The sequence below is a fragment of the Haemaphysalis longicornis genome, unplaced genomic scaffold (genome assembly GCF_048455015.1).
Source record: "Haemaphysalis longicornis isolate Haplotype H1 unplaced genomic scaffold, Haemaphysalis longicornis Haplotype H1 scaffold_4, whole genome shotgun sequence".
Taxonomy (NCBI): Eukaryota; Metazoa; Arthropoda; class Arachnida; order Ixodida; family Ixodidae; genus Haemaphysalis; species Haemaphysalis longicornis.
In genome coordinates this window covers 182,616,612-182,760,790 of record NW_027526361.1, presented here as the reverse complement: position 1 = coordinate 182,760,790, position 144,179 = coordinate 182,616,612, and the positions used below count along the sequence as shown (strand labels likewise).

The following is a 144,179-nucleotide window of genomic DNA, read 5'->3' as shown; positions in this document are numbered from 1 at the left end:
TCATTTTATTGTACTTTTACTTTATTAATTTGGATTTAACTACAAAGGTCATTTTATTTTTGCTTCAGGCGTCCATATGAGCGTTCTGTTTGAAATTTTCGTCATAAGAAGTATATTCTGCCGTCGGTGGTACACAGTGCAATCACGTGACTACGGCCGACTGGCAAAAAAAGAAAGCGGTTGATAGAATTGATTGATTGTAGGGTTTAACGCGCCGACGCAACGCACACTCTAAACTTTTGTTCCTCCCATATACTCCATAGAGGTTCTTTTTCGCCTGTCCTCTAGTGGTCCTCCTTGTAGGAGTTTTTTTACTACATGGAACAGGGAGGTTTTGTTTACCTCCTCAAAACAGGGAGTTTTTAGGTTATAGAAAGGAGGTATTTAGGGAGTGTTAAGAAATGTTCGGGAGAATTTAAGAAGGTCAAAATGGAGTATTCTTTACTTTCTGAACGGCGTTTTTAAGTGATGTTTATGGAATTTTTAGGCGGTTGAATATGGCTCCCTTTGGAAGTACTTATGTTAGTTTAGGGGCGTTTTTAGGAGGTTCAAGGGAAGCATTTACTTCTTTTGAATGGAGTTTGACGAAAGCTTGGGGAGTTTTGTAGGCCTTCCGAAAGGAGGTTTTCAAGGCCACAAGGGAGAATTTCTAGTTCCCTGCGGGAGTACTGATTTCACACGGTTTTTCTCGATTTCAGGTTTATTTTAAACGAACTATCGCAGACAAGTTTACATGGTACATGGTGTACACAAGGAGGTTCCGAAATAAATACTTATGGCGACCTGATATTAGAAATCACAAATGGTACATTGCTAAATAAAACGCCAGTTAGGAATTGAAGACAGCAATACGATGCTAGTTGAACAAAACGTAGAAACAATATTACTACAAGAACTGGAAATACGCGAAAAACAAAGATACGCACAAACACAACCGCATGGTAAGTTAAATCATTATAGAATACTAGAGGATCGAGAACGCGTCAGTACTTATCAGAACTTATCAGTACGCATCAGCGCTCAGTACACAGTGAAAAAAACGGCTGCAGTGGTTTACAACAACAAAAAAAATTCAGTAGGTGGTGAAATGAGCGAGAGCTGTCTGCTAGTTGAACAAATTGTAGAAACAATAATAATACAAGAACTGGAAATACTTGAAAAACAGATAGACACAAACACAACCGCATGGTAAATGAAATCATTATATAATACTAGAGGATCGAGAACCCGTCAGTATTTATCAGAACTTATCAGTACACATCAGTACTAAGTACACAAAGTGAAGAAAAAATGGTTGCAGTGGTTTACAACAACAAAACAATTTTTCAATTTGTCGTGAAATAAGCGAGAGCTGTGCAACGATTTGATATTGAAAGGTAACAAGCATTTTGTAGGTGGTAAAGGCACAAGAGATAAATGATGTAGGAGACAGACTGCAGTGAGATGGCTATGGATAAACGAGTAATATAAAGAACGAGAAATATGCTTCGGAAAATACCAGTGCGTTTTGATAAAGACACAAATGCGCCAAGAAAAGTGACCGAGTCTGACGGGTTAATTGCAATGATATAGAACAGAATGGGTGGTATCGCGACAGCTTCTTTAGAGTGAGAACAAAACGCCATGAAATTCGTGTTTTTCGGATAATTTTTAGTTGATTCATTTCGCACCAGTTGCCAATATTATTTATATAATTGTTTAAGGTAAATTAGTTTGTTAATATTATTGCTTCACTGAAAGATAGCTGTATTATCATCATACAGAACGGCCCATCAAATATCCCCTTTTCAGTAAAAAAAGAAAACAGAAAAAGTCAGAAATATAATACGGAATTCTTTTTGACTACTATCCAATGATTACAGGATTGAAAACAAATATTAGTGAGCGATATTGATGCGATAAAAGTTCATTAGTTCTAAAATCCTTCACACGTGGTTTGGTGCAGGCAAGGTCCAAAAAGCCATGTTCCACAAACGTTAGAGCTCTGTGTGCCTTCTTGGGATATTGAATGTTGAAAACCCAGAACGATGCAAACAGACTACACAGTCCTCCCAGTAAAGATGATGCAGTCAAGACACGCTGGCCATCGATGTGGAGGCTAACTTCCCCGTTCACGGAATGCAGGCAGGGAGTCAGAGGAACATCTGCCTGAAAAAGCAAAAAAGAAAAAAAATGCCCCACACGTAAAATTCAAAACAGACACTATGGCTAAATGAACTTAATAATTCGGTACAGTAATAAAATTGTAAGGCCAGGTTCCCTGCGAATTCCAGTACCTAAATTAGGAATGCAAAGGCTTCATAAAACCAAGTGCCAGTACATTAACCGTCGTGGCTTTTGCAGCAATAAAAAAGAAATTACTTCCGCACAATATACTCGAGCACAACTTTAAATGACAGTGAAGATAAAATGCAAGTCTTTGTAGGTTGATAGATTAATTTTTGTTTTTGACTGAAAAACATTTTGGTATTGCATGATTTTGTTAACTGCTGTTTCTTGCTTTAAGATGCCAGCTTGCATCTATTCAAGTGAGTGGGCACACAGTTAAAGATGCAAACCCTTACACTGCCTCTCCCCTACCCTGGTGGCTCACTTTCATAGAAAAAGTGGAGCTTTTGCGAGCTGGACGGCTGTTGCAAGCAGTGGAAATACTTCTGCTGGAGGGGCCAACTTGGTTTCCGAATGCAGCCTTGCCTTGTACAGCACAGCCTATCCTGCCTTAAGATCTATGAAGTCATTCAACTCGATCATGTATCAGGATCTGCAGAAGAAAATCTTGTCAGCAAATAATGAATTCATGCCGGACAGGCACCCACTGTTTCAGTTATACTTGCAGATACCTCCACCTATTTCCCTCCTGGTGTTACATCCAAAGCTAATTTGTTATGGCTTGTCTCATCAAGTATGGTCATTTGTCATAACACAGCTAGTCATACAGGAAAGTCCTTCACTGGGTCAGAAAACACTTTCTTTTTATACAGTAGTAATAAACTAGGCGACTCAGTCACCCGTATTCTGGCACCTTAATATTCTGTGTCACCGAGCTGACAAGCGTGATTGGTGCATAAGGTCATTTGTAGCCGCAACCGTTACTACAGCCTTGTTAGCTAACGTAAACCTCGTTCATGGCACCAAATTACTTGTGATTGCATGGCAACAAAAAAAAACAGCTGAAATGGAAACGCTATTCTCGCAAACTTACCAACGCTGCATGCCACACACACCTGCCTTAGTTAATTTACCGTGATTGTAGAAGTTTCCGTCACGCAAAACCACAGTGCACTTTTTGGAGCTGCAAGCTCCGTGTCAAAATCGAGTGTCAGATGAATCGAGTAATTTTTGGGTATGGTCTTACTATTGATTATGACAAATTTATTACCAACAAAAGAAGAGTGTGTGCATTGTTCTTGTAAAAAAAATGATATCCTTTTTTATGCCCGGCAGACTTGTGTCATGCTACGGCAAACTCTGTTCTCTTCCATAAGGGCATGAATTTGTGTTTTTAATTACGTGGCCTTAGCTGGCGACTGACGGGCCCCGATTGTATACAGACCCCTCATTATCACCCGAAAGGGAATAAAAACATTTCGGTTTCGAACCACGTCGCCGTCGTGGTCCACACTATATGCATTTAATCGTTCGATAGGCTCATAGCATCTTTTACGCATGTCACCGTTTCCTTAATAGGGTACGCTGTTAGATGTGAAGAGTCGACTCAAGCGAGCAAACAACCCCACCGAATCTACAGGGCACAGTTTTCGAAGGGGGTGGCCGTCTGATCTGCGGCTCTCGCCGACCAGAGCGCTAAGAATGAGTCAGAGCCTTGAACGAAAACAACACAAAGACTTATATTTGGACAAGCAAGCCATCAGGAGCGTTAACAAATAGATATTACAAAGTAGAGCAGTTAACTAAAAAGAACACGAACAGTTCGATGCATATGAGAGACAGAGTCCCACAATATTCACCGACCGGGCCCGACGATGCACCGCTGTCGGAGGCGATTCGGCTACCTGAGTAACCGTCACGTTGCTTTGAAATGACGCCGCGCGCGACAAACGATTTCATCTCGAATGCCCTGTTACAAACCGGCCTACAAAAGAATGCGAATGCATACCCCAAAAGCCACAAACACGTACAATAAAACGAGTGTGCGCTTTTTTCTTTGCCCGTGCGTGTACGTGCTGTGTGCGGCACGGGTACTTCGCAGTTAACCCTATCCAAACGTTTGACAAACGCATCGACTGATGAAAGAGCACTTACCAGCGAGCTGTCCACAGCTGTCGCCGTATCCAAATGTTGTTAGCGGCCGTTCGTCGTGTGACAGGGGCACATAAAAATCTTTCCACCAAATGGCACTACTAGCCCTTCTCAAATAAGAAAAAATGATGGCCCAAGGCGAGGCGCTTGAAGCTCCGGCCGCCCCGGCCGCACCAACTCACCGGCCGCGCTGCATTGATAGCACGGAGGCTGTTTACATCCGGGCAGCAAGTCGTGCCGCCAGGGCAAGTTGAGTCGCTGCAGTCGGGTGCGTTGGCGCGCTGGCACGAGAATTTAAATTGTCTATATATGCGCAAGCAAGCGAAGCAGATGAACATTGCAATTGTTTGCAACGGCGAGAACTGTCTCTTTGTTAGCAGCAGAGTTTGACAACACCTACCGCCAAAATAAACAGATTGAAACAACACGGCTGTCTGCTTGTGATCGCGCTGGCTGAAGCATCTATACGGGTATACGTACGGTATCGGTTTTGTAGCTGCATGCAACCGTCGCGTCTTGCTTTCTCGTTCTAATTAGCATTAGTCTACGGTTGAAGTGCTGACACACGGAAACAACACAAGACTAACATGGCGACCGCCCGCTTGAGATGATTACCCCAGATGGGGAGTTTATTGTGGACGTGGTTGTTTACAAGGGACCGAACGCCATCTCACAAATGGTGTTATGTCGTTCTAAATCCTCCCTTTTGCTACACGGATGGGCAACGGTACTACCATGGAGGTTCGTCCACTTGTTTAGACCATGCCTAGGGAGTACATTTTTTGCTATAAGTACTTTTCAGGGCACATTACTTGATTAAAACTCCATTTCCGGCTAGTTTGCGTTTACAGTGCAGGCGATGAGGCGCGCCGTAGTGGAGGGCTCTGGATTAATTTTAACCACCTGGGGATCTTTAACTTGCGCCGAAATCTCGTACACACGGGCGTTTTTCGGTTGATAGAAGCGGGCCACATTCAAAATAGTCGCTGCTCGTATTATGTTATCGAAACCCTGCGCCTATCGGCAAAAACTTGCCTCGGCGCAGTCCACTCTGCCTACGTGATGTTAAGGGGAAAGCCTGGCGATTCGTATTAGAAACTTCTTTTCTAATACATTGAACTTTCGCATTTTTCCTCGCTTTTGTTTCTCTGTTCTCTGGCACGGATTACCTTAAATGGCTTCTTTTTTTCTAATAAGTGTTGGCGTGAGTTTCAACTATTTCACTTGTTCGTCTGAATGTGCAAACAGACTCGAACACGCCACAGCCTCCCTAGAAGCGGGGTTTTGCGACGGTGGTGTGCACCTGTCCTACTCTCGTTTCCTCACTTTCTGGCTTCACTCTGCATGCGCTGTTTGACAACTGTTAGTTTTCAAATTAACAGTGTTATGAATTTTGCGAACCGGGCACGTTAGTTCCTCAAAGCTCCCAATTGCGGGCCAATCCGCCAAGTGGCCATGTGTTACGAAGGAATGAATAGCAACAAAGACAACCACTTTTCAAATTTGTTTGCTTTATTTTATATTGCTCTTCGCCGTTGTTGTTCGAATAAGCTCTCCGCAGTCGTTTTTTTTTTCATAGACTTCAATGCCTTCGTACCACTTTCTTTGGCGCCCTTCCGACTCCCGCTTACCCTCCCTCTGGCGTCACGGGGTTACTTTATTTCTTAGTTCTCCCCTTAACTCGCTTTTTATGCTCTGCTTCCTGGCAAATGACGGCGACGCTGAGCGAAACCCGTCGAAATGTTTAAAAATTGCCTCTGACAATAGGCACGTGCCGTTGTTTGTATTGTAGCAGGGTAATGAACAGATGCAACAGGCCATTAAGCTATCGGGGTATGCGCCGTAGCAGCATCAACCATGTGCAAAAGGAAAGTAGGATTATGTCCAATCCAGACGCGAGGTTATGCGCCTAAGACGTGACAGGGGAAGATGAACCCCATAGGGTGCATGGGCAGATGCTGCAATTACATCTTCAATCATAATTTCAGATTCTTTTTATATATGTTTAGCCCTTTCTTCCCCTCAAGATACTCCCCTTCTGCGGACCTTTCGGTCACTCCTGTCACCTCATCTCCCTGAAATTCTTTGGGTTTCTGGTCATGCAGAGATCACACTCAACGAGACCGCCGACTCTCTAGGCAGGATCGCACTTTCTGGGCCTGTTGTAGACGTCGTTGAGCCGACACCTTTAATAATCGCTGCAGGTACCGTAGGATGTTGAAACACTAACAGCGAGAATCAGTTTTGTTGTCATTAAGAGATTTTATTAATCTGAAATTCTCACGGAAACCTGAACGGAGCCCTTCGCGCAACTTTGGGGTGAATATTACAGCCCTACGTTGTCGAGTACCCCTGTTTAATAGGTACTTACACAGGTGGCGTCTGGCGGTAAAAGCTCTGTGCAGTTATTGTAACGAAGACGAGTCTGTAGAACACTACCTTTTACATGTCGAAGTTTTTTATATATCAGACGTCAGTTCCTGGAGGTGCCGCTTTGTAGTTTGGGGATGTCCCTAACAGTGCCGGCCCTACTATCGTTCGGGGCTTCCCAAATAGGGTTCTGCGGCCGGGATGTATGCTCTGCCTTCCGGCGCTTAATTGAAAATTCTAATAAAATCCCTTTATCTTTGCGATTGGTCACTCTGGCCTTGATTTTCCAGTTTTTTTTCTGTCGCTTATAGAACGAAAACTCTTTCCAACCGGTCTAAATTATCTTTTCTAAGCGTCTCGTCATGAGATAAAAATTTCATTTATTTTACCCGCCCTCTGTTGATTGGCCGATTACCAGATTGGGTATGTGCCGTATCTAAAGACGCAAGAAAAACAACAACAAGAGCATGCGTGAGAAATGAGCTGGGTTGTCACAACGCTCGGACCTCCGTTCCTATCGGCTTCATCCATGCGAATAAACCACTTCACCCGTCTATCGGTGCGTCAAATGTCTTTTCTGATGCAGGCGAAAAGCCAAAAACGCCCGTGTGTACGAGATTTCGGCGCACGTTAAAGATCCTCGGGTGGTCAAAATTAATCCGGAGCCCTCCACTTCGGCGCGCCTCATCGCCTGCGTTGCGTCGGCGCGTAAAAACCCTACAATCAATCAAGCGTCGACGGTCACCTTGACAGTATATGTAATACGTATAAGCTGTCCTGGCAGTAACATGTTCGCAAAAAATGCGCGTCACGCAACCCCTCGAGGGAGTCTGTCTGCCGCGCTGATGATAAACAAAACGCACAGCCATGCAATGCTTCGTTTGAAACTGCCCTGCGAGCTGACGATTATTGAAGCGCACGCTCCGGCTGCAGACGGAGCGGCAGGAACGTGCTTAAGCCATGTATGCCAAATCACCTAATACAAACGCGAGGTCTTCGAAAGACGTCTCCACTCATCGTATTGCGCGTACACCGGTTGACGGTCGACTGCGGGCGGTCGATGGTGCGGTCACCACCAACGCTTCTGTAGAAGCAGCCCGTCGCGTAAAACAGAACAGCAGCGCACTCTACACTTGCTCCTCGACGGTCATGGAACCCGCCGCAGTGGCTCAGTGGCTAAGGCGTTGTGCCGCTGAGCACGAGGTCGCGGGTTCGATTCCCGGCCGCGGCGGCCGCTTTTCTGATGGAGGGGAAAAGCAAAAACGCCCGTGTGTACGAGATTTCGGCGCACGATAAAGATCCCCAGGTGGTCAAAATTAATCCGGAGCCCTCCACTACGGCGCGCCTCATCGCCTGCGTTGCGTCGGCGCGTTAAACCCCACGATCAATCAAATCGACGGTCATGGAGCAAAATCCGCCTCTAACTGGCCGCAAACGGGGGTCTTTCGCCAGACGGCTGCAACACTAATGCATAGCACTTTTTGAGAGCTAAAAACGAGCCCGAAATTTCTCCTTCGTTTAAAAGATTTGTCGGGGTAGAAATATGCGTGCTCCGGTGACCATAAAAATAAACCACGCTGCAGCAGCGGCCACAACGGGCGATCTGAGTTCAACTCCGCCTTGTAAAACCATGCCCGAGTTTCCTCCGAGCTCTAATGTCAGTCAAACACACCTAGCCCATTCGTGAAAGCGGCGTAAAAACTGACGCCACACCCACCCATAGCGGGCGTAGCGTCGTAGCCACGAAGTCGTCATTTGATGCCCGCTAGCAGCGACAAGAACTTAGCGCAAAACAAACATCTCCACTCCGTGGATGATGGCGAGGGTGCGGAATACGGGTGCTCGAAATGACATCCGATTTGCGCCCCGAGTGACACCCTATTTGCGCCCCGACCGTCATTCGATTTGAGCCGTGAGTTGCACCTTGATTATTCCCTAAATGAAACTGCAACCCACGGCTCGAATGGAATTTCGCTTGATTTTCGCTTGATGGTGTTCTGCGCACGGATGGACCCGGACGTACACTGGGAGGTCCTAAGGTAGTCCGCACCGTTACAGGTGAAGGAGTAAGCCGTTTTACTCTCGGGTACTAACTCACGGTCGTAGCCTAATGGGTAAGGCGGCTGACACTAACTCTGTCTGGTCTACCAGACACATGCTCGAATCCTGCCGGTGCCTGTGCGAGTTTTTGTGATTGTAAATGCTATGCACACGGACGCGGTCGGACATTGTGTAGTCCTAGGTTACTCCGCACCTAAAATGAAGCCCCCAGGCCACCGTCAGCTAATGGTGCCACAGTGGCGGGGGCTGTTTGGTCCGAACTGGAGTTCACTATTGTACGAGCCGATAGGAGAGGCCAAGACGACCCAATTTTCCCACGGGAGCCTTCTTCATACACGGTGAAAACACAGTCGATGACAAATGACACAACGTCAACGTCTAAAACGCACTCGCCGATGCTCAAGCACGCTCTTGACACGGGAAGACTTCTGATAAGCGCCCACCGTGCACAACACTCAAGCAAGCCGTAAACAAAAGCCATATTTGAGGACCTACTCTCGACTGAACAAATTGCCGGCAATTTGTCGGAAGTCTTGTCTGATTGGCTTTCAACTTTGGTCACGTGCTTCCGGTTGACAAAGCGGTTGTGCGTGTTGTCGTCATTTTGACGTTTTATTATGTTTACGGGCACCAGTTCTAAAGTTTGCATTATTTCTCTTTACTGAAAGCGCATAATTTTTGGCCGGCAATGAAAAACCAGAATAAAAGCACTGGACACGAGAACGTAGGCCTGTCTTTACAATAATGCCTGCTACAATAACAACAACAATGCCTGTAATACACGCCCTCTTTGTGATTGCCTGAGAAGGCATGACGTAATTTAAACAGTTGGCGGGAACGAACACGTCATGCATTGGCAACTTCAGGCTGCGTAAAAGTGACATATTGCTACGTAAGAGCTTGAAAATGGCGGCTGTTTTTGTCACAAAATACAAGCAAAATAGGGCAAAAAAATTGCCCCGGCGTTCGGCGTCGCGAAATACACGCCAATTTGCAGCAGTCGCAGTTTCGCATGCACGCTGTTTAAAGCATGTTTCCTACCGAAACAAACTATAGTTTCAACTGATGATGATGATGGTTAGTGTTTAATGGCGCAAGGCCAACGAGGGGAACGAGCGCCGAAACAGAGGTTATTTAATAAAGAGAAGTGATTACCACGCAAGGGTAGGTATAACAACGTGTAAGCCGAACATAGTAAAATCAATTAAAGATGATGTTGATGGCTGGTGTATAGGGCCTGATTTGATTATGCGTGGTAGGAAATGAGGTTTACAAATTTGACGTCTGACAAATGCTCAAACACTCGTTTCACGGAAACCATTGCATCGTCACCTAGAAACATTGATGGATGTAGGGGAATATGTTGCCTGTAGAGTTCTCTAAAGTGTTTGTGACGTGTTGGGTGACGTGCCTTGCATGTGATTAGTATGTGCACTACGGATAGGGCCTCTCCGCACCTGCTGCACTGGGGTCTAGCAGATCCCGTCAGCAGATACGAGTGCGTTGCATGGGTGTGCCCTATCCGCAGCCTACCCAAGGCGACTTCCATGTGTCTGTTATGTGATTCAGATGTGTACCGTCCCAAGTGTGGCTTTATTACATGTAGTTTGTTGTCTGTCTGTTTATTCCTGTGTGTTTGCCATGTTCTCCGCAAGTGTTGTCTTATGTGTGGCTTGAGGTCTGTGTAAGGTAGTGTTGTTATGTCTACTGTGTTTCGGAGTGCAGCATTGGCGGCCATTTCATCCGCCAGTTCATTTCCGCCGATGCCAGAGTGGCCTGGCACCCAACACACAGTCACCTCAAGGTTTGAAGAATATGCCAGCACAATTGATTTCAAGACAAGGTTAACTACGTAGTTTTTCGAGGACTCTCCGTATGACAATGTGCGGACGACACTCAGCGAATCTGTATAGATGATGGATTTAGGAATATGATGTTCAACTATGTGACTTACAACAAGAAAAATTCCATATGCTTCTGCCGTAAAAATACTTGTCTTTACATTCATTGTTCTATATGCTTCAAAATTCGGCCCATGCGCCGCACAAGACACTGCAGTGAACGTTTTCGATGCATCGCTGAAAAACTCTGCAGCCTTGTAATTATCCTGCACATACATGAAATGCTGCAAAATCCCACTTTTTGGTGTCCTGTTCTTATTGTATTTTAAGAAAGACAAGTCACATGCAACAGGACGAAGATGCCACGGTGCTACAATATCAGTGATAGATGACTTGAATGTGTCTACAAAGGAGACCTCATGAATAGTGACCTCGTCCCTTACTCAGAGCGAGAAGGGAACAGGAATGGATTGGCGATTTAAAAAGAGCTTTGATGTGGTTGTATTATTAAAAACCGGCTTAAATGATGGTTGTCCATTGATAAAATTTTAGAGGCATATAACAAGTCAACATAGGTTCGCTGGTGTGATAAGCACCATTTGTCACACTCTGCGGAAAGACTCTGGACAGGTATCGTACGGAATGCGCCACAAGAGAGGCGAAGCCACAAGTGAAGCACTGGGTCGAGCACTTTAAGTGCAGTTTTAGTGGCTGACCCATACACAACACTCCCATAGTCCTATCTAGACCACACTAGGCTTGTGAAAATACGTAACAGGAGTTGCTTATCCGTTCCATACGACTGGTGGGACAAGATTTTAAGAATGTTGAGGGCCTTTAGACATTTATGTTTCAATTGTTTAATGTGAGGGATGAACGTAAGCGGTTCATCCAACACCACACCTAAAAACTTGTGTTCCTTCCTCACAGGAATCGATACGCCATTAAGGATAATGTCTGGGTCCGGATGGATCCCACGCCTCCTGCTTTTTTCAGGGGTTAAGTTTAAAACCGTTCTTGTCTGCCCAGCTGGCAAGTTTTTTGACACCTAGCTGGACTTGACGCTCACAGATGGACATATTACATGATTTAAAAGATACCTGGATGTCGTCTACATTCATTGAATAAGAAATTGTAAGTGGCAATGCCTTCCCAAGAGAGTTCATCTTAACTAGGAACAGAGTGCAGCTTAGCATTCCACCTTGCGGAACGCCGTTTTCTTGCACATGAACTCTTGAGAGTGCGCTACCTACTCTCACGCCAAACGTTCTTTCGGACAAATACCTAGCAAGGGTGTTGAGCATATGGCCCGAAACACCGAAAGACTTTAGGTCACTGAGGATCCCGTAACGCCAAGCGGTGTCATAGGCCTGCTCAAGTCGAAAAACACCGTTGTGCAAAACTGTTTGTGAATGACAGCGTCCTTTATGTATGATTTAAGGGCGACAAGTTGGTCATTTGTAGATGGCCCCGTCCTGAAGCCTGCCTGGCAGCCCTCGAGAAGACCGTTGTACTCAAGGAAGTACCCAAGTCTCCTGTTTATCTTCTCGAGGAGCTTGCCAAGGCAGCTCATAAGGGCGATGGGCAGATAGCTAGCGGGAGAGGAAGGGTCCTTCCCTTCCTTCAGGAAAGCCACTACTATGGCCTCCCTCCAAGAGCGAGGAATGTGCCCCGAAAGCCATATGTTATTGTATAGATGTAGGAGTGTTTCAAGGGTGTCTGAGTATACGTGTTGTATCATTGTGTATGTGATTTTGTCTGCACCTCGAGCTCAAGGCTTACATTTTGGCAGGGCTGCCTTCAGCTCATGAATTGAAAAAGGAGAATTGTAAAAAGTGTGTGACTTGTTGCTATCACGCGGGGACTTCTTTTCCGCAGACGTGTTGTGCTTCATGAAAGTGTTTGTGTAGTGTGCTGAGCTGGACACGTGTTCGAAGTGTTGGGCAAGTGTGTTGGCCTGGTCTTCGAGTGTGTCCCCTGTTGTGCTAACCAGGGACAGGCTGTGTCTGTTGTCCTTTCAGCTTGCGTATATGTGTCCAGACTTTGTGTGTGTCCGTGTATGAATTAATGGATGTCAAGAAGGCGCGCCAACTCTCTCGTTTTGCCTCACGGCGCACACGTTTTCCCATCGCCTTTGCCCTTTTGAACAAGAGGAGGTTTCCCGAAGTGGGGTACCGACGCAGGACACCCCACGCCTTGTTCTGGGCCTCCCGCGCCCGCCTACAGTCATCATTCCACCACGGCCTCCGCTGGTTGCGCGGGGCACCAGAGGCGTGGGGAATGGACCTATCGCCGGCGTCGAGGATGTGCGCCGTGAGTAGTTGGGAAGCTTCTTCAACGTGTAGGTGTCTAATGGTTGTGTGGTGTAGTTTGGATGTCTCTGTAAATGTACTCCAGTTTGCTCTGGCTTCATTGAACCTGTTATGGGAAGGTGAATTGTTCGGGCCTTTACCTATGTATGTTAATGCGGTTGGGAAGTGGTCACTACCATATGGCTTAGTGCCAACATCCCACTCAAGAGATGGAAAGAGAACTGCGGAACCAATAGCCAACTCGAGGTGTGAATATGTGTTGTGTCCTATATTATGGTATGTAGGCTTGTTTTTATTGAATACGCATGCTCCTGAGGATGTTAGAAATTTTTCTATAAGGCGACCTCGGGTATCCGTGCCAGAAGAGCCCCAGAGTACATTGTGTGCATTGAGGTCGCCTAAAAGGATAAATGGTGCAGGTAGCTGATCTACAAGGCCCTCGAAATGCGAGCTCGACAGCTGGAAATCAGGGGGGATGTAAACGGAACATAGTGTTATTAGCCTATTGAAGATTATGGTACGAATGGCAACAGCTTCAAGGATGGTCTGTAATTGGATAGTGTGACAGGCCAGGGACTTTTGGGCAATGATGGCCACACCACCGGAAGATGTAGCACCACCGTCCCTGTCCTTCCTATTTACCAGGTAACTATTGAAAAAGTTTGTATGTTTGGAATTTAAATGTGTTTCTTGTATACACATGACACTTGGCTGATTGGAGTGCAGTATTTCGTACACATCGTCAAGATTTTTAAGGAGGCCTCTACAGTTTCATTGAATTATGTTTTCTCTTCCCATTATTTAGTGTGAGAGCTACTGGAGTGTGTATGTTTATGTGTCGTCTTTCGGGGCTGTGACTCTCGTCTTTTTGGGTTTGTCGGGAGGCTTTGGCGTCGGGATACGTTCCCTGCGGTGCAACGCAGACAAGAACGGTCCGACATCCGTTTCGTCGTCTGATGTCCTCGGAGTGCCTGACTGATCAGGCCCCTTGGGCCGCGCACCCTTTTGGGCACGCTTTGACTGACCCACAATCACCGATGGTTTAAGGAATGCCTCGGATGGCGCAGGCGGTGCAGTGGGGGTGGGAACTGCCGCTGGTTCCTCCGTCTCCATCTCGTCTGCGCCCTCGCCTGTGGTTTGGGACGCTGGAGCGGAAGTGGAGGATGCAGCATCGCTCCCAGCAGACGTGGTTGCCCCCACAGCCGCTACTTGCTCAGCGATGGGTGCGGAGGCGGGTTGGGCTGCCTGAGGTAACCCAGAAGGAGGGGGGGGGGGGCGGCGGCGGCGGGACGAAGTCTGACTCGCGGTACTGGGTCCCCGCCGAAACCAGACGCCGCTCCACCCCCCGGCGAGCTGCGTCGGCGTACCTCCCCAGAGGGAAAGAGGCGAACCTCTTCCGCGCCTCTGGGTAGGTGATGTTCTCTGTCACTTTCACGTTGATTATTTTCTTTTCAAGTTGAAATTTCTCGCACTTCCTGGAGTAGGCCGCATGTGGGCCCCTGCAGTTTGCGCGTGAGGTTATCAGAATTGCAATTATCGGTGGGGTGGTCCTGCGCTGCGCATTTCGGACAGGTTGTTTTGCCGCGGCAAGAGGTACTGTGCCCGAACCGCTGGCACGTAAAGCAGCGGCGCGGGTTCGGTATGTAAGGGCGAATAGAGCATAAGATGTAGCCGGCATTTATATATTGCGGAAGTGTCGATCGGTCAAAGGTCGGGATAATGTGTTTGGTGGGGATTATCTTATCGACCCTGTGCATCGTGATGCGGCGCACGGCTGTGACGTCCTGGTCCTTTAACCCTTTAAGAAGGTCGGAATCTATTTCTGTAAGGAGATCCGACTCTGAAATCACACCCTGGGAGCTGTTCAGGCTCCGGTGGGGCGTAATCCTGATGTCCAGGTCATGGATGCGAGTTTGAGCAAGAAGTGTGCGGGATTGTTTTTAAGTGTTCAGTTCGACAAGGATTTCTTCTGTTCTGAGCTTTTTGGCTTCATACTTTTCACCTAATGTGCGTTGCAGAAATTTCGAGACCAGGAATACCGACAGTGAAGCGGCGGGTCTTGTTGGGTCAGCTGCCTCGATCACAAGAAAACGAGAATAGTTATTCACGTTTTTTGAAAAGCCAGTTGTTGCAAGAGGGGGGAATGAAACTTCGGTGCGGCCCCTTTTCGGGGGCCGATCACGTTAGGGGGGGGGGGGGTGTTTCGAAAATGCCATATATCATAGTATAGAAGCAGTGGACGGGGGTACTTTCTTCTTTGACTTTACCCTGATGGTCAAAGAGGTCCCGGAGCTCCCTGCCTGGTGAACAGACAGCGAGCCCATCCGCCGGAGCTTGACCTGGGCTCCGACGGCCACCGTTCGTGGTTTCTAACCCTCCACCTATAAACACATCGCCACGGTTGGATCCAGCTTACGTTCGGGGGCTCGGGGTCCGCGTTATCGCCGGTACCGTCACCAAGATTGCTCAAGGTGCCCCGTGCGGGGTATAGTTTCAACTGCTTCCAAGTCAGCGATCATGGAGCATACAAAGAACGTGCAGTATTTTGCTTTTATGTTTGGCAATACAACAAAAATTATTTGTTTGGCGTAACCGCAACATAAGAGGGCAGTACAAGCCTCTCCATGACAAAGAGAACCCAATGTATGGCATTTGTCCACACCCGTCCTAGTAAGCTGTTGGGTCACATGATCGAACTAAAGAGAAAAATAACAAAGAATATAGACTCTTTTGTTCATTACAGCGCTGATTGAAGTCGAGATTGACGAATGAGTGCATCGGCGACATCGGTGCGCTCCGGGATTATCAGGCGTAGAGCTTCGCTGCTCTTATGTGTCATAGAAGCGATGGTCGCGGCCGTCTTTTTCTGTGATCATGCCATAAACTTGTAACATAACAGCAGACGATGGCGTGGCGGCGGTGGCGGCCGGGAAGGTGATAACGCAACAAATCTTGCATTGAAGCAGAGAGCCCAGCTATGTTACTAAAAGCGATTGAAAGAAATAAATAGATACGGTAAAAAAATTGTGTGATGTTGTGTGACATGCCTTTGTGTGATCCGCCTTTCGCTCTCTTTTGGATCAACGTAACTCGAACGCCTTATAGTGTTGACGTCAATTTTGACCTCCAGAAATGTGTTTTTCTTGTCAGCCTCCGCTACCGTCTTAATTTTTATAGTACATCCCAAGTGTTTTTATATCTTTCTTGCACTACATTTCATACCTTGGTTGCGATCTTTATGAGTCAATCGTCAAATTACAGTGCATGGCTTCATCCGCACGTCACTGATTGCTTCCGTCGTGCTTACGCAAAAAATTGCCGGCAATTTGTGTAGTCGAGAATAGGGCCCTTGATGGACGGAAGCAAGGCGCGTTGCGTTTGCTACAGCGGACCCCTTTGATTACTTGGTTTGTGCTTGCGCAGAGCTGCACTGGGACTACCCTCAAGCCAATTAGCAAACGTAATTCAGTGGAACAACAGAACACCGAGAAAAACGGACCGCCCTGCGCCGAGGGCGGTCCGAGGGCGGCGGTCACTCAGACTCATTTGAACTCAAACTCACGCGTGAGTTTGAGTTTGATTGAGCGCGAGGCTAGCTTGGCATGATGAGTTTCAGCTTGAGTGAGTTTGAGCCGAGTGAGCCTGACTGAGTTTGAGTACGATTGACTTTGAGTACGCATGAGACCTAGTGAGTTCTGAGTACATTTTGAGTACTGAGTACATTTCGAGTTTGAGTACATTGTGAGCTCTTAGTACATTTTCAGTTTGAGTCCATTTTGAGTTTTGAGTACATTTTGAGTTCTGAGTCGATTTTGAGTTCTGAGTCCATTTTGAGTTTGAGTACATATTGAGTTTTGAGTACATTATGACTGCCGAGTACATATGAGTTTTGAGTCCATTTTGAGTTTGGGTACATATGAGTAGCCTAGCAGGCAGCTATGGTTGGCTGTTAAGTTTCATGCGTCGCTGCGGGCTCGGAATTCAGGTTACCTGCGGGTACGGCACCATTCGCGATCCGCATGATCGGTTGGGAAGGAGGGGGTGTCTAATTTGTTTTAGTTTCTTGTTGAATTTTCGTGACCCTAAGCACTTGCTGTATATCAAGTTTTCACGGCTGGGCGCGCGACTGATAATCGATTGGTAACGTCATAAAAAAGGGTGGTCTTAACTATTCCTCCTGACGGATCCACTAAGAGGGTGGGAACGGGTGGTGGGAAAGCACAGGGCGGTGCTTGCTTGCTGGTTAATCGCCTGCTTCTGTTAACGGCTTGATATACTAGGGGTCAATAAGGAAGAGCTGAGAGCCGGGGGGGAAAGGGGGTGGGGGCTGTCCCTTCCGCTTTTTGAAACGAATTAGCTGAATTGGCTAGGCAACGTTCCTTAAACAGAATATTGACCGCATTACATTGGGTGAAAAGTCAACGTGATGATGCTAAGGCGTGTGGGTATCAAATGAAAGGTCCCGAATAACGGAATGACGCAGGGTAAATAAAAAAAATGCTTCCTGATTGTAGTCTCCAGGCCGTAATAATGATTCATAGATTCGGTTAAAATTCAAAATGACGCTGCGAGGGCATGTGGGGAATCAAATTCAAGGTCTCGATGTGGGGAATCATTCGGGAGAAAAATGCGTTATGGTTATATCAAGATGTAGCCATGGTTAGTCATGGATTCGGTTAAAATTCAAGTTCATGACGCTAGGGCGTGTGGCCTATCAAATTAAAGGTCTCGATTAGGGTATTCACGTGCTTCCTGATTATTATCATGACACAGTCAAGGTGGGTCATAAATTAGGTTAAAATTCACAATGACGCCACTGGATGTGCGGGGCATCAAATTGAAGGTTCCGATGAGGGAAATCACGTGGGACAAAAATGCGGTATGGCCATATCATGAGATAGTCATGGTTATTCATTGATTGGGTTAACATTCAAATTGATTCCGCTAGGATGCGATGGGTATGAAATTAATGTTCTTGATGATGGGAATCACGTGGGAGAAATACAAAAATGCTTCCTGGTTATAACCGTCAGACAGTCATGGCGAGTCTTATATTGCGTTAAAATTCGAAGTGACCCCGATAGGGCATGTAGGGTATCAAATTTACGGTCTTGACGAGGGGAATCACGTGGTACAAATAAAAAAAGCTTCAACACGAATTGTAGGTGGGCCAGTGGTACATATTTCTGAGAATAACAGCGCGAAAGAACGGGACAACAGAAGAGTAGACAAACACAGCGTTGTATACAAACACAGCGCTGTGTTTGTCTACTCCTCTGTTGTCCCGTTCTTTCGCGCTGTTAATCTAAAAAAAAAGCTTCGTGGTTCTAATCATGAGATAGCCATGATGAGTCATAGATGGGGCTAACATTCAAGGGGACGCCGCTAAAGCATGTGGGGTGTCACATTGAAGGTTTCAGTTAGGGAAATCACGTCGGACATTTAAATAATGCCTCCTGGTTACAGTCATGATAGTCATGGTTAGTTTGACTGGTATGAACTCCATAGGTTCCTGCTATAGGGTGTGTGGAGTATCAAATTAAAGGTCGCGTTGAAGGAAATCACGTGGGGCAAATAAAAAATGCTTTCTGGTTATTGTTAAGAGGATATAGCAAAAGGTATCTTTCCTTAATTGCTGGGTCGGGTTTAAGTAAAATTCCTTGCCAACGCGTAAGACAGTTGTGCTATATACATACGAAAGTTTGTCCAGAGATGTCCATCAATGCGGTATATAGTAATAAAAATATTGGCGTCTAATTGCTGAACCATCGAGGCAGGATGGCATGGGGTAAAAACAAAAGCCGTGCCAAGCTCTAGAACTGAAATCACCAGATTCAAAAACTCTCTGCTAATAACTACCATTCAAACGTTACTTCCTCCATTACCCCCTGTCCCAACAAACAAGCAAATCCTTCGACACATATGGTGTCGTGGAAATTGTGCACGACCATAGGTAACAGGGGGCATCAGAGCTTATCAGAAAGGCGAATTTCACATTTGCTTATGAATAAGCCTTGCGGCCGCGTTTCGTGTCCATAATTTCCTTCCCACAGTGTACCTACGGGCACTCGAATCCAGAATTGGCCAATTACATTTGAGACATTAACTCCTTGCTAGAGTGGAGGAGATAGACAGGCAACAGAGCCACCAAGACCTGAAAAGACATTGCGACAGAAGGAAAACACTTCAGAAAAATAAGTAAGCGCAGTTTGTGTGTGCGGTCGAACTGATTTTATTACAATAAGAAATCCGCGCAAGATATCAAAACTAGCCCATGATAACAATGTAAAGGAAAATATGTAACTCAGGCTCTGCAGTTCTCCAACTACTACATGTCAAACACAATGAAAGAACAGATGACTGACGCAACACACACACACAAACACGCACACGCACGCACACACACGGAAACGCACTCACACATGCACACGCACTCGCACTCGCACACGCACACGCGTGCATGCTGGAAGTTAACAGCTGGGTACTGTGGCGGTAATTGCTTACGATGGCGTGGTGCTTTTCCGGGCTACGAGAGCTCATCCCACCTAGCAAATGCTAATAAAAACTAATACAAGTGCCTGAGCAAACAACGAGTCTGGAATTTTTCTCGGCATCTTAAATGAGCTCTCCTTGCGTCTAATGTGCTCAGCCACAAGCAGGAGTTTTTCTACTGTCTGTGGCAACAATGATGCCCTCCTTGCGCGCTGAAGCGTTCCCGACATAGAAAACAGTCTCTCCACAGATACAGATGACGCTGGTACGCCACAACAAACGGCCGCGAGCTGTGCCAGCCGTTGATAGGCGCGTTCGTTTTTTTTTTTTTTTTTTTTAATAGGACAAACAGTCCTCAGTACTCAGAGATGCCTTTAGGTAGCTTTCAAGTTCGGAGTTTTGCCCACAGTCTCCAGGCGGGCTGAAGTAATCCAACAAGGCGTATGGGTCCTCGATACCGAATAATTCGCGGCTGCATCAGCCTTCTCCTTGTATGGAACCTCCAGAGGTTCCTGGTCGGTGGGACGCATGGCTAGTTGAAGCAAGGGGGCGGTCCTGAAGGAGATCAGCGCAAAGGCATGCTCAAATGTAGTCATTCTGCAGTGCAGCTACTTAAAAAATTCGTCTTCGCTTCGAACGCACACAGCTGTGCCGATCAAACATTTAGAGCGTAGAAAGAGAACCGTTCAAATGGAAACTGTGGCGAGGCACGTTATCATGCGTGCAGACGTTATCATGCGTGCAAAGGAAAATTTGCCCTTTTTTAGGGAAGTTGTAAATAAATGCGGCCACCATAGTTCTGTTCAAATGATAAAAAAAGCACGCCGTATCGGAAGGATACGAATGTGTTTAGTACAGTTGACATCTTAAGTGCTGTGCACAAGGTAGTATTATACGCACAGAATGTTTTGTGCTTTGCCTAGGTATAAACACAGCTCTCGGTGGTCGGAGTCGCATTCGACGCCTCGTGTACGTAGGAGGAGCGCAACGCGTAAGCCACCACAGTGCGCCCTTTTAAAGAATACTGCAGTGGACGGCAGTCAAAAAGGTAAACGGAAACGCATGTCACAGTTGCCAAAATATATTTTTGCGTGCACTCGAAAAGATCTTGGGTATTCATAAACCATTCAGCCATTCCGAAGTTCTTTGGGAAGGCACTGCAGAAATCTTAGGTCACAATGGACCAGTTAGACAAAATTCATTGCTATTAGTAACTAAAAATGTAGTTGATCGCGCGTACGCTTACGAAGTCCTCTAGATGGACTTTGCATTTTGGAAGTATTGTAAACCGCTATAAATATCCAACCCGTGGAAAAACATCCTAACAATACATTGATAACTGAGATGAAGTTACGCAAATTTATGCGTAATTGCTGATAGTGAAAAAATTGAGAGAGAAACAAATTGGTGTCCTTATTTATTTCCACGCTAGAAGTTCACAATGTGAGTGAACGGGTTTGTTAAGGGACAAGAGTGCCATACTACTGCAAAGCAACAAAGCCGCTAATATTTTTAATCTGGCATGGCGGAAAAAACGCGTGCCGGTCACCATTAGGGCATGTAGATTTTGTCATCATCGCCGGCCTATTTAGGTCCCCTGTAGTACAAACAGCATTTTCATTACTTCCAACCACTGCTGTCCAGCGCCTTCAAAATCCCTTCCTTGCCCCGAATTTTCGGCAAAGTTTCTCCATTGCGTTATCTCTTTTTCATCGGCCCCATTATCCTTCTAGTTCACCAGTTGCAACTTACGAGCTCTTTGCATCGTATTTCCAGTCTAGCTCCTCTCTTTTTTTTTTGTTTCGACTTTAGCTAAGACGTCTACCAAGCGAGTTTTCTTTCGTATCCCAGGAAACTTGTTTGCTCTGAGTAAATGTTACTTCTATCTCTCCTATTTCCATGGCAAGAGGGGTTTCCCGAGTTTTTTCTCGATAAGAGAATATAATCCATAAAGCAGGACAGTTCAGCACACTATCTTTATGATGGCGAGATTACATTTGATTTACGTTGATATGGATATAGTACTATCCAGTGTTGCGGAATGGGCGTCCCCATTCCATTCAAATTCCATTCCTTTAAATTCCTCGGAATGCCTCAAGATCGCCCATTCCCATTCCGGGAATGGCCGGCCAGTACAATTTCATTCCTGTAATTCCTCCCCGTTTTATCGGGTGATTATCAAGTTACCAATGAACACACCATTAGGCTGATGTTATTACGCTCGTTAAGAACTGCTAAAACACGCAAAACACGTCCCCAAGGCCAAGGGATAGGGGCTTTGTGGCTTATCTCGTGCAGTGCGATCACCCCACTAATTCCCACAGGGGCACTTCTCCTGTTAGTTATTATAGTATTTCTATGGTCAGCATGTCTTTACGAGTTGTGATGTTTTCATATTGTTTAAGCCTGAATGTGTTAATGCTAAAGTGACGACATGTTCTTTTTGTACTGACAAAGGTATGGTTGAAGAAGACATATTCCTTAAACGCGTATTACGCGCGTGGTAGTTTACACGAGTATGGAGCGGTCGTGAGTATGGTTAGAACTATAATTTTGTTAACGGGGAACAGAACCTCTGGATCTGGTGGTATCAGTTGGAAGAGTTACAGCTCCAGCACCTTGTCCTGCCTTTGCACCAAATACGGATCACGCGCCGCAGAGGTCGTCAGCTCTCACGGATGTCAAGCGCGCGTTGAAAACATGGATAGGTGGAGAACTTTCTGTGTTTGCGTGTGTGCAGGCATGCAATGTCGCCCTTGCCGAAAAGCTTAGTTACGTGCGCCAGGTATCATCCACTGCACACGATCGAAAGTTCAGGCTGTGCTTAGAGTATGCGCGACCTTTGTATGGGTGTCTAGGTGGGAACCAATGCGCCGGGATAATTTTTTTCTCTCGTTAGTGTATACTGGGTTAGTGCACTTGTTCGTATACTAATTTACGTCTTGTTTTTTTTTTTTTTTACAAATTGAGAGATTGTTCACACCTTTACACCAAGCAACCTTTGAATCTGGCTAAATAAAGAAGGACTTAGAGCATGCGTTGCGACCTTGGGCTCAGCAAAAACTGAGTCCAAGGCCTGTATAACTCATTGTATAACTGAGGCCTGTACAACTAATTTGAGGAGTTGCATGCAGTGGAGTAGCAATGTAGGTTCCCCCAACTGTCCTCTGGTCTGGGCGATCAACGGAAAGAAAAGTAAAAAAAAAATGATAACGATAATAATAGAAGGACACGTTCGGCAGTCGGCCAGTCTAGTGTTGCGGAAATCCCTACACCAGAAAAAGTGCTTAGGTGCCTTCGTGGATTGATTGTAGGGTTTAACGCGCCGACGCAATGCAGGCGATGAGGCGCACCGTAGTGGAGGGCTCCGGAATAATTTTAGAAAGTGAAGGGGGAAGCATCGCCCAGCTTGTACAGTATGAGCGTGCTCCTAAATCAATCATTGGGCTTCTTTTGTCGCCTACAGGCGCAAGCACGGCAGCAGTGCCAACAAGAGCCCCCCTCCCCCCTCCCCTCATCCCCTCCTTTCAGGCGCCAGGTGTGCGGTTACTTAAGTCTTACATCCAGCATGGGGAAGCAGAAGTCGTCATCAAAGCTCTACTTGCTGTCTCGAGAATTATTTATTATATTTTTGGCGGTTGCAGTAGCGACTGTTCAGGTCTGTTCAGGTGACGGAGAGCTGCTTCTTTGTAGCTTTCCTCTGTAGCCGTATGGCCGCATTCAGGTGGATGTCAAGCTTTCCTTCATTGAAACTTACTCCACCTTTGGAATTTCCCCTAAATCTGGTCGATTAACACCTGTTCTTCACTTCGAGTTGTTGATCAATTCGCTCTCGCGCTACAAACTGCTAGCCTCCTGGTTAGCTCAGTTCGTAGAGCGACTGCTCCGGTTTTAAGCGGTGGTCCCGGGTACGAATCCTGGACCAGGACAAATTTTTCTTCAACTGCGAAGTTTCTGAGAAAGCTGTATAGCTTTCCTTTGTAGCCGTATGACTGCATTCAGGTGGATGTCAAACTTTCCTTCATAGAAACTTACTCCACCTTGAGGATTTCCCCTAAATCTGGTCGATTAAGAGCTTCTTCTATCTGGTGAGAGGTTCGTTTGTTCCACGAGCTGTTCGGTGATTTTGCAGACGCTCCCTAGAACAGAGCGAACGCGGCCTTTATTCGGCCGCTAATTGCCGCGTCGGAGCTGGGAGGCGCAGCCGTGGCAGCAGTTACTATTTCATGGGCTCTCCTGTTTCGGGTGGATCCCCGAACCAATATTTTAGGCCTTAGTCGACGCTTCTTCGGGCAAAGGCGTCCAAGTGTCTAGACATGAGGGACATGATTGCAAACGTTCCTGGGGGAGAACTGGGGATCGCGAGGTGAGATGGGGCGTAAACTGATATGTGGAAGTTTGCAGTGAACACAAGCACCGCGCCAGCGTCCCGCTGACGGGAAGGTTAAATGCGAGTCGCCGAAGGTTCCAGGAGCAAAAAACAAAAGTTGAGGGGGGGGGGGGGGAGCGGAGACAGCTCGCAGGCGGGGCGGATACGCCGCCAAGGTAAAAAATCACAAGGCCAAGTTAGTGGGACAGAAGGGGGGAGGGGGGATTCCTCCGCGGTAGTTCCCCACTACGCATACCAACGGCTTAGAGCCTCGGTTATTATGCGGAGAATCACGACGAATGTCGTAGCAGAATTGTACATAAGGGCAGAATTGTAGTAGGGTCGCTGCTTATACATATACCGTGCTTCAAACCAGCCAATCAATTTTAACAGTACTGTGTTGTTGTTAAATTCAAGGCTCCGGCTTGCTGATCTTTGAACTTGGGCTAGTGGGGTCTTTTGCGTGTTTATGCAAATTTTGTCAAAAAACCGCGTGTAGAAGGAAAAAGTACATGTCCTTTATTTTGGGAATATACATGTATTTCCATTCCCATTCCATTCCGGGCAAAAGGCACTTAATTCCATTCCCATTCCATTCCGGAGTCGCGAAAATGTGGAATGATTCTGGATTCATTCTGATTCCGGACTGGTAACTCCGCAACACTGGTACTATCACTCATGTCTCGCATCAACAGGAACAGTTGATAGACATAGATTATCCGAAATGTCACCTCTCTGGGGCATAAGATTCCAAAAATACTTCGATCACCACAATCGATGACTGGGAGCTGGGAGGGCAGAAATATGGTCTTTATGGTAAGTAAAACCGCTTCTTTCTATATGTAGTCAACTTCAGTTCACATATTCTCGTCACCTATCTATTCTGCGTAAAACTCTAAAACATATTTTTTTCTGTTTTAAAAACAATATTTTTTACATTTAGTTGTTCTTCCCACAATTGAATACAACAAGTAGTCGAGACAGACCTTGGCACAAATGCGAAAATCTGGATTATGTTGCTGCCAATATTAGGATGCTGACTGTGCGTGGTCAAATGGGCTAGCCGCTTCTTATGTTTTCTATTCCGCACCTTAAAGTGCATACACCACGTTGCGATTTACTCAAACCGTCGCGTTTAAATTACAAGGATATAAAAAACAGCCAGTAGTACCTCTTCCCGTTCCTCCAACAGCTTTTTAATGGCTTTCACAGCTTGCTCCGGTGTTGGCTTTTTTAGCCCTGGTGCAACTGATGGTTGGAAGACACGAAGCTTTTGTTGGGGATTCAGGATGCTGGCTACAACGAACAGGTCTTCTCGAAGAATTTCTTCGAAGCGCTCGTTCAGTTCCTTTAACAGCTTCTTTTTCAGACGAGAGAACCTAAAAATAAGATATCAGTTGAATGATATACATACTATAAAGCCGCGATGAAAGTAGTGACTGTAACCGAATATGTACCTATGATACAATGCATGCTAAATTTCTTTTGCTAGTAGTCTAGAATTATAAAGAATTTTAAGGGACACAAAAGGATGAATGAAATTTTGTTTTAACTGAAAGATCATACGTTTCGTCGCTTTCTTAGATTTTACAGACAAAAAAGACACGCCCACCAGTCCGAACAAAAACGTACTCACGTTTCGGCCTCCAGCACGGAAGACAAGATTTACGTGCCAGAAGCTCAAACATCAGTACGTTTTTGTTTGGAATGGTGGGCGTGTCTTTTTTGTTTCGAATGTACCCTCCCGGCCAGTCCGGATTCCGTCAAGCTCTCGACTTTATCTCGGATTTTGTTCGACGAGCAAGTAAGCGTTATTTGCCCAGAAATAAGTAAATAAAGCCGGCATTTCTCAATCCCGCTTCCCTTTCATTTTTTCGTGACGTTGCCATAGCGTCACAAAGTAAGAGCAAGGCACCGCTGCGGTCTATAGGCACACTCATGCTTGGAATGGTAGCTTTTACTTCTGCAAGCCATGGCCGACCACGACGTTTCTTCGGCCGACAGGGCTGGCTTGGACTTTTATTATTTGTCCCCGACGGAACCAGTAATGCTTTTTGACATATCAGTGATACGCATGCCAACAACACCGCATCAACCGCTGCCGAAGGCCACACACCTGGGAGGGGATACGTAAAACAGCTATGGCGCGCAAGCTTTTTTCGATGCCGAACCCTGCAAAATTACGTTGGTGTCAATTTATTCTCGCTTTTTTAAGATGTTTTAATCTTTCCCCATCCTGGACAATATCCCTCGGCTATGCTATAGTATGTACGTTGATGACATCACCCTTTGGGTAACTGGGGGCAGTGACGCGGATATAGAAGCAGCACTTCAAGCAGGAGTCTCAGCGGTACAACAGGTAGCCCAGGAAGCAGGTTTAAAATGCTCGCCATCAAAATCCGTACTCCTCATGCTATCACCACACGCTGCCACCCCTAAAACAGCACTCAGCGTGCATGTATATCGAGATAATGTTCCTATACCAACTGCAAATCGCATAAAAATACTCGGCCTAGTCATCCAATCCAATCGCCGAAACACATCGGTCCTACACACCCTTTCCTCACACGTAACGCAAATCATAGGCCTCCTGAGGCGTGTAACTGCTAGCGGCCACGGCCCGACGGGGAAGGACCGCTGCCGATTTATCCAGGCATTTCTACTGAGCCGCATTACGTACTCCCTCTCATATCTTACTTTTCTACCATGGAAGTCACCATAGTATATGGACTCATCCGTAAGGACTACAGGGCTGCTCTCGGCTTGCCTCCTCACGCATCCACTGCCAAACTATGGGCCACCGGCGCCTACAACTCCCAGGACGAATTAATTGAAGCGCACCGTACGGGCCAGCTATATCACCTGGCTAAACACACACCTGGCCAAATCTTACTTAAGTAGGCACAAATACATACTCCCCTTACATAAACCCCCCACCGCTCGCATTCCACCCGATTACAGAGATTGCATAGCAATTCATCCACTCCCCCGCAACATGAACCCTACTCATCATACTGCCCGACAAGCTGCTCGAGCGCGTGCCCGCGTTTCCACCTTCCCCCCATCGCCGAACACCTTCTACGTAGTCGCTGCAGCACACAGGCGCAAGTCGGCCTTCACTTTAGCTGTCGTCTCCTCGCCGACTACTACTCCTCTGACGTCTCTCACTATTCCCACCACAACCCCACATGTTGCGGAAGGGGTGGCCATAGCCCTGGCTCTCGCACACCGGCCTCCTCCTGATCTAATATTATCTGATTCGAAAACGGCCATCAAAAATTTTGCGAGAGGCAGTATCTCCACGCTAGCCTGCAAAATTCTGCTCCAAAATTCAGCCCCCCAGCATCTCACGGAGCTCCTCTGGTTACCGGCACACACGGGACTAGGCGCGGAGTGGGCTCATAAAGTGGCACGAGCCCTCGTCACCCGTGCGCCTCACGAGACCACTTCCCGTCAAGGAGTTTACTCCCCCAGGGACTCCCTCACCCCTTACAGCGAGGTTACAGATTACTAACACCTCTCCGGCAACAAGCTGCTGGCGGCTCATCCATCCCTAATCCCGTCGGAGGAACGGCTGTGGCGCCTCCTCCAAACGGAATCGCTCCCCAACCAAGCCCTCCGTCATCAAATTTACCCATCCTCCTACCCCTCTCCGCTCTGCCCGCATTGTGGCGCTAAATCCACAGTGCAACACCACTGTGGGCCTGGCCCTCTGACCCGCACCCCACCATAACTTCCCCTGACCACTGGACGGAGGCCCTGGTCCGCTCGGGCTTAGACTCCCAGCGTCCACTGGTCACTCGAGCACAAGCCGTGGTGGCGGCACTTCGGGCAGCCATGGCGGCTCCTTAGGCCAGTGGTGTCAGTAAAAGTTTTTATCTCTCTCTCCAAAGTCCAAAGTCAACGTCCGCGCTGTGAAACCCAATGAAATGCGGTGCACCTCTAATGCTTACGCGTGCGTGGGTTCCTGCGCGAACTCGTGGATGCTTTTAGGATTTTGAGGATTAGGTTTTCCTCGGAGTATTTGAGTAGTGTACCGCGGAAATGTTTGTAAAAAGATATGATTGATGTGTGTCTACCTGTTCCGATTTATCGTCAGTTGTATGCACTCGGTTCAGGAAAAGATGTTCTAAAAAGAGTGAAACGAATGCCAGTACGTTCATCCGTTAAATCTTTCTTATTCAAACTTCATAGCGGCACGCCACTTGTAAAACCCTAACTGCAGGAAAAAGGATTATATGTGCACCCATGGACACTTAAAGGCCAACTCCACTCAAATTTTTCTTTGTCCAAATTTGATACAAATAAGCAGTTTAAGCTCTTAAAATCACCTTTGCAAAATCCTAAACTTCGTGAGCACACAGTACACTAGGTACCGTCGTTCAAAGAAGCTCCTTGCAGACGACGTTTTCACCTGGCGTACAGTCACTGAAACAATTTCCGAGCGACCTGTGATGGAGATTGGGGAACCTGTCCCTTGGAGCTCGCGCTTCTTCGGGGACTTGCACGGCGCTCCGCCTGGCGCAGGGGCGCGTTCGCGCGGGGTTTCTCTGCTACACCAACCGCGCTGTACCGCCATCGCCATCGCATGTTTAAAACTGACCGCATTGGTAGCAATATCCGCCATTTTTTTTCGTGCAATAAATGAGATTAGAAGTTTACGAACTATACGCGCGCTTGCGAACGTTCTGGAGCTACTAAAACACTTTTTACCTAAAAATAATGTTTCCACTAAAATAAAACAGCGCGGCACGTACACTTGCCTCACATTTATCTTTCATATTGCATCTATCACAGAAAAAAAAAAGATATTTTACAAATTCTTGACCACTTGCACTTCCGCATCCAATATTTGCAATATTGTGCTGGCGAACGCCACCTCCATCCCTTAGAACTGGCCAAAGTTTTGCGACCTCACTAGAGTTGTTGTACAAGCGGTATAAACATTTGTGCGACTTTTGCCACACTCGCTAAGTGAACCAAAATCAGCCTTGCTTGTGACAGCAAACACATCTGCATATCAGCCGTCGTCTTTGCAAAGTGCGAAAGCTACTCTTATTAACAATAAACTTGATTTGTTTTTCAATTCCCAAATGATGTATCTACTTTTGTAGAGCACTAGATTTAGTTTACTTGAAAGTAAAATGTTTTCAACAGCCCATTCTCTGGTGAAAGTAAAAAAAAGAAAACAGCGGTAGATAGGTACCTTTTTTCGTGTTTTAGGGGATAATTGAGTTGTGGAAGCTGGCTTATAGCTTTAGACCCCTTTTATAATTCGATACTCGATTGCGAGAAATGCTGGGCTGATATTCACGAGGCTGTTTGCACGCAATGTGTAGTAAAAATAGTGATTGATGTCCGCCCGACTGCGGTTTATTAATCTACACCCGCAAGCGGTTTATTCCCGTCAAAGAGAGCGATGTGACAGCCGATGGGCCGGCTAACCAAAGCTGCTTTTCGATATTGTACGAGCGATTAGCTTTGTAAATCAGGGTCCGCTTTTTTACTCGCAATGCCAAGGATTGCTACAACGGCAGTTATTCTGGTGAAAAAATAACTTTCTTACGGTCTACTTCATTTCGATTGATAGGAACGCGATCTCGCAATTTCTCTTAACTCCATTATCCTGGGCAAACGTTAGTGGAAGTTCTGTGCGGAACGCGACACCACCACGCGCATTTGAAGGCAGCTATCAGAGGCCGCCCGTCCTATCGCGGCCGCTTCCGTTCCATCACCTGCGTCCCGTCCGGCCGCCGGTAATGCCGGCCTTTTTTATTCAGTTTCGGTTTCGAAAATGCCAATATTGTGAGCCATTTGCGTTACTCGCGTTAATGTTCGAAACGTAGTTATTGTACATTTTTCACTCTTTTTGTGTGTACTAATAAGTGACATTATTTTTACGTTGTCAGAAATCTGAGTGCAGTTGACCATTAACTGTCGATTATGCAAAAAACTTGAAACGATTGAGCACATCTTTCTGGACTGTTGGGATGCGGTGTTCCACTTGGACATCCTCCAACGAACCTTGAAAAAAGACCTACCATTAACGCCTTAATTCGCTTTTCACCCGTAAACAATGATGAAAGCGTGCCCTATGATATGTTCATGGCACTTAGTCTGCATTCTATGTGGAAAACCCGCATGGCAGTTCAAAATGCCGGAGAGGATGCTCGCATGGTGCGGAAGTACTTCATTGAAAGCGTTGTTTATATAAGAGAAGTGTATAGAGTCATGCCGGAAGAACCTGAGTGGTTACCCGTTGTGGATGTTCTAGCGCAGTTTAAGATGTTTTAAGCCACCCTTTCAGCCGTCCGGTGGCTGGAGCTACTAATGTGTGTACTGTGCAGTGCTTTCTGTGTTGTCGCCCAGCAGGCAGTAAAGGAAAAAAAAAAAGCTACGATAGCGCAATAGGACGGACGCCGGTTTGATAACGCTAGGAGCTGAGGTTTGAATCCGAGCACGGGAAGAGATTTTTTTTAAGCGCCCCCCCCTCCTCCCCCCTCCCCGCTTACCTGCTCGTCCCCTCCCATCCTCTCGCCACTTTTCCTCACACCTCTTGGCCTTGCATTTTGATGCGCCGAGGTTTGAGCGGCGCCGGGCGCTGATATAACTCAAGCTCAAACAATCCCGCAATTAAAAAAAATTCAGAAGACTCCCGTGTCCTTGCGTGTCTTTGAGGGGTGAGGAGTTTAATACCCCAAGCTTTACAAGAACGATGGGACTGCCCCACAGTTCATCGAACGCCGCTTTTTTTTCTTTCATGCTTTTAAATGCAGAGCATTTCTTTGACTCACGATGTCACCCGTTCTAGTTGACCGTAGTAGTCCGCACCCCTCCCCCTACACTATATAAAAAAATAATATTTACCGGCGCCTGGTTTCGATCCCACGACCCTGCGGGCGGAACGCAAGATACATGGTGTTCTACCCACTGCGCCACAAAGCCGACACAGAATGGAGGGCTACGAACGCGCCTTATATGCTTGACTCATTCAAACTACGTCAAGAAGCTGCTGATACAACGCATTCACTACCACCAACTCCCCAAACACTAAACGTTAACGCAATACACCCACCCCCTATGCGACGCATGGTGCTCTTCCCACTGCGCCACAATAATCATACCCACCTGCTAATAAATGATGTCACGTGACCACGTAATTACGTCTCCTCATTTAATTGCAATACAACAACCAACAGCAACAAGTGCAACAACATTAATGCAACGCAAACTACTTAACGTCGTGCGCCCCCAGAAATGCTCTGCATTTGATCGGGCCCCTCGCGAGGAGGATGTTTAGTTTCCTGCCGCAGCAAGAACCAGGCGGCCTCGTGCGCAGTTTCTGATCTCGGTGGGATGGCCTGATGCGTGTGCCGCCATGATAATGGCCACACGTTCCCGTTGCTGAGGTGACACACATGGTTTCCGGCATGCGTGCCGTGCCAGTGAATACAACCCATAGAGAAACATCACGCAGCCATCCGTCTAACCATTACAATGAACGAACCCAAAGCTTTCTAGTGAGGTCGTCTAAGTTAGGCTTTGAGTCGCAGACGGTTGGACTTTGGTTCGTAAAGCATCGATTTTTACTCTCCCGCAGTTTGGTCTTCTGATTGCAGCGGCTTTGATTTTGACCCTTCGCTATTTTCACTTCACACGAAGAGAGCTTCGCGTTCACCTATCGCCGTTGTTAGACAGAGGACTGGGTTAATAAGTTTTATGCGTAATTTCGGACGCCCGGGCAGCCCTCTCCAAATCCAAACTGCTTCAGCCGTGGCGTTCGTCTTTATAACGCGAGGGTCCCGGTTCGGCGCCGACCGCCGGAAGTGTTTTTTTTATTTATGTCACTTCACCACCGTTAATGACCACCGTTAAAGAAGTTGGCTTTCCTGCAGTGCATTTTCGACGCTACCTACGCCACCAGTGAGAGACAGAAAGCTTCGCTTTAATATTAGCCTGTTCAAAGGGTGCTTATTAGCAAAAAGGTGATTACAAGCACACAGGTATATCAGAAAGATACCGCGAAAACACAGAATGCAGTTACCAGTTTTATAACTAAGGTGGAAATCTGCCCGCTTAGTGGTTTTATAGTAGTTCGCTATGCGGACATTCAACAAACCCGGGAAACGTGTTCTGGCAACTGGTCGTATGCGATAATTTCTCTCGTAGTGAAAGTCTTTCGGTGTGAAGATATAGAAAACTGTTCTCTATAACCTAACAGTCGCTTACAGTGAAGGATGACTATATCTTTGCAGTACTGAGTTCCTGCAGAGCCGGTTGTGTGTGCACGCATGCGCGCATCAAAGCATACTTATGTGTGCGCATGATTGCAGCAGTTCTATCGGTATCAGTATCTCCCACTGCGTATATGTAGGCACATCTGCTAGGAGGCCAGAAAGTCAGGCTTCCGTACCAGGGCTTGTAACTATAGAATCTTGTCAAAAAGCAACAACAAAAAGTACAAGTACACTGTGCTCCAATAACGCATCGGACCGGTGTTTGTGTTTCTGAGACATAACCCTTGTGTTATAAAAATATATACAGGGACCAGCGTGTTTGGCTGCTCTTGGTTGAAGTCATGCTGCTAATGATCGTGATACTGGCAGTATGTTTAAAAGAAAAACTTTATTTCAAGAAGATAGAGGAACGTCGCGAATCACGTTGAAGGCCGGGCAATGGACGTAATATATTTGCTCTTTCCTTGTTTGGCACGCTGACGCTCGAATGGGCACCCCCCTAAAGGCAAGGCTGGGCCGTGCTGTTGTTCTGGTGGGCCAGAACGCCATTGTGTTCACTGCCGCACGAAAGACAGGAGGCGGAAATATTCGAGGAAAGTTTCGCGTCAAGCGATGCGCCGCTCTTCAGGGCTTCTGCAGGCTGGCTGTAGCCCGGCTTAACGGCCGAAGATGCGATAATCTGGCAGATGCGCGCCATATCCTCGGGCTCGGTCCGGTAGTGGACGGCCGGGAAGCCGGTTCCGTTAAAGCCACAGGCCTTGACGAGACCGTAGGCGCCTACGTTGTCCATCAGTAGCCAGTCCCCCACGGACAGCTCGAAGAAAGGCACGGCATCTTCGAACAGGTCGAGGGGATAGCACGTTGAGCCCCACAGCGACGTAAGGCTCTGTCGCTGTCGTTGATACGGAGGCTGCGTAGTCATAGAATGTGTATTTTCAAACGTTGAAATCTGCGCCATGAGTACTTAAACTAACACATTGTTCTCACTGCAAATAATGTACATGAAAAAAGAAGTTGTGTGATTCATAACTTACAGTCACTGCTCAGCCAAAACCGGTAGCCCGGAAAAGTTTAGGTATATACATTCTATGCGTTTTCCGTCTATTGGGCGTAGCAACTAGTTTTCTTCTGTATTTGGCACTCAAGAATATCAGACAGCCTCTAGAAGTTCCAGCGCTGTCTTGGGTAAGTTAAGCTCAGCCAAAAGGCCGAATGAACTGGCCTAGGCTATCCACTGCGTTGCTGACACCAATTTTAGCAGAGTTCGAAGTTTTTCACTCCTTAGAAAGCCAAAGACCGAAATATTGTTTTGATCACAGGGCTTTCGTATATACTGGGATATTTCTTGGTTTAAAGGCTGTTGCTTCCTTTTTATATGTAGATTCCGCTTACAAATATTGAAGTAACATGACGGGACCTCCTTAGCACCCCTTGAAGAACAGTAAGACATCAATGTCACAAATATATGTATCTCTACACTTGAAGCGTAAGTCTATTGAAATGTATTCGCTATTTAAAAGGTAAATTTGTCGTTTTTATAGCTTTTATAACAGGTATGTTTCAGTTTTGGGCTACGTAGAACATGAAAACGGCTATCGCTCTTCAGAAAAGCTAAAGTACTAGTAGCCACTGATAAGTTTGACATAAACTTATAGAAGATTCACGGTATCCTCACAGCATATTGTGCGGTGGCAAGCGACACGATAATTAACAATCGTACATTTCCAATTCAGCAGCAAGCTGGAATTACTTGTCAGCAATTCCGCTGAAACCTCTCCTACGATTACTTTGCAACGCGTTTCCAACTTTCTTTGCCCATTATTTCGAATTGGCATTGCCGGATGTCTGTTATGCAGCACGACGTTAACGATCTCGAAGTTGAACTCTGCTTATCCGATGACTAGCGTGAAACGCATTTGTTTCACAAAAAAGCCGTATTTATATACTGATGGAAGGGCAAATACATCGCGAACATCTGTGAAACACTGATTTTATTTTGGTTGCGGGGTGTTTAAATCAGTAACGATTATTTCTGAGGAAGCAAATGAAACAAGCTGCCTGGTAAAAACCTTGTTTACCTCTGATGACACACCTAAAAACAAATTATGATTTTTTAAAAAAAGATAGTCATCCGAAGGGAAGCATGTTTCAGAAGATGTGTGTTGTGTTATAGCCATACTGCATGGTTCCGATTTAAAGGCACCGTAATTTATTACTATATGCGCTTGCTTGGAATGTTGCCAAAGTGTGTGATGCACTTTTAGCGCCTTTACTTACGAACAGTGGCTGGTAACCAACGTCCAGTACCGGATACAGTTCTTGTGGGACACAATTTTCGCGGCTTTCGTTCACGTAGATGTCACTGTGTGGCTTCAGCGCGCCTGTAAGAACAAAGAGTGAATTCAGCGTGGAATATTGAAGTCATCAATGGAAGTGTCTTCCCTGCTCAGTCTTGTTAGAGTAATGCCTTCAATACCCTGAATCAAGTTCCATCAGCGCGAACAAAATGACACGAAAGACAAGACCGTCAGAGACACAACCGACCTCTACGCCTCTCGTCTTCTGTCCCGTTTTTGTTACCGCTGTTGGAATTTATTTCAGGATCTTGAACCAACTAACTCGCACCTGAGTCCTACTAAGGCTTCAATTATATTTGCGCCTGTATTGTACGTTAGTGCGTCATAGTAACTCAACTGCGTGCAAGGCACTTTTCTCGGTTAAGAACGTATAAAACCTCGTTACATTATGGTTTTTACCGGTGATGCGTAAGTCTCCGCTCATTACGCCCACCTGAAACGTAACAAATTTAAGATGTAAATCATATACTGCAATGCTTAATATGCACAAGGAAATAGTGTTTAAAAATATATGGCGGCAGGAATTTTCTGAGAGCGTAATATCGAGATTTGATTCACATAAGAAACAGCGCTCAATGCGGGAAACAATGAAGGAAGCTGAAGTCGGAAGTTCGACGGTAGTCCCTCCAATCGAGAGAAATGTTGAAGTAAAAACGGAGATTGTGAACAAGGCTTCCGTAGCGGAGCCGAAAGGTCTTCTTTTTTTTTAAAGTTTGTTAAATTTTTAAGTTTATTTGGTTGGTTTCTCCATTTTTTATTTCAAAGAAGGAGGCTACACAGATATAGCGCTGCTTCCCTCTTTGCGTCCGGCCTCGAGTGCTGTTTTCGTATAAGGTATGAACCATCAAGGTGAAACACTTCCATTCAGACATTTGAGTTGGGGTTGACAGGGCGTATGTGCTGGTATCAACAAATTCGTAATTTTTGATACAGATAATCGTACGTCATAGGTTGCTACTCTTGAGCTGTGCCTATTTTTAGGTGTATTTTGTAATATTTGAAAGGCAGACAGCAGCTTCGGAGGCCTTATTTGAAATAGTTTCTTTCATGTGAACGGGCATTCATCATCCCGAAAATTGCCGATAAATATAAGAACACTGCTCGCACCATTAAAAACTTATCGTGGCTGTCAGATACAAAACTTCAGCTAAGAATATTTGATACTTCAGCAATCGCCTGCGCGCGTTTTGTATTTTAGTCGGGGTCATGCTGCTTTCTATTAGGAGGCACTGCTACCCGTTTGCATCTTTTTTGGGCAAGGTGAACTGTTAGGAATGCAAATATTAAAAATGGTGTAGCAACTAATTATGGAACACTTTCTCCTCCTTGTATTCTGTTCACATATAAATTTCGAATAACGATCAATATTATCACTTCATCACATTCTGGTTGTTTTAGATTGGGTTAGAACGCCAGACGACGCCAATCTCTAGAACAATAACTTAGGTTCCAAGGGAGCTGAAAACGACGATTTCTCCAATACGTGCAAGACTAAAAATAAATACGGCAACTGCAAGAAAACAAAAACAAAATCAAAGACGTCAGGGTAGACCCATAGTCACTGCGCGATGTTTGATTGTTTGCGGATTCCATAGCATCTGGCTGTTCCAACTGCCCTCGTAGAAGGCTCACATATTTGCTACCACAAGGATACAAGTTTGCCATGACAACTAAAACATGCTAGAGGGAAAAATATAGTTCTCAAAGTTTGCAATGAGTCACCCAAAAAATACTCACCGTCGACGCAGGTGTTCCTCGTGCGCTTTGAAAACACTTTGACTGCTAGCGTGTATGGTGCCGTCGCAAGAAACTGCCCAGGCTCGGCGATTATTTGGATCCCACTGTTCTCGGGAAAATGCTCGTCCAGCGCACAGCGCACAGCCTCAGAAACCTGCGTGGTGCAAGCACATTTTTTCCATCAGGTGAGCAATATAAAATTCTAAGAGAGTGTGTTTCCGGGGAAAAAATGCTTTGTGCGATATATTTGAAAAAGACACGTTCAGAACACAGAGTATCAGCACTCTAATAAAAAACCCTCTTGTTAAAAACGTGCTTAATAGTTACATAAATAAATCACTGACAAATAGAAGTACTTCTTAGTGTACCAAGCGTCAGCGAAAGCAAAATGTACATCGACCTAAATAATAGCTAAGAAGACGCGAACTGTCATTTTTCAAGTGATAAATGCCTGGAGAGAGGATACAGTGTACATTTCAACAAAAAAGTGATTGATTGATTAATGGATTGATCGTAGGGTTTAACGCGCCGACGCAACACAGGCGATGAGGCGCCCGTAGTGGAGGGCTCCGGATTAATTTTGACCACCTGGGGATCTTTAACGCGCGCCGAAATCTCGTACACGCGGGCGTTTTTGCTTTTCGCCTCCATCAGAAAAGCGGCCACCGCGGCCGGGAATCGAACCCGCGACCTCGTGCTCAGCAGCGCAACGCCTTAGCCACTGAGCCACCGCGGCGGGTTTTCAACAAAAAAGTGACGGAGTGCGTAAGAACTTAAGGTGAAGTGAATACGAAAGCATTGTTGTTGAACTATGGAACCCAAATACCAATGCTGTGCACCACCATGTTTCATAGCTGCTGTTGAGGTACACTGTTCCGAGACTGCTCAGACTTAGACGGTTCGGAGCCCATCGCAGTATACACTGCACCAATTGAGTTTGTAAAGCAAGGGCCGCTTCTATTCGGTCATTTGATGCGTTCATTTTATGAAGGTACTGACGTGGTGCCTACAGGGACGCTTGTCTAAAGGTGCACCTGTGTTCTGTCGCTATCACCATCATTATTTTCATTTTTTATGTTTATTTTCTTTTTTGGTTACAACGACTCAGAGTTTTGCCAATCGTTCTTGTTAGCCCTAAAAGTGCAGTACTATAAGAAGCGTGCTCTGATACTTCCCTAAGTGTTAATTGTGTAATTATCATGCTCACAAGTCGCCTGCTGTACTGAGTTCATGTCTGTAGCACAAGGTTTCACAGCGCTGGATGCCTGGTTGCAGTCCCCTAGTGCCTGACCTTATACGACAACGCTGACCAAGCACAACTAATCTTCCTGTGAATTGAACACGTGCCACAGGACTGTATACAAATATTTCTACTACTGTAAATCAACACCCACGTAGATTCTTGGTATTGTCATGCACCAATAAAAGAAATATCAACTAATAAATACTAATTTCTACACCAGTGTTAAGCTTTTGCGGATTGGACAAGCACAAAAAAATCTCCACAAAATCAACTGAAGAGTATTTGTGGTCAGGATGTGGTTTAGATAATTAACATTTCTTATTTTGATGTTCGTTCATGGCTCGATTTTTTTCAACCGAAGTGTCTTTGGCGTAGCAGGAACAATGGAAAACACGTTTAGCGACTGTTGTGTGGCTACGCTAGAAGTTACCTGCATGAAGCTATGTGTCTTCCGAACACCGCCAGGAAATCCTCCTCCAATGTCTAATACAGACATCTTGATGCCCAGCTCGGCTGCAACATCGAACAGTTTCCTCGCACGTCCAATGGCAACCTTGAAGACGTCGCCATCATAAGTATGGCTTCCTACGTGAAAGCTGTAAAAATAAAAAATAAAGTCACGAGTGGGCCGTGCATTTTGAAAGGTAACGTATCACTCAAGGCCTGCGATGCTGTTTGTTGGGCTTCCCAGTGCAAATAAACATTTTAGGGTTTTTTTTTCTCCCACAAAGTTTATAAACATTTGTAACATAAAGAACACATAGTTCTCTGATGTTCTTCATAAAGTTTTGACTGCTGGCATACTGCTGTCTTTATTCAATGAATAATAAATACTGTTTATCCCAAAGCCATCAAATTGATCAAGCACCCGCTAATATCGTTAGCTTTGTAGAGTGTGATATACATCACGGCATCATCATTAGCACTGAAGTTAAAGACACAGCTTGAACTGCGTGGGTGTATTGTTACAGCTTTTCAAACCCTCAGGCTATCGTGAAGAGTTTGGCGAGTAAATCACAAGAAGCACAGCGCGTAGTTGCTCCAGTAAAGTATGATGTTGGCCTAGTTGGCGCATATTACTTCAAGAAAAATAGCGCTACAAACCACGACAAAAAAAAAACAAAGAAGGGCGAGACAGATGCGCTTGTCTCACTCACGCGACTCCAACCACGTTGTGGCCTTGTTCGGTGGCAATCCGAAGAACATTTTCCGCCTCTTCCATGCTGCACCCAAACTTCTCGCCCATTCGTTCTTCATGTGGCCCGCCTTCAGCCGTGAAACGCAGCAAGAGCCTACAACGGGATTTTCATAGAGGAAACAGAGTACAATGACTGTAAGTACCGTGATATTTTCGGACCTTACGTGTAAGATTTTCATCCCTGAGGCAAAATATATCAGGCATGTGCAGCTTTCCCGCTCATGGCAGTCCTTTGAACAGTCCTCTGCAGTTATTTAGCGAAATGAAAAAGTTCTTTTGCGCAGCTAAAATTGGAGGAGTAAACGTTCTTTGTGCGCAGTTTCAAGTCTCGCACGTTGCGCGACTAGGTTCGTGAGCCATGGAAACTGTCCCATAGAAATACATGGGGTGGTAAGATTTGACAGCGAATTACACACAAAGTATTCAGAATCCTCGAACATTCTTTCAGCATTTTCATCTTCACGTTGACTTCTTGGTTTATGCCAAATATCCCTTTAATGAAGTGGTTTTGCTGGGTTCCTGAAAGGTCGGAATTTTGAGCGAGAAAGCTGGGTATGAAGCATGGTTGCTGCGGAATGCAAGAACCATGAAACCTTTTTTTCGTATGCATGAAGAGTGTTTACATTATAAATATGAAGTCCTATTGGTAAGTGTTTTTTGTTGTGAGCTGCTTTGAACTGTTCCCGAGCTGTCTGATTAGGGAATTGTGGCACGGTGCAGTAGTATGCCGTCGTGTGATGACGTTTTTTGCATCACGTTGGCTGGAAGGCACGATATAGATGCATGGCAAAAACGGCTTTCAGACAGCTGGAAGTGTCCAGGCTAGGTGGTTGCGATTTTGTCGTTTGGCCCATCTTCTATTTCTTTGTCTTCCTAAACTTTGTTTAACAATATGGTTTCGTGGGTTTATAAAATGAACTGCTTATGACGCATTTATTCACGAGAAGAACGAAGCAGCCCCATCGGTGGCTCTTTGGCCAAAGACGCGGGTTTGACCATGGCCGTCGCAGCTGTTTTTCTTGAGGAGGCAAGGTTCGGATAGGTATAACTTTATTGATGCCTGCAAAACGACGGGTTTTAAGCGCCGCAAAAAAAAAAAAAAGCCGGGTGTGGAGGTTTCAACGCAACTTAAAAAAATCCGGAAGTTGTTTTATCTTATCTATAGCTCTTATTTTCAGCACGCATCATTTGCGCAGCAGTAGCGTCGAGGAGTTAAACACCCGAAAACGTAAAGCACGATTACGTCACTCTCTGATAACTTAATAAATTTAGCTTAGAGACACCAGACAAAATTTACTTGAAGGAGAGTGGCTTCTACAAGCCCACCCATTTATTCGCGGGCCTGAGCGACCCTCCAACTTTAGATAGTTAAGACCAAGGAAAAAGGTGAACGCATCCCATCGGACTATTGTTACTTGGAACCTGAACGCTGTTTGCTAACAAATCAATTCAAATAACTTAACAAGAGCTAAGAATGCCAAAAAAGGGAGGTAGCCGCCATTCAAGGCGCCCTCATTTTGCATAACGTGGATTGCGTTACTGCACTCGCGGGTTTAATAACGCTACCCCCAGATTCTATCTGTATGTCCCTCGTAAGAGCTGACAGTGTATCTTACCTCGCATTTTTGTCCGAAATTTTGTGGAGTTCTTCAACGCAGTCGAAAGTCATCAAGGTAAGGCCAACTTTCCGGGCGAAGTCGAGATGCGACAGCTCTTTTGCGGGGTTGCCGAAAATGATCCGATTAGACAGGGAACCAGTGCTCAGCACCGCTTGAATTTCTCTCTGCAAGATAATAAAAAACAGTAACATAAAGCAGAAAGAGACTGTACTGAACGTTGAAAAAGGGCTGAATGCGTTTTTGTACCGTGCATCGACGTTAGAACCCATAAATATCATTTACTTAGCCGTCAATAAAAAGGAATATAAATATAAGAACAGAATCTCATTTGAAGTGATTTATGAATACCTAATGGTAGGACCCCTCTTTTGCGTCATTAACTTTCTCCTTCGCACTAGAATGCTGGATGTTAGGGCAAGAGACGAAAAAATATTAAGAAGTCACTGGAATTAAAAAAAAATCGAGGTCAGGAGCTTTAAGTTGTGCTGTTTACTCGGCTAGTTGGTAATTCATAGTGATCAAATGTAGCGCAGAAGAAACACACGGGAGGGAAAGAATGCACGCGGACGAGCGCTTGTCCGTGTGTATTCTTTCCCTCCCGTGTGTTCTCTCTGCGCTACATTTGATGACTTTAAGTTGCGGCGATATTAAGAAATGCAACTACCATAACCCTGCCACTGAAATCATCCATTGGTTTCTGCCGCTTTAAAGTCGCAAATTTCACGGCTACAGCAAAACCTTAACAAAAATCTACTTTAGTAATGAATATACAATTTTTTCCATCGAATTTCTCGTGTATGTATGAAAATAAACACCATCCGTCCGCTCCCCCTGTTCTTCCCTGCCTCACGCTCTTCGCACGAGAACACCTGTTAGTCGAGATTTCAGCTTACGTTAAAGATCCCCAGGTGGTCTAAACTAATCCAGAGCCCTCCAATATGGTGGGACTCATACCTCAGGTGTAGCTTCGGCACGTAAACCCGCCATTAATTTTTCAAGTTGTGTTTTTTAAATTTGGATCCGCTCCCATCTGTACGAGACTTCAGCGCACGTTAAAGATCCCCGGGCGGTTGAAATTAATCCGAAGGTCTCCACTACGGCGAGCCTCATCGCCTGCGTTGCGTCGGCTCGTTAAACCCTACAATCAACCAATCCGCTCCCATGACTGGGTAAAATTACCGCAGAAATATCTTGTAGCGTCCTCGTGGGTTGGCGCTCTCAGCCAGAACCTTGGTGCCGGCTACCAAAAAACTAACAGAACAGAGACGAGTGGCGTATGTTGCTGCGGAAGCACTGAACAAGCACTTCGGTTTTATAGGCCTGCAGCACTCGTCGTCTAGCCCTGGTGGACCCGAGGTTTCCGAGAGTGTCATTCCTTCTCAAAACCCATGGTCTACGTTCTCACGGTTTATGTGTAGGTGTTTATGTCTAGGTGGTTTACGTGCTCACGTGTTTATGCCTTTACAAACAGTATTGTCAAGGCGAAACTCAAGTATTCAACTGCAGCATAGAAGATGTGCTGCCGCAACGTTGTTGTTGATGGGTGGCCAGAGAGACGGGGAGGAAAAAGTTGAGCTTCGACGATCTGGCTAGTGCGTGCTACTGGCCCCCCTGTTGAGCTTGAAGAGCGCATCTAAAAAGTATTGATCCTCTGTAGACTTTGAAGATATTACGTTCACCACATAACAGTATTTATGATATCCTAAATCTAAAGACACAGATTGCGGGTGCGCCCATGCACAGTATAAATTTCATTTTCTGTATACACGATTATGTCTTCAACATTGGGTTTGGAAGGTATGCGCAGGGGGTTGCCGTTTTGTGTGAGAGAGCGGCGTGTGTGTACGTTCGCATAAATTCGGCGCATGCGCTGCTGAGGTTCAGTCGGCGTGCACGTCTGTCGGTGTGCGCATGTGTGTTGGAGTGATAGGGACTGATGCAGATTTCAATTCTATCTGCGAATATGCAACACCACCGGGGCAAACTGTGATAAACTGAAAAAAAAACAGCTCACTACGGATATCTAACGTATGTTACAACGTTCAACAGCTACCCTGGCTTAGTCCAGACAAACGGAAAATCCTGGATAGAATGAGGAAGGCTGTAGGCAAGAGACAAAGTCCACTCGCTCAACGGAGATGGCTTTATTGATATTCCGCGGAAGAAATAAGTGGAAGCATAATAACTAAACACAAGGCAGTTGTTGATTGATTGATCGAAGGGTTTAACGTGCCGACGCAACGCAGACGATGAGGCGCGGCGTACTAGAGGGCTACTGATTAATTTTGACCACCTGGGTATCTTTAACGTGCGCCCAAATCTTGTACGCACGGGTGTTTTTACTTTTGGCCTCAAGGCGGTTGTTTTGCAAACAAAAGAACGGAAAGAAATGTATTTCGGAGAAAGAGAAATTGAAAAATGTATCCCAACTTAGTAGGATACCGTATAATTGCCTAGGACATTTCAGCCCTGCTCGAATTTTGAATACGTTAATGGCGGGTTTGTACAGTTTTAGTCGGCCGTTTAATATAACTATACACTTTGTGCGTTTCTTCAGCGACCACCATAAGACAGATTTTGGAGAAGTGATAGGAATTCCTGAAAACCGCGTATTGCGCTACAAGTTTCTTTCCTTACCTTGTTAGAACAGCTGAAGTTAAACCCTTCTAATGCCAGCGTATGAAGGAAGACAGGATCGGTGCATGCCCTCATACCTGCAAAAGTGAAAACAGGCAATAAACTCATAATTCTATTACGAGAGTGGGATCTTTGTGTTTTCTCTTTCAAATTGCAAAGTATCTTCGACAGCCATCATGGAGAAAATATGGCATACTTTGTGCACCCGCCATTTCTTTTGCAACGCGTAGTTCAGAAATATTGCAGATGGCCGGTAGTCCCACTTAGAGAACAATTTTATCCGGTAGCAAATTTCTACGTGGTATGAAGTGAGTGAGCGCGTAAGACACGCTATGCTTACGGTTGCTCCGTATAGTGCAATGACATGACGCTGATCCCACGAAAGATCTAACATGCGTGACCACGAGCATTTTCCGGTTTTTCTCTTATTTTTACGAGATATGCGCAACCCACGGAATAACCCAAAAATGCAATTCCTTTTCCTCTAACGTGCGTACTTAGCGAAAAGAAAAACACTGCAGCGGCCGGAATCCACGCATCACCTGCTCAACCCTGGCCATCTTTTTTTCTCGCAAATAATGCAGGCTTCAAGAAAAAAAGATTCCACTTATGGGCTATTCCCTCGCTTGCGTATAATGCATTGAACTATGAGAGAAAAAAAAAGAAATGCACGTGATGAAGCAAATACAATCCCTCTTGGAATACGCTACCTAATTAAATTTTTTGGCGCTCCGTTGAAGCGTAAAATTTGACGTTACACAATGCTGCCTCTCTCCAAGACTTTTCAATGACTTTGCAGCGTGGCGAAAATGAATTCGTTGGAAGCGTGTAGTACCAAAAAGACATGGGCGTTTTTTTTTACGTGTTACGAACGCCTAGCCTAGTTGACTGAAGTTGATTAATTGATTGTTATTGAATGATTGAGCCGTTCTTACGAACGCCTAGTTGGGTGAAGCTCGAGCGGCTAGGTATGTTGCGCGGCGAGACGTTAATGCACAGTCGTGAGTTAAACTATTGCTTTGTTTCTGATTTTTTAAAATGCGGAGCATTTCTTAGGCTCGCCTTGCCCTGCGTCGTTGATGGCGGCACCGTCCACACGCTCACTGCGCATGCGCAACTCTCCTCCTTACACCCACAGCTCCGCGATACTACACTATAAAACAAAGAAATAGTTAGCGGCGCCCGGTTTCAATCCCACGACTCTCTGGCCGCAACGGGAGGTACGCGGTGCTCTTCCCACCACGCTACAAATCCGGGACAGGAGCAAGTGCTACGAACGCGCCTTATGTCCTTGACTCATTCAAACTACGTCAAGAAGCTACTGATACAACGAAGGCACGCGAAGCTGAACGTCAACGGTAACGACGTACTGAAAACTTTAGAGGGGGATGCTGAATTTCCCGTGGGAAAGCTGTGGCGAGAAGCGCCACGCGCCTTGCAGCTCAACCAGCCCCGTCCGCAGCGCCTCTGATGCTACTTGTGGCAGGATGGCCCTAGGGATTCGTCAACCAAAGAATACATCACGAGATAGGTTCACGTTCAACCACCGTCGTCATCTTCCCGTAGGGGAACTGCCGAAGAAGAAGAAGAACGAGAGGACAAAGCTGCGAAGAGGAGGGCGTGTACATTGCTCTCAGCCGGTGCACCAATGTCAACAACCTTTACCTCACCAAAGCTGACGGAGATTACCGATTGTACCACAGAGACATCAACAAGAACATGATGGACGAGTTTCGGCGCCTCGAGAACCACCGCCTACTCACCGTAACACAACAGCACTTGCGTGCCTTTGCTACCGGTGTGGACCCGGACGCGGAATTCCCCCTGGTGCTAGTAAAAACCAGATCACTCCACATAACGGCAACAGAATGGAACCACACGGAACCGCCACGATGCTTTGCATCCTCATCAGGGTTCCCACGGGAAGATGGTGTAATTTTTTTTATTTCTGCGGGATTCTATCCGACTATTGCCGTGTACTGTTCTTGAGGCTTAGAAAACTGTATTTAGGAAGCATGCTGGTTCAACATTTTATCCACGACGAAGTTAAAGCATATCCCGACACAAACAAAGTCTGTACAATAAGAAATCCGGTGTCGTAGACCCAAGTGCTTAAAATAATTTCAGTCCTAACGGCTTTTTGGACTGGCACATATAAATGCTCTTTCTGTTCAATTAATTGTGTCAGAACAGCGCGCATTACATGCCTCGAACGCCCTTCCGTAAGTGCCTCGCATCATTTTACTATGCTTTTTTACTGCGATTTTCTGCAAACCGCTTATCGGGTGCTTTTATTCGTGCAGCTGGAAAGAACCAGGCAGTAGCCATGTAATGCTTTAGGTATAGGGGGCAAAGACACGTACAATGCCTCGCGAATGAAGGACTTGGTAAAGAGAGAAAAATATAATAAGAGCGCTCCAACCCTACCTCATGTGCTTATTGGTAATATATGAGGGTTGGATATCTTGTAAATTTGTTATCAAGGACTATGTTATTGTGGTTCAAGTGAAAAAATCTTCAAAAGGAATAATTTAAGGGGGCCTTCGAAAACTGCAATTTTTATTACGATGAGAGCAGTTTTAAATAGTTTTGAAGAGTTTTCGTAGGACTTGTACTGTAAAGTTGTTGATTCAGTTATATATTCAAACTTGGATTGCACTAACAAAGTGGAATTTAATCTGAAACGCGAGGCTCAGGTCATGCGGTTTTACAAGAAACAGCAAGATGCGAACGATGGCCGCTTTAAGAACAGTTTTCGAAGTTCTCACCGTAGTACGGCGCCACTCGTGGAAGCTCAGTACGCCAAAGCTGTGCCTTGCTACTTAATTCGCGTAAATCACAGATGTAGAATGCCTGTTGTTGATCCTGAAACGAAAAAAAAATACTTCTGTTTACTCATCAGTGCTAATGCCTTCTGGTTTGTGGTACACTGAAATCATGTTGGTTTCCTCATGGCAAAAATATCAAATACATCTCTGATACATTCATACATACAATGGTTGCAAGTGAAGTAAACTTCCAGAATTATTACTGAAACGTTTTTAGTGCCGGTGGTATGAGGGGCAAAATTTATGAGATTCGCAATATCCTAATGATTTGGCAAGAGAGTGGGTGCTCCCCACATCATAAATAAAATTGTGGTTCGCTTTTGTACAGGAAAGAAAAAAAGTTCTTTACTGGTGTGTATCAGGGCTTTCCCTCTTACTGAGATCCAATTTGAAGAATAAAATTGCTGAACCTTGCTTCATTGCGTCCCCACTTTGAAATACCAGCCTTGCACGCAGCTTTCTGTGTGTTCCATTCACTCTCAAGGCCCACCCACCAAGTTTCGGGAAGTAAAGTAAACGGAAAATTTGCTGCGCTTAAATTAGCTCTGGTTCATTGCCCGTTGAAGGCTTTATTTAAGCGGGATTGGCCCTACGGCTGCACGGATGCTCCACCACTGCGAAGGCACCGCAAATTTCGTCACGGGAATACACAGCGACCCACGATAACAACCACCAACGACACGGGCGGCCAAAATAATCCTCTTCTATTGCAATATACAGCAAAATTTGGCACGAGCTTGCACGCGTGTTTTGTTATAGTTCGTTTCATAGCCCGAATGTTTGAGCATAGGGGTGCAGGCCCTCGTACTGAACTTCTCTTGATAGTCGGCATTGTCCAGAAGGCTCTTAGTTGACATTTACAGTCATCGTGTAGGGGGAAATCAACTTTGATATAGGTGCTTTTGCGCCAACTGGGTACAGCGCTTCCCCGGCAAAGTAGGGAAGAGGGGTCGAAGATTTGTACCACTTTAGCTACTGGCTTCGATCATGAGTCTTTTGTGGCTGTTAAAAATAGATGTTAAAGGCGTGGCTGCACCCCCCCCCCCCCCCTAAGCCCCGTTTCCGCGGTTAACATTTTCCTTCGCACGGGAAAAGCAGTAATTTTGGGTAGTCTCGCAAATTATTTTTTTCCGGTCACACAATTATGTACATGTAAGTGTGCGATAGCGAAATGTTGAAATTGGAATGGGAAAACATCAATGTTTTATCTAGAAAGCGTTGATAAAGTACTATCGATTTGAAAAGTTGCCGCAGGAAAATTGGCAGGAAAACTGAAGCGACCGGAATTACGGGACGTACACTGATTGATATTTAATGGGTAACCTTGACCCGATGTGATGCTAACAACACTGCCCCGCAAACGTGTCAGTCTTGACTGGGGAAGGTATTTTGCACTTTAAGGGGCAGCAGTGGTAACGATTCGGCGCGGATAACGTTGAATGCCTACGCCGCCGGAATTATAATTGCCGGATTGCTATCAGCCTTTTAGCGCACACACCGAGAAGCGATTTCCTGTCCCTGCAGAGACGGTTACATTGTGGGTGGGGTAAAGCTCTCCTCGCACCCAGCTCGCGCAGTGCGCCGCAGCGTGTCACCTCTGGGAAGTTTGCGGGCGGGCCATGGCACAGGCGCCATCTTCCCTGGGGTAACGCTTTCCTCCATGGGGTGATGTAGCAATATCGGCTAAAGTATCATGAAATGAAACCTCTGCAAATACACGTAGCTTAATATTTAGAGGTAATGTAAATAAAATATGCAGATGTGAACATGGCGCAGCTTGCGTGCAATGAATAAAAATGCATTCTCTTTTATTGAAGAACAATTCTATCAAGGCACCGATGATCTGAGTAAGAATATTATGCGGCAATTTACTGATTTTATTCCGTAAAGCAGATGGTGATACAGCAGCTCGAAAAGGTAAACTTTCTACGCAAGAATGTTTTCAGAGCTTAGAACATACCTGCGTTCCCAGAACCTTCAATGCAATATCTTGAGGACTGCCTTGCCCATGAACGAAGAAGCTGCCCATCTTCACGTCCGATTCAGCTTTTGTCTACGGAAAAGTAAAAAAAAACGTGTACGCGAAAACAAGGTCACTGAAGTGAGAAGTACTGTCGGCGTCCAGGTCACATGATTTTGTTTGAGATATCAAGAAAGTGCAACTTATCATTCCGGGAGAACTTTAAGAGAGAGCGGACTGCCATGCCAGTATGATGACAACAGACGTGTATTGGCATTTCGCTAGTCCTTTCAAAATTATTCAAGGCACAGTGATGTTTAGAGCGGGGAATCACAGGAAGGAAGGTGCCCCTAAAATATCAAACGTTATCCTCTGACTGCCCCCTCGACAGTCGTCACAACGAAAGGGCTGTAGAACCGTACCCTCGAGGTTTCTAAATTGACAGCTTGACAGAGTTAGACTGAGAAAGGAGTTATGCCTATTTCATACATTATGGTATGTAGTGGCTCTACAATGAAAAAGACAGCTGATAGTAAGCAAAAACTTTAAAGCAGCTCCCTTCGTTATTTTATAAAATATTGCTTTTTCGCGGAAGTTGGCAGCTTCGCTTATTTTTGTGATATGCACACAACTCTACTTTGAAGCAAAAGGAGGACGGAAATGCCGATTTGTTCATTTTGTTTATCACTCAAAGTTTCGCGTGTTTGTCTGTGTAAGTAATGTGAGAGAGGTTTTGCTTAGCGTGCCCATTATATTGCAGTCATTGGGCGAACAAAATCTCAAAGAAGTTGCGGCGACCTCGTCCCCGTGGTGATGGTGATGGGGCTAATTTGAAGCTACAATAATTATGGTGCACAGAGTTGAAATAAACGTTATTAAACTGACCTGACGTAAGGGTGAAAATGACACGGATGACCTCTAAATGGGCAAAATAATATAGTACAATTTTGTAACTACATAACACAAGGGATGTCCTTTTAAATGAACTAAGCGCGAGGTTTGGTTTCTATCTTTTTATCGATTGGAACACTACACTATCAATGAATATACGTGACCAGCTGGTGATTGAATATGATTTTAAGGATAAAAAGAACGGCGGATTTCTAATGTAAATACCCGAAGCCACCCAGCGTCAAACTTGCTTTGAGTATAAACAGAGGCACGCGCATGTAGCGGTGTATTTGCGTTTACATGCATGTAATTTTTGTTAGCGGTTTTCGATTCAAAACTCACCCCTTTTCTTACGTATCGAACCATATTCAGTTCGGATGCGAGCCTTGTTCTTCCACTACGCGGCCTTTTACATGTAGGTTTCAGCTGGAGTAACATTCCTGCTTGCGGAAACCGTGGCCGTGGCTGTTCAAAATGGCCGCAATATAAGGGCGGTGAAACCCACGCAGTCGGGCATAATTTTTCGTTATGAAGCAAAGCTGGAAACCGCCGTGGACACAAGAAACGTTATAAATGTATGTGTTGTTGTCGAATTGTGAAAGAACTTTTGATTACTTAGATAGGCAGTGTTACCTAAACAATTCAATTTTCGGTCCATAAGTAACTTAATTTATTTCTGTAGCACTTGAAGCCCGATAGTTTTTGTAACAACAATGTCCGCACTCATAGCTCTACAAGACCAAAACATTTACAGGAACTCTCCTAACGCAATGGCATTGGACCGTGTTTTGACCAACCGAAACTAGGAAGAAGGTCATGACTTGCCTGTAACCCACGGAACACGTCACTGACGGCTTCCAGCGGTTGGCTGTAGCCAGGCTTTAGAGGCGAAGCGTGCAACATGTGGGACACGCGGGGCCCATCACCGGGTTCTGCCCGGTAGTGCACTGGAGCGTAGCCGGACCCGTTGAATCCGCAGGCCTTGACGAGGCCGTAGCAGCCCACGTTGTCCATGAGCAGCCAATCGCCTACGGACACCTCGAACAGGTTCACGCCGGCCTCAAACAGGTCCAGAGGGTCCGAGGAGCAGCCCCACACCGTTGTCAGCCGGTCGAGGGGACGGTCGTACGGTGGCTGGGCACGTTACATTTTACATGTTCGTCAGAAAACGTATCATGGCCTTCAAAGTGCGATAAAGTACGAAAATACCGAAACGGAAGCAATTTACGCTGCTGCACGTTCTGTTTTAAATGAGCGGTATAAATATATGTCCACTTTTCTTGTCAGCGATTGGCAAGCAAACCGAAAGTCGGTGCATTCCTCCTCCCTACGTCGCGTTTATGTTAAGTTTCTAGCTATTTTATGTTATTATAAGAATTGCAGAAAAGTAGTCGAACAGCAAAGTCCACAGTTACTCTGCTCTACATGGCGCTGACGCTACAATGTCGTAGAAACCCGAACTGTACAGTTTGAAGAAACGCTAACGCCTTAGTTAGGCTTCTTGAGCCATATTGTTTAAATTACTTAGCGAAAATATTTCCCATGGGAATCAATTTCGAGAAAACATAAATGCATTTATATATTTGAGGTAGCTGCAACAACTTTCTGGAGAAGAAAAACAATAGCGACAATATCTGTCTCAATTGGCGCTTAGAGAAATGGAAATGTTTGCGAGCCTTCTTGGACTGCGAAGACCACTAAAGGTTTTAAAGAGCAATGACGACAAAATACAACCTACTCATACTTGAAAGAGTTAACGTGTATTTAAAAGTAACACAAAGCACGTTTTATCAACACAGATAGAATTAAATGCCAGAAGTAACGTGAGACTCGAGGTATAAAATCTAAATTAACCTCTGCGTGAAGTTAGTGGTAGCATTGAAGCGACGCCATCAAAGTCAACCATAGATATCGACCCAATGGCCTAGGCTAGTTTATAAACCGTAGGTCCTTGTAGGCGGTCGCAAATAACTTTGTCCTGCGAAATCACAAGGGTAGTGCACCCGTGGCTTGTGAGTAGGCACTCTGCCATCGGTTCTGCTAGCTTCTGGTTTAGCTATCTTAGCATTCCTTGACATGGGTCTTGTATTTATTTGTTAACGGTAACGTACGAATTACTTAAACTTTTATTCTGCCTTTATGGCGCCTTCAGAGGAATTATGCACGCAGGTTCAAATTTTATACGGAGAATCGCAAATAGAGTAGAAATGTCTCACGCTTAGGGGGTGATACTTGATATCCAAGAACCGGTACATGGAGTGCGGAAAGCAATTCAGGCTGCTCTCGTTGAGGTAGACGAGTTGTTCCAGTTTGTGTGCACCTTGAACAAAAAGTAGCGCTGAAATCTACCACCATAAACCTCACTAATTAGAGATTATCAATTGCAGATACTTTGGCTGAGCCGATTTTCTGAAGGTAAATCAGACGGCTTTTTAATCCAGAAATGCTTCGACGTTTTTTCTTGAAAGTTTCCTCATCACACAGACAAGCTCCCGATCGGAAGAAGTGTGTGGCGCACATTGAAGAACCCTCGAATAATGATTTAAATTAACCGAAACATAAATGTCACTGTTGTACTAATAATATTTTTTTACGTCCCAGTGTCGTGCGGTTGTTATCAGTCATTTTTGTTGGTTCCATGTGCCACCTAAGAATGCAAGAAAGTAGATCTTTCGGTTGCCCTCAACCTATATATTGATGCTGCTGCCATGAAATGGTGCAATACAGTAGTCAGTGGATGAATTCCTCTCACGTTTGCTGAGTAGAAAACACGTTTGGTGGGTATACCTTTTGTAAACTTTGCATTTATTGCACTGATAGTATTCCGAGCATTCATGCAATTTTCGAACATGAACTGAACTGTATTTGCCTTCACAATGTTTTTAAGCGTATGAACACCCAGAATATTAGGCCTGCCAATTAGACTCATAAACAATACGCCAGATAACGTAACTCAGTTGTGGTATTTTGCTAATCGATTTTTCATATCACCTTCGGTATAAGGGGCTGCGGTATTATATTTGACATATGGCGGCACTATTAAATGCAGAAAAAGGAGAACATAATTCTAGAAGAAATTGTGGTGGTTGCATTGTATGGTCGCGATAAAGTAATTTGTGTGTAGTTAGTAAGAACTGTATCTCTATCATCCTTTTTTTCATTTAAACCAGGGTTTCTGCAACACCTTTATACTATTAACGTGGGTGTTATGAATGCGGAGCTACCTAATAGTAGAATGGTGTGGTCAAGGGGTGTGCTTCTCTTACACTTTTCTCTCACGCTGTCGTGACCCCTTCACTGCCTGTCTGTCCATAATTGGAAGCAACAAAAGTTAGCATAGCGGAATTACCTTGGACGCTTATTTTCTTAGTCCTCTTGGCGACAACCTTGACAGCCAGCGTGTAAGGCGCTGTTGTCAGGTATTGTCCGGGCTCGGCGATGAGTTCTACGCCGCTGGACGCCGGGAAGTGCAAATCAAGAGCTGAGCGCACATGTTGGCATATCTGAGCAGGAAAATTGGAGGCATACCATATTTCAGTGTTTTTGGTAATTCATAGCAGATTCAAGGTAAATAACAAAGGAGTAATTTATGGGTAGCAATATGATTTGTATACAAATATAAGCGAACAAGATTTTATATTTTAGGCGTATTCAAATCTTTTCGAACCTGCTTGAAGCAGTCTACCATTCGGACGCCACCCGGGAATCCTCCTCCGATATCCGCAATGGTCATCCGTATGTTGAGCTTGGCGGCTATGTCGAACACACTTTTAGCTTGCTTGATAGCAAGTGCGAACGTTTCACCATCGAAGTGGTTACCACCGGAATGAAACCTGAAAAAATTTGAAAGAAGTAGACCCTATAAGACTAAGCATCAATCTCGGCAGAAGTAGTAGGTTTTATAGAGCACACTCTGCACATTTGTTTCGCGTAGGCTGAAGCCTAAAAGGGACAGAGAGCTCGAGAAGAACCACATTATTTGAGTGGTAATGTTTTTAAGTGAGAGGTGGAAAAATATTAAAACAAGTACAGGTGTTTTCTAGTAAATAACGTGGAATGTGGGACCGCAACACCAATTTTAAACGCTCGGCGCATTCCTAAGGCCAAGAAGGTTTATTTTCTTCAAAATGTAGGCGAAAATCGCAGCCATACAGCGAAATCGATTCAATGAGACAATGTACCCGTAAATGCCGATTATACATTGTAACAGCAAATTGGAAGCCACAAATGTGCGATTACTAAAAGAACGCATTGCTGAGTGCTACACAACAGAACCGTGTTAAGCTCCGGAAAGATTGCTTTTATGCGGTGCGAAAAACAGGTGTATTTACACAAAGGTCCGGCTAAAACGGCACAAAAGAAGTTAATTTTACTTAAATAAACGTACAAACACATTTCGGAGACATTTTCTTCTCAGTATCTCATGGGCGGCGTGGTGAGTGCAGTATTTACAAGGCGCTGACCCCGTGTGCTGTTTAGTCTTCATGCAGTGCTGTGGTGGTATTTCTTTCAGTTCACAGCACATTGGCGCCGGCTGCTGTAGTTTGACGGGGGCGCCGTCATCGTTACCGAGCGAACGAAGGGAGAACCGAAGACAGAAAGAAGACGGAGGAGGAGTGTAGCGAAAGTATAAGGGGTAGAGCGGTAAGCTGAAGCGGTGCGAGGCGGTTCTCGGCGGCAACGCATGGCGAAAGTGTAAAAGGGAGGCCTTGCGACGTGATGGGCTGTGGCGACGCGCTGCGATATGACACTGTAGCAGCGCGTGCTGTCGTGCGCTCCTCAACGATGACGTGTTAACTTCCTAAGACGCAGTTCGCGGTCCCTTTCCGGGAATGATCATCATCATCATGCCTTCAGGTGTTAAAGGCGTAAGGCCAACTAGGGCAAAGAGCGCCGAGCAAGTCCCGTGACGCAGATCACATGCTATCACTTCCTGAGATGAAGTTCGCGCCACCCACGCAAAGGCTTCCAATCGCCGACATTTGAGCTTGAGGTTCAAACTCGATTTGTAACAACTGGCTCAGCGGCGGCTAGGAAGCGTTGGTAGATGACGGAAGTGTAGCGCGCGCCGCCACGCGTTCGCTCATCACGCGACTACTTCCTGTGACGCAGCAGGTATTCGACGTGACCGAGAAGACTGCATTTCGCGCTGCGCACAAGTTTCTCACTAGGGAGTACGGTAATCGGCAACCATTTTTGTACACGTGCGATTTATTTCTCCGCGTGAAGCTCTGCGGCCGTAAATTTTGAGAAACAATGCAGCTTCGCGAAAGAAAAGCGATGGCATAACGCAGCGCTTAATATGTCGCAAGATTGTCGTGAAGAAGCAACAGCTGCTACGTTGCGATAATTTTTGCTACTCGTTAACCACGACAAGCCAACTCCACAACTTATGATGCGTTAGGAAAGAGCCTTGAAGAGGGACTGGGTGCATGACTTGCTTCGAATTTCCGCAATCACAAACTCAATAAGCAAGGCAAAGTTAAATTCCGAGTAATTGTTGATAACGTGGCCCGTGTGAAAGTAATACAGTAAACGCAACAACCCCCAGCGGAAGGTTCCCAGCTGATTAAACGACAAGCCGACATTTTCATTTTTAAATTGGTCAACGAACGCATAATTGTTATCAACTATGATTATTGCGTCGGTCAGTATTGCACACTGCTTTTATTAAAGCGGAATGTTTTTTTTATTTGTGATAACCCGGCATGAAACGTAATACCAGCATTAAGGCTAATAGTGAAAGTGCAAAAAAGATATGTCGTCTACTTACGCCACTCCGACCACCGTGTAGCCAAGTTCAGTGGCAGTTCGAAGGATGTCTGCTGCGTCACTCAAGTGACAGCCAAACTTTCGTCCCATCTTTTGGTCTGCAGTTGCTCCTTGCGGACTGAATCTCAAGAGCAGCCTGGAAGTGAATATGTGGCAAATAACATCTATGTACCTACATACCGGTAGTGTTATTACGCATTCCTGCAGTAGGCATGATACCATAAGGTGCCACTCACTATCTATCAAGAAAGAGCGAAAGACGTAGGCTATAATATTATATAGTACCAACATCTTGATGTACTCGCGAATGAGTAATTTATTGCGTAAATATAAACCAATGTATGAACTACTGCCACATTGCTCCACCACGGCCTTTAAAGTACGACTTTTTCCTATAAACATCTTACAGGTGTTGTTAAAGATTTTTGTGACTCAGGACAGCGTTGCCTTTCCGTTTTTACACACTTATATAGCATGGCCCCTCGTTTATTTTGCCCTGTTCAGTGTAAGGTAATGTAAGCAATTTGCGCCATCAGTGCAAGCACAGTGAAATCCACATGCTCTTTTTCCTACAGTTGCTGTGCGGAAAAAAATGCAAACCTAGATCGACTGGGTTGGGTTCGTGATTGCGCCAAAGTTTTGTTTTGTTTTGCTTCGTTTTGAATGCCCGATGGTGAATTCCTCGCTGTCTATGTTATGTCGTTCATTAGCAGACCTCAACAAAAGCAGAAGCGTAGACGTAAAAACATTTATTGCAATTTGGGCAAGTTGTGATGACGTACTTCGAGTGAACCAGCTCGAAGTAATTGTGTATCATTTCTTCTGGGTTCATTTCGTTCACTTTCGTTCTACCAAAGAATAACAACATATGCTAAGCACGTATGTTTCTGGAAAAAATATGCGAAGTTTGTTTACTGAGCCCAAGTATTAAGTAGCTGCCATTTCTTTTTAAACTGGTCACGGAATATATTTGATCTAGGTACATGTGTCGGAGGTCTAATTTAGGTGAGTTACGACGTTTTGAATATCATGGAAAGAACGTAAGGCATATACTACCTGGCATTCTTGTCCCTAATTTTTTCCAGTTCTTCCACGCAGTCGAAGGTCATCAAATGCACTCCTAGGTTTTGAGCGTATGCAACTTCCGAAGCCTCTTTGGTAGTGCTTGCATAGATAATACGACTAGAGTCGACGCCGTGGCTGAGCATTACGTCAATTTCATTCTGCAAAAGATATAGGTGGGATATTTTTTAACCACACGTTGTTGTTGGAGAAGATCACGACCGGAGCTACGTTACTGCCTAAGACCACTGGCGCTTGTGCTGTGGGATATTTAGAACCTTTGTGAACGTGGCCCAACTTCCTTCAGTACTTTCGCCACCGCACCATTAACGATTCTTCTCAGCCAGTTTGAAGGTTATCTGACCTTCAGTAGAGAACATCCAGTAGAGAACATCCTAAGTATTTTTAAATCAAAGCCAGAAAACCGGGCGGTTCCACGGTTTTTTCGCCGCCCGTTTCGTTCGGAAACTACTAATTTAAAGTGGCATAAATCAAGTATAAACGTGGAAGGCTATAAGCATGTTGCTCTGCTTGCCTAAGCTTGGGGATATGTGAGGAGGAATAAATATTTTTTTTTGCTTCAAGACGCCTTGCTGAATTGAAATTTACTTGACGCTAAACTTTGGTCTTCACCAACTCAAAAACAAAGCAAAATTATCTACAATGGGGAAGGTTTTGCGAGAAAAAAACTTATACACTGCACTAAACAAAGCATTCTTCTACATTATTTCCGATTTATCCGAAATGATTCTCTTTATAAGTAAACGAGTAGAGGGAAAATTGGAGAAGAACACGAGTAAGAAATACTCATATACGTTTCGATATTGGTTATTAAGAATATACATAACCGATCGCGACGTTGATAAGCCTTTTGAAACAACTTTTTCCATCTGCCTTTAAATCACTTTTTATGTTCCGTAATTGGAGGTTGCCCTTTGGCTTACCGCAATTACTGTGTTAAATGGGGTATACCACCTGCTGAAAAGAACCAGAATTATACACGGATAAAAGGGGGGATTGCTATGTTTTAGCGTGTTTTGCGGGATCAGTGCAAGCGAATTTAAGAGGCCCCACAATGACCCCGAAGTACAAAGACAGGTTTTATGAAGTACTCAGTCACCTTCTTGTTCTTTTCTCTGATTTAAAACGGCTGAAGGAAGGAAAACTTTTTAGATTTTCTAGGCAAGAAAAATGAATATTCTGTCAAAGGTTTTGCACGCGTGTGCTCCTGGCTCTTGGGAAAACGGCAACTTTGATTTTAGCGTCGTTTTCAAGAATTGAGAAGCAGTTACCGACACAGACTGCTCACAATTTTTTTCGCACGTTTCCTTAGAGTTTTTTCTAACCTGATTAGAACAGTCAAAGTTGACTCCTTCCAAGGTCAGTGTTCGTAGGACTACAGGATCCGTGCAGCATTTCATGGCTAGAGATGGACAAAAAACAACATTCGTCAAACGAAACATTTCAAATGCAGAATTATTGAACAAACACACAAGCTCAAGTTGACATTCTAACAACCCAATACTGTCAAAATGTTACCAACTCAATGTTAAGCCCGTTTACTAGAGCCGTAGTCGTAGGGTACATATAAAGTGTTGACACTGAACAAGTTTATATTATTTTATCTGATAGAGCACACGAAAACTGACAAAATTGAATTTTCGAAGTCTATGCAGCTGTACCGAATGCTGGCCGTGTATTCGTAAATCGCCTACTAGTGCTAAGTATTCCCGCTCCAGTGTACGCGGCTCTCGGCCGACAAGAAGCTTTTTTATCGAGGCGTTTATCGTGTTATTAAAATTAAACTTGTATAATTAGGTTTTAGATGCGAAGCATCTCTTGCTCGGGGCTGTGTCCCTCCCTCCCTTGTTGTCGTTGTTGTCCACCGTCCGCACTCTATTGCGCATGCGCGTCTCTTCAGCCCCGTCAGCGTTTGGCCTGACGTCAGCGCTGTTTACTATAAATAAAAAAAAATAGTTAGGCGGCACCCGGTTTCCATCCCACGACTCTCTGGCCGCAACGGGAGCTATGTGGCGCTCTTCCGACTGCGCTACAAACTTTTTTTTTCTTTACTGCATGGAAAACTGCCCTTAATACAGCCTACAAAAGTTATGAGTCGTCCAAGAAGATGCACATCACTGCAGCTAAAATAAGCCGTCCGTTAAAACTCTGGCAAGCAGACGCACTCGTCCAACAGATGCAGCCATTCTGGTGGGTCACTTTGCGCCGCATAAATGCTTCGCACCAACGCATATTGCTCCCGAAAAATGGACTTAGTTGGGCGAGGGGGTTCCGCGTGCCTGTCCGTCATGCGGCACTTCCACAAGCTATACAATCCGATCACAACAAATATATCATAGGGCACTCCAGTAACATCTCTAAAAGGCAAGAACCGAATTGTATAAGGGGTAATGTCCATGTCCTTTTTAAGAGTTCGTTGCAACACATCCCAGAAAAACACCGCATCCCGGCCCAAAACAAAACAATGATCAATGGTTTCAGGTTGATTGCATAAACGGGTATTGTCAGACCAAGGAATAGACATTCCTTTCTCGCGCAACCATGTTTTCACTGGGGTTGTTGATGTATGCAGCTTAAAGAAAAACGTTTTTGCATTTAGAGGAAGACACATACGTGTGGCCCGCTTCAAAACATTGTCCTTATGGTGGCAAATGTAAGGCTGGCGATAAACCGGCACTGGGAACAGACTCTCTAATAAAGTGTTCGTCAAAGCCTTCCTGGAAAGGGTAAGCAGATATTGCAGGGAAAACCTCGCAGTAAGGAAATTGAAGGTGTCGACCACCCCTTTAAAAACCCCCATGGCAGCCTCGTACTGACTTCACCAGTGGAGACAAGCAAAAACGGTAAATGAAAACTTATGCGCTGTTTAATAACGTTGAGCAGAAGTGGATGATGCGTCACCTTATAGAAGAAAAACCGAGATACAAGCCGGTGTACAAACAAATGTATCAGCCCAGTACCCCCAGACACTAATGGAAGAAACAAATTGTCCCTACGCATAGGTTCCCATTGGGACCCCCACACCAATGTTGCAAAAACTCTATGTTGAGCTTGTACTTTAGAACTCGCACAGTGGAGTACTTTCAGCACATAAACAAGCTTTGCGACAAGGAAGACATTACAAACTCGCGCACGCGCAAACACAGAAAGTTCCCGCCCCATCCATGCCTGAGAGGCTCGCTTGACTTTTTGGAGTGCCAATGACCAATGAGGCCCGGTGTTTCGTATGTGGTGCAAAGGTACACCTAGGTATTGAAGTGCGTCCTTATCCCAAGTAATGCCACCAAATAAGGACGGTTTCGCACCCCATTCACCAAACCAAAATCCCTTTGTTTTTTCCATATTCACAGCTGCTCCAGACGCGCCACAAAACTGCCTGGTGAGATTAAGGGCTTCTTGAACGCTTTTTTTATCAGCACAAAAATAGGCAATGTCATCCGCGTAAGCAAGGACCTTAACCTCACAGGATAGCGATGAAAAGCCCCGTACTCTTTCACTCTGCTGAATACTAAGGCACAGAGGTTCGAGGTATAAGGCAAACAACAAGGGTGAAAGGGGGCAGCCCTGTCTAACAGACGACTTAATCGAAACTGGCTTAGACAGAACGCGGTTGACGACCAGTTGTGTGGTGCACTGTTTGTAACAAAGCTGAATGCCTTTTAACAACACATCCCCTAAATTTACCGCTGCCAATAGTGCGAATAGAAAATCATGAGAAACGCGATCAAATGCCTTTGAAAGGTCAATTTGGATAAGGGCCACCTGCTCTGCCGAATCAGACACACACTCCAATATTGAACGGGCAACATGTATGTTTGTTTGAATGCTCCTACCTCTAATACCGCAAGTTTGATGAGGTCCTACTAAACTAGTAATGACAAGTTGAAGGCGCCTAGATAAAATTTTTGCGAAAATTTTATAATCTACATTGCAGAGAGATATTGGCCGATAGCCGTCAACCGATTTCAGCTTTTGTTCATCTTGCGTTTTCGGAATTAAAACTGTGTGTCCTAAATAAAAGGTTGGCGGCAAAACATCATGGTCGTATGCTGCTGTGAATATGTCTAACAGAACGGGAGCAAGGATAGCAGAGAACGTTTGATAAAACTCTCCGCTCAAACCATCTGGCCCCGGGGTCTTGTTTGTCTTAAGGTCAGAGATGGCAGCCTTAACTTCTTCGAGTGTAATAGTCCCAGAAACCAGAGCGCACTCATCGTCATGAGTAGCTTCTTGACGTAGTTTGAATGAGTCAAGAACATAAGGTTCGTTCGTAGCACATGCTCCCGTCTCAGGTTGTAGCTTTGATTTACCGCCAAAGCTAGAAACTGAGACGGGAGCATGTGCTACGAACGCCCCTTATGTTCTTCACTCATTCAAACTACGTCAAGAAGCTACTGATACAACGAAAGCACGCGAAGCTGAACGTCAACGGAAACGACGAACAGAAAACGTTAGAGGGGGATGTTGAATTTCCCGTGGGAAAGCGGTGGCGGGAAGCGCCACGCGCCTGGCTGCTTAACCAGAGAAGAGGAGGAAGAGGGCGGGCAGCGGGGCAGGAGCGTGAGCGCGCAATAAAGAAAGAGGAGAACCAGGAGGTGTTCGATCAGGTAACACGGGGGTCGGACTCTTCGCTGTCTCTACATTTCTCTACATTTTTATACATTTTTCTGTCTCTACATGGGGGTTCACAGTACGTTCCCATTTGTGGTCCGATAAATGAAACAACATAACGGCAACACAATTGAACCTACACGGAACCCCCACCAGCTTCGCATCCTCCTCATGGTTCCCTACGGGAAGATGGGGTCATTTTTTTGCAGAGGACGAAGAAGCGAACATTGGAACATGACGCTGTGGTTCCAGCGTCCGATAAGTGCAGCCTGCGCGGACTAGCTGATGGCCGCCTTGTTAATATCCTAATACCGTAAAAGCTCGCTTATTCGAATCGCAAGGAGATTCAAACTTAGTTCGAATTAATAAATGTTCGGACTAATGAAAGGAAAAAATAACAACCGTACCAGTAAGAATAATAACCATATGAACGACGGGCGTTGCGAGTTAGCGCCCGTCTTGTAAATTTTCTTCTGTGTCGATCGTCGTTTATTGCGCTGTTACATTCCATCATGAACAACCCTACACTGCGATTTGGAAGCAGTAGGGCAAGTCAACCTTTTCACGCTTGATAAACTCCGTGATTGCAGCCCGCCTTTTGCTACCAAAGGGGACAGTCATCCCTTTCGCTCTACATAAACGAATGAAGCCGAAAGCTTCATCTTCGCCCTCTTGAAAACTGAAGAAGAGAAGGACAGTACTTCATCCGGTCGTGACTTCTAAGCGGATGGCTGCACTATGCTTCGTCAGCGTTCTCCTTGTCGTCATTATCAGTGACAGGTTCTGTTCTCCTGACCTGGGATATCAAGTCCTCATTTGTCAGCGCGCCACACGCACCACTGTATCACGTCCTCGTTTACCTAATTCACAAAGAATGGGCCTTCCAAAACGTCCGCCATTGCTGGTTAAGACTGGTTTACTCTGTTTTACTTTCTCGTTTCTACGCATCCTCGTGTGTAGTCCCAGGGTGTGTTTCTCTGGCTGTGTGCAAGGTTTCATGTCGGCGGCGCGGTGGCGCGTAGTTCGAATTACCCGTGGCGGTTCCTACTCTGCCTCGCATTAATGAACTTCTTTATACATGGACTACTATAGAGAGTTGGCCGGACCAAAAAGTACAGTTAGGTGTATCCAGACATTCGAATTAAAGAATTTTGAATTAACCAACTTAACTGTAGACGGTTACATCTCCCATGGTTCATCTGATTTTCTCTGCAACCACATAGCGCACTCGGCGTAAAGCGCGGAGTCGTCCGCTTCGTGGCCGCAGCATCACCACGTCTCGGCGGCTGAAGCAATTGCTTCATGGCATATGCATCGCGTCGGCCCGCAGGAGCTCCAGTGAGCCATGGACGTGACCATTCCCCAGCCCCGAGTTTCCTTCCCATGGCCAGCCGAGACATAGTAGAGGGTTTTAGCATAGCGGCTAGCGGAGGCTCACGCTACGGTGGCGGGTTACCAGGACCCGACCGCGCATGCGCGCGCGGGGAGGGCGAGGAGGTTGCCCCTCAGTGGAGAGAAGGTGCGAGGTTGGCGAAGGCCGGCCGGCGGAACTAATCCCCCCACCTGAACGTATTTTCACCTTCCCAGTCAGGCCCCGCTACCCGCCGCCGTAGCGTTAGAGGATGGTAGCCGGTATGTTAAAACTCTATTCTGACGCCGACGACGTACGGCCCACCGCCCTGTTTTATTAGCCGTCTGCAAGGGCGTTTGGCGCTGCATCATTGAGTCAGTCAGTCGGCAGTGCTGTTCCGGGGCCGCTTTTCAACCATGTCATCATCATCGTCCATGGCGGCAAGAAGTTCTCCCTCTTTTACTCTCATCGCGCATCTTCACCGCAAATGCACATGTACTGCGACCTGTACCGGTACGCATGATTGACAAACGTGACTATGATGATGATTGCTAGTGGTATCCCCTTTGTAGTAGGGAAATGACGTGTCAGTTTACCAAAAAAACTAATATGTCAATGTTAGATCTCGTTTAATACTAGCGCTTCTCTTAGGGCAGGCACAAAACCTTACTAGGCACAACATGCTTACTAGGCAAAAAAGTAGGGGACTACAACTATGCATGATACGCCGGGAGAGGCCTCCTTTAAATAGGCAAATGTGTGTGGTTAGTTAAAAAATGAAAAAAAAGGCGACGATACGATGGGAGTCCTTCAAGCAGCTCGCAGGAAACATAGTCATGAGGGTGAGCAGTAATGCGAGAAGGCAGGCCTGATTGTGCGGTTGTTGGATTATACTGTCCTTCCTACTCTTCATTTAGATTCGTATTGGAGTTGCCAGAACTTAACAGCGCAGAAAATAGGCAGAAAAAAGCGACATACACAGCGCCTGCGCACGTGGCTTCTTTTAAGTGCCCTGTTTTTTTTTTGTGCTTATGTACTGGCATGCGCCAGCTTTCCCAACTACTAGCGTTGCAGACATTGCTGTTTGACCAGACCGATTTTCCCAATAAGAAATTCAGAAGTACGGACAGCTTTGAGGCAAACGTTAAATTGAAGGCTGTGTTTGAAAATCCCCGGCACTTTTAAAGTTCAGTGCCACCACTCAAACGAATAATCTGGAGAGTGACGGAAATGTTTCAAAAATTGGTATATAATGTTTTGAACAGCAGTTGTATAACGTCCTTCTCACTAGCAATTGTTAATTATAGACTCCCATTGGTACATTCACAGAAAAGGCGAGAACTGTGGTTGCAATAATTTCAGTTTACGCCTCAAAGATGAATGTTACGCCACCTACATGTTGACAGCCAATAATTACAGAAAAAAAACTCAAACTTTTCTTTTCCCCCGAATTGGCGGCGTCAATCTTTACCCCTTATTTCGAGGGATGACATCTACAGAGTTGTTTGTTTTCACGTGAACAGTTCGTTCGAAACAACATGTTTCTTGAATCAATCCCATTCTTTCACACTTGGGTTGCCCAGTCGTTGACGATGAGCCCGCAGTGTGCAACGAGCAGTTGGGAAGATTTGTTCCCCAGAAACTCCCGCCTAAATACGAAATTCCGTTTTATTCGCCACTCGCGTCAGGAATGTTGCCACATAATAGGTACGACAAACCAGGAAGTTGTAATGCATAGCATGTGGGCTTCTTGAAAAGGCTTACTACACGACTGCCAACTACCAGTGTGGCAGACGTACGCGAGCTGCTGTTATGAAGCCAACAATATATTCTAGCAACGAGCCGCCGAAGCACGAATCAGATGTTAGGCCCAATGCTTCACGGCCTAGTAAGCGTCGGTTACAGCGTCCCCAGTAAGGATTCGGCATATCCTGTCTATGCATGTTGTGGCTTCCGTAAGACCTGTTTGATAACTTCAGGCCCACGTGCTCCACCTGTACAGGCATCATTTCCATCTGAGCGTCACCTTACCGGTATGACAAATAATTTCGTAATATCCTGAAGGGGTAATTGAGCGAGTTCTTTTAAAGTTATCTGATTGGAGTTATTTTAGGCTAGGGGGATGTTTGACCCCTCACCCCCCCCCCCCCCCCCCATTATACGTGCTCGGTGTGTTGGTTAACTACGTTCTGCAAGCATTTAACATTTAGAAAAGGTTGAAAAAAGTGTTGTAGGGTTCCTTTAGAGTAAAATAAATGGCTTGGCCGGCTGTTTTTTATTACGTGGCAAGAACGCCTAAATTCTCGGCGTACAGAATTAATGAGCGCAGTGTAAGGGCCTTTCCCCTCTACTATAACGATGCTTTGACCGACGCCGCGCCTCTTTCTGCCGTCATACATCCGGTGCAGGTGCGGATGAACATTCAGAAAAATGCTGCGCTCGAGGCTGCCATACCGTTCATCCGCGGATAGCGTTGATCGCCTATTAGGCTTTGACATCCGTCGGAGCTACAGCTGCCGTTTCCCGCATCTGCGGATGCATCTCTGTGAGCGGAAATTACAAGCTCGAAAGTACAAGCCGTAAAACGGACTTATGAAACATCCCATAATCTACGCTCATAGAGGCAAAAACAGCTGCACCAGAACGGACTCGAAGGTTGGGAGAGTTCACAGTTTAAGTGCCATGAAGTTAAACATTGGGCTTCCATCATTATCATTTCGCCGAAAAATTTATCGCTTAACTTTGTTACATAAGCTTTATCACCATGTTGCTCTTCGCGGTGAACTAGTCCCCCGGCCTCCTATCCTCTCGCATCGATCAACGTCACAAAGTGGGTTTTCAGCCAAGCAACCCGATCAGTCATTTTTGCCGCTTACATCTCGGGAATGGAATCCCCTTCACGAAGAAATTGTTACAGTTGCCGATAACCATTTGTTTCGTGCATGCCTATCAAAGATTGTATAATTAGGAGCAACTTCATGTATCTTTCTTATTAACAATAAGATTATATTTGTATTCTGTATTCTTTTCACTTGTAACCACTCCCCTCTGTAATGCCTCTTTCCCTGAAGGTAAAATAAATAAATAAATAAATAAATAAATAAATAAATAAATAAATAAATAAATAAAATTAATAAGTAAATAATCAAAATACGTGCAAGATTAACTATCGAAAAGCGGGCAAGCTTGAACCGAAACGGCGCTTCATAAAAAACGAAAACAACGTGCTCGCGGCCAACAGTAAAGGGTTGGCCAAACGGACCTCGAACTAGCCAGACACTAACGTTTGGTGTTCCACAGAATCTTAGATAGCCTCTTTTTAGCTCATTTGTCAATAATATTTGTTACGACAGCCTCGTTTAGCCTCTCACAAATTTTTGAATGCCAAAATCCCCACCGACAAATAAATACTGATGTCTTTCAGCGGATAGAATATCCAAGCTGGGCTCAGTATTGGGCATACACAATATTTATCAAGCTGGTAATGCTCGCGAAGGTGGCCTAATGACTGGCGAAATCGTCGTCGTCGGCTCGCACGTTTTAATAAGTTGCTAGTTCATCACGGCCATGTTCCAGCCCCACGAAATAGAAGCGGTTCCACAATTATTTGAGAACTATTTGTTCTGCAGTGCACATTAATATCTTTATGATACTGATACCCTTATGCCCTGATTGGCAGTTCAAAACACCGTGGAAAGGGAGGGAGGGGCGAAAAATTGACACACTGATTCCTTATTTGCGGACTCGTACACCGAACTTACTTCAGTTTTTCAGCTTAATATTTCTTTGAATAAAGGTTGCTTTGAAAAACTTTCCCCTTTTTGAACGATGCTCGCATGTGCTGCCACATTACGAGAGCCCATTTGTTTTCTGGACGAGCCCAAAGAAATGGGAAAGGTCCGCTATGATAAAAAAATCCCGGTGCCTAAATGATTACCCAAAATTCTTTGAGAAATCTTCCATGATAATTTGTTTCATGTTTAGTCAGTGGCTGTCAAGACGTAGCTTGAAGCCGGGAGGATCGGTTGCGTGCTCAACGGGTGTGAGTTTACCTACGTGCAGAAGGACTATCAATTGGGCTAGTTGGTATTTGTTCCTGATGGAAAAATCAGCGCAAAGACGAAGATCTATAAAAAGAAGGGAGACGGGACACGCGCTAACTAGCAACTGAATTTTAAATCCACCGGAAAGGACATATGTACACTTACGAAGATTAACATATAGCGCATTCACTTTGTGCATACTGATAGCAAAAAACAAAAGAAAGAAAACACGAACCGCACGTGTGCTTGCACAATCACACTGCCCTGGCTAGAAAGTCGACCTCCCTATAGGCAAGGGTGATAGAGGGTTTGCTAATGCATCTGCTGTTTTTTATATGAAACGCCTCCACCTACGTGCTACACCACGTCGGCTAACAAAGGCTCACTACAGCCTGATAAATGAAGTAAAAGCGAGGAAGGTTTGGCGTGATTTCAGCCTGTCTGGGGAGAAAGATTCCTACGTGCGCCCACTGATTTCCGGTGAACACTTGGTAGCGGGGGCTCCTCAGTGCCTGCCACTGGTTTTGGGAGGTTCTCGTCAGCCACGGGCATGTTTGACGTTGGTGCACATTTCTGGTGCTGCGTGAGGGTGCAATGGGTTCTTGTAATTACCACAAAATGTGAAGGTGTAAATGCACCGAGAAGGCCGCTGTTAGGTTTCCGTTTTATATAGAAAAAAAATCGGAGGTCAGCTTCTAGGATGGCGGGAACATTGACAGGTTAGGGAAGTTGGCACGTGTTGATGAAGGCTGTATTCAAAGACAAGAGAGACACACGAGCAATCTAATCTTACATCGCTGGACTGACAACCACTGCTTGTACGGTGCCGCAGATTCAGCGAATTCTAACAAAATGAAAAAAGACATATCAATCTATAAATATTGTTTCTAGTGTACCGAAAGTATCTTCTGTAGGGGTTACGCAGCGGAGAAAACACGATATAGTGTCAGAATAACAGCGCCTTTCCTATTCTAAATGTTATATAGCAAATCAGGAAAGAAAATGTGACAGCATGTTAAAGTCCAGCGAAATTGTATAGAAACCACCTATCGGCTTGTAATGTTTGGGACATGTGGTTGGGAGCATCTTAATTTTTTGTAGATGCTTGAGCGCCATAACGACTATTGCCACTTTTTTATCCCGTAGGAGAGCTGTACACATCAGAAAATGAGGACGGCAGAGAAGAAATTCTGGCGGTTTTATATTTTCGATTATTTGAGGTACTTTTATTTTATTCCAATGCCTGAATATTTCACAGAGAGAAAGCAGCTTTCCTAATTTAATACACCTCGAGTGGGCTACAAACTGTGACTATTTTGTTAAAAGCAAAGCCTATACCTCCTTGTGGATTGCAAGTTGAGTTAGATAAAATTGTAAATCGAAATACCAAAACGATCACCAGTCTACGTTGGCTGCCGACGTCTACAAGGCGTTAAAGAAATGGTTTTGCCCCGATTAGCCGTTTGAACCAGCACTAATTATGCTAAAATGGCATCAATTTTAAGCCTGTGGCCGCATCGTTGGTGCGTTTGTGGTGTTCACGTAATGCGTGCGGAGCTAACTCACCGAAATACGGAACCACATGTGGTAACTCCTGCCTCCAGAGGTCGACTCTGTTTTTCAACTCGCGCAGGTCACAGATGAAGAAGGCATTATCTTCTTCCTGTTGTAAATGAATAACAGTTTAGTAGATCTTTTCGTAACGAGCATCTGGCAACCCACAACAAGTTTACCTAGCTGCTTATCATGCTTATCTCTGAAAAGGCAATAAAGACAAAATACAAGCTTGACACTCCTTTGTCCTTCCAATCATATTTCGAACTTCTAAAAAATAATAGAGATAATAAATGAAGTATATGCATGGTGCGGTGGTGACACCCCACCAACTTTCTGGCGTTTTCTCAATGATATCACAGAATCTTCATCGTGCGGTCGGTGGCCGCCGAAACCAAGCCGCGGACAAGAAACATGTCTGCTCTATTGTAGTTACCCTTGCACGACCCCTGAATGCTAGGGCGCTGTAAGCCCACCGATAAATATATTTTTAGTGCTGGCTTATATTACGTCACTCCTTAGCATATTACGTCCCGGTAGCACAAATGTGAACATTTGTAAATATTTTTTGCATTTCTCGCACAAAAAACATTTTTCGTGGCTGAGCGACTTCCGAACGTTCCGAGCGACTTCCGAAAGTTAATTCTTTCAAATTGTATTATGCGTTCAAGGCCCCTTTAATGAACCATTAACATTAAAACTCTCACGATTTCTGGCGGGAAAGCTATGGCACGGTAGAAAATGTGCTTTCGGGAGATCATATTTTATTTCAACACGGCACCCATACAATGTTCATGGAAATATCATCAATCAAGTTGAAGTGTCAACCATTGTACGTTAACGTGGGAAAAACGACGAAGGCAGAGAAATGACCATACGACACAAAGCGTCACTTTAAACAAACCCAACAGCAGTGGATACCAACTCTCCGAAGCTTCCATCTTATTAGGCTGAGTTGTGAGAATCGCAGTGATGATGTCACAAGGCGATATCCTTTGAAAGGCCAACATTTTACGATCATTATATGTTGGGATAAGAAGGATAAATGTTAACTACGGCGCAAAGAACACCCGCATTATTCGGAGCTAGTGTGCAGTGATTGACACGCGTCCGCTGCGCGTTAGGAACAAGCACGTGCCAGGTTTCCTTTACGCACTTGGTTACTTCCGCCTGAGCCAGCGCGTACACCTGCCGGATGCATAAGAAGAGCGGCGCGGACGGCGATTAGCTGCTGCATACCTCACCACGTGCCGGAAGAGGATGCGCGTGCAGAGAAAACCGATAATGCGGAGCCATTTATTTTGTAACTGACGCTTCCGTTATGACGTCGCTGGGTTATTGGCCGAAACGCCACGACCTCACCGGAACTCGGGTACCTGGCCGATGTCGTTAAACGGGACGTCATGTATTCCCGTTCGAGGCACTGAATCCTGAGTAGATAAGCTTCAACTCGATAGTAAATTTCAAATTTTTGGTGCTTAACGTTCTGAACCCGCACCCCTGCTATGAAGTTCACCGTAGTGGAGGGCTCCGGCTTAATGTTGGCGATTTTGGTACGTTTAACGCGCTCCGAAATGTCGACGCACCCGCGTTTTCGCCTTTCGCCTTCTTTTAAAAGGAGGTGGCAAGCGCAGCCGGGATTGAACCCACGTCTTCGGGCTCGGCAGCACGAGGTCTTAGTTACTGAGCCACCGCGGGCAGTCATAGAATTAAACCACAGTTCTGTGGAGGGAGGGCTATCGATGGAGGGCTATCTGTGGAGGGCTATCGATGCGTCTTCCTATATAATCTGTGGAGGGCTATCGATGCGTCTTCCTTTGAATGCGGTTGACTTCGCCGTTTATGCGTTATTATGCGTTATAAACTAGACGAGCTCACCCGTCAAATTCAAGGATTAGATATTTAGACGTTACACTCCACTGGAGGCGCGGAAATCACGTTTCGAAAATTGCGGATACCTCTTCTGGGTGGGCGTTGAGTCAGCCTGATTCGGTTTAATAAACGGAAGGGCTCATCCCAGCGTTATGCCGGTGGCGTGCATTTGTTTCGGGCCCTCGAGAAATGTCTTTTAACAACGGGGATGTTTAGATTTGCCCTGACGACAGCCTCTGATGATATTAGGTCACGCTCTATGGAATAGGGTTTTTTTTCACGCAGAAAAGTGTTCTTACTATAGAAAAAAACTCATAAAACTAAAATAGGCCCTCATGCCGTCATTTTGTATTTGTCATCGTTTAATCCTCCTGAAATAGTGTCTTCTGAGCAATACACTTTTGTTTATAAGTGAAGAGGATTTCAAAAATATTTGTGTAAGCGCGATTTGCGGAACCAGGCTTTCCCACGTTGCCTGTGGCGCATTGAAGCTGGTTTCTACGGAGGGAGTATGATTACCGAAAAGGACTGTAACACTTGGCTGTCTAAAATATACAGAAAGAGATTATATGGCACTTTACCGCTAAGACGACAACTCTAGCATTGCGGAGAGCTTCAACTGCTTGTCATAATTAGTTCAGAACGAAGTTGGAAGCGTCACAGGTTTGCTGAATTTATGTATTTCATTTATTCATATTAGCCCTAAAGGCCCACAATAGAGGGTATTACATATGGGTGGGCATACACACACTAAAAATACACACGTTGAAAGCAGTATTAGAAAAAAAGAAAAAAAGATAGAGAAGAACGAAAAAAGAAAACTTCGGTTCAATAAAAAACGAAGAGAAGATGTAAAAGAAGAACGAAAACTTCGGTACTACAAAATATGGCATGAATGCAATGTGTTTTAGGAAAAATAATTTGAACAAATAAACTGAATGCGCTTGCGCAAGAAGGCACTTACACATGACAGGGAAATTACTTTACGGAACTAGTTAAAGCAGTTAAATACAGAAAAGTGATGAAGGGCAAAAAAAAAGAAGAGCGGTGGGTGCACAATAATACATTTCAAGGAATAATACAATTCAAGCATCACAATTGGCGAGGCAACTCTTAAAATTTAGTTATTTCAGTTTGAGTTGCTATATGTCAGGGTAAATCGTTCAAGTCAGTCATGGTGTCGGGCAGGAATGAGTGTGCAAATGAGGACGAGTGACATAATTGGCGCTTAACTTTGTTGGGATAATCCCTGTGTAGAAAAATGGCTAATGGAGGCTGAACGAAATCGCTGGGAAGTGTTGGGTGGAAGCAGATTTTAAGGAAAAGGGACAGGCGAGCATAAGCTGTCGATTCGCGGTCATATACTGAGACATTGCGGTTACTGAAAAAGGCTGTCGCCGTTTTTCTTACCGAAACTACCCAGAAACAAATTGCGTGACAATTAGCCACTAAGACAACTCCAACATCACGCACGACAGCTTCGCTGGTCCTTCTTCTCCACAGAGTGCAAGAATACAGATTTTTTTAAATTGTACTTGCGTGATGCACGTCTCCGTGGTTTACGGAAAGAAAACGTACCTTAAACCAAGTTGAAGGCACAATGCTCTAAATGCTTTCGGAAGCACCGGTGGGACACTCTTCGCAGTCTTAAGCAGTTTTGTTTTATGGCTCAATGTTTCGCGCAGGGCAGTATACCACACAAAAGGAAAACCAAGTAATGAGGACAAAACCACGTTGGGACCTCGCAAGCTAGCTTCTGCAGCAACAAAAATGATACTAGAAATTTCATTTACGCGCCTGGCTGACACTGACAAGGCCGACAGAACATTGAAATACTGCCGCGAGTTTCAAAGAAGAATTCCGTGTGGTTTAAGTGAAGAACGCTAATTTAGCCACGGGAAGATGAGAAGCAGTAAAGTGCATTAAAGAAAATTGGCTTGAATGGGAAGCGAGCGCTATCATCGGTCTTACGAGCGGAGAAAATGCTGGTACGCCATTCTTTCCTATAGCGGGGGCGTCCGCAGTTTTTCCCACTAGCCTCCGCAAGCTTCTTACAACGTCATTTTAATAACCACATGAGCCCAAAGTGCAGGGAATGATTCTTACACAGAATATTGTTTTTGTATCTCGCCACTCCTTCCCACTGGAGATTTATTTTAGGGGCGTGCCGCTAAGGTCTGTGACGCCGCCGTGGCCTCCTGGGGACCGAGAAGACAGTCAGTTTTGCCGCTGATTGAGACAGAGGTAGCGTTTAACTGCATCCACAGCTCATTCGTGTTTAAGTGGGCGAGTGTGACAATGTTTGCCTCCACGGTAGTGAATACAGTTTCACGCGCATTCAAATTTGAAGTTGGCACCGGCTGCCTTTGCCCTTCAGAGTGGCAGCTGGGCTGTTGTCATAGTATGGTGGGGTACCATTAACACTTTGAGACGCCGGTACAAACTGACACGATCTTTTCTTATCAGTGTGAATTATGATACCTGGCCCGCACGACGGTCATCAGGGCTTGCGCAGCTATTCAACTGCCTGGAGCTAGAAAAGGCGATCGTTGTGATTGCCTGAACCGTATATTGTAATACTGTTCATTTACAAGAGGTCATACCGCAGTGCCGCACTTCGGGACCTCTTCCTGTAATATCAATCCCCATGCAATGTATCATTGTTATCGGTTACAATAAACTGAAACTGATACTGAAACAAATAATAAATCGGCATAGATTGTTGGATTTGCCCTGATCGACATTTCTTTGCGCTGAATGCCCCCACTTATAATTTCACAAGGACTGCTAGTATACTTTCACTCCGCGACTCTGCTAAAACAAAATTCACTCGAAGCACATACCTGTGTTTCCACTACCTTCGTTGCGACATCCCGAACGCTGCCTTGCTCATGCACGAAGGCACATTCATTTTGGTAGACGCCCATTTCTGCGTGCTCCTTTAACGGAACTGGAAAAGAAACGCGCCGCAAGTTAAAGGTAACGTTCATATTTTTACTGAGCTTGCTGCTTTTGGATGTTTAGCCAAACACCCGATAGCAATGGACATTTCTAGCACTTGAAAGCAAAACTTTTCACTGTTTTTTAAGTAAGATGTAAGATTTCTATATTATTTGAAGCATTGGAAGTAAACGCTGCTCCAAACAGAAAAAAATGTTAACCTTGCACTACTTGGCACATTATGGCTGGCTGATCGGTGCCTGGTCTCGTATTGCTGCATTGCAGCTAGCGAGGTAACTAATGATATCGCTCCTTTGGTGCACAGTGAAGGCAATGTTTGTCTAATTGTCAACGCTCAGAAATCTTTCAAACCCCTGGGTGGAAATCCTGCTAGCAGCTGGCACAAAAACTAATTTACGAGGGCGGTCACAAGTTAGACGGAATATACGTGAATATTTGCCTGAACTCAACTTGTCGCCTTCAGAAATTCTGTTAGAGAAATTGTGCCGCTAATAAACGGAGATAGGACACTGTCGTTTACAGAGTACTATTCGCGGAGTATACAGGTTGTAATTTGGAAAGATTTTGGTGTGCACTCTTCAACAGGTGTGGACTGTAGCTGAAATTTTTTTAAATGACTGTTTATTATTTGCAATGCCCACCACCACACCACTCGGTACCAATTGCACTGCTTGGTGTGCTTTTATTTGCTGCCACATGAATTTTAACAATCATAATCATTATCGTTAAATTTTTCTATGAAGGGTTATTTTTGCAGGGCAAGATTACAACGCAGTGGAAGGCACATGCTTATAGATTGCCACATTCATAATCATATTCGCCAATACAAAACGAATACTTTCATATCTGAAAACAGTGTTTATCGGTATTTAGCGCATGCACAGACATTATGACAAACACTGCGGCATGTTGAAAATCAAAGGCCATTATGATGCCCGAATAAGGTCCCCTGAACAAAGGCAAAAAAGGCAAAAAAAACACTCCAGTCGCGATTAAGGAAGTGTGAAGCGCTGGCGGAATTTTTCGGGAGCGCCGCTTATGATAAGACTACTGTATGCTTATTCTTTTTAATAAACGGCAATTAACTAGTGCTGTACCAGTAATACGCTCCTGACTTCATAATGTATGCTAATTACACAAATTCGAGCTGATATTGCAAGTCCTGGACAGTGAAGTCATCGGCAAATTATAGAATGATAGTGAGCAACGAACAGAGGGGCGTACTATCTAATAAAAGTTTGCTTTTCTATCGAATTTTACCACTACGCACTGAAGCGCAAGTACAGAGCTAACGTTCGCTTAAAACCTTGCAGATTGCATTCAAAACCCGAGCAGCTCAAATTCACCAGAACAGAAATTTAACAGTGCTGTTCAGTTGGATATCCAAATGTAAGAAGTTTAACTCGCATGCCGCCTCATACTGAACCATATCATGCGCAGAATCATGAACTCCAGAGACTCGGAAAGGAAAATCGAAACCAAAACGTGCTAAATAGACGGTTATATTCTGTGGATGGAATACAATGGTGCAACTTGCTTAGGTTCAGATATCACCGCTACAGCTTATTGGTTTTGTAAAGGAGCAGTAGAAATATTTGCCTTACCCTGTAAACCACTCTTGCTATTTGCCTGCACTGTCTGATGTTGTAGGTTGACGGTTTACTTCCCCAGAAATGAAAGATTTAAAAATACTGCCTTTTCAATCAAAATAACTGTTTGGAGTCACAGTAGGACGTTCTCGTCCCCAAACAAATACGCAGCCGCCACGAAGACCGTGTAGTGAAACATGATGAATTCCTCAATGGCATAAACAAAACTACATCTTTGTAGTAAATACTGCAACTACTCAATAACCTACGTAGAGTTCATGGAAGTTTGATAACGTGTGTGTTTGAACGATACACTACATGATTGTTGTATGCATAAAGTCATGGCTGCAGTTCCTAACGTTCTTCCGAATCACAGCGGTCTGTTTAGTACACTGTGCAAACCGCTTTCCCAATTCATGAACTTTTCTGCCCTCCTCTGGCTGGAGTATTTGTGGCTTTTCAATGGCTTGGGTTTGTTAAAACGTTTTCCTGCCTCTCTGTAAGCTTCTCATTCTGTAGAGACGCGAATGTCGTGCGATGACAGTGTCCAGCGTCCGGATCAATGACATTACGGCGAAAACATTTACCTGAGTGTACCTAACGTAAAAAAGAATAGGCCGTCGAGGCAACATGCTGCACTATAAGTTATTCATTAACTGTATCGCCAGGGTCTCCGAGGCAATTCTACAGCGCATAGGCGACAGCCGCTGAGCCATTTTTTTCTACTGTTTTAGTTACTTGTTTGAATAGGATGTATACCATGGTGCGCTCATCAGTGGTTATGCGCGTAACATTACTTTGTCAAGCGTATTTTATTCGCCGGATGAAAACAAACAAGGGAAGCTCACACTAACGCGTTATACGTGAAGGCAGCGAAGGTGTACGGAACGTTCACGACTTTCACGAATGTTTGAGACCACGATTTCAGCCGATTGGCTTCTCCGCAGCCGCGACGACATTTAATCCATCACTGCTGCTATGAGCGTGAGCTTTGTTTATTTTTTTTTCCGGAAATGATAATAATCGGGCACCACCCTGGAGGGGCGTACACTATGACGTGTCTTTCTAATTCCCAGCGAGTGACGTGTAAGGAGGGAGTAGAACTCTGGAGTTTTTTTTTGGCCAATCTTGGCCAATCTCCTCAAGTGGGTATGCTTGGCTTGACAAACGTGCGCTGGAGACGCTCGACGGTCGCCGCGAGACACGCACACATGTGCACTCGGCATTTTCTTGGTTTTCTTAACTGCGAAGATCATCATCATCAGTTTCTGCAAGCGGTCGCGCTTCGTTGATGCTCCTGAGTTTTTCGCTTGTGTTCGCGTTTTTTGCTGCGACGTTGGCCCTAATGCAGTGTTCCATAGCTTTCGTGAATGTGTGCTGACACCATTGAACCGAAAATTCGGCCCACTGGATCTTCCAGCCGCCCAAAACCAAGGCCCGACTACCCCAGCCGGCGGTTAGGCCTAACCTTCCGCCGCCTCTCACGGCCTCGCCCCACTCGGACTGCAGATTTCGGCGAAGAGGCTGCATGCGTGGCTGTCACGGCAGCTGCGGGCAGCCGCACATCTAAGTTGGCGCTTTGATCGACGCAACTTAAAGACGACGCAGCGTCTACAATGGCCAGCGCAACAATCTTGCAAGAGGTCCAACTCAACCAGACCCCCATTACCCGACAAGTTTCTGAAACGGACAACTACGAAGAGGACATCACCGAAGACAAAATGCAAGAAGTTGAAGAGGACGACGGAACTACTGACGAAGAGGGATGGCAACGAGTTCCCCTAGCCAAGAAAAGGCAGCCCACACGCACTGATCGGGTGAGTCCATCCCGCCGTCTATTACAACTGAGACCTTTAGCCAAGATTAAAATTAGGAACATCCCCCGACACGCTATCGCTAGCGCAATCGGACTCACAGCCCCCAGCCCCGAACTAGCTGAAATGGCAGCCGTAACATTTGACGATGCTGCAAACAGCGCGCATATAACGCTGTACGATGAAAGCCATGCAAACAAGCTAGCCAAAATAGATCACCTTTCATTCCGCCAGAACGGGAAGATCGAAACTATCGAAGTAGCGATAGAACTCATGCCCTCCAACAAGAACACCATACGAGGTGTCATCCGAGTACACCCGAATGAAAGTAATGAAGCAATCCACAGCTGGATTCGATGTGAACAAGCTGAAGTTCTTCGTGTCCAGAAGATCGGCAAATCGGACAGAGCCATTCTTACATTTAACTCGACTACCTTGCCGAGAGTAGTGAAATACTACATGGAACTGGTACGCGTGGCTGAGTACCACCCCAAAAGGTTGGTGTGCTTTAACTGCCACAGTCTGGGACACATGTCCAAGTACTGTCCGTCACCCAGCGTGTGCAAAGAATGCGGTCGCACCCACGCTGCTGAAGGAGAGTGCGAGTCCACGACCTTTTGCGTCACATGTCAAGCAGATGGTCACCTAGCGATTAGCAAAGTCTGTCCCAGTCGCCTTCCCAAACAGGAAGACAAAGTGTCTAAAACGGACCCTCAAAACGATCAAGAACCCAAACGCAGCAGTAAAGCCTTGCATCGACATGTCACTAGTGGTGTCTCCTGGGCTACCGCCGTCACAGGATCCACCCAGAAAGCCGGCCATAACCCCATAATGCCGCTACCGAATGACCATCCCATAGTGCTGGAAAATTCGCAGCTAAAACAAAACCTTCAGGAGCTTCGTTCGGAGCTCGAGGCATTGCGTAAAGAGCTTGCATTCCTCCGAAGAGCGGCTACACGTCGTCAGTCTGTTTCCCCTTCCCAATCTGCACCTAAATCTGCCCGACAGAGCCGTTCTCGCATTTCACGCAAAAAAGCAGATGTAGCTTCGCAATCGACAGGCTTCAGCTCCACGCCTTTCATTACTCAAGAAGTGGTGGCGCAACGAGAAGCGCAACTAAAGTTTGAAGCACCCAAGGAATGGCAAAAGGCTTTCAACAATATTGCGGATCTTCAGGGCCAATTTACCACTCTGAGACAAGACATACAGAAGATCGTGGAGGAAATGCACAAAGTCACACAAATAGTCACTCCGCATACTACGATATGTAAAAATAAGGCGCCTCAATAGATTCCCCACTCGATGCCCCCAAGCCGTTTAATAATGCAATGGAATTGTCGTAGTTTCACTCAAAATGGACCGCTACTCACCTCACAGATATCTTCAAGTTGTCCACTCGCCGTACTTCTCCAGGAGAGTAGAGGCTCATGTAGGATTCCCAACTATACAACGTACATGGATCCTAAAATCACTTACACCCCCAAAAACCCGGCGAAAGCTCCCAATGCACCTGGACAGACAGCCGTGTTGGTACATAATTCTTGCCAATCTGTTCAGGACCGATGGGATGCAGCAAGTAATCCTAACAGACAAGTCGTCGTCGTTCGCATTGAACCGCCACGTGGCAAACCTCTGCTCGTAGTATGTCTACTACCGGCCGCAATGCAACTCAGGAACAAAGGACTCATATGATTGGATTTCGCATATATTTTCTCTAAATTTTAACGGCCCGGTTATTATTGGTGGAGATTTTAATGCTAAAAGCACTATATGGGGTTACTCCCATTGTGATCTCCGTGGAAAGCTTTTGCAACAAACGCTGGAATTTAGCCCCCTACAACTGTGCAATGAACCTTTCGTTCCTACTCGAGTCGGTCTTCACAGCTCACAACAAGATACCACTCCGGATCTTACCATCGCTACACCGGGCATAGTAAAACGATGGCAGGCCCTGACGTGTACGTGGGGCAGCGACCACTTCCCGATTCTAATCCACCTAAATGGTAAAAAATTACGCCCTAAGAATACGTATACTGCCGTCAACTGAAATGTATTCCGTTCACTATTTCATACGGCTCCTCAACCTGACCTATCTTAGTTTGTCGCCACCCTGAATGAAGCACGCAGCTTGGCTCTAGAGTCCGTGACTCGTACCGTCGAAGTCGATCTACCGGATGCGCACATGCACAGACTCCTGCGTACTGATGAACGCCTCACAAAAAAATATCGAACACACGGAAAACGCCACAACGATCTCATGAAACTTAAACGCCACTACAAGAAGATAAATGAATACCAGAAAATTCTTCAGTCTGAAAATTGGCACAATCTTTGTCAATGCCTTGGACAGGAGAGAGGTCTTTCGCGCCTATGGGGCCTTTTTCGAAGTCTAAGCGGTCGAGCAAAGGCAAGACTGCAGATCGTACAGGAAATGTGCTTGCACTATGACTACCCTGAAGTTGAAAAAACTCTTATAACGACCTTTTTCCCTCATGCTACTACCGACAAAGCGGCTCTTCGTCCCCTGCCTGTTATCGAGATTCTTACGACCCTTGGAGACCTCGACTCGCCATTCACTTTGAGCGAGCTCCAAGTCGCTATGTCACAGGGAAAGCCGAAGTCAGCACCAGGTCACGACCGAATTATATGGCAGGATGTCCGTAACCTACCACCTAATGGGCAAGAGGCACTTTTGGCTCTCGTAAACCAGTCCTGGGACACTGGAGAAGTTTCTGAGCATCTCAAAACGTCGATTATTCATCCTATACCCAAGCCGGGCAAAGACTCCCGTAAACCCGAAAACCTTAGGCCTATTGCATTAACCCCTGTCCTATGAAAATTAATAGAGCGAATGATCAATAACAGGCTTCAACATTATCTCGAGACGACTGGTTGGTTTCACCCGGCCTTAACTGGCTTCCGGCCTAATTTGGGAACGCACGACTATCTTTGGCTTCTCCGTCGAGTAGTGAACCGAACATCCCGCAAGAGTACTCCTGACTACATCGTCGCTCTCGATATTCGCAAGGCTTTCGACAACGTCAGCCAAGAGGGCATACTCCGAGAATTGGCCGCTGCCTTCTCCAGTAAAAAGGCGCAGAAATGGGTTCGTTGCTTTCTAGAGCACCGACCCATTCGTCTCAACCCGCGGGACGCAACGCCCACAACCTACTACCTTGACAGAGGCGTTCCTCAAGGCTCGATTCTTGGACCTCTACTATTCAACGTGGCTATGAACCGCGTTGCTTGCACACTCGAAACAGACTCTGCTGCACGCTTCGCCATGTATACAGATGATATCGTCGTGTGGACAGAAGCTGCCGACTATGACTCCAAGGAAGGTATGCAAATTGAGCTTCAAGCTGCTGTGTTCAGCTTGGAGCGCACCCTCGCTACATTCAATCTGCAATTATCTCCTAATAAGACAGAATTCCTCAGCGTGGACGGCAAGCGCGCGACGAACCCGGATCAAACCATCGAACTTCAAGTGGCCAACAAGGTAATTACCTCTAAAAATGGCATTATTAAGCGCCTGGGGTTGCAGATAAGCAGCTGTAATAGTCCTGCTGCGTGGATTCGCCATTTAAGAACAACTTGGCGCTCCACATTGCACTTAATAACTCGCATCTCTGGAAAATATGGCGGATCACGTCAGAATGCATGTCTCATGCTTGCTCGTGCCGTTGCGCACGGACGACTGACGTACGGGTTCCCCGTTTATGAATTGCGTCCCCGCCATTTAAACCAGCTTCACATCCTCAACAGACATCTAATCCGTACCATCTCGGGGCTTCCACTCCATACCAAAACAGACGTACTGTCGGAATCAGTTTCGCTTCCCCCCATCGCTAACCTGGTAGAGGAGACGACGCTCCGCTTTCAGAAGCACCTTGAACACGTGCCTCAAGGACAATCTATTTTGAAGTGGGACACATTAAACAGTACTTTTAATGCTGACGCTTTTCCACCTGCTATTCCACCCTGGGAGCGACCCGCCCTGGGCCACCTCAGGCGCCGACCCATTTCTAGCCGTAACCGCGCCGTACGGGAACAATATGTCCGCACTCTCGCCAACGACAAAGCTCCCGATGAAATAGACATTTTTACCGACGCATCCATGAACGGAACAACAGCAGCGGTGGCCTGGACCTGCCCTGACATCCCCCAGCTTAATGGCTCTCGCAATATAAGAAACACATACGGTCTCACTGATGAAGCCGAACTTTTCGAAATCCTCGGCGCCATTCAGGCCATACAAAGTGCGACCTCATTTATCACCACCAACAAGTTCCGTGTCATCACTGACTCCCAAGTCGCTCTACGGGAACTGAACAGGTCCTTCTCGCCCAATTCTACGTCCACCAACATTCTTTACAAAATTCGCGACCTCACTCACGAAGGGTTCAAGATACTCCTGGTCTGGACTCTGCTCAGACATATGGAGCGGACGGAAACCATTCGGCGCATAATGCTGCCCGGGAGTGTTTACGCAATCCTCCCATGGTTCCCGTGTCCATCCAAGGAAGACCTGAGCCCCAACAGGCATGCGAAATGGACTGACAGCAAAAATACCGTCGAGTTAAGAACCTCAGCCGGCAACGGCTTTCCGACGCCTCACCACCTGGTTTTCTTGCTCCTCTGCAGTCCCTGCCAAGAACAGGAGAAATTTTCGCTAATAAAGTCTACGCTGACTCGGCCTACACTCCGGACGTCATCTCCAAATGGACAACGCATAGGCACCTTGCTAGTCCTCGGTGCCCCTACTGTGGCAGCAACAATACACCGAACCTTTTCCACCTCATCTGGGCATGTTCAGCTTACTCGACTGACCGCGACCAGTTCCTTACGACGCACGTACGCCCGACGACTTCTGAAGAACATGTGCAACACGTCAGAAACAACCCACAAATTTTACAGAAAATTACAGAATTCGGTCTCAAAACAGGTCTCTATAAAGTAGTATGATGGCGGATCGTTCACCCTCTCTCTAGATGTACCCCCAAACACACCCCTTGTGGCTCCTGAACGGCTCCTTTCGGATACCCCAATCATGGTCGTATTAGAGTGCCCTCGTCACAACTTCACCTGTGCATATCGTGCTAAGTGAACGCTCACAGTGCAGTACAGACTTTATATGAACAATCTTCCCCTCCCCTTTTCCCCGTGTCCCACACCAGGGCCTATTGGCCTCCTCCTGTAATAAAGTCATCCATTCTTAACTGCCAGGCGGTTGCCGCGAGGAACGAACTCACGTGCGCGCGCTCGGCGATTTCTTGGTATTTTGAGCTGCGGACGCGAAAAATTACTATTTGCTAAACAGCTTCGCTGTTAAACAGAAAGGCGGACGATGCGCCTGCAGGGGAAGATACTGTCTCTATAGTCAAGCGTGTTAATTTAAATAAAACACTTAACGGCTAAAGTATCTTGCACGTGAAGGAAACGGTACATGGCGAAAGGATTAATTATTTTGCGATCAGTAGGGAAAATCTAAGTCTATTTGCAGCATGGTGGTTTGTTTCTTCGTTTTGGACTGAGATATTTTTCTGCGTTCCTGTTTAGTAGCTTAAAGTTGTCCCGAAAACGCTATGCATACGAAGTTCGACGTAGAGCCGAACCAAGCAACCATACTAACCGGGAGAGCCAGTGTGTTGCTGTCTGTCGTGTGACGTTCATTTGTCGACTGAGCTAGTGTTGGGGGAAGTGACCCACTTAAACGTTTCATACGCGGCATCTGTGTATCTGGCGCAACATAGTCCGTCTTTTCTGGCCTCATAATGAAGTTACAAATATGACAGGAGGCCTCGCTCGCAGTAGGCGAACACGGTGTTAAACTAGGGCGCAACCTTCTGCCTCAAGGATGCAAGCATTGTTTTTGTAGACAGCAATGGTGAGACATTTTATGCGAAAAATGCGATGTGTACGTGGTTGTATACCTGTACGTACGCCCTGAAACCTCGGCCTCAGATTTCTTCCGGACGTGTGCTATGTGTCCTTTCTTTACGAATAAAAAGGTGAAAGAAATCATGAACCGAAGGCTGACTTCATGCTCCCTTATAAGAACGCGGGAGAAGAAGGTGGCTAGGAGAAGTACAAACTGTAGCATTTGCTGCACACCCGTGCTGCACCGGGCAGACCGTGCTTAGCGTACTAAATATTTCAAACATCACGTTTGCTCGTTGTAGCAACGGCATTGGCGGCCAGCTGCTGCTTTGGTTGTCCCGCCGTATTGGAATTTTGTCACATTCATTCTATTTGATCCTACAGATCCTTAACTCGCTGCACGCTCCAATTTACTCAGTGGCTATGGCGTTGTGCTGCTGAGCCCAAGGACGCGGGTTCGATTCCCGGCCGTGGCGTTCGCCTTTCTGAAGGAGGCGAAAGGCGACAACGCCCGTCTTTTTAGAGATTTCGGCTCCCGTTAAAAAACTCCAGTGGGTGAAAATTAATCCGGAGCACTCTAATACTGCGTGCCTCATCGCCTGTGTAGCGCAGGCACGTTAAACACCAAAATGAAACAATCAACGCTTCAATTTATAAAGCGTACATGCGATGACCGGAGTCATGGGACACATCGAGAGAGCGTGAGACGCGCCCGCCGGCTGCGGTGAGAAGGTGACTGCGTTTTTTCGTTCTCTGATCTTATGTGGCTTGCTCTGTTCACGTATCGACGAAGCGAATTGAAGCCGACATGCCCCGTCTCTCACTCACGTAGTCAACACGCAAACGTACCAAGGGTGGCTGGCAAGTCCTCTAGCCTCAGGTCGACTACACTAGCAGAAGCGAAGAAGGAAACGCACTTCTTTATGACAACGACCAGGCAGAATGGTCTTGTATAACCAAGGCACGCGGGAGGGCGCGCCTCTCGCCGTTACGCCCACCTCCTTTGGACTATCTCCACCGGCGCAGTTTCCATGTCCACGTTCGAGAATTCACTGCCCGTACGCTAGCGACGTCGGCTTAACGCATAATCGCCTGACTTGTATCGCCTTATTCACTGTGTATTGACAGGTCGTATTGTAGAAACTCATATTCTGTCAACCGAGAATGAAGTGTCGGTCAGTTTACGCTTAGCTGGTATCCCCGCGTGGGCTATACAAAAGACAATTGAAATATTTTTCGCAGGACAGCACGTTGACTCTCTTCAAACATAATCACCATTTTCTTCCTCATCACCACCACCCCCATCGTTGTCATCATCATCATCATCATCTTCTTCTTCTTCTTCTTCTTCTTCACCGTATTTGTCATCACTGAGAGATGGCACACTCTCTAGCTGACTTCCAGCTGCTGCTGTTCGGCACCTTGCGATTGTTTTCTTGGTACCAAATTTTATTCTCTACTTCATACACCGTGTTATCGGTCTTTCCTTGCTAGTCCTGTCGTCGGTAGCCATTTCCTTACTTGGTCAATACAACATGATCAATTCTCCACTCCTAACTGTTCAGCCCAACTTCAGTTATTTAATTTAATTTAGGTTAAGATACCATTCTCCCTAGTTCGGCGGCTAATCGAAGAATCTCAAGTCGAATCCCAAGGCGTTGCCTTTATCATTCTTTAAAAGGGTTGAGAGTTGGGCGAGTTGGTAATGATGCATCTCGAAAAACAAACAAACATCACTTTTCCCTTTCACAGGTGGTTGGGCTGATCTAAGTCCCGAAGTTCCTGCCGCTTACATATCCTTTCTTTTTTGTGACAGAGGTCGCATACAGCTCAGTACTTCAGACTGTTTGTGGGGTTATTTTTCGCCCAGCCATGCTGCTTTGCACGCAAAAAAGTTCTGAATACTTGCCCATAATTGGCCAAAGTAGAGACTTGGTGCCACATACCTCAAAGTTATTTGGGGATTTGAATGTCTTTTAGTCCAATAGAGCGGGGTTTCCGGCATCGCAACATCGCGCCTGTCGTTCTGTCTGAGTGCGAGGGCTGCCAGTAAAGGTAATAGAGTTAAAAAATGCCGCGGAGGTAAGAAACTGCGCTGTTCGGCACCACCCGGGGCCTCCGGTCATGCGAAATGTCGGGGCGGCACGATCACACGGGGAGCTTGCTGGCAGCACAGGGAAGCTCAGAAGACGACACTACGGGGAGGATGTTAACTTATACACAGCTGGGTTTCGGCTTACGGTGCCCTAGGGCGTGGTGTTTGCGCAGAGTATCACCTTTATCGCCTTTACCGTGTCTGAATAGTTTCAGAGGAAACACGTTTCATCTATTCTGATCAATACAGATTTTCAGTGTCGCGATCGCCGGGCGGAACAGAGTAAACGACGCTGGGTTCAACGAGCGTCCGGTGCTGTTGGACTGCTGGCTATATTAACTTAGGAAAACAAAAAAAGTAAAGAAGAGAACCGAGTATAATGGAGTGGCGGTTTAACTACAGCGCCGCCGCTCAACTTCCCCTTAGAAACTTAGACTTCCCCTCGACTTCCCCTTAGAAACTACTTGAAATTCCTTGTTGCTGCTTTCGGTCCAACCTATTTACGAACAGGTTGTAACTAACACCTAGCACGTCTCAGTATTTAATGACCACGTTAAGGGGAAATCGGAAAATGTAGGTATTTTGTTGTGTGTTCGGCAATACTTTCTTCCTTGCACGAACACATGAACGTTCGACCTGTTGGGTGTCATGCGTATATATGTTTTAAATAAAACGGCTATCAGCGCGTCCAACACAAAAATTGGCTTGGGTTAACGGTTAGTGTTCAATCCGGCGAACTTTTTTTCTTCCACAGTATACGCTGCCTGTAGCACATTTCTATGAAAACAAATGCGAAAAACATCTGCCTATTTTCATTGCACATCTCGGCATTTACTACACTCGACCTAAAATTGGGGCGGTTTATTGTAGAAATAAATGGCTTTGAGTACGCCTAGAAATCTTCCCCTAACATCACTCAACTGGAAACATTTTAAGGTTGAAACAACAAGGTCACACGTCAAAGTTAATTTAAAGGGTGCATGTTTGAAAAGAAAGTTAGGAATTCCAGACCAAGGTGCAAACTAAAGAATCTATTTTCCCAGCCCACAGCTATTTCCACTTATATCAGTCGTAATGGCACAATAAAGTGGCCTGAAGTTTATGCATCGTGATGGTGGCTAGCTGTCTAGATTTTATGCGGATATCAGGTTCATGATCATGATCATCATCGTAATCATCATCATCTTTATTTGTACGTGCCCACCAACAGCGCATGGCCTTAAGCGGCGGTGCTCAGGACTAAACTTACAAAATTTAGAGCAAACACAAACCATTTAAATACGGCGCGAGCACGGCAATCCTGACTACCAGTTACAGTTTATTTGGACATGTTACTCGTTTCGTCCGTTTTTGGCTTTTTAGGTAAATGAACAGTGCTTTGTATTTTTTAGAACAAAAGAGATTCTCGGATAACGTTTATAAAGCGCCATTTCAACATGCTTATGGATTTTCGAAAGAACACCCAATTCTACCATCTCCAAATTGCACATTTGTAAAACAACGAAAGAAAGGACATCACACACAGCTGAATAGTCCCCCTGCGCTATCTCAGAAATAAATCCTACTTGATTTTTTTACAGGGCTGCGTCAGGTGACCCAAAATATTTGCTCCTTGGACGTATTGTTTTCGGTTATTAACTCGGCATAGTTATGCACAGTTAATTCGACATCTTCACATGGAAGCTCCGTCAGTTTTGTTTTTCCAAAAATAGATTTTTCAGTGATCGTTTTTCAAAGCTTTTGGATGGAACACGGTAGCGGAGAGCTAAAAAAATGTTAACTTCACCTGAACGACTTAATACAAGTGGGAACCACTTTGCATGTGGTAAATGTAGCTTACGACGTTCATGATGCACTGCAATAGTCTTATCCAAATATTGGTATGGAATAGAGGAGTGTTAGGCATATTACCGGAGGACTAAAACAAGATAAATACATGAAATAAAACATAAATATCAAAGCGCCTTTCTTAAGAGAAAAATGGTAAGAGCCAGGCTTGCTCCCATGCAACCTGAGACAAAATTTGAAATCTAAACTTATTTTACCGTGTAAGAATGGCGCAACGGGATAGACGTCGGCTGTATAACACAAGAACCAAGGTTCGGTTCCAAACTCCGTGAATGTTTTTTTTTTCTTGAGGCGCCTGATGAGCCTTTCCTTATCATCATCATCGCTTTGTGAAACCCATTGTGGCTTTTCTGCAGCGCGTTCTGGCGCGACATCGAATGCAATCAGAGAGGCATAGAGAGTTTCGCTTTAAAAACCGAGAAACGAACCTGAAGTTCGCAGTTTCCCCAGGTGAGTATTGGATTTCTTCGTGACGTTAGAAAAAGATCAGCGCTGATATCACTTTTCCGGTGACGGGCCACAGATCGGTGACAGCGGTAGAACGCCCAAGATTGGTTTGAGAACTCGGCAAGCGGTGCTGAGACTGGTCCCTTGGGAAAGGGGGTGACACTGCAAGAAACGACGTCAGAACAAACATAATTTACTCTCATAGAAGAGAATCTTTCTGTGTGTATTTCTAATTGTATACTCCTAAGTTAACTACGACACCAGCACCGTGGCATAGAGAAAAGTTTGATTCTTGAGCCTTGGGGAGGCTACGGTGAGACGGGATTGAGTCCATCGCTTTTTTTTTTCAGTGTTCTGTAGGAGGTTATAAAACGCTTATTTCGGAAATAACTGATTTCGTCAGATGACCCTGCTTATATCAAACAGCTTTTTGCTGATATCCATAACGCTGACAAATGTCTGCGAAGGAATTTAAGGGATTATCCCAAACAATTCCTGACCGCCACGTCTACACTTGGGAGCAAATTACGCGCTTTTAAGTGTACTCAAAATGCACTAAGCGCCTCAATATGCTGGCCTATCCGGGCGTCACCTGGTACTGACACTGCTTTATCGACAAAGTCAGATGTTTACGGGCAACAGGCCGAAGCTCAGCTCAGAAGAAAACGGCAGTAAAGCACCTAGGGACGTATCAAGGGAACCATTGAACAGGAAAGCCAGGAGTGCTGGGCTGGATGTTTCTTTCCGGAATTAGGCAAAAAAGCAGCCCGTTTGTCACGCCAGAAAATACACCCGCAGAAAAAAGATACTAGGCATGGCTACGTATAACTCTTACATTACTTTTACTAAAAGTTAGCAAATTGTAACGTATAAACTGGTATTAGAGTGGCATTAAAAGCATTGCTTGTTCACATATCTGTTTAAACCACCAACATAACTCTTCCAAACCCTGTCTCCTGACGAATCTCTCGCCATACACAGCACAGAACGCATTGTCACTCACGTGTCGCTAAATCTTTCCTAGCTTTTCCCACTGGCCTGTCCGTATTTATGAGAGCTTTCACGATAAACCCCAACAAAAAATATTCTGGAAAACTGCAGCTGCTCAACAGGATTCCGCAGATCCGGTGATGCTGTGCGGCCCAAACCTCTTCTTTCGTTTTTTTTTTCGAATTCTGCGGTTCGTGCGCTGTGAGTCACACTTTTATACATGATGCTACGTCCGCTCTAGAAAAAAACTTCAGAGATAACCACCTCTTCCTGCTCGAACCACACGGATTCATTCCCAGCACGTATCCCGGCGCTTTCTTCAGCGCGACAATTGATTTTATTGCAGGCGTGCTTGATGAATAAATGCTTCCTGTATCCGATTGAGTGACATGAGGCGTACGGTGAACTCGGGCCTTAACATAGCTAATGAGCCTGTCAAATACCACACGGGATAAAGTGAGGTGCTCGGTTTGGAAAGCGGGGAGTTATTACAGGAAACGCAGCGAAGTCCCGGTACACCAGCCGATTCGTGGATAGAAATCCAGCACAGTGACATGTAAATACTGTCACCCGACAGTTAGTGTGTTTTAAATGTCCTGCGGTCAGACAAAGCTGTTCAGGGTGCTTCGAAATATAATTTCTCCTAAGCAGTTACGGTTACTCAATCGCTTGTAGCCCCATCTATTTTTAATAAAACATTTGATCTAACTCTTCTCTAGCTGGCCTAGCGTCGATATGTTAACACCAACACTCGTAGCATTTATTTGCGCGCTGGCGTTTCAAGGAAATCAAGAGAGCCTGTTGAAGCCAGGGCTCCCGCGGCACATACGCGCTGCTTCTGGCGCACAGAGGGCGTATTTTATTGATGGGCGCCCGACACCACGTACGCGAACTTCCCTTCACTACTTGTCCTTCCCGAACTTTGACCTACCGTGCTCTTACGTTGCACGCCCGGCCGTAGGAAAGCACTAACAGTCGATCCCGGGACCCGTGGTGTGGGATAGACTTTGAGGCAGTTTGTGAATCGTGAGAGACATGCCGGCGTATTCAGCACATGGGTGCCGCACTGCAATCCACAGTTATGGTATACAAATAGAAATTCGGGTTGGATGGCTCAGGCCTAGTAGCCGCCTATCCCGAATACATGGGTCGAACACAGTCGGCCCATGGTGGAGGAGGGACGATCCGCTCCTAGTGTGCACCACGCAAGGCGCGTGCTGCGCATGATAAAAAAAAGAAAAACTAATATGTGCACTTCTCTGGCAGCAAGCAATGGCATTGCTATCTCTGCTTGCGGAGTTAATCTAGGAACGCAATAATCTAGGAACGGCCGTTGGTGTATAACACGTAGTTTAGTTCCACAAAACATCGTGCCGTGCTTACCGCCTGAGCGTGAAACGGAGTGAAAGCAGTGTTTCTATAGTAGCACTTCTAAGCGTAGCCTTCCGAATTAAAAAGAAAGAATATTTCTATCTCACGTAAAAAATGTGGGAGCAATGAAGAGCTACCGTTGCAGGACATCGTACAAATGGAATTATGCGTTGTGTTACCAATGAAAGCCACAAACTTCTGTCTTCCACTTAATTGCCGAGATCGGGGTTTCCTGATTTGTCCCTATGTCGGTGTTTGTTCATTGTTAAAGGTCATAATCGGGAAAGATTGAGCTTGCTACTAACCATGGCGTACAGGTTCATTGTCGCTATTTCGGCCGTTCAGTGATTCCCAATGGGTCGCCGCTTTTTCGGCTTAGTAGTGAAAGCTTATTGCCGTCGCTATGCAATAGACTGAACGCTCAGAAACCGAACTACGCCACACCTCACATCCCTTGATTTTATTTCCTTAAAAAAAACCCTCAGGGGTGTTACATGGCATGGTGTTACCACTGGTATGCGTCTTTCATGCGCACATACGGCGTGAAACAGGCACGAGCCGTGCTCTCATCGTTCACATTCGCCCGCTCCCCCCTCCTCCCCGCCCCAGCGGAGCACCCACACGAGCAGCGCGACGCTGTCGGCATATATTGGCCGATGTAACGGCGAATACGGGGAAACGAAAATGAGTGCTGGGTTTTGTTTCGTATCGACTCCCCAAATTTCAAATCGTAAGATTATGTATGTCTCCTTTGGCAAACACGCAATAATATTGCTTCGACAGGAGTAACTTCCCTATCCGAAAAGGCAGTGTATTTTAGCGCCATTTTTGTGCTGAAATCCGCTGAAAGCGATGGTTTGCGCTGCTGGCCCCGCTGAAAGCCGCTTGTGCTGCTTATCAGCGTTTCAGCACCGCTGTCAAGCAGCGTCACGCGCGCCGGAGTGGCGTAAATGTGCTGAAATGTGCTGCAGGCGCTCGAACCTCACTTGTGAACAGCGCGTTCGTGCTGCAATTGACGTGTCGCTGGCGGGCGGTACGCTGGACCCAAGCGGTGCTGCCACTGCAGTGTGCGCGCGCGTGCTGTGCGGTGAAGCAAAGAAAATCTTTGCGTGCAGAGGAATTGCGTGCAGAGGAAGAGGAATAAACTTTATTTATGCGAGCCTTAGGTGCTGATGTCTGGGCAACCGCCTGGTGGATGGTTTCCTCTAGGCCGGGATACCCTGGCCTAGCTGCGCTAACTTTAAAAAAATTCGTTATTACAAAATCAAGGCGCCTAACTGACCAAAATTTTCAACTCTGCCCTTTTTGCTGTCGCAGAAACAGCAACCGCTTGCCATATTAACGCGTGCGTAGGTGCGTGATTACGATCGAGACACCGGTGTTTGAGGCACTTCGTACGGTTGTACCCCTATCCATACATTTGATATTGCTATAACTAAAATTATTCGCTGCAATCAAATGAGAGCGCGTCCGCCGCCATACGAGCGATGACCCTAGTTACACGGGCACTGTTTAACCACAGTTATGCAAACCGCGGTTACACAAAACCGCAGTTTGCTACGTTGCACGACAGACGAAACTGCGGTTACCCCGCTAACCATGGTTAGCGCAAACTGAGCTTGTCCACCTCAGTTCGGTCACGCTAACCGCAGTTTCCGCAGCCGCAGTGTTCGAAATCGCACAAGTCAGTTGGGACGCAAGTGGCGGCACGCATCGGCGGAGGCGAAAAAAAAAAAACTCACCTGGCGTTCGGAGCCCAGGAGACGAAGGCCCTCAAATAACCGGCGCCCCACAGCTGCCCCCAAGAGGTGCTTGCGTTCTTTGCGTCGCTGCTGCTGTTGACTGCTGCTGCTTTGCGTCGCTGCTGCTTTGCTATTGACTGCCCGTCAATTGCGGCTCGTTTTCCGATCCATCATCCACCCGATCAACTACGACAAAAGCCGTGCTAAAATTGTAAATTCGGCGCGTCGTCCGCCAAAACAATGGATGAAGCAGGCAATCGTAAAGCGTTTTCACCACTCGGGAACGGTCGGCGCGCACGTCGGCCGTGCCTGCAAGTACGCCGGCCCGCCCAGCCCGCCTGCCCGCACGGCACTGCAAGCGGTTCGAACCGGCCGAGACCACGGCAGCAACAGCTTGTCGTCGCTCTTCGATATCAATCTGATCGCGGAAAAGAACTTCCACATGCGAGAAAGTGGCTGTTAGTGTGGTGAAAAATTGTGCTATGGATTGTAATTCACAGTTGCAGAGATAGCAGCGATCAAATATCCACAACGATGCTAAGCCTAAAGTTTCCAACACCGATCAGACCCGAGCAAACCAAGCCGGTAGCGAGCTGTTGGGGAGGCCCCTCTCCTCGCCGCGCGCGAGTGTGTCACGTTTGGGTCTGAAACAACTGTCTTAACGATATTTCCTTTTGTCTACACTGCTTCTTTGTTGTTTTTCATCGTGAGATTAAAAGTTGGTCAATTATTTTTTGTTACACTCACAACCAGTGACCGCTGTCGTCACTTGTAATTTTTCGTGCAACAGCCAAAACAGTTGTTTACGATAGCCACGATTAAACCTAATTACTAGGAAGAGGGGAACTGGGCAAGCGTAGGCGAGCGACCAGATATTGCCACAATGAAAAGCAGACTTCAAAACTGAAGCCGTAGCTGCGGCACCCTGATGGACGAACTGATAGCTGCCACAATTCATTACTGGGCTGCGCAGTGAAGTGTCGAACGCGGTGGCCGCACAATTAATCGCCAAGCGCTTGTCACGTTGTCTGGCCGCGCTAGGAAGCGGCGTTTCCCCTCCTGTCTTGTTCTTGCTCCGTGTTTTAAACAAAGTTGTTGCATATCACAATCACTCAGCTTCAGCGTTTACTCCATCGTATCCACATCACACGAAGTCTGGTTGCCAGTCAAGCGCCTGTGGGGACTACTGGCCTGTGAGTGCACGGCGAACACGAGAAGCCAGAGAGCCAGAGTGGAAAAATGGATCAGAATGATGAAAACTTACAATTTTATTGCTTAACGGAATGTCCTGAAGGTTTGAACAAGAATTATGTCCTTGTTTGGAGAACCCACCTGCTGAATATATGTTACGACAAACGTAACAATGTCCTACATAGTTGAAAAGTTATGTAATGTGTATTGTATAGCATCACACAACATACCGATGAAGCCACTGTACCATGTAGCACGCACCATGCAATGCATACCGCAAGAAATATATAGATACTGTAGAATACATGATGTCAGGAATAAGAAAACGCAACATAGAGCACGGCAGATTTTTTGAACGATCGAAACAGCAGTCTGATTGAACATTTTACTTGCTATTAATACCTGCCTACTCCACGTGATTGTTCGTACTGGATTTATATCATACAAACTTTCCGGGTAATGAACTTTATTATGGCATTCTTGAAATCTTCCATGTCAACACATTCAAGATCGTGCAAGACAGAGTAAAAATGTGAAGCATTTCTTTTGTGTTTGGGACAAAACATTAAAGGTACGGGCTACCATACGTGTTGCTCTTAATTGCAGGGTGCAACACAGGTATGTGGATGTAGTGCAGGCACTCCATTTGCTTCACAAAACTGGAAACGTGCCTCGCAAACACCTATCTGCTGCTTCTTCAAAGGTGGGGACAAGCTTTTTATGCATCTAGGTTGTGGACACCTGTAGCGCAGAATTTCCTAGAAAAGTTCTTAGATGTTAGAAGGAAGTTGTTACTACAGGAGAACAAGTTTTAGCTGGCAACTTTTTCAAGATGCCTGACAGTAAAAACTTATAATTTGTAGTCTTATTTATTTAAAAAATTCAAAATTTTCATTTTTAGCCTGCTTCTACTCATTCAATGTATTGAAAGGCTACAAAATTTGAACTCAGTCATTCAGATGATTCATACTTTTCACTCGTGCAAATTGGAAAATATCTGCTGCTTTCGCACCACCAGATAAAAATTTCGGTCCATTTATCATTATGAGAGTAGTAAAACTTAGTATTCAAAAAGAAATGATTTGCGGGTGGTAAACACACATTACAAATCAAGGAAAAGCTCAGTGTAAATCAACTGTCTGAACCATAATTAGTATTCAGAGGAGACCGTATTCAGAGTTTGGCCATTTTTAAAAAATTCATTTTTGACGTCACTTCATAGGTTGAAAATGACCAGTCATGTCATACCGGCACCTGCTTGCTGGTTTTGGATCAGCAGTAGACTATACCAATAAACTAGTTGCAAACTTTTCATCTCTGCTCCGTCTATTTTGTGTAGTTGAAGTGTAAAAGTGTTTAAAAATGTGATTCACATCCATGCCCAACCATAACGTGCATTGTCTTCTTGCCTGGAGTCATATAAATCAGAACTTCTTGTCATTCAAACATGCTCTCCAGGTTCCCTCAAGTTCTAAATAATGTGAGTGGACTGTACGTGCAAGGCAGAATCGACAAGTAGAGCATTTTTTTTTCCATGAGCAAAAGTTAAGGAAACTGAGCAGCTGCATTTGTTAGTTACCTTCAACAGTAGCCTCATCGGCTATTCGCAGCAAGTGCTTGGTATTAAACTGCAATGTGCAAGTCCCCTACATCTTTTTTAATGTGGTTATTGGGTACGTCTTCTTTTGGGGTGTTGCTGTAATTGTCAGCGGACAGCTGCAAGCGGATTGCTTGTAAATAGCTACATGTGTGCATGTGTTCCCCTGAATTTAATCCAGTCGCATCTCTAGAATGTATCTTCTGTGTACTTCTGTGTACATAATCTTACATTAGTGTTACTGTGCCTAATGCACTCTGCATGCAACTATTGCTTGGAAATTTCTAAGTTTTCGTTTTTTATAGCATCCTCGATAAACCACACCGGTGCTCACCTGGGTGCACTGGTGCATCTTTTTACCCTCGACAAACCGCACCAATGTGCATCATCTGTCCACTAAAAACCGGGGTGCACCGCTTTGGGGCAATTTTTGGTTGTCCCGTCGCGCACCGAGAGAGGCGACGGAGTGCCAGGGTGCAATCCCAACAAGCATCAGAAACGACATTGGCAAAGTGGCCTCGTCGACCGTCTGCTGCACCAACAGTGCATCAGCACAATTGTGTGAAGGTGGAATCAGCGGTATATTGCTGACACGGATGAGTTGCTTATGAATTCATCAGACAATGATATAATGTACTCAGTACGGGATGCTTATAACAGCCAGAGATTGCAAATGAGCACGCCAACATACTGTGCCATGTAGGAACTTTTTGTACGGCAAAGAAGTCTGCATGATCAGCCAGTAAAAGTAATTTTGCAGCTTTACATCTGTTTTGTTCGATTGAATTATCACGAACAGTAACTGTAGTGCCTTCACCATGAATGGCCCACATGCTACATGCTTTGCCGTAGCGGAAGGGGGGAACGTGTAATAACAGGCACTCACGTTCTGGCTCGCAGAAAGAAGACGAGAAGCAGCTTGTAGGCAGCTGTTCAGTAGAAGAGAGGAATTACCTTGTTGCATATGAGTGAGGGATATAAGTTGTATGTATATATCATTGTTGGCTGTTGTCATCTGGCGTCATTTTACATTGTTTTACTAATGCTTTTATGAGTTGCTCTAACAGCCCTAGAGCTGTAGCTAGGGTAGTACCAGTCAGTTTGTTTTCGATCAATGCTCCGTGCCAGTGCACAGCATCATGGGGTACTGTTCACCGCGCCGGTTCTAGGGGCAACTCTGATGCATGTTTATCAAGGATGCTATTAGTCAACATTTGTGTTTTGGGTCCTCTACTTCCTCAGTCAGTTACCCCCTCTCCTCACCTTACCACACTTGGAAGCACACCAGTCCCCACCCTAGGGCATGACACATTACGCGTGCTGGCACTTGGACAATCTCGTCGACTATTCAGTCAACCATTCTGAAACCTTAAACACACTTAGAGACGTACACATATAGCCCTCGCGCGCCCCGATGAGGGCCTACGTCATTTTCAGGGTTACCGTCGCTCGGCACGGGCCCCTGCTTTTCGAGCGCCCGTTGACCTGCTGGACGGCTCAAAGTTGTTGGTCTTGGTCGTGGCTCTTCGCAGCTGCCTGAAGCCGCGGCAGATCGTTCTTGATCTTGCTTCCTCTGGGTATGTGATGCAGTCCCACAAGATATGCCTGTGGTCTGCTGGCTCCCTCTGACAGACCTCGCACTGGTCGGTCAGGTATGCCTCGAGGTACACGCGATGCATCAGTCCTGGGCACGGTAGCGATCTCGCCTGGAGCTGTCTCAGTAGTACCGCCTCCGCTCAACTGAGCCTTGGGTGTGGGGATGGGAGAGTCCTGCGAACCATGCGGTAGGCCTTCGTGATGCCATTGTAGCTCGTTATGTGGTCCTTGGCTTCAAACCACGTCGGACGGTCGGTCGCCGGGGCGCGGTTTGTTAGCGCTCATGCCGTTGCGTGTGCCATCTCGCTGTGCGTTGCAATTTGACACATTCGCCGCGTGCGCCGGGAATCACTTTACCCGCACTTTTCTGTCTTGCAGTTTGGACGCTCGCAATATGCGCTCGGCTTCCCTGCAGATTCGGCCTTTGGTGAAGTTTCGCACTGCCCGTCTCCAGTCACTCAGCACCGTGTGGCAGTCTGTGTTGGCGATGGCCACCTCCCCACTTGTTCTGCTCCGGTGCTTATCACGCTCGTTGCCATCGTCAAAGCACCAGTCGACACCTCGATGACGACTGCCGCGAAGGCGTTCGTGTCGCAGCCATCTGTGGTAGGCTGCAATGTACGTGATGTGGCTGATGATGAATGATTTTACGAGCCTGCTAGGCTCTCCTCTTTCATGCCTGCCTTGGGGACGAGACTCGTTTGAGAATTCACATCACGTGGGCCGCTTTTGCTGTGATACGGGCAATGGTTACGCCATTTCTTCTGTGCTTCTTTATGACCATGCCTAGGATTTTGATTTTGTTGACCGCTTGGATTACGTTGGCGGATTTGGTCACGATTCGGATCTTTCATATTTGCATTGCCTGGCCTTGCCTCTGCTATTGGTGGGTGGGGGTATTAGGAGCTCCGATTTGCTCGGCGAACTTCTCAGTACGATACCTTCCAGCTGGTGTTCTATCACATCGACAACGGCTTGCAGCGCGCCCTAGATGTTCCCTGTGAAATATTTGACTGCATACCACAGCATACGGTGGCATATCCAACAACGTATAATAAGAGGCTGGACGTAGACGTTTGGGTTCTGAGTATTCACACCGCCATTTCAAGATATGTTTTGGCTCATACCACAGCAAGCACGGTTGTTCATTGCTGTAGCCGTTGATGCTCTTTGTTGATGACAAACTGAATTGACGATACAGATGTCTTAGAGGGCAAGCTTTAAGCAGACAGGACTTTTTCAACGAGGCCATTTGTTTTTGTTTTTTTTTATGTTGCTAGCATGCCTAGGTTTTTTGTACAGGGCTCCTGCTGTGATGGTGGTCAATATTGTTACGGGGAGCATAGTCATGGTCACATAGTCAATAATGTCACGGAGCATAGTGGTGGAGCACTGTCACGGAGCACTGTCCACTATGCTCCGTGACAATATACTTGTCTATTTATTATTTTCCATGTGGTCAAATAGTTCCTGGTAACATCAGTAGGTTACCTCGTGTATTTTCCATTTCGATTTCGTTATTATAACTAAGCAGTAATTGCTTCAGTCACGGCAGTAGAAGGCACTTTCAATTTTTTCGGTCTGCACGTTGTTCGAATCACACTTCTTCACATAGCTGCCAAAGGCAACAACGGTATTGTTAAAAGTATCTGCTTGTTTGGGGGCTGTACAGCTAGTAATTTGTTAGGCGGCGTGTGAATCAGGTGCAGAAGTCAAGTCCCACGGCAACAAATTGGCAGAAGCCAGAAACAAAAGCAAGAATTGTGGCACTTGCGGCTACCCTTGTTGGAGTTGAACCAACGAGAATTTCATCTCCGTAATAGCGGAAGGCGGCTTTGGTGGCCTTTGCAACATCATCACACATCTCGCACGGTATCACAGGTCTGCACTGCTGTCAGCGGTCGTCTTGCACAACGGGTTTGCTGCGCTTGACGTGCCAGGAGTGACATCGCTTGTAGTACTAATTAGCATGATGCGGCTTGTCTGTAAGATGGGTGCATGACAAACAAGCGTTATCAAAGCCAGCGACGCATCTTCCATTTAAAACGTGCCTACCGTGGCTTAAAGAGAAGTCGGAGATGATCTGCGAAAGCATTTCTTGAGTACATACGGTAGTTTTCGCGAAATCACTTCTGGCACAAGTATATGTCCTCGGGTGCAAGATCGGTGCGTGACAAACAAGCGTGATAATTGCCATAATTTCTCAAATGCGGGCGACACTAAACAGACGCGACAACAATCACTGAGGACGAAAGTAACTGTACAAACTTCTCGCATGAAAGTGTAATCTGCGCGGTAGCTCAGTGGTTAAACGCTTGACCTACCCCATTTCGCCCAGAGAGTCTGCAGTTCGAATCACCGCGAAGCCCTTTTTTTTGCACTGAGTGTTTTATTATTTCTCCCCCCTTCTTTTACCACAGCAAGCGCTTGCCACCCCCCTACCTAATCCCCATGGCTAATCCCACAGTGGAAAAGTTCTCTCCCTCAAGAAACTACCGTGAAATAATTAAACAAAGAAAGTCAACTTTTTTATTTCCATCAGCGAAAATTTCTCACGGTAATTTCATGCGTATTTACTTTTGCATCTAAAAATCTTAAATGTGAGATTTAAACTTATTATATCTGTTAAAAACAGAAGGATTATTACCAATATTAGCGCACGAACATGACTTTCGTTAAAAAGAGAGCTGTTATTACTGCAGTCTGGCAACTACCTCTCACTTTGTCTATGTTTGTATGTATGTGAGCTACCTGGCGCTAGCTCGTTTTCCCTGTTCTGTGCTCGTTTTGTTCAGTTTTATATTTTTATTTCTCGATTTTTATGTGAAGTCATCTTTGTAGAATTTTCACAAGGTTATGTCTGCTCTTCCGACACACGCGCGTGTTGGACACACGGGGACGGGTAGAACGCAGGTATTACGATCATCGCCGCCTGCTTCACGCGTCATAAGTGATGGATAACGTTGCATCCGAACTAAGTGTGCTGCTCGCAAGCTGAAGACTGCAGTAAAGAAGGATTTTGCGTTGGAAACGTCGTTTGTAGTAGGGTAAGTACTACGCGTTTTTTTTGCAATGAGTACTTGTTTGGAAGTTACGTTGGTTATTTGTGGATCAGAGTTCACTAGACCCTGACCCGCTGCGGTGGCTCACTGGCTAAGGCGTTGCGCTGCTGAGCACAAGGTCGCGGGTTCTATTCTGGCCGCGGCGGCTGCTTTTCTGATGGAAGCGAAAAGCAAAAAACGCCCGTGTGTACGAGATTTCGGCGCACGTTAAAGATCCCCAGGTGGTCAAAATTAATCCGGAGCTCTCCACTACGGCGGGCGTCATCGCCTGCGTTGCGTCGGCGCGTTAAACCCTACTATCACAGTTCACTAGAGCCCCCACCTCATTTGCTCTGAAGGCTTAGGTGACCCTGCTGGGCCTGCTGGATTTACCGGTTCAGTTACCGCGACAGTCAGCATCCAATCATGCTGAAGCTGGCCCTTGGCTACGATAATGGCGCTTAAGTACAGGTCTACACCTTATTTGACATCACGCGATGCTTTTTAATACCGGGGCATGTGTGTGTAGCCTGTCTATCTAGGATTGACCGCGGCTGCGGATCGAAGTCTAAATTTAGCGTGGGCTGCGCAACGCCGTGGCCACTACACCCGGGTGGACAGCCGCGGTAGATTAAAAAAATAATTTGGACAGGAGGTGCCCCAGAATTATTTGCGAAAAAGCTACACTTGATTCCGTCGGAAGTAGCTTGCGGGGAGTGTGGGGTTTGTTTTTAGAGGCACCTGTATCGTTGTAAACTAGTGCAGAAAGTTAAGCGAGTTTGCAAGGTACCATTATCCTAAAACCGCAGGCCACACAGAAACTAACAAGGAATACTGTAGGCGCTCACTCAACTCAAAATTTATTGTTAATAATCGGACTTAAGAAGACAAGGAATGCAATGAAGGAGCCTCTACCAGCACACCCCAGCCCCTAACGAAGGCTAGTGATACCGATGGACTGCATGTGTCAGGTGGGCTCGTGCACTATTGGGTGAATAAGGCCCACCTAGTCAAGGCTGTCAGCTATGAAGTGCTCAAATTTTAGCTGTGTAAAGAAAAAATAATACTAACCGATGCTCAAGCACTTCCTGCTGTGACACGCTGGCTTCACTCAACTGTGCAGGAGTTCAGCGCAGCTGTTTCTCTCCAATTGCTGTGTGCTTCTTGGTGTGTCGTCCATAAAGCGCTACCCAGCACGGATCCATCAATGCGGCAGTGTGCGTAGCTGAAGCCAACGGTTTGGCAGATATGTGAGCACGGAGGGACCTATTATGTGTCAAGCAATCGTCGAGTGCTGCATCGACGTTGCTCACCACAGGATTTCGTGGAATGCAAAATTTTGTCAACAGTTCCGCATATTCGAAAAGACACTTAACCCTTTCACTGCCATGGTTTTCTTATAGCTGGTCAGTAATGAGAAATTTTACAGTAATGCAGTATGATTCTTTGCAAAACGTGAACAATCTATTCAAGGTTGCACTCAACTAGTTACCGAATAATTACCTGTTAATTAGGATGTCAAGATATTTGGAAAACTTTTTAGTGTAATGTTTAAAATGATGCACCACACTAAGCGGCAGCTACCAGCTAACATACAGATAGCGAGGCTTCCTTTGGTGTTTTGGTCGTATCTGACTCGCCATGGCCAGCGCGGCCATGCCACTGAGATTAGACAAAGTAATACCCGTGCTACGCGAGCGTTTCGAAGGCCTTTGAGTCGAATGTCATTTGTCACAAACGCCACCCTTGAGCTGCTACACGACGTTTTTCAGTCATTTGGTTAAAATGGCGGTTGAGTCAAAGGAGCACAACAACTGACCTTTGAGAGCCTCAAAGGCCTTTGAAACACGAATGGTCGTACCCTCGGTCTCAGTATCTGCAAGCCGTAATAACAAAACCAATTATTTACGAGTAAAACTTGGTGTTTGAAGTGCAAGATCTTCACAATTTTTCACTTGTTTTCGTTCATTGTCACTCGCTGTGCGATTACGAGGTAACGTAGTACTCTCAATACCAGAAGTGCGAAAAAAGACAAAAACTGGCTGCATTGTGCACGCTTTGTGCGTGCTTGTAGATTGCTATAAATTTGATCAGGAATAATTGCTTTTTTTGCCCATTTTAACTCTAAAATTAAGTTTCCGCCAACGAGACATGGCAGCAGTGGCGGCACCAAAACATGGCGGGCAAACGCGGAAACTTTCAACTGCCTTTGAGAATGGTCATGTAGATTGACAGAACTCCTTCCAGTTCGAATGACATTTGAAATTTCGAAGGTAATTCGACTGAAATGTCCTTCCAAACGCTCATGTAGCACAGGTATAACCCGATAGAAGAAACATCCGATGCAGTTGTTGCCTGAAATTTACCTGACACGGTTTATGCATTTCTGTGGCATATCAACGGATGGCATGGCACACCCTGAATATTTTTTAAACGAGTTGTCTAGAAGTGGCAGGGAGTTAGGTGTGTGTTTGCCCTAATTATCTTGGGAGTGGCAGTGAAAGGGTTAGTAAGGTGTCCGTTGCTAGTTATTGCCAGCGTGTGAATAGAGTTTTTTCTATTACTTACCACTTGTGCTAGCTCAATCATTAGCATACAAAACCGCATCTTTTAGCCCATGTTAAAGAACACCTCATGGTATCAATAAATCCATAGCACTCTGCAGTGCATCTTACTGCCCATGTTTATAGCTTCTGTGCACTAGCCCCAAATTTGACTTCAAAACCACAGCACTTTGACTTGACTGCAGAATATTACGTCACATGAACGCTGACAAGTCTCTCATGCTGCATTGTCTGAGATGGCGCATGCCTTTTGTAAAGCTTATGCAGTGCACATTTGCGTACTTTCACATCTCCATGCCTGTCTTTTTCCTCGGTTTCAGTGATCACCCTGCGAAATAACCTCGACTGCTGCAATGTGCCACATCAAAACACACCATGTTGGGCTTGTAACCAGGTGCGTACAATTGAGGACCGTTGAATGCATGTTAAAATGCATCAAAACGGATAACTGGGTGAGTTGGTTTAAATTTATGTTCACTGGCACAAAATGACAGATGAAAAGATGGAGGTAAACACAAACAGGCCGCCACTCACGACTGGGATTTACTTTAAAAAGAACAAACACATGTAGACATTCTCGGCGCATGTCAGGGGCGGATCCAGGGGACTTTGGAGGGAGGGAAGGCACAACCAAATGCCGTGATTCGTTTTCACTTGCTCAGGAGGTGCTTGTTGATCAACATATTTCAGACAACCATGTGAGGAGTTTAAAAAAGGTGCCCTCCTCGCTGCTGCACTCAACTACCTATTGAAGGGAAAAATTGTTTGTGGGGAGAAAGTGATTAGAATGGAGTGGTTGCATTAGTTACAACAAATAAGGGGTGCTTTGCTCGCTGTGGATGGTAATGGTTCACACCGCGGCCTAAAAAATTACACGTGCCGAAAGATCACTTCCGAGGGGAGTGAAAGGTGGTGGGGTAGAGTAGCAAGTGGCTTTGGGGTGGGCGATTGCCCCCCTCCCCGCCCTTGGATCTGCCACTGGCGCATGTCACACATTGATGCCACGAATTGCACCACATTCTTATCTAAATGTGCTACATCTTGCTGTGATAGTCTTACGGATGGCTGGATGATGCATTTGTCAGCTCGTTTTCTGATCGTGTGGCCTTCAAGTATTTCCTTGGCTCTTTGATCTCTATGTTTGTGCAAGCAAGTGGTAGTGCCAAACTTTGCCGTGTATATATTGTCATCACAATGGGCGGCCAGGTGTGAAAGGCTGTCTTTGTTATTGATGGCACGCGCGTGTTCCTTTTGTCTTACATTCACACATCTTCCCATTTGTCCTACATAGCTCACTCGACCAACAATCCAATATCAAAAACCACCCTTGGCTGGGACTGACGGCGCGTTTGAGGGATGATGGTTATCCAAAATGCGCACTCACGCTAGCCTGCGAAAAAAATGGCCAGATAGGTGAAAGCAGGTGCATGAACATCCAGCTTGCATCGGGAAAAAGAAAAGAAATGGGAATACGTGTTGATTCCGAATGCACACAAGCTTTCACACGAGCTGAAGAATGTCGCGTCAAGATATGGGTAAGGGTGGTGTTTAAGGCACCAAAGAAGTTGGGAGGCATATTGCAGCCACCAAAAAGAAAGCTCAAACAATGGGCGCAACACGAAGCGAAGGCAGTGGCATAAAACCTCAGTCCCAGCATATCAGATAGGCCATAGGGGTGGTTTATGATATTGGTTTATCGGTTCAGTGAGCTATGTAAAACAAATGGGAAGATGCATCAATGTAAGACCAAAGGAACACGAACAGACTGTAGTGGCGTGCACCTTATTTTGTAGCAGCGCTACTTTCATCATCTGCATCATCCCACGATCATCATCAGCGGCGCTTGCCCTGGCTGCGTAGGCAGTCCTACGCGCCACAGAACACATCGAACGTCGACTCAGCAGCTGGGCGGCCCCATGTGCTGGCGGCCCTACGCGACCTAAATAAATGTGGGAAGCCGCATCCGCTTCACGCCTGCTTCCTACAAGACAATCACAAACAAAGGCAACGTCTTACAGTTGGCAAACTATTTTGATGAGTGTAAATGCACCGCAAAGTTTGGCGCTACCACTTGCTTGCAAACATAAAGATCAAAGAACCGGGGAAATACTCCAAATGCACAATCAGAAAACAAGGCAACAAATGCGCCATCCATAGCACTCTAACAGCAAGACTTAATGTATTTAGGTGAGGACACGTGATGCAATTCATAGTATCAATGTGTGACATGCACCAAGAGTGTGTATATATGTTTCTTCTTTTCAAAATAAATTGTAGTTGTGAGTGGCCCCTGTTTGTGCTTACCTCCGTCTTTTTTTTTCTGTGTCTTTTTGTGCTTAGTGAACATGGTTGTTTAAAAGGAGGGCTGCATTTTGGGAGGTCACGAATGCAGATTGGACGAGACTTCTTTAAGGACTCGTGGTGTTCCAACATTGCTTAAATGAGTGCTAAGGGGATGCTTACTTCAAAAATGTCACTGTAGGTGTTAATGTACCACATGCAGCTGTATGCCATGTGCTCGTCGTGAGAAACCAGCTTCCTCACTTATAATGACATGCACGTTTAGTGAAAAATGTGAACATACCTCTCACATAAATCGTTTTCTATGTATATGTAGCCTGACTTGAATGAGAAGCCCTTTTCCAAATCGCATACCTTCAGTGTGCTATACATCTCTCCAAAAATATACAAGCTCTTGTTGCCTGCACTGCTGAACGGTGTATACACTGGGCTTTTACAATGAAATGGCACTACCTGCATGGCGGCTCCAACGCCATGAGTGCGGTTGCACTCTGCCGCACGGGCAGCACATTGCACAATGCGAAACGTGGTTTCTGGCGGGGTGTTGGCAAAACGTTCGTTCGTGTGGACGGTGTGTTTTCCGCATGATCCGTGGGTTCACGAATTCTTTGTCGTAAGGAGTAGCCAGCATTGTTTTCGCTTAGAAATTTCGGACTGCACTGTTCACGCCTCCTACAACTGCAGATGCCAAGCAGGCCGCACCACAAAAACAAGCGTGCCATTTTTTTTCTTCCTGTTTTCTACCTGAATGTTAGGGCGGTGGTTGAGAACTTTGCGCAGCGAATGCAACCGTCAAATGGTTGGACAGACACAGCGGCTCGAATAACGCACCTGTTTCGTGATATCTCGGTATCATTACCGTGTGCTGCTTTCCTTATTTCTTGCCTTGCTTCAAACCGTAGCTCGAGTAAGGAAAATTTCTCTGTCCATGGCTGCAACGATATTTTATGTGATGACGGCGTGTAAGATAAGCCACCCAGGCATACTGCACGCTTATTGAATAGGGAAGATGGTGAGGTGCTGTGGCGACAGTGCTCTGGTGCGTCACACGCATGAACGTCCTCTCCTGAGCTCCCAATAAAGCTGGGCATTTTCATGCACAGGGTCTGGGTGTGCACAATTGCGAGGTAACCACGTGATAAAATTAGTTGCAGTAGTGACGACAGGTTTGATGAATCAATTTTAAGTGTTTTCTTTTCGGTGTAGATGATGCGGAAGTTATAAGCTGAACAAGATCATGGGACACGTTTTGACTTCAAAAACAGCACAGAGACAAGTAAAAATTAAAGAGCGCTCTAGTTTATCACTTCATACATCTTCGTCTCTGCGCTGTTTTTGAAGTATTCAAGCTGTGCACACGGCGTCAAGCTGTAGTGTGTTACCTCTAAACACCCTTGATCATTAGAAAAGAGGCAAATGCGACAAAAGGGTTAGATTGCCCACAATTACCTGAGAAGCGGCATTGCACACATGCAGGCGCGTTCACCTCAAAACACTTGAAGTAGCTTATGTTAAGGCTGCGTGCCCATTCGGGTTCGTCTCACCCATGAAGTACACCGGCTACCTTAATTTATAAACATTTTAGCACCATGTAATCAAACGTGACGAGGCGCGAGGTGAAAGCTTAGACGCCCATTAACCTGGGGATCAGTTGAAATGAAATGGGTGGAACAGATTTGGGGTGAATAACTTCTTTGAGAATTTGTCAAATTAAATCAGACCATCTTCAAGCACCCCCCTAGCATTAACTTCAAAACAGAAAAAAAAAGAGAAAAGAAACGGCTTGTTTGTTTTTGTTGTGCGGCCTGCGTAGAGGCTGCTGTTGTTGAAGGCGTGAACAGCGCAGGCCGGAATTTTTAAGTGTGAACAATGCTGGCTACACTTACGATAAGGCATTTGCAAGCCCACGGATTAGCAGAAAAAAACACTGTCCACACGAACGTTATTGCCAACACCATGCTCCAAACCACGTTTCGTGTCGGGAAAAGCGCTGCCCATGCGGCAGAGTGCAACCGCATGGGCAGCGCTTTTCCCGACACGAAACGTGGTTTGGAGCATGGTGTTGGCAATAACGTTCGTGTGGACAGTGTTTTTTTCTGCTAATCCGTGGGCTTGAAATGACTTGTCGTAAGTGTAGCCAGCATTGTTCACACTTAAAAATTCCGGCCTGCGCTGTTCACGTCTTCAACAGCAGACTCTAAGCAGGCCGCACAACAAAAACAAACAAGCCGTTTCTTTTCTCTTTTTTTTCTGTTTTGAAGTTAATGCTGGGGGGGTGCTTGAAGATGGTCTGATTTATTTTAACAAATTCTCAAAGAAGTTATTCAGCCCCAAATCTGTTCCACCCGTTTCATTTCAACTGATCCCCAGGATGATGGGCGTCTAAGCTTTAACCTCGCGCCTCGTCACATGTTTGATTACATAGTGCTAAAATATTTATAAATTAAGGTAGCCGGTGTACTTCATGGGTGAGACGAACCCGAATGGGCACGCAGCGTTAACATAGGCTACTTCAAGTGTTTTGAGGTGAACGCGCCTACATGCGTGCAATGCCGCTTCTCAGGTAATTGTGGGCAATCTAACTCTTTTGTCGCATTTGCCTCTTTTCTAATGACCAAGGGTGTTTAGAGGTAACACACTACAGCTTGACGCTGGGTGCAGAGCTTGAATACTTCAAAAACAGCGCAGAGACGAAGATGTATGAAGTGATAAACTAGAGCGCTCTTTATTTTTTCCTTGTCTCTGTGCGGTTTTTGAAGTCAAAGCGTGTCCGATGATCTTGTTCAGCTTATAAGTTCCGCATCATCTACACCGAAAAGAAAACACTTAAAATTCATTCATCAAACCTGTCGTCACTGCTGCAACTAATTTTATCACGTGGTTACCTCGCAATTGTGCACACCCAGACTATGTGCATGAAAATGCCCAGCTTTATTGGGAGCTCAGGAGAGGACGTTCATGCGTGTGACGCACCAGAGCCCTGTCGCCACAGCATCTCACCATCTTCCCTATTCAATAAGCGTGCAGTATGCCTGGGTGGCTCATCTTACACGCCGTCATCACATAAAATATCGTTGCAGCCATGGACAGAGAAATTTTCCTTACTCGAGCTACGGTTTGAAGCAAGGCAAGAAATAAGGAAAGCAGCACACCGTAATGATACCGAGATAGCACGAAACAGGTGCGTTATCCGCGCCGCTGTGTCTGTCCAACCATTTGACGGTTGCATTCGCTGCGCAAAGTTCTCAACCACTGCCCTAACATTCAGTTAGAAAACAGGAAGAAAAAAAATGGCACTCTTGTTTTTGTGGTGCGGCTTGCTTAGCATCTGCAGTTGTAGGAGGCGTGAACAGTGCAGTCCGAAATTTCTAAGCGAAAACAATGCTGGCTACTCCTTACGACAAAGAATTCGTAAACCCACGGATCATGCAGGAAACACACCGTCCACACGAACGAACGTTCTTGCCAACACCCCGCCAGAAACCATGTTTCGCATTGTGCAATATTCTGCCTGTGCGGCAGAGTGCAACCCCACTCATGGCGTTGGAGCCGCCATGCAGGTAGTGCCATTTCATGGTAAAAGCCCAGTGTATACACCGTTCAGCAGTGCAGGCAACAAGAGCTTGTATATTTGTGGAGAGATGTATAGCACACTGAAGGTATGCGATTTGGAAAACGGCTTCTAATTCAAGTCAGGCTACGTATACATAGAAAACGATTTATGTGAGCGGTCTGGTTACACTTTTCACTAAATGTCCATGTCATTGTAAGTGAGGAATCTGGTTTCTCATGGCGAGCACATGGCATATAGCTGTATGTAGTACATTAACACTTGTTGTGAAGTAAGCAGCTAATTAGCTCTCATTTAAGCATAGCATTCACTTATCTTTTAAACGAAGAATTATGCCTGTGATATGCTTCAAACTCTATGCAGCTGATGTGCTGCATTTTGCCTCTTCTGTGGCGTTGGAATCATAGACCGGCGGTCTTTTTTTCCACCTGCTGGTGCATCAGGAGTGCTTGTAAAAGTTTTTCTAGGTAAGTAAGCCTTCCCACTCAATCGGAATTTTGAAATAACTTTTTCGGTTAGATTGGAGAAAAAGCTACATGGCGACGGTCTTTGGAATGTGTGTTGGGTCATGGCCAGAATCGCACCTCTGCCCATCAATGTGCTGAAGTGTTGTCAAAAGGGAAGACAGTTTCGCCATCGGGGATGAGCTCTCAGACTTGCTGCGACACTTCTAAGAGTTTGTTGAACACGGCCCGGTGTACTTTGTTGGCGATGCCCTAGTGGATAGGGTCATTGGCCAACATTGAGAGCAGGATGTTTTGTGTCCTCTTTGGTGGCCGTCAGAAGTTCTTAAACTGAGCACCCCTCTTTACTCTGGAAAAACAAATCTTCATGTGCACCACACATTAAATTGGTCTTATCAATGTAGTTGCACTACATTGCCCTCATTCTACAGTGATTCTGCGTACTCATGGCACAACAATGCGATCCTAGCTCGCTTGTTCCAAAGGAGCTGGGGAAAGTGCTCCAACTAGCTCATTATTCTGGTAGCAAGAATAATTTAAGCAGTTAGTCTCAACTTGTCTCGGCGTGGCCAACTTCAGCGAATAGCTGTGGCAGTCTAGCAAGTGCTCACTGCTGGAGGAACTAATTTCAAGGCATTGCATGGCTTTGCTGAGACCAGATTGAATCTGAGAAAGAGTGAAAGATGGGTGATTGTCAACAATTTGAGTCACCGCTTGCATGACAGTCTCGTGGAAAGTTTTTGCTTAACTACCACGCGTTTTGTCAGTTTTGCGTTCTGTTGCTGCAATAAATAGCCATTTTGACGTTAATGCTACGCACATCGCTGAGATGTTTTAAGTCGCCATCGCACCAATATACCTCAACGATTCGGGCTGGATCGACATTTGAAATGGAATTGTGCTTCTTCTCTTCACCAGGAGCTTTCTTGGTGTTCCATGAAAACGTGGCATTTTTTATCCATTCTGTGGAAAATATCTTATGTGTAGAGCTTAACAGACAGTCACTACCCGCGAAGACCAGGAGAGCATCTGTCAGTGTCTCTCATCTAAATCGCCTGCTAACATATCAATACACAGGGAAGTTCGTTTGGTAAAACACAATTCTTAAATGCCTTTGATATTGAATTTTGGATGAGTGTTTTTTCACAGTGTTGGTCGAGAAAAACTGGTCGAGAAAAACTGTCGGAACGTCAAGGCAAAGCTCCTTGAGTAGGAAGAATCACTGCAAAATAAGGGCACGATGGTGTCTGCAGCAATTCTTCCTACTCAAGGTGCTTTTCCTTGAAGTTCAGGCTTTTTTCTCACCCAATATTACAAAACAACAGCTAACACTGGGAAAAAATATTGTTTCAGAACTGAATAACTAAGGCATTTCAGAATTGTGTTTTACCAAAGGAAATTCTCTGTGTAATGTTACGTGAGCAGATGATTTAGATGGTAGGCACTGACTGAAAGCTCTTCTGGTTGTCGCATGTTAGTGAATGTCTGTAATCTCTACACATAAGATATTTTATGGAGAATGGTTTAAAAAAAAGTTTTCGTGGAATACTGAAAAAGCTCCTGGTGGAGAGAAGTACAACTCCGTTTCAAATTTCGACCCAGCCCGAATTCTTCACGTGTATTGGCGCGGTGGCGGCTTGAAGCTTCTCCCCGAGATGCTTGGCATAAATGTCAACACGGCTACATTTCTTGCAGCAACGAACCGCAGCACCGCCAAAAAGCATTGTTGTTGAGCAGATTTTTGATGAGGCTGTCATGCAAGTGCTGACTGAAATTATTGACAACCACCCATATTTCATGCTTTCTCGGATGCGGCCTGCTCTCAACAAAGTCATGCCAGGCCTTGAGATTAGTTCCTCCTGCATTCACCACTGGTTTGACAGCCATGGCAGTTCGCTGACGTTTGTCACAGTGAAGCGCCGTGAGTATGCAGAATCGTTGCTGAAGGTGGGCATGATGGTTTAATACGACTACATTAATGAGACCAATTTTAATGTGTGGTGCATATTAAGTTTTGTTTTGCCCGAGCAAAGAGGGGTGCTCCAGCTGTAAAACTTGTGACGGACACCGAAGAGGAAACAAACATCCTGCTCTTAATATTGGCCAGCAGCGTCATTCACTGGAGTATCGCCAACAAGGCACACTGGGCCATCTTTGATCAATTTCTTGAAGAATCATTGCAGTGAGCCCGATAACATGACCCCAATGGCCAAGCCGTCTTCACCTTTGACAATGCTCCAGCTTATTGACGGGCTGAAGTGGCGACTTTCGCCATGACCCAAGACAGAATTCAAAGACTGCCGCTGTATAGCCTTTTCTTCCACCCGACCAAAGTTTTTTCAAAATTAACATTGAATGTGAAGGCTTACCTAGATGAACCTTGACATGTACTCCTAAATGCTCCAGCAGGTGGGAGAAAATGCCGGTCCATTCTTGTGAATGCCACGGAAGGGGCAAAATGCAGCACATCAGCCACATTGAGTGTGCTGCGTATGGCAGGCATGATTTTTCGGCTGCTTGAGCTGCATTGAACATGTAGAATATGCAAGCACCTTAACTGTGTCACTTAAAATAACACTGGTTGCAGTCATGAAATGGCACAGGATTGTTCGCTTATTCCTTGTTTGCCTAAATTAGGCTTGTTCAAGGCAACATTTAAAACTCCTGCTGTAATTTTGAACTCCCAGTTAGTGAGAAATTTCACCTAAGCAAGTCACAGTCATGAACACGTGATTCTACAAGACAATTATGAGTTGGTAAACCAAACCTTTTTTTAAATTTCGTCTTTGGACTGCTACCTGTGCTGTAGCAGGTGCTTTCTTTATTAATATAAATGTTAAATTGTACTTAACGGCCATAGGGTGTCATTCAAAAAGCTAAATATAATGGCAATATGTGAGTGTGGTGGATGCATCTATCTCGTAGCTGCAGTGAAACACTTTATACTTGGGTACAAGCTAAGAACAGTGATAGCTCATGTGGTGTATCACTCTGCCGAAGCGGCAGATCCAGATGTCCACCTGCGCGCTTGAAAGGCAATTGGCTCATGCACGCAACGTCTGCTTTGGCTGGGTGAGCTCCTGCGGCACATTTCATGGTGATAAGCTCGTGCTAGCACAGTTTCGAGTTGGGTGAGAGCTTGCTAATACAGACTGTTGGCTGATGGGCATCACAGGATTGTTGGTCAAGCGACATCATTGGCCAACAAACATGTTGGCAAACGAACAATGGACACATTGGCCAAAGGACATCATTGGAAATCATTGACCAATCAGTGGACATCAGGGTTAATGGGCCTTGCTATTTTTTTAGGTCTTCAGCTGCATGCAATGCTGAACAAATACCCTTGCAACATTCCATGTTAACAGTGAACCAGGGCACACAGCTTTCCATAATTGCATGCTTTGAACACCAGATTCAGACATTGCGCCATTTTTCTAAAACATTTTTTTGTGGTGCTACCTACTGGCATAAATAGCAAGTAACCACTTGAATTTTTTTACCTGCAGTATTTCTGGAAAGCTACATTTCATTTTTGCCTTGTTTTGTTTTTCTTTTTAGGTGCCAATGGGAACTTGAGGACAAAGGAAGACAAGGGACGTGCCTGGAGCAAGGTTCATCGCAAACAGCAACAGCTCTACGCGGTTTATGGGCTCCTGTTTTGGGATCCTGCATAGTCATGAAGACAGCCTTCAAGCAAGGGATCTTCGAATACGTCTGCTGCGTTGCATATAATAAAAATGAAGCCTGTGTGCATGGATAATACAGTTCCATGTCAACGCGCGAGAGTTGGCAACATAGAGATGTCCCCTGTAAAGATATGAAGAGGCAATAAAAGGGAATGTAAATTTCCGAAATATCCTGGTGTAGCTAATCCAGCGCCAGCGCGCTCGAATTTCAGCGCCAGCGCGCGCGATTTTCAGCGCCAGCACGCGCGATTTTCAGCGCTAGCACGCGCGAATTTCCGCGCCAGCACAAGCGTTTTCGAGCGGGCAGCGCACGCGCTTTCGAGCGGCCAGCGCCGCTGGAAAACGCGCGCGCTGGTCCGGAAATCAGGCGCGCGCTGAACGCTGCCCGCCAGCGCGCTGCCTTTTCGGATAGGGTTGGTTCCCCAAAATGGCTACTTATTTTATAGTGGTTGCGGCTGCAGTTTGCGGGTTGCAGGTTGCGGCTGTTATTGCGCACACTATTCATTCCCATCTTCATGGAGCAACGTAATGGCGTTACCTTTGAGTTGCACCCAGGGTGTCGAACCGGAATTTTTTCGGGTTCGGTTCGGGTTCGGGTTCAAGCCTTCCGGGTTCGGTTCGGGTTCAGTTCCAGAGTGCCATTCCGTTCAGGTTCGAACCGGTTCGAACCCGTTCGAACCGGTTTAAACGGGTTCAAACAGGTTCGAAGAAAAAAAAGGCAGGCGTGTTTTTTCTGTTAATTTTTTGTGCTCGTTTTTCGTTTCCTTATAAAATCGGCATAACAACAAATTCATAATGAACGTTTCTTTGTCCAAATATTTTGTCTTCGCCAAACTAAAGCGACCCTGCAACACGTTTTTCAACTTTTGTCTATATCTTGAGTGCTTGGAGAAAGTAGTCAACCAAGGCATTATACTATGAGGTCGCAATGTGCCTCAGCCAAAAATTAGTTCTCTCCTCGTCAGATAACATAAAAACTTGCTCAAAATATTTTTCTCTCCTTCATGGTCTTCGCGTTCTTCGACCGCTGAATGACGTCATTACAGCGGTGTAGCGGCTATTTGCCGGCTTTCCTTAAGTTGCAGAATAGAACACATTTGATAGCCATCTAAAAAAAGCCACAAAAGCGAAGCAGAAACGGAAGGTGTATCCGCAGCGGTGAGCAAATCACGCACTGTTGCTTTGTGCTGGCAGTAGCTATAGTTTTCGCAGTGCTTCCAGATGCGAAGAAGATTGAAAGCGTTTTCGAAAGTGTTTAGTTATTTCTTTACTGCTTTTTATTTATTAATTTATTTATTTACCTAGTTATATTTATTTATTTATTTATTTATTTATGTAGGGTTTAACGCGCTGTCGCAACGCCGACGACAAGGCGCGCCATAGTGAAGGGCTCCGGATTAATTTTGACCACCTGGGGATCTTTACGTGCGACGAAATTTCGGACACACGGACGTTTTCGCTTTTCGCTTCCATCAGAAAAGCGGCCGCCGCGACCGGGAATCTAAACCGCGTCTGTGGGCTCATCAGCGCTACGCCTTAGCCACTGAGCCACCGCGGCGAGTTTATCTAAGGTGTTGAAGAGCTTCTTTAACTGTACCCGCAAAATGTTTTCTATGGTAGTGTGACTAGTATGTGGCGCCGACTGCCAAGCGTGGCAGGTGGCATTTAGAAAAATTTTCTACTGCTCGACTTTTATCTGCTAACAGAGCTGTTAGAAAGAAAGAATGGCTCTAAAGACTCATTGGACAGCGGGTATGGGACGACATTGGATAGGGAACCACTGGAGATAGGAACTTGCTAATGGCCCTTCAGCGACTGGTGACAGCGATTGGGCTCTAGGAAAGATGATAGCCAAGTGAAGTCACAAGCAGCAGCAATGATCACTTGTAGAGAGAGAGAGAAAACAAAGTTTAATTCAATCGAGGCAATGTTTAAGAGAGGCGTCCTCATTCGAGGGGGCCGAATCGACAGCCGTTTCCATCAAGAACAACTGATCTTCCAGGCCGCAGCTGGCCATCGCTGTCTCCCAATTCTCTATGGAAACGTGAAGGTTGGATGGATCTACGGCACACTAGTCGCAGCCGCCTACTATGTGTATGAGGTTCCCAGGCTCTCCACAGAAGAAACGCAATGAAGAGAGTTGTGTCCTGTCAAAGAGGTGAAGTCTGGCGTTGTGTGGGAAGGTGTATGCCCACAGGGTGCGGAGTAATGTTTCCTGGTTAATCGGTAGCGATTTGTGCCGGGAGGAGTACGTTCTATGGAAGAGGCCAGAGTGTTGAGTAACTTCTTGGTCTGTGACTGCAGGATGCATGCACTCGGGCCGGGCTTCATCAGCGCCGGCTAAGCGAGTCAAATCTCGAACCACGAGGTTGGTGATCTTGTTTGCCGTGGATGCCAGTATGAGCTGGCGCCCATACAATCGTGACTGGTCTCGTTGGTGGTCTCTGATTGAACATCGGAAGTGTTGTAACATGCAATCGACCGTTGGCAAAGTTGGGCCACGCCTGCTAAGGGTCTGTTATGAGAGTTTTGACGCCGCTTTGGCTAAGCGCATGTGCTATCACCGCTTCCTCAGCTTAGAGGGGGCTGTGTTCGGCGGTTTAGATGCTACACCTGTGGGAGGCTGCAGAACGGTAACACAAAAAGAAGGTACTGAAGAATGCTATCGGGCGGCTCTTGCACCAAACCAGTTGATCGTCCCTCCCTTTTTTTCTTGCAGTTTAGTTTCTTTCCAACTGTCTCCCCTCATATATACACACGTTTTGAAAACTCTTTAATGAATATACAATATGCATTAGGCAATTAGTTATTAACTTTAGTCCGATATGTCAATTTTAATATAGTGTAGTGCCAAAGATTTGCCCACTTAGAGTATGCTATCAGGCACTGCGAAGGACGCACTATGCCCCGTGTGGGTATGCTCTGATACGGTGGCCATGGGCCATAATGGGTACGTAGTGAATGGGGACTGTGAAGACGACGAGGAGGTAGCACCGGCCTCGGAGAGAACGCGCCACGATATCTGATAGCTCGCTGCAACGTGATCATCGCTCCGGCTAGTCTCAGTGCCTACCTGAACACCGTCACCTGGAACGCTACCATTCCCTGCCAATAAACACCTCTTCAATTGGTGGAGTGTGCGGGTTCCCGTCCTCACCGCAGCCTGGAGTTACGAAGCAGAAGTCTCCGTCGTGTCCTGTCCACTGACGACCTTCGGGAAATGACGTCTCCCTCGCAACCCCCGATCGTCTGTTCCGGTGCAATCCGCGAGCGAGACCCACCCATGTTTTATGGCGATGACGACCAGGACGTCGAGGATTGGCTGTCATCGTATGAAAGGGTGAGCGCACATAACAGATGGGATGACCGGATGAAGCTCAACAATGTCCCATTCTCCCTCAAGCGACTCGCTGAGACGTGGTACCTGAACCACGGAGCCGACTTGCAGTCTTGGTCAGCTTTGAAGACCGATTTTCTGAAAGTGTTTGGGCGCCCAGCCGTGCGGAAACTTCTCGCCGAACAACTTTTGCGAGAGCGGGCGCAGAACAAAGGCGAAACATTCACGAGTTACATAGAAGACGTTATCGGCCTGTGCAAGCGGGCCGACCCTTCTATGAGCGAGGCTTACAAGATCAAGCATCTCCTTAAGGGGATAGACGACGACGCCTTTCAGATGTTGCTGAGTAAGGATCCACAGACTGTCGGGGACGTCATCAACTGGTGTCAGAGCTTCGACGAGCTCCGCAAGCAGCGGCTTCTCACGCGGCGCTCAGCGTCACGGCCGGCAGAGCCCCTTTCGGGATTGGTCGTCGGCAGCGAGGAGTCTTCCCTGATGCCCCGCATTCAAGATTTTATTCGCCAAGAAATCGCGCGTCAACTATCTCTTCTATCGTGTGCACCCGCTACGGTGTCAGCGCCCCCATTGTCTTCAACACTTCAGCAAGCGATACGGGAACAAGTCGCCGATGCTCTCCCTTCGGCCTGCCCATCCGGGCCTGTGGCTGCTCCCATATCGTCGCCGCTAACCTACACAGCAGCATTGTTACGACCTCGCCAGCAGGCACCGCTTTGCGCCCCACGATCGCCGTAGCTTCCGTCAGTGTCACCGCCCCGACCTCATGCGCCCAACGTGTGGCGAACGCCTGATAACCGCCCTATCTGCTTCGTGTGTCGTGTTGCCGGCCATGTCGCCCGTTACTGTCGCCGCCAAGCCGTCTCATACGATCAGTCGTTTCATTCGCCGCCCTACGTCGTGTATGAGCCGCCACTTCGTCAGCAGTCCCCCTTGCCGCCGTCGAACTCGCCTCCTGCCGCCCGACCGACATTCAACAGCCGCAGGTCGTCCTCGCCGCGTCGCCGATCTATTTCGCCAATGCGTCCCCGCGTTGACCCAACACAGGAGGAAAACTAGTCGCCGCAGTTCCTGAGGCAAAGGCTGCGTCCACGTCGAAAACCTTAAGTCCTCGATTTTCACCCCATAATGCCATTAATGTTATTGTTGAAGGACTCGCCGTAATCGCCCTTGTCGATACTGGTGCTGCCGTGTCAGTAATCAGCGAAACGATCTGCCGCAAATTACGCAAAGTGACGACGCCAGTGTCCGACCTCACACTCCGCACCGCCAGCGCACAACACATCCGGCCTGTTGCTGCGTGCACAGCACGGGTCACCATTGAACACATCACTTACCCCATTGAGTTTATCGTGCTCACTTCGTGCTCCCACGACGTCATTCTCGGTTGGGATTTTCTGTCGACCCACCACGCCGTCATCGATTGCGCCCGTGCTCAGATGGAGTTACTTTCAGTTCAAGACGCCTCATCGGACGAACACCCTGCCTCTTTTCGCCTAGTTGTCGCCGAAGACACCGACGTTCCTCCTAGCTCTGCCGTACTTGTACCCGTTCTGTGCGACTAAGTTCCGGACGCCACAGTGCTGCTCAGCCCTTCCGAGCTGTTTTGCCTCCGACAATGCTTCCCGCTGCCGTTCGCAGTTTTAAAATGCAGCATGGGTTCAGCTCCATGTTTATTTGCAACCCCTATTCCTCTCCAGCTACACTGTTTCGTGGTGAGTGCCTGGGTCGTGTAGAAGAGATTGACACCCTCCTCGTCACCGACGTTCCCGATAACTCATCGGACGCTTCACTTGCTCTCCTCGACCCCTCCGCTCCAGCCCCGGATACCTCGGTTTTCCTTCGCTCAATCGACGAGAGTCTTCCTGCGCCTGAACGAAACCGACTTCTCGCCATGCTTCAAGAGTTCCTCTCGTCTTTCGACTGCCAGACATCCTCCTTGGGACGCTCATCTACAGTTACTCACCACATCGACACAGGAACTCACCCGCCATTACGACAACGGCCGTATCGTGTGTCAGCCAAAGAACGTGGCGTTATTGACAGTCATGTGGACGACATGCTTGAACGTGGCGTCATACAGCCTTCGAACAGCCCGTGGGCGTCACCGGTCGTTCTCGTCACAAAGAAGGACGGATCCATTCGCTTCTGTGTTGATTATCGCCGACTCAACAAAATCACACGCAAGGATGTCTACCCTCTCCCCAGAATCGACGACGCCCTCGACACTTTGCAAGGAGCCGAGTTCTTTTCTTCCCTTGATTTAAGGTCTGGCTACTGGCAGGTCCCCATGGCGGATGCTGATCGGGAGAAAACGGCCTTTGTAACACCAAATGGCTTGTACGAGTTTACCGTCATGCCTTTTGGCCTTTGCAACGCGCCTGCAACGTTTGAACGCATGATGAACAATATTTTGCGCGGCCTAAAGTGGAAAACCTGCCTCTGTTACCTTGATGATATTGTCGTCTTTTCTTCCGATTTTGACACGCATATTACCCGCCTCCGACAAGTCTTGAAATGCCTCACTGATGCAGGACTTCAGCTTAACCTCAAGAAGTGCCGCTTTGCTGCCCGCCAACTTACAATTTTAGGTCACGTTGTGTCCAAAGATGGCGTCAGTCCTGATCCTGACAAACTTCGTGCGGTCGCCGAGTTTCCTAAGCCCACCACCACCAGGCAGCTCCGAAGCTTTATCGGCCTCTGCTCGTACTTCCGACGATTCGTGAGGAACTTTGCGTCGATAACGGCACCTCTAACGAAGCTTCTGAACGTGAACGGGTCCAACGACATCGCTCATTGGTCTTCAGACTGTGACGAGGCTTTCAAAAAGCTCCGTTCTGTGCTTACGTGTCCACCGATCCTCCGCCATTTCGACCCGTCGGCCCCCACTGAGCTTCATACTGACGCCAGCGGTGTTGGCCTGGGCGCTGTGCTCGCCCAACGGAAATCTGGCTTCGACGAATACGTCGTTGCTTATGCGAGCCGGACACTCACAAGAGCGGAGGAAAACTACTCCGTCACGGAGAAAGAGTGCCTGGCTATTGTGTGGGCCATAAGCAAATTTCGTCCCTACTTGTACGGCAGGCCCTTCGACGTAATCACCGACCACCACGCCCTATGCTGGCTATCTTCTTTGAAGGATCCGTCTGGTCGTCTTGGAAGGTGGGCCCTTCGCTTACAAGAGTACGATATTCGAGTGCTCTTTCGATCTGGCCGCAAACACACCGACGCCGATGCGCTCTCACGCTCTCCTGTGACCGCCGACAGTGCCTTTTTGTCATCCATAGACGGAATTCTGTCCTCTCTGTCACTTGACGACATGCCTCGCGAGCAGCGCAAGGATCCCTGGATCACTTCTCTTTTGGACTGTCTAACAAACCCCGCTTCGCCAAACGCCCCTCGAGCTGTACGGCGACAGGCTACTCACTTCGCTATTCGTGACGAGCTTCTGTACCGCCGAAATTATAACGCAGACGGCCGGAAGTGGCTCCTCGTTATTCCCCGCCATCTCCGTTCAGACATTTGCGCATGTTTTCACGGCGATGCGCAGTGTGGTCATGCTGGTGTACTGAAGACATACCGACGTCTCCGCATGCGGTACTATTGGCGTGGAATGTACACTTTTGTCACCAAGTTCGTCCGTTATTGCGAAAAATGTCAACGCCGCAAGTCCCCACCAAACCAACCGCCGGCTCCGTTGCAGCCCCTGCCGTGTCCAGTACGACCTTTCGACCGCGTAGGAATCGATTTGTATGGGCCGCTCCCCTACACGGCGTCTGGAAACCGCTGGGCCATCGTCGCGGTAGACCACTTAACGAGATACGCTGAAACCGCCGCACTACCAGCCGCTAACGCCCGCGAGGTCGCCTCATTTCTCCTACGCCAGTTCATTCGTCGTCACGGTGCCCCTAGAGAGTTGCTCAGTGACCGAGGCCGTGTGTTTCTATCTGAAGTAATTGAAGCCCTGCTCGCAAAGTGCAACGTTATCCACCGCACCACTACTTCTTACCATCCACAGACCAATGGGCTCACGGAAAGATTTAATCGGACACTGGGTGATATGTTGGCAACTTATGTTTCGGCAGACCACACCGACTGGGACCAAGTTCTTCCGTACGTAACTTATGCGTACAACACCGCCACTCAAGCAACTACGGGGTTTTCGCCTTTCTTTCTCCTCTACGGCCGCGAGCCGTCATGTCCGCTCGACACCATCCTGCCGTACCGACCAGATGCATCTGAATGCACCCCCGTGTCACAGGCATCTCGACACGCCGAAGAGTGTCGCCAGCTCGCCCGGGCCCTGACTTCTGAGGAGCAATCTCGCCAGAAGCAGCGTCACGACGATGGAACACCGCCCCCTGAGTTCGCTGCCGGTTCTCTTGTGTGGCTGTGGATACCCTCGACTGTTCCTGGTCTTGCTCAGAAGTTGCTGTCCAAATATCATGGTCCTTACCGTGTAATCGAGCGCGCATCCCCAGTGAACTACGTAGTTGAGCCGCTCACGTTGTCTCCGGACCTTCGTTGTCGCGGTCGCGAAACTGTGCACGTTGACCGTCTCAAGGCTTACCACGAACCGATGGTTTTATCTTGCCCTTAGGTCGCCAGGATGGCTTCTTATGTCCGCGGGGGGTAATTGTAGTGCCAAAGATTTGCCCACTTAGAGTATGCTATCAGGCACTGCGAAGGACGCACTATGCCCCGCGTGGGTATGCTCTGATACGGTGGCCATGGGCCATAATGGGTACGTAGTGAATGGGGACTGTGAAGACGACGAGGAGGTAGCACCGGCCTCGGAGAGAACGCGCCACGATATCTGATAGCTCGCTGCAACGTGATCATCGCTCCGGCTAGTCTCAGTGCCTACCTGAACACCGTCACCTGGAACGCTACCATTCCCTGCCAATAAACACCTCTTCAATAGCAACAACATAATAGCGCAATACGGGCATAAAGAAAGACCTTTTATAGCATTCAGGCGGTCTTCACATAACTTTGCGGCTACTTTGTGCGTGACAAAATTTCCTGATTGGTCGAGGAGAACGCTGCAAAATTTCCAAATGCCAAGGACCCCAAAGATATCATGTTTGGTCCGACCATCGAATCCGCCTTAACTGACCCGCTAATTCTTTTAATCAAAATTAATCAACACACCAGTCCCAATAATTCACATTAGCTCATTCACTCACCTAACTAATTTCGACTTCAACTTCAACTTTATTGAGCATTTCGTACACAGAAATGCGAGGACAAACACAAAAAGCTGCAAAACTGCAGCTTGACAAGGTGTTTGCACCTTACGGTTGGCGTGGCAGAGCAGAAACAGGAGTTTAAAGCATACGCGCAGGAAATAATCCTAAGAAAATAAATCTCGCCTTAACATGTCGATATTACATACAACCATAAAAGAAAGCATTAAAACGCACTATAGCTCACAGTTTGTAAAATATACTTATTAAATGATATACATACACGCATATAGGCACTCATAGGTACATACATACATATAAAGGTTAGAAAACAAAACAGGGTAGACAGGTACATAAAAAGAGAAATATTGGATATGTACGGAACCTGTGTAGACACAAAAAAAGCAAAAGACAAAACTTGAAGAAAAAGTCATGTTATATACAGGTATGCATACACTCATCAAAATCTTCACTACAGAAGTATCCACATAAATAAATACACACAATATTGGCAAAAGTCAGTGTACGGTACTTTTTAGATGCTAAAGTTTGCAGGGAATGAAGACAATGCCAATAAAACGCTTGAAAAATATTACAAGTAATTTTGGCTAAACCAAGGTTGCCACGAGAGACAACGCTTAATAGATTGTCAGTTAAAAATGTTCTATGTTCAGCAGTAAACGTTTCCTTAAGTCTCACTTAGAAATTGTATTTATAGCTGTGCCACTCTCGGCTAGGTTATTTAAAAGGCGGGCAGTTCGGGATTGCAACCATTCATTGCCATAATTCGTTCTTGAAAACGGCACGGGCCATGTACTCCTTCCCCTAATTTCGTACGGTACGTCCAACGGTTTTCTTAAACTACATAGACTTAGATATGCTCCACCATTGTGTTGCAATCTATTTTTATACTTTGTTAGAAGATTAAAGTTGTAGATACATTGGACAGGAAGCAAATTATACTGCAGAAATACTTCGTTGGCGTGAGAGTCATATGGTACAGTTGCGATATGTCGAATGGCCTTTTTCTGAAATAATAGCAGCTTATTAATATTTTTTCCGGAACTGGTTAACCATACGAGGCTGCAGTAATTGATGTGAGCTGTGAATATAGCATGATAAAGAATAAGTTTAATATTTGATGTAACCACAGGCCGTAACCTACAAAGCACCCCACACGCTCGAGATAAATTAGTGCAGACGTGATGGACATGGGCATCCCATTTTAAATGTTCTTAAAAAACAATGCCTAATGTTTTTATTTCACTAACTATACAAATCTTTTCAGATCCGATGTACAAACTGAGGTTTCTGTCAATAGATCTTTGAGCTGGTGAAAATAACATCGGTATAGTTTTTTTAGTATTTATTTTTAACGAGTATGCTTTAGTCCATTTGTGAAGCTTTTCGAGGGTTATATTTGCTAAATGCAAAAGCTGAGTAGTATCACACGATTGAAAGAAAATGTTGGTATCATCTGCGTACATAATAAAATGTGCAATGTCAGTAATTTCTACGATATCATTCATATAAATATTAATCAAGATTGGCCCTAGAAGACTGCCTTGCGGAACTCCAGCCCTTACTTCTTGTGAAGAAGAGTTGTGTTCCTTTATTGCTACGACCTGTTGCCGGTTACTTAAATAAGATTGCAAAAGAGTAAAGCCCCCGGAATCCATAATGTTGTAATTTTTAAAGCAATGTTAAATGACTAATTCTGTCAAATCCTTTGAAGAAGTCTATAAATATAACTAAAGTTACCTTCTTTTCTTCAAATCCCTGGATTATTTATTCTTTTTGCGTTAGTAAAGCTAATTCGTTGGCATATGTTTACAAAAACCTAACTGTTTTGATGATATAACAGAGTGTTTGTCACAGAAGGACACTAGGTGTTTCGCGATTACTTTTTCTAGCCTTTTAAAGTAACTGGAAGTACAGAAACCGGTCTATAATTGGGAAAATTGATTTTGTCCCCGGATTTAAATAGTAGCGTGACCTTAGCTTGCTGCATCTTTTTTGACAAAACACCAGCAGTAAGGCACAGGTTATATATTTGGCTAAGCGGTGATACAAGAAGGTCCAGTACAAGCTTAATAGGACGAATCTGAAGCTTCTCGATGTCTATGGCCTTGCTATTTTGTAGTGACAAGAAAATCGACCATATTTCCTGAGGCGTTACCGAAGAAAAAAAGGCTCTGTGGGGGTTAGAATCCTCTAGGAAGCTCATAGCGCGTTCATTGTGGAAGCATTGCATAAGATTCGTGAAATAGTGATTAAACTTGGTTGCCACTTCTTGACCCTTGAGTGGTTTATTATCTACTGTCAATTCAAAGTCGTCGTTAAGGGGGGTAAGTGGATGCAAAAGTTTATTCAATTCCCGCCACATGACATCCCGCCGGGAGGAAGCCTCAGAAAACACATGTTCGAAGTACATTTTTTTAGTATAGCGTAAGAACGTTGTCACAAAGTTTCGGTACTTTTTAAAGCCTTCAAAATCGTCCCTGTTCTTTGTTTTTACAAACTAATGGTACAATAAATCTTTGTTACGAATCATCTTCAGACATTCGTCTTTAATCCATGGTTTCCTTATATTCTTATTTTTCTTGACCATCTTAAGAGGAAAATACTTTGTATATGCCTCTTTATATGATTCTAGAAAAGTATCGTAGGCATCATCTGCAGTGGTGCACAGAAGTAAAGGGTTCCGCCAAATAGAGGGAATTTTCTGACGAAAAGTAGTCAAAGTATTCTGATTAATATCGTGAAAAGCGAAAGATTGGGGCATTTCTTACATCTTAGTATTTCTGTGTGCATTGAGAACATATTGCCACGGCGCAAACTAGCAGATGCCGAACGATGTAGTTCTGAGGGATTGGTCCACAAGCAAGAGCAATGCGTCCAGCGACGGTTGTTGGTAGAGGAAGACGACGAGGTCTCTTGCGGGTCGTTCTGGATGTTAGCGGCAGCCCAGCCTTTCTTCCTGTAAATAGTGTAAATACTTTAAATACATTCTTCTCTTCCGCCTCCTCGCCTCGTAACATCTTGTGGTGGAGGTGCTGGCCTTCTGCGAAGACGGAGCTGCGTAGCGGACGCACGTCCGGCACTCTTACTTTCGCAAAGTGCACTCGGGGACAACCCTCACCATGACTGCGCCTAGCCAGGCCGCTACAGGCCAGACCATCATCCTTACCCACCCGCGCGAACCCGGTAAATTCAGCGGCACGGATGACGTCGACGTAGAAGACTGGATCCTTATGTACGAGCGTGTCAGTAGCCACAACCGCTGGGACCCCACATTCATGCTCGCCAACCTGGACCTCTACCTTAAAGGTACGGCCAAGGATTGGTTTGACACAAACGAGGCCCGCCTCACCAGTTGGGACGCTTGTAAAGAAGAGCTGAAGGCTCTGTTCGGACGATCCGAGAGTCGGCAGCTGGAAGCCAAAAATTCCCCGCATTTCCCCGAGGGGAAGAATGTGAAAGTGCGAATGCAGGAGTTGAATTTGCGCGGTTCGGTAATGTTCGCGAAAGAGAGATCACACACACACACACAACTACAAAGAAAGAAAGATGCATTTATGCACAGACACCTATTTGTGTTGTCGTTGTACTTGATTGCTAGAGCGGATCTCAGCTTTGAAATTTCGTGTCCGTACTCCTTTAAGCGGGTGCATTAGCCCTTCTCCCGCCCGATTCCTGGCCAATCCCCCACGTGGGTATGTGCCATGTCAGCGGCCAGGCAGCGCGCGCCCATCTCCCCCCATTGCCAAGGAAGACGAGGAGATTCCTGGCCAATCTCCCACGTGGGTATGTGCCATCTCCCCCGTTGCCAAGGAAGACGAGGAGCGCGCGCACCCGCAGCTGTTGCTATGTGAACGGACGGCGGTCAACGGAATTCAGAGTCGCTTATAAAGTGCATTCGCACTTAAAATGACCTTGCCACCCGCGTGCAAAGCCCCACTGAATCGTACGTTACTTACATTCAGACCGTGCTATTCCTTTGCTACAAAGTCGACCGTCAGATGTCGGAGGAAGAAAAAGTGGGCCACGTCTTAAAAGGCATAGCCGATGATGCTTTTAACCTTCTAGTTTTCAAGAACTGCGACAAAGTTGACACCCTTATCGCCGAATGTCGTCGCTTTGAGCTGGCGAAAAGCCGCCGAATCGCTCAAAAATTCACCCGGCTCCCTAACACGGCTGCGACCTCTTCCTGCGAAGATACCCTCCAGCCACCAGCAGGACAGCGCACTTCCACAGGGATGGCACCAACTCCAGATAATATCACAAGAATTGTACGTCGCGAGATTGAGGCCATTGCCCCAACTTGCTGCCCGCACGACTCCCAGAACTATTCCGCTGTCCCTGTACCTCTCATTCAGGCAGTTGTGCGCAAAGAGCTGCTGAATTTGCGAGTGCAGCCAATTTGCTCCGTGAGTCACCCATGCGCTCGTTATGGTTCACACATCAGCCCTTCTCGGTGCGACAATACGCCGCCACGTTTCCAGAGCCGCCTCGCTGATGAATGGCGGACTCCTGACGACCGCCCGATCTGTTTCAACTGCAGACGGGTAGGCCACGTGGCTTGATACTGCCGGAGCCGTCCATTTCCGCCCCGCCAGAACAACTTCTACCAGTACCCTGACGACCCTCCTCGACGCTTCTACTCCCGCCGTCAGCCGCAGCTGAACACCGCTCATTCCGCCGACAATCGCTGGTCTGGTGGTTCCCCATCGCCGCAGCGTCGCCAGTCCCGTTCTCCTCGTCGCTTTTCCTCGCCGACCACGCCGACCAGCTACTCGAGGCCCTCCCAGGAAAACTAGAGGATGCAGCCCCCGGAGGTGACGCTGCATTTTCCGACCGACCTGAAAATCCTCTGATAACACTGCGAACCGAAAAGAACTTGTTGGACGTGAAAGTTGATGGTGTCGATGTGAATGAGCTTATTGACACCGGGGCACAAGTATCGGTCATGAGTGCGAAGCTTCGGTGTCGTCTGCGAAACGTTTTGACCTCAGCCACTTCGTGTCTCCGGGTCGCTGACGGAGGTACCCCAGCGGTCGCCGGAATGCGCACCGCGCGCGTCACCATCGCTGGCCAAGACGCAACAGTCCAGTTCGCCGTTTCAGACCACTGCACCCATGACATTATTCTAGGCCAAGATTTTTTTTCGGATCATTCAGCGCTCATAGATTGTTCTCTCGGCCTCGTCCACCTCGACCTTCCACTGCCACCAGTCACCATCGAAGAACCCTTGCCGCGTCTGTGCTGTCTCGAAGATGTTCGTTCACCGCCTCAAGCATTCACTTATGTCCCGCTGTTCATCTCTTCCCCTGTACCGGACAGGGATTACGTCGTATCGCCAACCACACCCGTTGCACTGGAGCGCAGAGTGAAGCTACCACACACAGTTGTCAGAATCAAGCAAAGCAGAGCATCTCTTCCGTTTCTCAATTTCAGCTTTTCCGTGCAATCGCTGCCCAAAGGAATCACTATTGTTCATCTGTCCCCTTTAGGAGAATACAACCTTTCTGTTTTAACGGCCGATCCCCAAAAACATCCCGCCGATGAATTTTGTTGTGCCCCTGCCCCGACCGAACCATACTCAACGATGTTGGCTCCCGATATCCTCCCTGCACAGTCCGTTGAGCTCCGCCGACTGCTAGCATCCTATTGGGACATTTTCGATCTCAAAGACCGCCCTTTAGGTAAAACTTGGTCGGTCAAGCATCGAATTATTACAGGAAGCGCAAGCCCAATTCACAAACACCCGTACAGCGTTTCCCGCGCTGAGAGGCGAGTAATCCAACAAGAAGTGGATAAGATGCTGGCGAAGGATATCATTGAGCCTTCCTGCAGCCCATGGGCTTCCCCAGTGGTTCTAGTCAAGAAAAAAGACAGCAAATGGCGGTTTTGCGTGGACTATCGACACCTTAATGCCGTCACGAAGAAGGACGTTTATCCTCTTCCGCGGATAGATGACGCCCTTGACTGCCTCCACGGAGCCAAGTATTTTTCATCCATCGACCTTCGGTCGGGATATTGGCAAATTTCCGTGGATGAAATGGACCGTGAGAAGACCGCCTTCATAACACCTGATGGTCTTTATCAGTTCAAAGTGATGCCCTTTGGCCTCTGCAACGCTGCAGCAACATTTGAACGCATGATGGACTCGCTGCTCCAGGGCTTTAAGTGGTCCACATGCCTCTGTTACTTGGACGATGTTATCGTTTTTTCGCCTTCGTTTACCACCCATCTCGAGCACCTTTCTGAGATTCTGGCAATTTTCCGACGGGCGGGTCTCCAGCTAAATTCCTCAAAATGTCATTTCGGCCGTAGAAAAATAGCAATCCTGGGGCACCTCGTTGACGCCAGGGGAGTTCAACCCGACCCGGATAAAGTTCGCGCAGTCCAGAACTTCCCGGCACCGCGCTCAACAAAAGACGTCAGAAGCTTTCTGGGACTCTGTTCCTACTTCCGCCGGTTTATCAAGGACTTTGCGCACATTGCCCGACCCCTTACCGGCCTGCTGAAGAAAAACGTTCCGTTTTCCTGGGGCTCCGATCAAATGGCCGCTTTTACCATCCTAGTTTCCGTGCTCACCAATGCACCACTTCTGGCTCATTTTGATCCTCATGCGCCAACAGAAGTCCGCACGGATGCCAGTGGTTACGGTATCGGGGCGGTCTTGGAGCAACGACAAGGTGGACTGGAGCGTGTTATCGCCTATGCCAGCCGCCTTCTTTCCACCCCAGAGCGCAACTACTCAATCACTGAAAGAGAATGTCTCGCTCTTGTGTGGTCAGTGACCAAGTTCCGTCCTTACCTGCACGGCCGCCCGTTTACGGTCGTGACAGACCATCACGCGCTGTGCTGGCTCTCTTCGCTAAAGGACCCTGTAGGGCGGCTAGGTCGGTGGGCATTGCGTCTCCAGGAGTATACATTTGATGTAAAATACAAATCTGGACGTTTGCATCAAGACGCTGATTGCCTGTCCCGCCACCCTGTCGACCCACCCAATGACAATGAAGATGACGGTGCAGTTTTTCTGTGCACTATGTCTGGCCTTCTTCGCATTAAGGAAGAGCAGCGTCATGACCCGGCACTACGATCTATTATAGACAACCTTAACTCGGCCTCACCCGACACTTCAACGGCAATGTTTCTGCTCCGTGACAACATCCTATACCGTCGCAATGTTCGTCCCGATGGTCCTGAGCTGTTGCTCGTTGTTCCCCAGCACCTACACTCCACTGTGCTCCAGCAGCTTCACGACATGTCGACTGCTGGGCACCTCGGCATCTCTCGCACTTATGATCGAGTCCGCCGTCGTTTCTTCTGACCTGGCCTATACCGTTCCGTACGACGCAGTGCCAACGCAGAAAAGCACCAACGTCGCTTCCAGCGGGCCAGCTCCAGCCTCTTGACATCCCGGTAGAACCTTTCTTCCGTGTCGGTCTAGACCTGCTTGGCCCCTTTCCCTTGTCTTCATCGGGAAACAAGTGGATTGCTGTCGCGACCGATTACGCCACGCGCTACGCCATCACGCGTGCATTGCCGACCAGCTGTGCTACAGATGTGGCCGATTTTGTACTTCGGGTTTTAATTCTCCAGCATGGCGCACCTCGACAGTTGCTCACTGACCGCGGACGTTACTTCCTCTCCCAAGTAATTCACGATACTCTTCGCTCATGCTCTGCTAAGCCCAAGCTATCTACAGCATATCATCCCCAAACTAACGGCCTCACGGAACGCCTCAATCGAACCCTGACAGATATGCTCTCTTGTTACATTTCTGCAGACCATCGCGACTGGGACGTCATGTTGCCTTATGTGACTTTCGCTTATAATTCATCCCGGCATGATACCGCAGGATATTCACCATTCTACCTTCTATATGGCCGTGATCCTACTCTACCATTGGACACACTCCTCCCCACGTCGGGCTACCTACCGCTACGGCGGTCGGAGTACGCCAGTGAAGCCATTGCCCGCGCTGATCATGTGCGGCGGATAGCCCGCCACCGACTTTATTCCTCGCAAGCTGTCCAGAGAAAGATTTATGACCGCAAACACCGCGTGGTCCACTTCACACCGGGATCCCTTGTCCTCCTCTGGACACCTACCCGCAAAGTCGGGCTTTCTGAAAAACTGCTGCCCCGGTACTGTGGCCCGTATCGTGTGCTACGTCAAGTGACCGATGTCACGTATGAGATCTCCCCAGTTTCTCCACCCTCGTCGACTCGTGCACCTTCTACCGACATTGTCCACGTAGTCCGGCTGAAGCCGTACCAACCGCCTCTCCTGAATTCGCCGTAGCGCCGCGACGGCGCTTGTTCCGCTGGGGGGTAATGCCACGGCGCAAACTAGCAGACAACGAACGATGTAGTTCTGAGGGATTGGTCCACAAGCAAGAACAATGCGTCCAGCGACGGTTGTTGGTAGAGGAAGACGACGAGGTCTCTTGTGGGTCGTTCTGGATGTTAGCGGCAGCCCAGCCTTTCTTCCTGTAAATAGCGTAAATACTTTAAATACATTCTTCTCTTCCGCATCCTCGCCTCGTAACAATATATATAGGTAAATGGTAACCTATATGTACACCAGTCACACCGGACATGGTACTGCTACTTGTATCACTGGTTGTAAATACATCAATAAGTCCTTGGGAAAGACGGCCCATACGAGTCGGTTCTTTGATCACGTTCGTGCAGCCGAAATAACCGAAAAGGAGCTCTAGATCACGCGAGTGTGCGCTTGCCTGTAATATGTTAATGTTAAGGTCCCCACCAATAGTTATTTGTAAACCATAAGACGAAACAAAATTGAGAAGGTCTTCTAAAAATGCGAAACAATTTTCGAGTTTTCCATCAGGGGGGCGGTACACAACAACACAATAGCATTTTAACATTGCGCCGTTAAAGCTTCATAATCTGTCGTAACTGTCGAAAATTCGTTCATTGTACTACAAGAAAGCTGTGTAGACACGAGCTGTAACACACCTCCACCTCGCGGTGGGACCTATTTAGAAAGAACGCGTTGAAGCCCGAAAGGCGCTGCACTTCTGTGTCACTCGTATACCAGGTTTCCGTTATCATGACAACGTCGAAATTGAAACTTTCAAAGCTGCGTTTTCTTTTCTTGTAGTTTCACATTCTTTTATTTTCTCGTAGCTTTTGTTGAAGAATTCGCAGCTTTTTTGCATTTCCACATTTTCTTTCCTAGTGGTTTCATATTCTTGTTTAGTTTCCTCGTAGCTTTTCTGCATTTCCCTTACTTCTTTTCGAAATTCATGCTTAAGATCAGCGATCTCGCGTCTTAGGTGAGCAATGTCAGTTTTCATGACCAAAGCAATGCGGGATTATACACAAGGGCACACAATAGCAATGACACTGGGTGGTTGGCACCAGAGGCAACCGAAAAAGTCACCGAGTAAGCGAACAAAGATTACTGCAGAATATTCAAACCTGTGAAATAGGAAGGCGACTATCAGGCGACTGTTCTGTTCGCTGCCTCCGCTGCCAAGTGATGCTGAGGTGGACGGAGGGTTCTTTTAAAGGATCCACTTCGTGACGAAAGCCACACGGGGTCCGGGAAACAGTGGGTGTGGCGAGGCGATGTGGCGAGGGGGTGTGGTGAGTCTACCCGCTAACCCGCACTAATCGACTTCAATCCATTCACCTCTTAAGTTTAAGGTTAGCAGATTCGAGATAACATAAAAATGCTATCAAATATACTTTAAAAGTGGAAATTAGGATTCCCCATTTTTTTAAATTTCATGTTCTCTTAGAGCAGTAACCGAAAGACACAACGGCACTGTATACAAGAAAATGTTACGTTAATTTTGAGACCTGCGAGTGTTTGTGTCTCAGTGCTGTTTGTATATAACTGCCCATTCAAACTATAAGTGGAAGATATGGATGTATTGTTGATGGCGTCCCTGAAGGCCTTCACAAGCGGACAGGGATGCACGCGAATTAACAAGACAATAAAAACTTTACGCGATTTTAAACACCATATAGAGAAATCATGAAGAATATCCCATGATATGTTGCCTCGTAATATGCGTTATAACTTAAGTTATTCTATACGTAAAAGATAATTGGGAGAGATGGGCAGTGCCTAACGCAAACTGATAGTATATACGGACAACTTTACATTAAATTGAGGGAAATAATTAGAAGAGAACATGATGGGCCTTGGGAACTGCAGACTACGCAAAATATTTCATGGTTCTGTCTGGAGAGTGGCAAAACATCTTAAGACGCAAGGTAGGGTACCGAACTGGAAGACTAGAAATCACATTTTTGAAGCCCCGGAACCGGTTCGGAACGGTTCCTTCGATTCGTTCCGGTTCGGGTTCAGTTCCAGAATGGCGAAAAAAATACGGTTGCGGTTCAGTTCCGGTTCCGGGCAAAAATTCGGGTTCGGTTCCGGTTTTTGGTTCGGTTCCGGTTTTGGTTCGACACCCTGGTTGCACCCCAATTACAGCAAATTTTATTTACTGCTGTGCACCCGCCTCAGCAGATAGAAAGATGGCCATGGCGTTGTGCTGCTTAGCCAAAGGACGCGGGATTGGTCATGGCCGGGGCGGCAGTTTTCTAGCGTAAGCTACACTGGCCGAGGTTGGGCAGTTTCGCGTGGACCTTGAAGGGCCGTGCTGCGCAAGCGCGTGGAGCATTGGATTGGATTGAATTGGATTGATTTGGATTGGATTTGATGAAAATCCAGTCCAATTGGATTGATTGATTGATTGATTGATTGTAGGGTTTAACGCGCCGACGCAACGCAGGCGATGAGGCGCGCCGTAGTGGAGGGCTCCGGATTAATTTTGACCGCCTGGGGATCTTTAACGTGCGCCGAAATCTCGTACACACGGGCGTTTTTGCTTTTCGCCTCCATCGGAAAAGCGGCAGTCCAATTGGAGTACGGGTGTGTAGAGAATTGGGTCTCAACATTCGCCGGTCTGCGCATTCCAGAGGGGTGACGTCATAGTCGCGGCAGATGCACTAGCGCCGGCGCGAGCCCAGCTGTGCGCCTCGATTGCGCAGTAGCCAAGTCTGACGGTGCGCAGGAGCCGCTTGATAGCTGTTTCGTGGGGCTCCTGGAGAGCCGTGCTGCGCATGCGCGAGGAGCAGTTACGGGACTGGACCGGACTTGACTGGGTTGGACTGGATTGGATTTGAATGGATTAGATAGGATTGGATTGGATTGGAAATCGTTTTAGCAGCAGTAAGCATGATAATCAGCTAATCCTAGACAACCTGCAAACCTAACAATAACCAGCCGAACCGTAGCTCACGCTCGTATATCCTGGCATAGCCGAGCTAACCCACTGTTAATTTTCTTTTTTGATCACCGCGGAAGGCGAAATCTTTCGTGTGTCGATATTCGGGTGCATTTAATGCCATAATGGTCTACATTGCTCTATAGCCTGCCAGTACGGCGCGCTTCTTAACGTACGTGACCTAGCTACAACAGACAGAAAACCTAAAGCGACAATTTGACCTTCCGCTGTGGCTATGTACACCAAGGTCACAGGTGTCAAATTTTCTCAAGGTTCCTCTAAGTTCACGTGAGAATGTTATTGTTTTCCTAACTTACGCGAAAATGAAGAAAAAGTCGAACTTGTTATTTTTTTCACCTTAGCATTCACTCTGCCTTGTGATGCCCTTGCGTGCTACCTTTAGACATCCTGTGCCCCGCTCCATTCCTCCATTCCTGCCAAGCCGTCCTCCTCACATTTTCTTTTCTCTATCAAGGCTACTTGTTCCATGCTCTTCACCGTAGAATTTTGTTTAACGCATGCAACATTTCTTGCCTAGCTTTTAATGAGCCGTTGAAGAAGTCGTTGCAGCTGTTATTTTTCTACTAGAAGAAAACTGCCGCCAATAACCGGTGACGTTTTAATTGTTCCATGAATACCACGCCAATTAATGCTTTTTTTAGCGGTGGCGCGATCGACCAGCTATCGTCAATAACTTTGTATTTAACTGTTTCGAGTATCACTCATACTGGGAAAAGTTTACATGGAATGGCTCCTCTGCTGTATGTCGTCGTATGTTCGGCGTAAGAGCACGCACAGAGATCGCTACCGCCCCATCTTTTAAACAACTGCTGTGACTCTTCCATTGGAAGCCAACGAACGCTGTGTAAAAAAATTCAGCATACCGAAACACTCCCTTACGCCATAGTACGTTGCTTTGTTTCGGTGGAGTGTAAGGTGCATTCGCAAGTGGCATGCTCTCAGATACGGCGCTATAGACGGTATATTGTCATGGGTCACGTGAGGTGTCAAACTACCTGATTAGGGGAAATTAACTAGGTGGAGTAAGTTTCTGCGAAGAAAAATTTCTCATCCGCCTCATTGTAGCCACGCAGCTACAGACGAAAGCTGTACAGCTTTCTCAGAAACTTCGCAGTTGAAGAAAAATAACAACACTTCCTGGAATCGACAAAACGTCAACGATGCCTCCACCAGCCTTGACCTAATACATCCTTCGGCATATATATGGAGGGGATACCAGCGTATACGCTGATGGGTCAGTCACCTGAATCTGCCGCCGTAGCTGTATGGGTGCAATCGGCGGGGGCTTCTGTAAGCCAGATGCTCAGCCCCAAGACACCCGCTACAAAAACCGAGCTGGATGGATGCAGTGAGAGCTGCAATGCAGATTACCAATGACTACCCTCTGAAACCATGGGTTGTTTTTTCTGGATTCCCGCTCGGTGCTACAAGCACTTCTAAAGCCAGGAAGTCACCACGGCCAGCTCATTCACGAAATCTACACAATACGCACAGTGGTGCAGCGAAATGGACACAATATTTTGTTGCACTCGTTGCCCCGACACGGTGACTTCATGGGCAATGTAATGCCTGATCGAGTCATGCCCGAGGTCCATTCCACGAGCAGAACACTCCACTCTTTTTATTTAAGCAGGACGCTCATGGCTTAGTTGCCATTCGCGCATGGCGCATGCAATATCAGCATTGGCGGAATCCGAACATCCAGTACGCTTCCTTTATGGCGTCGACCCGCAGTGTACGTTTTGTGTACAACATGGTTAATCCTGACTGTCCTAGCAGGTGCAACATCGCCTGCGCCTCAATGTCGCCTATGCCAAAAACGTTCTTCATAATATCGTACTGGTGACATCACATCTGCGTTCCCTGTGCGGTGTACGAGAGGCCACTGAACACGTGTTTTGTGTTTTTCCACAGTTATGCGAGGCGCGAATGACGGCACGAAGTATACTGCTGGGAGAAATATGAGTATGAGTGACTTTTTTGCGCCCCTGGAGCAGAAAGACACTTGTGGTGCGGGGTTTTATTTCTCGTGTGCCATCTTAGAGGCTCTGGAATAGACATTATATTGTGACTGCCCCTCTGGCTGGTATTTGTGTAAGCGTGTGTTGGTCTGTTTAATGTGCTTTCGCTTCTTTTTTTGTTTCTTTTTTTTCATTTTAGCATTTAACCCTCAATGAATGTTCACCTACCATCTAAACTAGCAAGCCCAGCATTTTTCAAGGCTGCCCTGCTCGCGCTCATTTGAGAATTATCTCTATTCTCTGTCTGTCTGTCTGTCTGTCTGTCTGTCTGTCTGTCTGTCTGTCTGTCTGTCTGTCTGTCTGTCTGTCTGTCTGTCTGTCTGTCTGTCTGTCTGTCTGTCTGTCTGTACAGAGCTCGGAGCTCACGTATGCACGAGGGTTGAATGTTTCGACTCCCTTATTGTTGGAGGAGGGGGCAGAGCGGGCACGCAAGTCTTCTCCTGATTTTCTTGAAACTAGGCTGGCGAAGCAAGCTACGATCACCTTTTGAGCAACAGAGCTAACGGTGGAGCTGGTTGATGATGATGGTATGGTGATGCAACACGGATGGGAAGAAGCTGACGCGAGAAAGCGGACGTGGAAGAAATGAACTGTTAGCGACGATGGTGTTTTTGGGCTAATTAAACCCGATAATATTGATGTGTCTGTTTTGTCTTTACCTAGATACAGCGGCCCGACCAAAACCCAACGGAATACTTGAACAATAAGTTTTTATAGGCCAAACTTTTCCAATACATCAAATCTGATTCCACAATTCACACTTGTCAACATTGTTCAACAACCAAAACGTTAGGCATGTTTAAGAAAAAATGTCAATACTTAAGTTTTATTTGGGGTGTTATTCTAACTTCTAAATAAAAATACATGGCCGCTTGATTTTTGTGATAGCGTGTAGGAAATACACGTTGAAAACGATATTTAGACTCGAAAACACGAAAACGCTCGCGCGCGATCCTGGTTTTTATGGTGGAAGTGCAAGAAGTCCTCGAGTGAGGAAAAGTTCCAATACATGGTGCGGGAGCAGTGAAACGCCGCAAAATCACGACAATGCTGCATCAACACACACTGCATTGAGGAAATGTAACAATCTCAACAATACAGTGTCGACGCGGCAAGCTACTATGCCACTACGATGGTCTCAGTGGTAACCGCCAAAGGAAACATTTTACGCTGCCTCTCCCAGAGAAACGCCACAGTCAAACAAGCCGAAGTGGGTGCAATACTTTTGGCCATTCGACTGGGAGAAAACCAGCAAAGAAGCCTTAACATCGCAACGGACTCCCAAGATGCGGCACGACTAACCACCGTTGGCAGAATATACAAGCAGCTCAGATACATACTGCCACAAAAAATGGGAAAGTTCGACAATAAAACATAGACCCCGGGACATGAAGCACTGAAAGGGAATGAGGAGCCCAATGCGGCGGCGTGTTCCCTCACATACCACACAGCCGACGGGACCGCCATGCTTCCATAAACAGCGGCCACCTATGGTGAAACTCTACGTATAGCCCGGAAGCTGAGGGTTTAATTTTCGCATCCACACAAAGACCTCACTGCCTCGGAAGCGCGAATCCTGCGAAAAATTCAGACCAATACGTACATACACAAATCCAGATGGTCCAAGATGATGCGACACCAAAATCGAGACCTCGACGAATACTGCAAGAAATGCGGCGAGAAAGCCACGCTGTTCCACGCCACATGGTCCTGCCCAATAATATGGGGAACGAGCTCCAGCAACACCTCAACACATCATACTACATTGGACACATGGGTGGCAGTCCTGGCAAGCACATCTCCACAGGACCAACGTAACCTGCTGGAGAGAGCAAAAACAGGCGCACTAGCCACTGGGGCCCTGGACCTAGGGTTCCAACCATGAATTCCACCCCCTCTATCCCCTACCCCATTCCCTCCTTTTCGTATTCCTCAACAAAATCTGTTCAGTTAGTCAGCAAGCCGCAACATTGAATTGACCTGAGCAACCCTCCACCATGCTTATCGCCGTAGGAGCGAGGCAGGAGGGAAACGCGTGAGACGTAGGCGGTAGAGAAGAGAAGCGTTTACGCGGTAGTGGCGGCAGCAGACTATCATCATTCGATGACATCTGTTGCGCACTGAGCAGATTAGCGGCAAATGTTTTTGAAGGCGGCTTCCGATCAGTTTTCCAACACAAAAAATTCTCGTTTCCCGCAACAAATCCTGTCAGGTGAGTGAAAGGCAGTGTGGCAGTTGCCACGGCAACGACTTATTCCAGATACATCAGCAGCGTATAGTTCAGAAATTCCCCAAAATGTAAGACTTCAGATCAAGGTTTTTACAGTCATTGCAATGCCTTGAAAGCAGAATTCAGCAATACTCAAAACTAAAAAAAATTTCACCATCTTCCCGTAGAGGAACCCTAAGTAGTATGCGAAGCAACCATGGGGTCTACTCAAGTTTCCATAAGTTTTCAGTTGAATCGTGGAGTTGCGGGAGGATAATGGGGAAAGCGGAGCACGCGAGCGCGTCATTTTTACCGCGGAGCTACAGTGGCTCCCCCAACGGAATATTCAGCGGCTACCATCGCGTCTCTAAGCCTAAGCTGCTTCGCATTATCGCGCGCGGAGCCGCAGGTGTTGCCATTCGTTGCGCAATCCCAGAGAGGAGAGGGGCTTCCGAGAAGCGAGGAGGAATGCTGGAGAGGAGAGGAGCGCAGGAGAGGAGAGAAGGAATTCCTCGCATTCTACTCAGGGTTCCCCTACGGGAAGATGACGATGCTGGTTGAACGCGAAGCTATCTCGTGATGGATTCTTTGGTTGGCCAATCCCTAGGGGCATCCTGCCACAACCATCATCAGCGGTGCCTGGCCAGGCATGCGCATTGGGGGTGTTGTACTCAGGGTTCGCCTACGGGAAGATGACGACGGTGGTTGAACGCGAAGCTCTCTCTTAATGGATTCTTTGGTTGGCCAATCCCTAGGGGCATCCTGCCACAATCATCATCAGCGGTGCCTGGCCAGGCATGCCCAGTGGGAGTGTGGACGCCGCACAACGGCACCCACACAATGGCGGAGGGAACAGGCTCGACCATAAGCTACTTCGCATCTAGAAATTAGAGGTGGTCGGGTTGCGCCGACGACAGAATAATATTTGAAAGGAGCAAACATTCTTTCTTTTAAAGTGTTCTCCGAAGTTGTCTGAAGCTTTGAAGCTCCTCTGTGGGAATTTCTCACTTTGGCAGGTATGAGAGCGTACCCGTATGGGCATATAGTATGGGCATAGCACTGCATACCATTCATGGTGATCTCTGAGTGCTTTCGTCAAAGAAAGAATTGATTGATTTATTGATTGACCTAATTGCTTGAATGAAATAAATGAGTGGCTAAACTCGGTTTTTGTGAGGTATTGGCCAGCACGACTGCCCGGGTATGGGCCACTGTCAGCGAATTTGATCCCAGTTAGAGTTAATCTAGACTGCGGTGGCTGAAGATGTGATAGTGAAAGCGTCAACATCACCTTTTGCCGACTAAGAGCTTTTACGCATCGTAGTTGTTCAACCTATTTGTAAAAGCTGTGGAAAAAGCTCTGACTTCACGCCATTGTTTGAAAAATGCAGCATCTTGGGCCGATATCAGCAGCAGATCGGCATATCGGCAGTGTTGCTGGCTTTAATTAGTTACGGCCTGCAGTGAACTTCTCGAGACGTCAGTCCTCTCACTACCAGAAGCACAGTTTTTACCTCCGCAGCGGAGCATACTCTTTGCATTCAGGGTCTTACTCGCACAGGAGACACACTCACCTGAGGACAATGGTTATTCTCCAGGTCACACCATTGATTGTGCGAGTCGACACCAGTGCTCTGCTGGGCGCCGATGGAGGGGTGTCGAAGGAAGGGAACAAATAAGGAGCAAAAAGCAATGCGTCAGTAAATGCCAGCGCTAGTGCTACTAAATGTTGGGGCCCATTCCACCCTGTGAAGGCAGATGTTGCGCGAAATTGTATAGATTTATCTCAACTGATGAATAAACATTGCCACATAAGACTTCCTTTAGAGGCGCCGTTATCACTCAAAGGAACTCGTTCTTATATACCTAGAAAACTGTAAATGTCCTTTTTAAGAGTCGCCGAAAGATGTTAAAAGAAAATTACCGTAGGTAACTGTAGGATCGTTAACACAGGAGAAGAGCTCATTACAAGCGAAAACAATAACAGCACCTGCGGTAACTGCTAGATATTATGAAACTGCTAGTAAAACCAAGCAGTTTTTGACATCAGCGGATTTTTGGTGCAAAAACAGTTATACCCTAGCTCACTGGATTTCACAGCTGCAAAACGACACCTTTCCACCGGAGTAACGGTTGCTTAGAAGCCAGATGGGGCTGCTGGGGAGAAAGGTTAACGGGGATACCCAGATATGCACCGCCCTAACGTTACGACTAACTGAACGCTGTGAGGTGTCGAGTCGTCTACTGGTACACGTAGCTTGAAGTACAAGCAAGTGATGGTGGCTTTGTGTCCACAAAACACAAAAGGAATGCTCTGCTTGGCTGCGCCTTTTCTATTCGCGTATATAAAAGAAGAGGGCGAATAATTAGACTCAGCTGCCATAACTTGTAGCACACCGTGAATTTTAAAACACGACAGTCTCATTTTGCTACTTAAGCTCCAAAATACTGGCCTGTCCGTCTTGACTGTCCCTCTACTCATCCATCCGGCCAAAAGGCAAAATAAATTCTTGATATAAACTTGTACCTCTTGCCACTAAATCTGGCAACAGGTATATTTCAATCTTCTGAACATCGTTCAGCAAAACAAAACAGCGTATTTGAGGCAGGACATCAGAACATAACAGGAATTTCAGTGTACTTTTATTTAAAACTAAGTGGCTTATTGTTTTCTGCGTTAGTAAATAAAAAGACTCGTTCAAAACATTGTTTTAGCAAAGAAATACAAAAAGCATTCCCGTCCGACTCTACCCCTTGGGGCGGCGTTCCAAGAAGTCCAACAGTAACGAAATAGTCCGGTAGATAGCGCGCAAGCAATGAAATGTTATAAAATTGAATTGCTTTGTTCAAACCTTCATTTTTTTATGGTGGGAGGAGCGCGACGAGAGAACAAGAGTGGGAAAGGTGGACGAAAAAAAAAAGAAAATAAGCATCTGCAATGCAGAGCGGACAATTGACCCGTAGTGCGTAGATACGCGGCCAAGTTTTTGTGTTATTATGAATGCGATAATTTCCATTGTATGCGCACGGCCAACACAACGCACTGTTGCAGCATAAAATTCACAAGGAGGGGTAGAAGAAACAGTAGCGGGAATGCTTACACTGGCGTCACGCGGCTTTACCCATAACAGAGAGGGAAAGTAAACTTTATACTGCAAAAAAAAGAGAGAGGACGTGGTCGGATATCTCCCTTCATGATTCCGCTGGAATTTTCTGCCTTCTCTGCACATACCAGTAATCAGGGCGGAGTATCGCTGCTGAATGTGGCCAGTTCTCTCACTCACTGCTCATGGGAAGGATTGGAGATTGGGTGAACTTTTGAGCTTCTTTGTCAAGTCCACACCCTGAGCTACAGGGTACTGATCTCATTCCAGTGTGAGTAGATTGGCCTGTATAGGGTGGCCTTACCGATGATCACCGTTCGAGGAACGCCGAACGCATGCGGCAAGTAATGGCCGAGAAGACACAAATACACACAGCTGAACTCATGCGCAAGTCTGGCCCCACCAGCTCTCCTTGCACGTATTTTTGGTTTTTCTGGTAAACATGTGAATAATGTCTTTACACGTTTGCTACGTGCCCCGCCGCAGAACTTCGAACAGGCTAGCAGAATTTGGTTTTTGAGCGATAGCCCTACTACACAAAGTCTCGCAAGGTCAATCGCGTCGTCACAATGATTTTGAGCCACCGGAACACAAGTGTGGCAGGCGTGACGTCACGAGCCGTGATCCTGCGCGCAGAGCGGTCGCAGCTGTGCTTATGCTGAGGGTCCCCGCAGCAGTAGAACGTCACAAGGCTGGGTTTAACGGCTGCTTCGCCATCGCTGGGTTCTTTAGTCTGGATATGGTTGTCCGGCTAGCTGGGTCTATGCGTGCGCTTCGGCGCAAGCGGTAAGGCTGAATTCAATCGTCCAGTAGGCAATGCTGACGGCATGCTGCAAAATCTCGAATGAAGGCGAAGTCGGCTGCTGAAACACCGGGGCAAAGGGATGCCAGATAACGCATCCGAAAGAAGCTTATCAACCTCGGTCGCAAAAACACCTTTCGCGCGTTTAAATGAGGTAAACCGGACCCATTTTCGCGTGACGCACGGCAAGCATAATCGTTCCATCCGAAACACAATAAACAGCGCTGTAAAAATTGCTTAGCCTTTGAAATGTTTTACGTTATTGGAGCTGTAATCTTAAACATTCTCTCCCTATAACCGGGCAAATCAATTTGGCACTGAGTTATTGACTTAACGTTTCATTCGATTAGCCAAGCCGGGGAAATCGATTTGGTACTGAGTTGTTGACTTCACGTTTCATTCGATTTGCAAAGGCAGTGATTCTAAAAAACTGGTTCCTTACTGAACCTTAGGTAGGTATTTTACTGCATAGACAGTACCGACTTGGTACGGCTGCTTAGAGGGAAAGATGAAGAGAGGGAAAAAATTTTTTTTCGTCCAGAAGCAGAAAACTTGGACACTCTCTGCCGGGCTGCCAGGAGAGTAATGTTCCTGGCGGCTTCTTCAAAACGACTAGCGAAAACACTTGTGCTATATCACCATCTGCGGCTGATACAAGATGCCTTAGACTATGTATGTGGAGTCAATTTTAAGTTCTTCTTGATAGTTCTTTGTAGGAGAGCCCGAAATAGTCGGGAGTCTTCGTAATTATTCAAGCAGTGCTCAGATGTTTCCGTACATTGCACAGGTGACAGGTTACCGAAGACACAAAATCTTCAGGATAGGCAGCCACGTCTTAGCAACCAAAGCTTCGTTATGCAGTTTGAAGAACATTTTCGCCGAGGGAAACCGTCATTTACGGACAAATACTCAACACTTGTGTCCCTTGCCCCAATATCCATAAAATATGTCGTACTGCAGCATCCAAGAAACTGAGTACAAGTGCGATTCCCGGAATAAAAACATTTTCTACCGGTTGTGGCTACGGTGATGCACCCGAATATTTTGTACACCTTCAGGCCGAAACCTCGACGTGGTACTTCGGTGTTAGGCGTGCTTAGGACTCGTCAAAAGGGCTATTTGCCACCGACCCGGCGATACCCTGAAAGCTGCCATAACTGTCAAAGGACGAGGACTCTAAATTTGAAATAGATAGGGTTTCACGCGATAAAACCGCCATCAGCGCATTTCGAGCAAGTCGGTAGGGAGTGTCGCACCCTTGTTTCACATCAGGAAGAAAAATTTTGCATATCTGAGGCGACATCCTACCTCACGCGGCATGTGGAGACAGGTTCTCTCTTGTTTACCCGCCGCGGTGGCTCGGAGGCTAAGGCGTTGCGCTGCTGAGCTCAAAAACAGGGCTGCGATCCCGACAGCTGTGGCTGTTGATGGAGGCAAAAAGCTAAAACGGCCATGTGTTCGAGATTTGAACGCACTGTTAATATCACCAGGGGGTCAAAAGTAATCCGTAGCCCTCCACTCGGCGCGCCTCATCGCCTGGGTAGCGTTGGCGTGTTAAAGCCCACAATTAATCAATCGACTGCTGTGGCTGCTTTTTATAAAGAGGCGAAGAGCGAAACTCCCATGTTCCGAAACTTTGGAGCACGTTAAAGACCCCCAAGTCAAAATCAATCACGAGTCCTACACTCCGCTGCGCCTCAAGCCCAGGTGCTGCGCGGCGCATTAAATCTGCTTTTTTATGTTCTGGTCTTGCGGGAGAGTTGACGGAGATAGTTTAGTCCCTTTTCTTTTACTTGGCGCAAGGCTGCACAAATCTTGATAACAGAACCGTAAAAAAGCCTTCATAGCGCAACTCATGCACTCCACCGAGCTGTTAAACCTCAAGCCTCACAGGCCAATGACAGTCTACTGTGCGCACACTAACGGCTTATTCGCTAGATCAAACGGAATCTTCACCGACGGGCTTGTAATGTACGTCGCCACCAGCACGAATTCGAGCTGGTCTTTGCTGGCATGAACACCGCGTGCGTTTTGACCAGCCCAAAAGAAGACCTGCAAGTAAGCATTCTTCCACCTTTCTTGGGGTACGTGCTGCATGGGGCGCCTTTAGACTTTTTCAGTCTCGGGATGCCCGGGAAATCAAAAATCTCTGGGTGAGCTGCTGGGTTATACGCTTGTGCGGGAATTTCCTGTGGCTCTTGTTAGTATTGAAGCTAGATAGCGGTAACATAGAGCCTTAAGAGAAATCATGCAGTCTAAATGCAGCCTACATAATGCTGGGGATGCCTTAACGTCTATACGTGAAAATGTTGCGTTTGACATGTTGCGTTTGACAAAATAGTACCAGGTTTGTGGGCTCCTCGTGGGGTGACACTGAATAAAGTTTTTCTCTCAGACAACAACACGAATATTCCCGACTAAATGTAGGGTAGCAGCTCATCTGTCAAGTTCCGGGGTGGGAGCTGGGTATGGTTAATCGGATGAAGCATGCGCTGTGTTAGAACCAACCTCGTAACCCATTCCCGCGTGGCGACAAAGCGATATGGTTATTAACTGCGCCTGACCAAGCGCATGTTGCTTATCTTATTGACCCACCAGCCAAATTGTATTTTAAAACACTTCAGGAAATTTTTGTGCATGTAGCACTCAGGAGCGTTTGTTATTTTCCTGGAACTTGTGGCGTAGCCTAAGATATCTGCTTGTTTGTGTATCCGTAATGCTCGGTCAATAAAGCAGTTCTTTTCGTGTGGGTTGTCGCTTGCGATGCCAAATGTCGTCGGGCATGGCGAGTGCCTCGAGGTAATATTGTAAAAACAGCTCAGAAAAATCTTTACATACAACATTTTCCATGACTGCAGTACGAACATCTGTCTACTTCATCCTGTTTCGTTCTTCGTCAGTATTCGATATCTGTGAGGTAAAAAACTAGGTGATCTCGATAGTGAATGCTCCTGTAATAAACAAGAAATGTTTTCTTTGAGTTGGAGTGGCAAGAGAGAAAATGCAATCTCTCTCTCTCTCTCTCTCTCTCTCTCTCGCGTGCGCATGGTGCTTAGCACAAGGCCCGGGTTTTGGTTCCAAGCCTCAATAAAATGTTTTAGACTAAACGTAGAAGTCAGCACGTCTCCCAAGTCCACATTCCCGCGCAACTTAAAGATCAAGTTTATTTAAATATATCCATTTCACTCGGTTTGGCTGCTCTTTAATAATGACTATACTGGAAATTACTACATTTCGAAAAAGAAACGCTTGCGCTTGTTTAATAAAGAGACCTCTATACTTGCTGACTCGCAGAAATGATGTCTGTGATACGCTTATATGGGCTACAATGCGGCCAAGGGGGGCAGTTATTTGTTCAGTTTAAATAGCCAGTCAGCATGATACAGATTCGAAAATTCAGTGCTTCGGCGGCATGCCTGAACAGTGCACCCCCAGCGGAAACGTTGTATTCAACCTTTGGTTAAACACACAGCTGGGGCACAGTGAGCCGCATGAAATTTATATTTAAAATTAATGCGGCCGCAAGCTATGACGCCATATTATGAATTGCCTGCGTTCGGAAAACAGCTGCAACGGTATTTTCACAGGATGGAAAGCACCGTCTCAGTGATTGTGAAGGTGAAGATGGGCGCGGATCGTAGTACGGCTTGAGGCGGGCAACGTACACAAAAACATTTGTTTAATAATGGCGACAAAAAAAGTCGCCGATTTCACGACATACAACATTTTGTAAGTGGCGTCCGTTACTTGGCGGATGACAGGGTGCGGTCCGGAGTAGAGAAGCATGCGTTGTTTCATCAGGACAACTTGGCGGGAGGAATAATATAAAAGCCCAAGGGAACCCGGAGAAACCTTGAGGTGTCGCTGCCGGAAGTCATAGAGCGACTTCTGAAATACCTGCGATGAGAAGAGCTGAAAGCCGGCCACTTAGCCAGCGTATACTGCACGGGCGATGGCGTCTCGGGTATAGAAAAGAAAACACTTTATAAAACGCATTGCTTGCCACTTCACGTGCACCCGATTGAACAATACACAAGTTCTGAGCGCAGATTTGAAGAATACAACGTTAGTTGATGGATGAGACGTAAACCGAAACCGCTGTTTGAACCGGGGAGCTGTAGCTATTGGCGGTAAGTTCACCGTTGCAGGATATGCCGTCCAAGGAAATGCCCAGCACTCGCGAGCTCGTGCGTCGCGGCGACCGACCAGCTTCCGCGGCACGCCAGTGGCTTTAATACAAAAAAAACTGCCAAAAACCTCGAAGAGCGAGAGAATGGCGATCGCTCGGGAACACGTGCCTCTCGGTGACCGCCGAGTCCCCGGCTCGCTCAGTGGCTTTAGCAAAAACAAAAAAAAACTTCCAGTGCTGTGTTGAAGCGCTACAATGCATGTAAAAAAATTACACCAGCACTAATGCGAAAGATGAAGATCCCCCTTTTGGAAGAGGTCACCGTGGCTGCCGCATTCTCTTGAGGCATTATGGATAATAAGAGACGTGGCAGCAAGTGTGTCATTCTTTCCTGAGACAACTTGAAGATCCCGCCAACGCTGCCCCGAGTCGATGACAGAAGAGCTGGGGGAAGTCTTCAATGCTGAGGATCACTTTGCATCCACCACTCGCCGCGATGAAGACGACGACCTCTTCGATGCACATGACGACGATCACTAACACCGCAACTATGCAAATAAACAGTGATATTTAAATATGTGCCCGGCGATGCCCACCTAGAACTGTTTCAGCATTCAAGCCTTGCTCGTAAGTGCTAGCTTCCCTTGATTTTTTATTAAACTCGTCCTTTGTAGAAATATTGCATATATACGTAAAGGAAACTGCCATTGTATTTGCGGTGTGGCTATGCTAAGGTGACATCACCCCTATTTGTTCACAGGAGGTAGCCATTACTTCGTGTCCTGTGGTCAAGAAGGGGATAAATGTTTATACTATACAAGAGACACGCCGCGTCCGTACGCACGTACAAATTATTGCATACTGATATGTGTTTGCATTGGGGCCATGGTTGCGATGGACGCCACGAGGTCTGTGATGCCCGTGCGAAACGGATGTACCAGAAATTTGTGTTCAACGGTAACCACTTCACTTATGAGCCCATGCTTACCGCACAGCCTTCCCCCACCGTTCCCATCCTTACACTCTTGCTCTCTCCCTATGTCCACAACGTCACTGCTTAACTTCTCCTAACCAGTACTCTTCCAGTACACCTTGGGCGATGATACAGAGCGCTGGCTCACCGCCAAAGGCTAAGCGAGGACATACATAGCACAAAGCGGCTGAAATATGTAGTAGCTCTGACAAAAATGAACTGTTTCAAAGGGCCACACCCACTTAGGCCACGAGTTAGGCAATGTTGCCGTCGTCTGGGTTGAATATTTTTCGAGCTGTATAGAGTGCGGTTAAGGAGCTGCCCTTTTTTAATGAGCACAACTTGCTTCCTTGAAACGACTAAACTATAATCTCACGTGCGATAAGAGTAAACAAAGAGGCGACACAGCGTGTGCCGATAAGGTAACGTAGTGCCCTCGCAGCTTGGAGCTGTTGAAGCGTCGGGAGTTCTGAAATTCACCGACTTGACCATCACGTAAGTTCAGCTACGGGCGGGGCTCCACGCGGATGCGCATTTGAGGCACGGTTTCAAGGGCTAAGTAAAAAAAGATGGTCCAAGCGTGGTCCAAGCTAAATGAAATCATGGCTTTATTTCAAATATATATCTTGACAATATTAGCACCTAACACATATCTTTAGAACCTAACCGATATATGAAAAGGGCAGGTAAAGTACGTGTTCGAGGAGAGCACACGGCGGAAGCGCGCCGAAAGTATGCCACGCGCCGGCAGTGCGGCTTCATCACAATAAAAAAACAATATGCTGGTGACCTGGAAGGCAGTTGTCGTTTTCAGCAAAACGTTTTTGGCAAACTTGCATGGTGGGCGTCACTTTTTTTCCAATCCGCATGTTCCGTGTCCACAGCGCCATGCGAGGTGCGTCGTCTTCTTCTCGCGGGAAGCGGGAAAAGTACCGACTGCTGTACTTCAATCGTGTCCTTACAGCGACGGGGACGCAATAAAGCTCCTTACACGTCCGTGTTTTCGTCTTGTGAACTTCTTTCGTTTCACTTCATTTATTGCATCCTTAAAGGCCCGAAGACATTACATAAGGCGGGCAACGAATACTCTGTGACGGTGTACAAATCAATATGAAGGAATTATACACATTACATTGATAAATACGCTTATGGCAGTTTGGTCACGACTGACAATAAAAGTGAACAAACAAATAAAGAAACAAACAAAAAAACCGCTTGGACTGGGAATTAGGGTTTGAAGAGCACAAACAAACAATTTGCAAAAATTTATATATACAGTACACTGGTGGAATATATTTACAGCCACGGGTTATTGGATGTAATCAAAGTGCGATTCCAGTTTTACGCGGAAAAGTGTGTGGTCAGTTGAGGCACCAATGTTGTCGTGGAGGTGGTTCCAGAGTGTAATTGCATTAGGGAAAAAGAAGTCCTTCATTGTGGATGTACGGCCATTGTTTCGTGCAATGGGGTAGAATGGTTAATGCGGGCAGAAGTTCTGTTTGAGGGCTTTAGAAGTTCGTGTCTTGAATGCGGACGGAAAAATAAACTGTTCAGGAAGCACAGGCGGCGTGACGCAAGAGGTGGCAGTTGGATTGAGTGTTTTACGGCGCTGACGCTGATTTCTCTCAAAAACTGTGAGGTTAAAAAGC

The 144,179-nt window shown here is 46.4% G+C and overlaps 2 protein-coding genes across 3 annotated transcripts; one reads left to right on the top strand and one right to left on the bottom strand.

Moving 5' to 3' along the window:
* Positions 1-32,352: 32,352 nt before the first annotated feature.
* LOC144179551 (uncharacterized) lies at positions 32,353-89,634 on the bottom strand. Of its 2 annotated transcripts, none has more exons than XM_077707943.1 (20): positions 89,436-89,634; positions 85,314-85,494; positions 71,542-71,648; positions 66,839-66,935; positions 56,593-56,669; positions 55,241-55,407; positions 54,186-54,320; positions 52,080-52,245; positions 51,762-51,915; positions 50,629-50,732; positions 49,238-49,546; positions 47,522-47,614; positions 45,502-45,598; positions 42,734-42,810; positions 40,094-40,260; positions 38,437-38,571; positions 37,710-37,875; positions 36,037-36,190; positions 34,220-34,323; positions 32,353-32,852 (listed from the first exon to the last, which is right to left on the bottom strand). In XM_077707943.1, the coding sequence occupies exons 3-20, from the start codon at positions 71,623-71,625 to the stop codon at positions 32,442-32,444; spliced, it is 2,697 nt and encodes an 898-aa protein (XP_077564069.1). In that variant the 5' UTR covers positions 71,626-71,648; positions 85,314-85,494; positions 89,436-89,634; the 3' UTR covers positions 32,353-32,441. The 2 variants fall into 2 exon arrangements, with proteins under 2 accessions (XP_077564069.1, XP_077564068.1); XM_077707942.1 differs by lacking the exon at positions 89,436-89,634 and adding an exon at positions 86,336-86,400.
* A 31,499-nt stretch (positions 89,635-121,133) lies between these two features.
* LOC144180134 (uncharacterized) lies at positions 121,134-122,810 on the top strand. Its single transcript, XM_077708526.1, has 3 exons — positions 121,134-121,434; positions 121,918-122,420; positions 122,610-122,810. Exons 1-3 carry the CDS (start codon positions 121,134-121,136, stop codon positions 122,808-122,810), a joined length of 1,005 nt encoding a protein of 334 aa, XP_077564652.1.
* Positions 122,811-144,179: the final 21,369 nt, after the last annotated feature.

Bases quoted from the DNA above. Each gene is read 5' to 3' on its own strand.
- LOC144179551 (XM_077707943.1), bottom strand. From the start codon at position 71,625: ATGGGCGTCTACCAAAATGAATGTGCCTTCGTGCATGAGCAAGGCAGC. The intron at 49,547-50,628 runs GTGAGACATTTC...TAACGTGCCCAG, and splicing joins TCAAGTATCACCCCCTAAGC to CCACCGTACGACCGTCCCCT. The intron at 42,811-45,501 runs GTGAGAACTTCG...TCACTTTTGCAG, and splicing joins ACGAGTGGCGCCGTACTACG to GTATGAGGGCATGCACCGAT.
- LOC144180134 (XM_077708526.1), top strand. From the start codon at position 121,134: ATGACTGCGCCTAGCCAGGCCGCTACAGGCCAGACCATCATCCTTACC. The intron at 121,435-121,917 runs AAAATTCCCCGC...GCATTCGCACTT, and splicing joins GAGTCGGCAGCTGGAAGCCA to AAAATGACCTTGCCACCCGC. The intron at 122,421-122,609 runs GTGAGTCACCCA...CCGCCCCGCCAG, and splicing joins GAGTGCAGCCAATTTGCTCC to AACAACTTCTACCAGTACCC.